This window comes from Amblyomma americanum, chromosome 3 (genome assembly GCF_052857255.1).
Source record: "Amblyomma americanum isolate KBUSLIRL-KWMA chromosome 3, ASM5285725v1, whole genome shotgun sequence".
In the NCBI taxonomy this organism is placed as follows: Eukaryota; Metazoa; Arthropoda; class Arachnida; order Ixodida; family Ixodidae; genus Amblyomma; species Amblyomma americanum.
Genome location: NC_135499.1, coordinates 226182969 through 226325852, shown reverse-complemented (window position 1 = coordinate 226325852; position 142884 = coordinate 226182969). Strand labels below are relative to the sequence as shown.

Genomic DNA, 142884 nt, shown 5'->3' with positions numbered 1-142884 from the left:
TGTGAAAATGAGGTCTGTGGGAGGCGAAGCTGACCAGCGCGCGCTTGGACGACCAGGCTGCGCTCCTTCCAGAAGGTTGGCAGAAGCATCTAGAACCCTAGACTGAGGGCCCACCCACATGCGCTTCAGCTGCCATCCTCGTAAATAAACGTTTAAACAATCAATCAATTGATCCATCAACGCAACAACAGTGGCTCTTCGCCAATTAACGTTTCCCTCGTGCCAGATCTGACAAAACATGCGCTTCATGGCCGTCTGCGATCTTGTGACCACCCATACCTGAAGACGGCTCAGCACTTACCAAGAAATAGAGGTGGTGGTTGCGGTAGATTGCTCGTTTTGGTTTCCTCTCTGTACGCGCTCGACCCAGAGCCAGGTTCGCTTCTTCTTCTTCTTCTCCTTAGCAAGCATGACACATACCCACGCAGGGGGACTGGCCAAAGTCCAGTAGATAATCCCAATGAGGTATTTGCGCGGGGAAATAGGCGTGAGAAGACTAAATCAATATAAAAATCGGAACAGTCAAATGAATTAAAGAAATATGAATTACCGGGAATAGAATCGGGCATTTTTGGACATGCGACAAAATTTTGTATACAGCTAACAAGGTAATCGGTCAGTTGCACTTATGTAATCATGAAGGTAGCCGCAGACACAGCTTAATGGGAATTCTTTTGCGCTCGCACCGATCGAAAGAATAACTGGAAGAGACAGTGAGAGTCCTAACCTCGAAAGAGGGACCTCCAGATACTGTTTTCTCTGAACTGCGAACCGCCGGCAAGAGAGGAGAAAATGATCTATTGTTTCAACTTGCCCACATGATACACAAACGTTTGTCGCAGCGAACCCACGTCTGCATAAGTACAAATTTAAGTGAGAGATTCTGCATCGCAGAAGCGTCATTGACACCTCACAAAGCCTTGATTTACACCACCGGATATTCCATGGGAACTTTAAGTGGCTAAAATCCACGGTATTGAACAATAGATCCCTCAGGTTGGCTGAAATATGTTGGAAGCGCTGGAAACATGAAGTTTCTAACAGAATGAAATGAGGGACGGGATAGATTACAGGAGCGCTGAGAGCTGACCTTGCCAATAAATCAGCAACCTCGTTAAAATAGACGTCCGAGTGCCCAGGTACCCAGACAAAGCGGATCTCACGCACTGTGCGCGGAACAAAAAACCTAAGCGAACGGTTCAATAAATATTTCCCCGAATTTTGGAGAGAGACTATAACTGAAAGGCAGTCTGCAAGAATAAGAACCCGTGCTATATGCACGGGTTCTTCTTCTTCTTTGTCTGCTTCTTCGACAGCCAGGTTACCATGAGACGTACGCGATCGACTTCAGTCAAGGCTCGGCACAATTAATCAATACAGTTCAACCGAAAAAAAGTATAGACCTCCTGCATGTTTGTAAACAAACAAGGTGGCGCTGCAGTCGCTAGCGAGCTCGTGGTAGGCAAAAGGCCAGGGAGTGTCGTCGCGGAGAGGTGTTGAGCGCGGGTTTTCAAGGCTTGTAGGCGCGTTTTCAGTTTCTGCGAATCAATGGTTGATGTTTACAGCTTAGTAATTTCTTGAAGTACACGAGCTCGCGTTGGCCACGTGCGGCGTATTCAGAGAAATAGTTCGCCACTGTGTATTGTATATATGGTTAGTAGTAAACAGAAAGCGTTTCTGCCGTTGATTTCTACGCTAGGCATTGAATAAAATAGGAAGTTTTAGGCACTCTGCTCTAGCCAGAATGATTTTGCTTCGGGACAGTAGTGAGAGGATGTGCTGGCGATCCTTCGGCGGAGTAGGCTTGCGCTCACCGTCTGCTGACATACGTAGGTGTCATGCTGTGCGAAAAGTGGGGACAGCGTCGTGTACTTATTCTCCTCTAGCTGTCCCGCTTAAGCGCTGTTTTTATCCGCGGGATCACGCACCAGCCAGACCGACTTCTCCTCTTGTTAAACTGGTCGATTTGGTGAAAATTTTTGATTTATGGAATTATTTTCTTTCTTAGCCCTGGGGTGTTCCGTTTCGTTACGAAAAGTTATAGCAAAATATTAAAGTACGCTTTCGAGATGCGGGGTCGTCGAAAATTGTGAGGTAATTCCTTTGAGGCTTTCTTTGTGTTCAGGGCCGCATTTCTTTGACCTAAGCGCAAGCGAAGAGGCCAAAAACGAGGAAATAAACGTTAATTATAAGGTTCGTTTTCTGACCTTTCACATTTTATGCGATTGGCATCACTCACACCTTCGTAATTTCGTAACGCATGAAAATAGAATGATTCTATTTGTCGCAAACGATTCCTGAGGCGTTGAGGAATGTAATTTCTCTCGATTTTTTTTCCTACAGGTGCAGTATTATGTCCGTTATTTTTGTAAGAAACGTTTTCACGTAACTATGCATGCATAAGTACATAATCATCTAAAAAAAGAAGTAATAGCGTCATATACAGAACAAGGCTTTGTAAACATGCTGGCGTAAAAAATTTGCGCACTTTCTACTCAATTAGTTAAGACCATGAGGTGACTTGACGAGGGTGTTAATTATAATTACCCAAGAACTGCACCACGTATAGCTAAAAATAAAAGGCATTACCGAAACTAGCGTAGCAATTTCATATTTGCACCAAATTTAGTTTCATATCGCGTGCATAAATAACGAAAATACTTTTCATTGCCGCGATCCCTCTCAATCTCGACACGTCTGTTAGCAGCACGCCTGCGGCTGCTTCTTTCCAAACAAGCTTCGCGGTCATGGACTGCATCATGAAACATGACACATGCATGATGCAATGAAAAAGCATGTGGCTTTTAGCACACTTAAGGTACGCTATTCTAAGCAAGCCAACGTGACCGCGCATGAACTTACCAGACTTCTTTCTACTCGAATCAAATAATTACGTCTGTCATATTAAGAAACACTTTCTAGTAAATATCAAATGCCATAAAACGTGCCATTAAAACATGCTGTGCTATTAACAAAAGAACGCATTCCTTGGGGGCGAGTGAAACTGCAGGCGCGCGGGGCCTCGTGCACACCGGCTCAAGGTGATAAATGCGTGCGCAGCTAGATACGTGCTTTTTTTCCTTGCGCAGTTATAAGCGTACTATGCTTATGTTCAGGTGAATGAAAGCGGTAACTTACATGCTATTAAGTACACTGAGTGGCAGTGCAGATCGACTCCCAGACTTCGCGCTTTAGTACCGCGGCCCATTCCCCGTTAGCCAGTTTACTAATGCGGTATTTATCGCGAGGAGCCTATCAGGGCTAATTTAAATTTCCTTTTATGCCACTACGTGTATCGAACAGTGACGCAGCTGATCAATACATGCGGCTTCTGCGGTGTGCAGGCATGATATGCTGCCGCCGGTAGCTGCAGCAGCTGCGGTAGGCACCGGCTGGCCGTAGCTGTTTTGCCTACCATGCGAAAGTCGCTGCTGACATCAGCGCCACCGCATCTTCGTGACGTCGCGGGGTGAAGGAGGTCCATACAAAAAGCCAGAATAGAAATGCGACACTGCGAATGATTATGCGTAAAAGAATGGTCGATGTAAAAACCAGGCTCCGCTTCCTCAGTTTTCTGCCAACAAAAACGGTGTGTGCCTGTAACTGCTTGTTTCAATGAAATCAACGTGTTAACCGTAACAGAAAAATAATAGTGACTGGTCATTAGGGAATTAAAGGCCCAGTAACTGTCTCACTTCCTGGTGGACACCTCAACAGCGCCGTGAGGAAAGGAAGAGAGTCGAGGGTCGTGGAGGAGGAATGCCACCTGGACGGTTGTGAACGGCTGTTTCCTGTGGTACCTTTGGTTTCCTGGTGGTGTCTACGTGCTCATCTCTGGTGAGGCCGTTCTGCGTGGGGGATTTGGCCAGGTCTAAGGTTAAGTCTGTAGGCGCGGTTAATGGGCACTTGAGGGAGCGTTTGGCTCAGGCATGTCGCTGACTTCCCCGGGCGGAGGGTCGGCAGCCTGGTTTGCCAGCCTGCCCGCCCAAAGCTTGCCGCTGGACCTTTTTCGGAAAAATGGAATTGACGTCATCCCTGTGGCGCTCGTACCGATCGGCGAGGGAATAATCAAGATGGAAACCTCCAAGGTTCTTCAGGAGGAGCTAAGGTCTCTCACTACCTCCAGATCTCTGAGGTGCGACCGTTCGGCCGTAGAGGCATTGTTTTCAAGTCCTCTGACATTGCTTGCGTCACAGATCTGCTCCAGTGCAAAATTTTTTAGTCATTAACGGTGATAGCATTCATCCTTGAACAGCTCGCATGCTCCAAAGGTATTGTTCGTGGAGTGGACCCAGCATCTTCCCCACAGGAAATACTGGAGGAGTTTCAGTGGGGGTTCTTTCTGTCTACCGGTGCAGTAGAGAATTAAATGGTGTGCGTGTAGCGACAGAATCAGTTATAACTACTTTTGCTGGCTCCTCCTGTCCGTCAGAGCTCAAAGTCTGGCCAATAGTGTATCGTGTGGATCCTCTGCAACCCCGTCCACTTCAGTGCAACAACTGTTGGCGTTTCGGTCACAGTGGTAAAGCGCGTAAATCGGCGACCCGCTGCCGTGTTTGTGAAGAAGGGCATTCGGATGACAGCTGCTCCTCTGATCAGCCCCAGTGTTGCCTCTGCAAGTGTAACCACTCAGCTGATGATGCCAACTGCTCGAAGAGAGCTGACGAACAAAGCCTCCTAGATATAATTCAAGCGAAGCGATGCTCGACAGCAGATGCGTATGCAATTCTGGATCGGAAGAATAATACATATGCAAGCCGTGCGCGAAGCTCTGTTGCAGATATAGAGTCAAGTTTGACTACTTCGATAGTGTCCTCAGTAGAACAGGCTCTTTCTGTGGTGGTCGAGCGAATGCTGTGCAACTTCACCGAGGCTTTATCTCAACTTGTTGCAGGACTGTCTCTGCCTTCTCAGTCATCTGTTTCGGCGGCGACGCCTGCATCGCTCCCAAATTGTGCTGCTAGTAAGAGTGACTCCATGTAGCCTCCTGGCGCGTCCCAAGTCCCGCCTGCCAACAGCGCTCCTGGCAGTGTCTCTCACGTAGATATCTGTAACACGGATGTTGAAATGCTCTGTCCTTCCCAGAAGCGTCGAACTTTTTCCCCGCCCTCGAAGTCAGCTGTTCCGCAAATCAAAGCAAAGAAAGGACCCCCCAAACTAATCCCCCCGACTGATGTGCTGAAGGAGGCTGTTGCTGCCTCTTTCCTCAGTCAATAATCATAGCGGGTCTAAAAGTTCTGCAATGGAATTGTCGTTTCGTACTTTCTTCTCTCACGGATCTTGAAATAATTCTTCATAAACATAATACAGATATTGTGATTTTGCAGGAAGCGTGGCTCTCTCCACTTAAATCATTTTCAATGAAAAAATTCCGTGTTTTCAGGGTAGACCGCATTAATGGCAGGGGTGGTGGGTTAATAACTATGATCTCTACAAAAATATGTCACAGGGCATCAATCGCGCAGAAAGTTATGCTCCCTGACGGTGAGTTGTTGGCTGTTGAAATCTCCCTGCCACAGTGCGCCACAGTAACTATTGCTAACGTCTACTTTCCTGTAGGTGTTCACAGGACAGACTGTTTGGATACCTTACTGAGCGGAGCAAAAACACAGTCATCGCAGGGGATTTTAATTCGCACCACAGTGTTTGGGGTAGTCGCTCTGACACCTGCGGCCAGCTTCTCTGGTCATGGATGTCTATGAATGCAGTGCGCTGCTGCAATTCCGGAGCAGTAACCTTTAAGAAGAAGACTTTATTTCCACCATGTGCAGTACACAGATGGAGGAAGACGGAAAAAAGCCGTCAATAGGCGGCTTGACGAGTCCGTCGCCCCACTTAATGAGCAGCGTTTGGTCAACAGCAATCAATTCATACAGTCAAACAAAAGAAAATGAAAACACTTGATTAGTGCAGAACAGAAGCAAAACAGAGTGGTCCGAAAAATGAAATCCCAGGATGCGTGGAGATTCTTGTTCAGTCATAGATTTAACATTAGCATCTCGTGTGGTTGGAGTATCTGCATGGTCAACACTAGACTCAGGCACATCTAGTGACCACTTTCCAATAACCTTTACTATTATGTCTTCTGCTATCAGAAAAGGAGGTGCAACCATGAAATTTGTAAATACAGTACGTATAAAAATTGATATCTGCCTCGCTTCCCTCCATAGTTTGCTCAGGTCGAGCAGAAAGAGCTCAGCGGGCAATTTCCTTTCTGCAAGATGCTGCTGAGAGCTCTGTATTCTCTGTGTGCGCTACTGCCCCTGCCAGGCAGCCGTCTCCTTGGTGGACGGAGGAGTGTGAGAAAGCTTATCGCCTTAGAAAAGCAGCATAGAAAAGCCTTTCCTATAATCAGAGCCCAGCTAATTGGATAAATTATAAGTTCTACTCTGCATCTTTCAAAAGAACTTCTAAAAAAGCAAAGGAGGATTATAATCAGAATTTAAACACATATCTCTCTAAACCTCAGAATAAGAAGGCTCTATATAGATTCATGGCGCAGAATAACAACTCTCCGGCCTCCAACCGAAAAAATTAAATGGTATTTTCTCCGCAGGAAGCTAAGCAACACCTTGAACGTATCGCTCAGAGGCTGGCTTTACGTTTCCAAGTGCAGAAAACGGAACCTTTGCACACTCGCACACTCTCACCTCCTGCTCGGACTATCCCGAGGTTGACGTGTCGGCACTCCTCCCAATTGTTTCCTCGATGCAGTCTGCTGCCTCGGGATCTGATGGGGTTACTGTGGGCATGTTAAAGATTTTAGCGCAAGACTTTCCAACTCACCTTCTGGATATTGTAAATGCGTCATTGGAAAACTCTTGGATTCCTTACAGTTGGAAAATTGCGAAAATAATTTTACTGTTGAAAAATTCAGAGAATGGATTTCGTTTAGACAATATTCGGCCGATTGCTTTAACCTCAAATTTAGTAAAGCTAATAGAAAGAGTAGTACATAGTCGCCTCACAAAGCATGTTCATCATATTAACGGCCTCAGCCCCGCACAGATTGGCTTTCGTAGCGGTTGTTCCATATGGTCCGCGCATGTGGATCTCGAGAGCCGAATACGACTCTCAATGCGCCAGAGAGAAGTTTCGGCCTTGGTGACGCTTGACGTTGCGAAGGCCTATGACAGCGTGGAGCACACAGTCCTCATTAACAATCTTGCTCAACTACAACCACCGCATTACCTCTACGCCTGGATTTGTGAATTTCTAAAAGATAGATTTTTCTTCTGTACAGACGGATCTTTTTGTTCTAATACCTATGGTCAATCAAGAGGTGTGCCGCAAGGCTCTGTTCTTTCTCCGCTGCTTTTCAACATATTAGTTCGGGACATCCCCATTCATCCTAACGTTACAGTTTATGTATACGCAGATGATATAGCTTTTTTCGCATCAGCAAATGATATTCATGCGCTGTACGAGTGTTTGCAGGCACACCTGAATGCTATTGAAGTCTGGTTGAACCAAATTAAGTTATCACTTAATGTCAGCAAATGTGGCGTGCTAATATTTCCGCCCGACACTCCTTTGTACATCTCGCTAGTATACCGCTCCATTCCAATTCCGCAGGTGGAGTCGGTTAAATGCCTAGGCATTACTTGTGATCAAAGCTTGGGCTGGCGACACCATATTAAGAATAATGTTATTAAAGGGGAACGTGCTCTTTGCCGGTTGACACGAGTTGCCAATAAAAATTTGGTTGTGTCTTGTTCTCTGGTAGCGCAAACTACAAGCTGCAGCCATTTATATCTTTACTGGAAAGGCGTGCCCTACGGTTATGCCTCGGGCTCCCAAAATCAGTTTGAAACGCTGTCCTTTATCTGGAAGCCAGTATCCCCGATCTCTTTTCCCGCTTCCAACTTCTAACAGTGCGCACTTTCCTCAGGTCCTTTGACCCGGCCCCCGGCGTTCGTAGCCCCATTTTTCTATCCCAACCACACCTGTTTTTCACTAATCATTGGCCACGCTGCCAGGTTCCGCAAGTTAGGTTCACGCAGAATCTGTTAGCCCCGCTTCAGGTTAATCTGATCTCCTTGCAACAAGTTTCAGATACGCAGGCTAACCCCGTCTTCTATTGTGACCATATTTTCCCGTCCCATGCGAAACACATGCCCGCAAATATCCTAAATGGTCTCCTTTCCGAACACCAACAGAATTTTCCTCTTCATACTGTTATCTCCACTGATGCCTCCGGCAGCTGTGAGAAGGCGGCGGTTGGGATATATTCGCAGGAGCTGGCTTGGAGCTATTTCGTTTGTATCTCAGATTATACTCCTATATTCTTCGCAGAGTTTCTGGCCTTTGGTTTGGCTTTTCTCAAACTTCCCAGGCATGTAGCACGGGTTCTTATTCTTGCAGACTGCCTTTCAGTTCTAGTCTCTCTCCAAAATTCGGGAAAATATTTATTGAACCGTTCGCTTAGGTTTTTTGTTCCGCGCACAGTGCGTGAGATCCGCTTTGTCTGGGTACCTGTGCATTCGGGCGTCTATTTTAACGAGGTTGCTGATTTATTGGCAAGGTCAGCTCTCAGCGCTCCTGTAATCTATCCCGTCCCTCATTTCATTCTGTTAGAAACTTCACGTTTCCAGCGCTTCCAACATATTTCAGCCAACCTGAGTGATCTATTGTTCAATACCGTGGATTTTAGCCACTTAAAGTTCCCATGGAAAAGTTCCCATAATTAAGCTGTGCCTGCGGCTACCTTCATGATTTAATAAGTGCCTGCGGCTACCTTCATGATTTAATAAGTGCAACTGACCGATTACCTTGTTAGCTGCATACAATATTTTGTCGCATGTCCAAAAATGATCGATTCTATTCCCGGTAATTCATATTTCTTTAATTCATTTGACTGTTCCAACTTTTATATTGATTTAGTCTTCTCACGCCTATTTTTCCCCGCGCAAATACCTCATTGGGATTATCAAGTGAACCTTGGCCAATCCGCCTGCGTGGGTATGTGCCATGCTTACTAAATAGACGAAGAAGAAGAAGAAAAGGGAGCCGTATGGGGGGGCTCTGGAGTAATTTCGACCACTAGGAGTTGTTTAACGTGCACTGACATGCAAAGCACACGGGCGTCATTTGCATTTTTCCTCCATCGAAATACGGTTGCCGTGGCCAGGATTCGATATTCGATCCCGCGACCTTGTACGTGCCCAGCAGGCGAACTCAACACCCGTTCAGCCGCACCAGGAAAGCGCGTACCTGGTGCTGCTTCTTTTTATAAAATCAACGCGTTTCTCGGCTACCTCTGTTAATTGCGTGTTAACTGTTAAATGCATTAACTGGCTAGAGTGTTGCATTGCTAAATACACCAGCTGCTGCTAAAAGGCTTCCCTCCCTTAAACCGCTGGCATATTCATGCTGTAGTTTGGCGAGTATGGGGGCATATGGCAGCCCCTCTTTGTTCATTCAATGTTTAAGTGGAGTATTTGTCTGATTAGATCAAAATTCTTCGAAACATTCATCGTCTGCGGCAACGAAGAGCCAAAACAAGCGGGTTGCGCAGCAATGGTCCTGGTGGCGCAATCGCGCTTACACTGGGTAAACGACTTGTCTACCACGGGAGGATCGGTAGTTACCCAGAGGAGGAAGCGAGATGGACGAGAACCATTGCTGCGTATGCCACTTGTTTCGGCTCTTCGTAGCTGCAGGCGATGCGAATTTCTAATAATTTTGATCCAATCAAGCATGTACTCCACTCAAATATTATACGAAAGAAAAGAGACCACCAAATACCATCTCATATGTCAAATTACAGCATGAATGGAAGAAAAAAAAACAACTGAGAATTGGTTTTTGAGGAAAAGAAATGGCGCAGTAACTGTCTCACATATCTCAGTGGACACCCGATCCGCGCCGTAAGGGAAGGAATAAAGGAGGGAGTGAAAGAAGAAAGGAAGAAAGGGGTGCCGTAGTGGAGGTCATCGCAATAATTTCGACCACCTGCGAATCTTTAACGTGCACTGACATCGCACAACACACGGACGCCTTTTGCGTTTCGCCTCAAGCCGCTGGACGCAGACGGACGCGCGGCGAGGGTGAACGCGCCCCACATCGGCTCCTGTGATTTTCGTCCAGAAGGCCGGAAATTTTTGCTGCAGCCCGAAAATTTTGCTGGCATCATCCTTCTAAAGTTGTCTGGACCAAGAAGACACCCCTTTCACCGAGGTGGGACCATATTTGGGCATGTTATGCCCGATCTCTGATTCCGCCTCGTGGGAGTTCCGCTAAGCCTAACGAAGGATAGCGTCAATACCACCCTGGACGGGGATTCCCCGCAGCCGTCGGCCAACATGGCGGCCTCCGCTCTTCGGGGCTACGACCCGTCTACACTGTCGTGGACCGAAACCGTCCCTGCTGTCGCTCAAGACACTGCGGAATCGTCAGACGCTATTTCTGGCGATAGCCTCTTTACGTTAATCGCGCTGCGCAAGCGTGGCCGACGCGCCAAGACGGCTGCAGCCGCCGCGTCCGATACTGACGGGGCGGCTCGAATTTCTCCTGCTACAGAAGACGGCGTGCGAGATCCTCCAGCACAGAAGCCATCGTGGCGTCCACGCAGGGTGCCTCGCTTCGAGCAGGAAGACATCAATGTGGTGGTGAAGCCACGAACCACCATCGACTTCCGCCAAGCTTTCAAGCCCGGTGAGCTAGGCCTAGCCCTTGCCTCCTATGCTGGCGCTGAGGCAGCCAAGGCCCTCACTGTCTGGCCCCTCTGAGATCAGAACATATTTGTCTGCGCCACCCAAGACGTCGCCACGGCCAAAAAGCTTGCACGGGAATTCACCCTTAACTCAAGTGAGGGTCAACTTCCTCTCATTGGCCATGCGAAACTTTACGGGGAGGTGTGCCGGGGCGTCATCACCGTTCACGAGCGGGAGACCTCGGCTACTCTCCGCAACAAAATCATCTGGCGTGACGGTGATATCGCCTTCGTCCGCAAGCTCGGAAAGTCATCTCTTGCGCTGGTCATTTTCGAGGGCCGAAAGGTGCCGCACTTTGTCCTCTATAACTCAACGGTCACGCCAGTGCGAGAGTACAAGCGTACCATCCCTGCTTGTTACCGGTGTGGAACGATCGGACACCGGGTGAACATCTGCCCTCGCCCGGTAGAGGAGTGCTGCGGCCAAAACATGGGGACGGCTGCCGAGGGCATGGCGCCTCACAAGTGCAAGCCGGCTTGCATGGTTTGCGGGCAAGCCCACCTCGCGGGCTCCCAGGCCTGCAAAGGAAAATTTCGCCGCCTCCAGCAAGATCCGGGAACCCCCGCCGCCCGGAGCCTCAAGGGGCCTCCAGCTACACGGCATTCCGAGTCGCCGGGCATCGTGCAGGGAGGTGCTTCCGGCGGCAAGGCTGGCAGCACGGTGACCAACGACGCGCCGGCCAACCCGAAGACGCCACATTTATCCCCCAAAAAGCCGTCAACGAGGACGGCACCGAAGACGTCACATGACCAGGGTGCTCCGGATTTCCAGGCCGGGGAGGTCCCGGATCTCGGATGCAGCGACCCGTCAACGGCTGCGGCTTCTAAGAAGTCATCGAACAAGGTATGTAGCTGGGCTGGGGCCGCCTCCTCTTCCGCCTCAAACCCTCCTTCTTCCCTTCCGCTTGAAATCGTTGAGATGCGCCGCGAAATGGCGGCACTTCGCGCGCAGGTAGCTCAGCTAGCTGCGGAAAACAATATTTTGCGCTCTGCGCAGGCAGAATCACCATCCCCGCCGTCGTCGCCGGTGCGCCCTGAGGAATCTGAGGCTATGTGCGAGAGCTTTCAGGAAAAGGTGATGGATAACGGCTGTAGAAAACACCCTAGCCGAAAGCCTGGCTTTTTGGGCTTGTTGGTGCATGATCAAGCAAGAGAGTAGGCAGGACACAGAAGAAACGAACAACACGAGCGCTAGCTTCCAAAAAATTTTATTTCACACATGCACCATATATATACATCAAAGACACGTCATCACTTGTGCTAACAGTACCGTTGCCTCAGAAACAAGAGTTCTTTATCACATAAAAAGATAGAAGGAGTGCTTACACATGTCTCGCCCGAAGCATTTATCCTTTCAGCTTCAATTATTAATCGTGTGGTCATGTCGTTACTTTTTGCTAGCACAGTTTTTTCAAAAACTGGTTTGCACGTTTTTGATTCGCATGAACGAATGTGGTGAACGACTGATCTCTCTTTCCCGTTCTTGACGTCGCGTGTGTGTTCCATCAATCGCTGATTGAGGCACCTCCCCGTCTGGCCGATGTAATGGCCCCCGCACGATAACGGTATTTTGTATCCGACACCTTCAAAGCATGTCACATGCGGCTTCTGATGTCGAGTCGTGCATCCACGTGTTCTGTTGTTGGTTTTTCCAATCTTGCACAATGAGGCAAGTTTCTTTGGTGCCGAAAATACGACAGTTGCGTTTGCGCGCTGTCCAATTCTTTTCAAATTGTGAGAAATCTGATGCAAATATGGCAATACAATAACCCTAGCCGTGTTGGTAGGCCAGATTTGTAACTTTGGTAAGCTAGTGGAAGACATCACTCAGAAGGTGACCATTGCGGTCACCAGTATCATTAAAACATGGATGAATGAGACTGGCCCGCGCCTTGGCCGCGGTCCTAGCCCACTAAAGGACGTTAGCCGTCTACCAAAATTTACCAGGAGTATTGACCTGAGCGAAATTGCCGAAGATTCCGTGCAGTCCCTCTCAGTCCAGGGCCTGGGAGCCGTAGCTGCGAAGTCTAGCACAGTTCAACCCCAAATTCAACATGGCAGTGGGAACTAGGCCCACCCGCTCCCCAACACATCAGGCTTTCTCCGTCGTGCAATGGAACTGCCGCGGTTTCAAAAAGCGTAAAAAACGAGCCCACTTGAGATTATATCTCGACACTTTTGAGCATACGTCAGTATTAGTCGCACTCCAGGAACCTGGGGCGGAGGTGAAGCTGTCAGGTTACACTTTCCAACGGGACCCGCCCACCCGTCTTCTTGTTCACAAAGGCTTTACCGCGCAGGAGGTCGATCTCCAACTAAATCTATCCTATTCGTACGTGATGGTGACAGTCCTCCCCCTGCGTCGTACTGACCCACCCGTCCACATCTTAAATATATACTGCCCCCCTAAACTTAAGAACATTAAGTTCTCGGACATCTTTTTATAAACCACTGAAGATAGCAGGTCGCGACCCCCTTCTGATTGTGGGTGGTTTCAACGCCCCCAGTCGGTTGTGGGGCTATCGCAAGGAAGAGTCGCGTGGCAAAAAGCTTGCGGAACTAATCTCCACGATTGGCATTACTTTCCATACTGACCCTGTCTATCCAACACGTGTGGGTAACTCCGTAACTCGAGACACCTGTCCCGATCTCACCCTCACCCGCAACATAAGACACGCAGACTGGGACAACACAGAGGACACCCTTGGCAGTGACCACTGCATCATCAACACTATCATTTACACTCGCCCCTTACACCGCTCCATAGCGCAGGCCCACCTGCCAGACTGGACGGCTTTCCGGCAATCCCTGCCCCCGTACAGTCTGCTCCAAAACGACTATTCTTCCTGGGCCCACACCCTCCTCCGAACGCTTCACAAACGCGAGAAGCAAATACAACTCACAGATAAGGTGACGGATGTGGACAACCATCTCCTTCATCTTTGGGAAGCGCGGCGCAGCCTCTCTAAGAGGTGGCGCCGTCAGAAACATAACAGGGAACTCCGCTTGCGGATTCACGACCTCACCCAGAAGGCGGCTGAGTATGCTGCCCAGCTCGCCGATTCCAACTGGGTGGATCACTGTGACTCTGTTGCTAGACAAATGTCTAGTCGCAACACATGGGAGTATGTTTTTGCAGGCTAGTTCCGGAATTGCCGCAACTGCACTCCCGCGCTCGAAAAAACGTCAGTACTGCGCCGGTGCAAGACACAACTTGGAAGAGAGATAATTGAGGCTAATGAGATAGGAAAATCGGGTAACTCGTGTGTCAGCAATCCTTCAATTGTGCTCTCAAAAAAAGAAATCAGTTACCTTGCGCAGAATTAGAGCTCGACACATGCCTTCTCTCGTGCGATGATGGGATCTGTGCTGATCTGATATATATGTATGCGAAGGCTCTTCTTTCCCTCTTCTTGTTTGATAAGAGCAGCTGCTGTATTTAAGCAAATGTTCCATCAATAAACACCTGAGTTGTTAGTAAGCGCTTGTCCTGTCCACCTCGTTTCTTTTGTGTCGTGTCTTTTGCGCAAAAAACCCAGAATGCAACACATGGAAGCTATTCCGCAGCCTCATGGATACAACTCAGACCCGCACAGAAACACAGGAACATCTGCAACGAGCGATTCATAATTTCAAAGGTAATACGGACCAACTTGCACAGACTTTACGGGATCAGTATCTGTGTCAAGTCCAAGACCCCTGTGGACAGGAATATCTCTATGCAGGCAGAGATAATCCGGATCTGGATCGTCCGTTCCAGCTCCACGATCTGCGGGCGGCTCTTACTAAAATGGGACGAGGTACCGCGCCTGGCAGGGACAAGGTTACGGTCAAGCTTTTGGCCAACCTTCCTGAGCCGGCGTATGAGGCCCTGCTAGAATACATCAACGCAATCTGGAAAAACGATACACCCCTCCCCCTATAATGGAAAACGGCTCTTGTCACCTTCATCCCAAAGGCAGGCAAGCCCATCAATATTGTCACGTAGTGGTGACGGCAGTCGAAGCAGCGATGAAGACGGACGAAAGGGTCTTCTAAAAGAACTGTTTATTGGGCTGACTTGCACCCAAAGTGGACTGAATCACTCGGCGGCGGCGAAGCGACAAGCGTGCTCGGCGGTCGTCGAACAGAATGCCGGCCGCTGTCGGCCGTGCTCAATTTAAAGCTGATAGCGAAATTTCGAGATAAAGAGCGCAAAGTTACTAGAACATTCCGGAATAACGTAGAATCAGCTCTGCCTGGCTGCGATCAATCGAGATAAATCTAGTCGCGTCTTGCGTAGCAAACAAAGCGATAAAGTGATGTGGCGGCAGATTTGAAAAACGAACACACTGCAAATATTCGCGGCAATATCGATCATCTCCGACCTATATTTTTAACGTCGTGTGGGCAAGCTTATGGAGGCCATGGTTCGAGATCGCTTCTGTCAATATCTGGAGGCCCGTAACACTTTCACAGACACGATGTTTGGATTCCGGCCTCACAAGTCGGCACAAGACATTTTGCTTCAACTCAGCCACGAGGTACGCCTGTCGAGCACCCTCACAATGACAAGGTGGTTCTCGCCTTGGATTTGAAGGGTGCCTTCGACAACGTGAAACACAGCGTCATTCTCTCTCACCTCAGCGAGACACACTGTGGACACAACACTTTTAATTACATTGAACATTTCCTAACCGACCGCGAAGCCATTATCCGCATTCAGGACAAGGAGCACGGTCCTTACACTATGGGTACACGGGGCACACCACAAGGCGCAGTGCTGTCCCCACTTCTCTTTAATCTCGCAATGCTCCATCTCCCTGCCCAACTGGCTGAGTGAGGTTGAAGGTGTACAGCATGCGCTGTACGCCGACGACATCACCATTTGTGCAACATTGGTCAACATTGGTCAACTGGAGGACCGCCTGCAAACAGCGGCGAGCGTAGTGAAACGCTATGCTACGTACTGTGGTCTCCAGTGCTCTCCTCAAAAATCAGAATTCGTACATCTCCGCCCCTCGCAGAGATGCCAGACCCCAATACTTCTCTCTCTGGCTAGCGGACCCATACACGAAGCCACTGAGATTAGAGTCCTCGAACTATTTATTCACCAGAACCGTCGCGCTGACACAACCATAGCCAAGCTTCGCAATAGTGTTGAAATCTGGGTCAGTTGGTACATGTTCAGGAGTAAAACCAGTCAAAAAACGGGACACAGCGAAGAGACGAGGCACACACACGACGTCCAGTCGTCGTGTGTGTGCCTCGTCTCTTCGCTGTGTCCCGTTTTTTGACTGGTTTTACTCCTGAAGCTTCGCAAGGTTGACGATCAAGTGGGCCGCATGGTCCGCCGCGTCTCCAACAAGCGTGGGGGCCTCAGAAGTAGGGATGCGATGCGACTCGCCCATACTTTTGTGACGAGATATTCGACTCCATACCTTCACTTGCGCAAGCATGACGAAGACATCTTGGAGGTTACTCTCCGCAAGATGATCAAAAGGGCGCTCGACCTCCCGATCTCTACATCCAATGCGAGGCTCCTTGCAATGGGGGTGGTGAACACCTATCGGGAGCTGCGCGAGGCGCACCTCGCTAATCAATACACGCGTCTTGCCCAGACCGTGTCTGGTCGTCGCCTCCTGGGCCGGCTACATATACAACATGACCATCACATTGAGGGAAGGGTACGAGTGCCAGAACTATGAAGAGGCGCCCTCCGTGTTCGACCCCTTCCTACAAAAATGGACAGAGAGAACCACAATGGACGGCGTCAGGCGCGGGCGAATGCCCTGCACCGCCATTATGGCTCCAGACACCGTTTTCTATGTAGACGTTGTCGGCCCACATCATTCCAGGGGAAGATAGTACACGGCCGTAGTCGTTCACGAAGGAAGACAGGTGAACGGCCTCACTTTTAAGGCACTTAGCACAACCCACGCGGAGGAGGTAGCAATCGCCCTAGCCGTCTCCCACGCTCAATCTAAATTCATCATATCTGATTCGCGAGGGGCTTGCCAGAATTATGAACTGGGCTGGATAACGCCAACAGCGCAACGAATACTTCGGAGAGCAGCTCGGGATCAGGACCCCACGATCCGATTTCTCATTTGGACTCCAGGCCACCAGGGCCTACCAGGGAACGAGGTCGCCAACTCGGTCGGCCCGCACACTCACTAACAGGGCCCCGACGTAGACCCTACCGATCTGGACCAGGACTCCTATCTTCTGTTAACTTTCAAAGATATCTCCGCTTATTACCGGGACTCGCACCGTCAGTACCCGGCTCCTCTCAAGGGGCTAGGGAAAGCGGACAAGAGAATACTGCTTAGACTTTTTACTAACACTCTACTGTGCCCGGCAGTGCTCAAACATTTCGACACTTCTTTCTCTGGCCTCTGCTCTTTCTGTGCGGAGGTGGCTGACACGTTCCACATGGTCTGGGCATGCCAACACAATCCTTCTCTTCCGCCCCTAACACCTTCCCCTAAACCCGAGAGGACTAGGAGGCGGCCCTGCTCAGCTGCCTGGACCTACCGGACCAACAAGCCCTAGTTCAGCGAGCTCGAGTGGCGGCCCAGACCAATGGGGTCCCTGAATAAGGGACTCCACCTAGCACTGTAAGGGGAGCGGCCCACTAGAGATTGCTCCCCATGCAACCTCTCTGCAATCTTCAAATAAATGGTTTCACCACCACCTCATGCCGCCGGTTTAGCTCAGAGAAGCCTTTTACAAGGTACATTTAGCGACACAACACTCTAGCCAGTTAAAGATTTGACCGGGTATACGTTTTAATTCCCAAATAGAGCTATGTGGGATTCGCGTATTAAAGCGAAAGCTTTACTGGCCGCGTACTTGCGATTTCGCCGTGGCGGTGCTCCGGCACATGACGTCACAACGTGCGCCTCGTCGCGGATATTTCTCTCTCTCGCTCCCTAGTCACTACTGCTCATGCGCCACTAGTAGCACCGAGCCACAGGTGTTCCACCGCTGCGCAGCGCCGCGCCTTTCCTCAAAATCCAAATTTGAATTTTCTTTCTTCTTTCCCTCCCTCCTTTATCCCTTCCTTTACGGCGCAGTTCGGGTGTCCACCGAGATATGTGAGACGGTGGCCATTTCCTTCCCTCAAAAACCAAACAAAACAAGTGAGCCGACGGCGTTCATAGGGTTCATTGGCGTTGACAACTTTGCAGAGGCCGTTCATTTTCACGAAAGGGAAGGCGCACAACCGGCTCTGAGGGTCACTGGAGACCTCAATCTCGCTTTCATGAACGAGGCGTTGGTGTGCAACTGCAAAAGCCTGCTTTGATTGCGTTCCGCACGCTGGGTAGGCAGCGCGCCCTCCCTGCCACCCTGGGATGTGGCATGCAGTAAATGGTTGATCGCGAGAGATTGATCACCAAATGAACGCTGCGGCCTAGTTATTGCTGCAGTGCCGCATGTCAGCCACAACGCTGTCAGCGCTAATGCATTCAGGCCACATCTCTCTCTCACCACCGCCACATGTATCAAAGCACGAATGAGGCGTCCGCATATCCAGGGAGCCTGTTATGCGCCCTTCCTTTCCTCAAAGCCATTGCCGTCTAGAACATTGTCAACGCCAACGCCAGTGAACACAGTGAACGCCGACATATTTCGATTTTTATATCCTGGATTAGCTGAGCTAATCCACATTAATTTTTTTTAATGCCCGGCTACGCATACATAGTTTCGCTTATACGTTTTTTTTTTGTGCTACTTTCGAAGCTTTTTGTTTGCATATGTCACACTATTTTTTGCCAGTCCCATGATTCATAATGCAGTCAAAAGAAACCATCGAAGAGACAGCTACAGCCATTGCTCTGGCATACACAGACGCCAGTTACATTATTAGTGACTCAAAAACCGCCATTCTAAATTTTACCAGGGGCAGGGTTCATCCCCTGCACAATGCCTGCAGCACATTCCCCCCCCCCCCCCCCCCCCCCCCACCTTATCCCCGACGCGCTGAGCTCATTTGGGTGCCTGCGCACTCGGGAAATCCCGGGAGCGATGCCGCCGACTTCTTTGCCCGAGGGTCTAGAAACCGGACATAGGCGGACTTCGTGGGGGATTTCTCGAAGGAGCGTATGCACTCTTTTGCTAAACTCACCGCAAACTTCCGCGCTGAGCGCCTAATCTACCCGCCACCCCACCCATCCCTCATTACTAGAGAACAGTCAATCTGGCGTCGCCTGCAGACGCGAACGCTGCCTACACCAGCCAATCTTTCTAGATTTATGCCAGTACCCCCCCTATATGCATTTTGTGCTCCAACACCCCCGAACCCGACCGCGGCGGCTGCGTTTTTATGGAGGCAAAACGCTGAGGCGCCCGTGTGCTGTCAGCGCACGTTAAAGATCCCCTGGTGGTCGAAATTATTCCGGAGCCCTCCACTACGGGACCTCTTTCTTCCTTCACTCCCTACTTTATCCCTTCCCTTACGGCACGGTTCAGGTGTCCGCCGATATGAGACAGATACTGCGCCATTTCCTTTCACCAAAAACCAATTATTATTACTCCAACCCCCAAGGCCACCTTTACCCGCATCCTCCTATCATGCCCGGCGTCCCATCCCCCGCCGGGCCGGTGCCTCTCCGAACCTGGGAGGACTGAGAGACCTCACTACAGTCAGCGGACCCGGCCAGGCAGATCGCCGTTAGCCGGGCAGCATACGTCATGGACCAACACCACATAACGTTTAGACCGTGAGTGGGGTCGTGCGGAGACCTAGGAGGCCTGCGGGCTTCGAATTCTCTTGCTAAATAAAGTTTTTCCATCCATCGCTCATGCATAGCTAAAAAGCTCTTCCAGCTAGCGAGCTCTTGCGGCTGATAGATGGATATCAAAATTATGCCAAATGTAGCTTAGCTTTGCCATTAAAAAGATTTAGCATAGCGCGATATGCGTTCCGCTACCGTGATTCGTTTTCGCGGGCAGCTGCGCAGGCTCAGCTAGATCCCCACGTAAGCGGGTCACGGTAGCGAAACGCAGATGGCACTATGCTCCCTACCCGAGCAAGCATTCTTAAAATAATAAATTTACCTTATGATTTACATTAACCTTTACAGGGGCAAACAGAAGACCAGACATCTCAACTTTCGAAAAACTGTCGTTTTCATTGTCGCCCTCAGATAGAACTGAGGAACGACACCTCAGAAGGCTGCAAACGGGGTCGTTTCTAAGCCCTGCGATTCTAAAACACGTAGACCCAACTTTTTCGGGGTACTGCAAATTTTGAGAGATGTGGGCAGATGCATATCATGGTATGGGCCTGCCAGAAAAATCCGCAAATAGAGTAAATCAGCCAACGAGAGAGGACTGGGAGGCGACCTTGTCTGGCTGCTTGGATCTGGAGTCCCAGAGGGCTCTGGTCCAAAGAGCGCGGGCAATGGCTACCGCCAATGGTGTCCCGGAATGAGGGCCACCACCCAGGCACGGGAGTGGTGAAACCCTCCACTCTCCTCTAAAACCTGCTCCAGTGCATTAAAGTTTTACCACCACCCTCAGAAGTAGGAGAGGATATAACCCAAAGCTTAATGACCACTGGTCACCCCTCACAAAGCTTATCTTGACCCATGACTAAAAGAATATCACAAGTAGAGGGAAACCGCTTATAGCACTTTCTTCCAGACTAGCCCGCCGTTCCTCTATTGCCACTTGGTACCGACTGCGCATTGCCTCCGGCGACCATACTGAGTCACATCTGTGCTTGAAATGGGTACCGCCATCGGTGCTGTAAAAAAAATTACGTGTGCCCTTTTTTCTTGGTAACCGTGAGGCACTGCTGTGCAACCCGTGGAGCCGGAATGTGCCATTGGAGAGCGTCTTCAGTGTTGTGTTCCCTAAAGATCCACTAACCAAGAAGCACATGATTGCAAGGTTACTGCTGAAACTTGGGGGACACTGACCTTGAGGTGCACTTCGTTTACACTGCAAGACACGTGCAGCATAACAGCCAACATCATCAATGTAAGGCTAATCCCGTCTACGCATCTACACAACAACATCTGTTGCAGCGACACTGCCTCTCCTCAGGACATCGCGGACTCGCGGTAAGTGCGTAGGCGAGGCGGTGGACTTCAGCAAAGAAAAATGTGTGGGAAAGATGTACTGGAATTGAACGATGGGAGCACTTGCCCTGTCCCTTCGATCTGTGTCCTGTTAGCTGCGTTTATTCCAAAAGCTGAGGGAGGCCTGCCAGCAAGAAACAATTAACTTCCATCCAGGGATCCCAATAGGGATTGAAAATTGGTTTTTGAGGAAAAAAATGGGACTGCGTCTTGGCTGACACCTGAACAGAACAGCGCCATATGGGAAGGGATAAAGAGAGTGAAAGAAGAAAGATGCCCTAGTGGAGGGCTCTGGAATAATTTAGACCACCTGGGGATCTTTAACGTGCACTGACATCACATAGCACACTGGCGCCTTAGCGTTTCGCCTCCATCGAAACGCAGCCGCCACGTTCGGGTTCGAACCCAGGAACTCCGGACCAGTAGCCGAGCGCCCTAACCACTGAGCCACTGCAGCTGGTCTCCCGATAGGGTCCTCAAAAGAGACTGGCCAGATGCGTCCAGCTGATAGAGAGCGTCTGCGTTGAGCAGCAACACGAAGGCAAATGCAAAGACGTTCAATGTTTTCCTCACATCTGATGCTGAACACGAGTGTCAGCAATTGGCAGTCAGTTTCGGACCCGCATTCTTGCAAGGTTATCCCGAGCCACAGGCAGCACAGTGTGGTCGCATCATATACCGGGATAGGTGGTGCGACAGGCGTGATTACAAAGAAAGGTCTGTAGGCTGTCCGGGCGGAAAGGTGGCACGCGCCACTCCGCTGAATAAGGCTGCGCGCAAGAAGACGTATCCTGGCGGCGTCAATTCTTGAGAAATGTATCTGAACAGTGTGCACTAGCTCACGACCGTGCTGAGGCGCATCGCCAGCGAAGTTGTCAGCATCCTTGTGTGTTATCCAATTATTTATGGCAGTTTAACGTTCCAAAGCGCCTCAAGGCTTTGATGGACGCCGTAGAGAAGGGCTCCAGAAATTTCGAACCCCTGGGGTTCTTTAACGTGCACTGACATCGCACAGTACGCAGGCCTCTAGAATTTCGCATTCATAGAAATTCCGCCGCCGCGGCCGGGATCGGACTCTCGTCTTCCGGGTCAGCAGCCGAGCGCAGTAACTACTCAGCCACTGCGGCAGGTCAAAACAGGGTACAATTATTCTACCTATAATAGAACTTTAATTATAGGGTGTTGAAGCTGCCACTTCAGAAACAGGAATACAAACTTTTCTTCACATTTCTGAAGTGGCAACTTCAAAATCCTGTAGCTCAAGTTCTATGATAAGCAGGAAGACAATTTTACGCTTATACCATTCCATTATGTCAAGAGAACATAAAACGTACATTTCAGCAAGTTTCCTCCAGAAAATTTTCTTCAAAGCTCTTACACAAGTGCTCAAGGAATTGTTTTACAAGAGATTAAATGACACATTTAGAATTGGCACACAGAAATAACGTTCCCTGAAGATTTCTTGACTACATTAAAAGTTTTTTTTTCAAGACCAGGCTCTCCCCTTAACCACAGATAATGGGCACCTACAACCGAAAAACTGTGCCTAGCTAAAGTTCAGGCCTGCATTATCTAAAAAAACAACTTAATAGCAAAGCAAATTCCTACACAAACCAGCAGCAAGCTTTGATGTTGCTTGACCAAGTTAGACTGGAGTGAACGAGCCCAACATTTTAGACTAGGGTTCATAAGCACGCAGTAAACACGCCACAGTGCCCGTTTGACTGCGGCATTAAAGCAAACAGAGGCCTCCATAACTCTTCCAAGAGTGGTGCATAAACACGAAAAAGCAAGGTAGCCAGAGCCCAGCTGTAATGCTTCAGAATTACCCAAGCATGCAAGCCCCTAAAGTCACTGGCTAGGCAGATAAAACTTGCCCAAGGCCCAGACTCCAAAATGACGTGGCCAGTTACGGCCTGCACAATGAACACAAACACAGGCATAAGGAAGTCCAACCTCCTTTATTAATACCTCCGCTAATAATAAAAAAAAGAGCAATGATGGCTACCCTATGGCAGTCGGTCTGCAGCTAGCGGCGGTCACTCGTCTGTCCTGTACATGAGCACTGGCTGCCAAGGCCTCTTACGTGGCCTCAGCCGCCAGCTTCTCAGCCTTCTCACGAACTTCGTCAATGGGGCCCACCATGTAGAAAGCCACCTCAGGCAGGTGGTCCATCTCACCTGCGAGCAGAAAGGCATCCTTAGCACAAATGAAACATGCCCAGCAGCAACCGAGAACCTTTGCCTGGACACTTGTGCTTGAAACCATAGGGACCGTACACTGATTCAGTCACTGCTTGACATTAACAGTAAGAGGCATGACTAAGAAATGCCCGCGTCCTTTCTGTGGTCAGCACTGATAAACCAATTTTAAATACGAATTTGCTAATTTGGCTTAACATCGAAACAGGAATAAAATTTGCTGTTTCAGACACTGCTAATAAGCTTTACAGCTTACATGCTCGCACTGCAGCGAGTGCATTTAGACACAAGGACGTTCCCACTGTAAAAAACTTCTCGCAAAGCTGGGTCCATTGATGCATGGCATTAAAACTGTGTGAAAAAGAACAGACAAAAAAAATTGCATAGTGCTTATCAAATGCCTCTGCATCTCTTCCTTTCCCTATGCCCATTCTTGTGCTGTTTACCGTATAAACTCGTGTGAGGACCGCAATTACTTTTTAATTCGGGAGTGAATTTTGCCGGTGCGGCCTGTACACGAATTTAGAAAAAACGTATAAACGCATTTTTTTCATAATTACAGCATAGACCGCTTATAACGTAAGTTGTGGGAGTTCCGAATATCCGCGCTATAAGCGGTACCGCGTTATAACCAAAACATCGTGTTTTTAAGCTCTCAGGCATGCCAAACGGGCTACCTACCTTTAAAACACAATTTATTGCACATCTCACACACGCACACACACACAAAACAATTGCAACTGAGCATCAAGAGTGTTTGCATCGAAAGTGCATTACGAGCGGAAGAATGCGGTGATTTTCGTCTGGCGGTGTTTTTTAACTGCAGTTCGAACGATTTCGTCCTCAACAAGACTTAAATACTGAAGCGCTTTGTCGCTCAAACTGTTTTTTGCGCAGTACATTTTCACTTTGCTCAGGTATTCGAGCGCGTCCTTGCATGGCACATCTGGCATTGGGTCGACATCGTCCTCCCCGTCCGATTCATCATCGGTCGCAAGCTCCACGCCACTGCGCACCGCTGCGACAATCGCATCATCCGTGCTCGCTTCCTCGCAGACAACCAGCTCATTTTCATCAGCACTGACGTAGTCTTCGAAAGTGTCTGTTGCGGAAACGATGTTACCCTCAATGAGGCCGGACCACACGTCGTCAGTGCTGACTGCCTCATCGACGACGTCGCTCTCCTCATCAGCTCCAACTTCGGCGTTACGTACGAAGCCAGCCTTCCGAAAGCACTTGCTTACTGTTTGAGCTTTCACTTGCCACCACGAAGCAACAATCATGTCAATTGCACCCCTTAAATGCACCTTAAGGGGCTGCTGCTGCTGCATGTTCAGCAGAACTCTCTCACAAATTCTTTTCTTGTAGAGTGCCTTAACAGTGGCGATGACGCCCTGGTCAAGGGGCTGACTTTTGGCGGTAGTATTCGCTGGCAAAAATTTCAAATTGACAGCAGTCAACCTGGGCTGGATGTTATGAGCTGTGCAGTTATCAAGGATGAGCACAACCCGCCGCTTCTCTGCCACCATATCCTCATCAAATTTGCAAAGCCAGCTCGTAAAAAGCTCTTGCGTCATCCACGCTTTCTTGTTCGCTTTATACGTTACTGGCAGGTACTCACGCTTTTTGAAACAACGCGGCCTCGCCGATTTGCCAATGACGAACAGGCGACGCTTATCGGTGCCGTCCATATTAGCGCAAAACAAAACAGTCACACGCTCCTTTGAAGACTTGCGGCCCGAGCAGGGTTCGCCTTTCAGCGCGAGAGTACGGTTGGGCAGCAGGTTATAAAATAAGCCTGCTTCGTCGGCATTATAAATGTCTCTGTCCGTATACGTCGAGAGAATGGTTCCTAAATTTAAGCGGAGCCAGACTGCGATGGTCTCGTCGTTCACCTCTCCGCTTTCACCGCACACAGCTTTGCAGCTGATGCCATGGCGGTCCTTGAAGCGCTGTATCCATCCGTTAAGGGGGTTGAAGTCATTGTGGCCTAAAAGAGCACCCAGGCACCTAGCTTTTTGCTGGAGCATCGGGCCACTTACCGGTATGCTCTGAGCCCTAACTTCTTTAAACCATCTGAAGAGCGCTGCGTCCACGTCCTCGTACTTCGATGCACGAATTCTCTTCCGCGACAGCGAACTAGAATCTTGCTGCAGTTGCTGCCGCACCTTGTCCCGATTTTTAAAGATCGTCGACACAGTTGTGTCCGATATGCCGTACTTTGCAGCCACCGCTGCCTTCTTCAGCCCGCTCTCAATGTCCTTGATAATGCATTCCTTCGTTTCAAGCGGTAATGCTTTCCGCTTCTTCACGACGCTTGAAGACGCCGACGACATGACAGCAGAAGCAGAGAGCACGACAAGCACGCACTGAACGCAACAAAGAAACTGTTGGAAAAAAAAAAAAAACGACAGCAGCGCGACTGCTTCTACCCCGCACTCTGTTCAGCGCACGCCCGGATTGGGCACTGCCAGCATGACGTACGCGCCTCCCCTTCCTTCGGACTCTTCGAGGCCGCCGGGTCCGCCTGCTCTTCTCCCTCTCTCTCGCTCTTCTCTTTTCGTCGCGCGCGTCCCGCGGTGTGTCTGCCGCGCGGGCTGCACCCTTCGCCTGCCAAAAACCGCGCTTTAACCGGTATTCTGGTTTTCGCGCCCGCGTATTAAGCGGTCTGCCTATATATTGAGTTCTATGGCAGGAATACCGGTGGTCAGAAAAACCCGCGTTATAACCGGTTCCGCTCTAAAAGCGGTTACGCTATAAGTGGTCTCCACTGTATCTAGTTCAAAACCAGGGGTACGGCCCACACATGAGATTATACAATAACTTGCCTTCTCACAGAAGGAAAGTTATACACAGGCAGCTTCTCTGGCATAAAGGAACCCACCATTAAGAATACTCTTGAAACCGCTGATGGTGTCTGCAATGGGCACGAACTTGCCCGCTTGGCCTGTGAACACTTCAGCAACCTGGAAAGGCTGGGAGAGGAAACGCTGGATCTTGCGGGCACGGGACACTGTCAGCTTGTCCTCTTCAGACAGCTCGTCCATGCCCAAGATGGCAATGATATCCTGCAGCGACTTGTAGTCCTGCAGAGTTGTACCACAGCAAAGAACACAAAAAATGTAGCCAAGTTGTGCAAACAACTACTGAACATGTGGGTGAAATGCTGGCTGTCGACTGCAATGCACATTAGACTGTGCTTGGAAAAATGTGAGAAACTCACAACACAACTGTTTCCGGAAAAGATTCAGATCCCACCACGAGGTTCATCACGTCACCATTGCCACAGAGAATGCCAGTAGCTGTTCTCAGCCAACACTGAATGGCGAACTGTGGATGGAAACGCGGACTTCAATGTGGAAATTGGTTTAGTGACCAGTGATGGAAGGTTTGTAATCGTGAAGTTCTTGATGAAATTTTCACCAAAGGATATTGTGTGTGAGGGCTGGCTGTCGACTGCAATGTATACGAGGGTGTGGACTACAGTTATTGCACGGTATACGAGGGTGTGGATTACAGTTATTGCAATCATATTAATCTCATCGATGTCAAGTAGTCCAAATAATCATCTCGCGATCACGAGTGCTACCACAGCCTTGTGGTGTTCCACAAGGCAGCATATTGGGCCCCTTGCTATTTAACCTGTACATAAATGACATTAACATTAATCAGAACACCAAATTTATTATATACGCAGATGATACCAGCATATTTTTTTCTGGTAATAACATCGATAAACTTATCACTGATTGCAATGATGCCATAGTCAAACTGCAGCAATGGTCCTTATCCAATTACATGAAGATTAACGAAAATAAAAGAAAAGCAGTTGTCTTCCGGCCGAAAAATAAAGCTGTTCCTCCTCATGCTGATATTCTCTCATCCTGTTGACATTGTTGACAAGTTTAAATGTCTAGGCGTTATATTCACTGCCAATCTGTCCTGGGAATCGCATGTGAATTTTGTATTAGCCAAACTTGCTCGAATAACCAGTGTAGTCTGTCGTCTCCGATACATGCTTTCTACTAAAACAAAAATATTGGTGTATAATTCTCTTTTCTATCCACACGTCAACTATTGCCAACTTGTCTGGGGCACAACTACTTTCTCTAACACAAAAAATATTCCATATGCAAAAACGGTATCTACGCCACGTGTACAATGCTGGTTATAATGCAACCACTGCAGGTTTCTTTCACAGGGCACATGTTATTACAGCTCACAAGCTATACCGCTACTGTTTGAGTGCTAGGTTTAAATATGAAGTGAAAAAAATATATGCTGCCAGGTGGCAGCTTTTTTTCCATAGCCCCTCCATCTGTAGCACCTGATGGAAAATAAAGATTTGATTTGATTTGGCTTGTCTGCTTATTTCACTCCCACAAAATACTGCGCTTACAATTTATTACGCTAATTTCTAACAGCAATGTTTCAAACTTGAAGCACAAAGCACGCCAAGAATGCAAACAGACATTGCCCTCTATAATAAACTGCAGTGTGACGTGACTCTGGATCTATCTCAATGTTGCCTCAAGCCTAAAGGCACAGGTGTGAGCCAATGAACTATAGGCATCACAGCCATCACACAAACAGCTCACATATACAGTAAGCTTGGCAAGGTCAATATATTGCAGCGTCACTGCACTGACCACATCAATCAGCCACCAAAGCTGCACTGCAGCAAATTCTAGCCTTGTTTATATGCTGGTGCAAATGGTGGCTTTTTGGCTCGAAGCAAATACTTTGAATACTTCTGGCACACGAAAAAGGTGCCACCATGGCTACCAAAAGGCAGCTGGCAGTGCTGAATAAATAAATAAATAAATAACAGCACAATAAGCGTTTTCAAAATCGTGTATTTTTCTGGCACACAAGTAGGCTTGTGTGAATAGTGGTTGTTGGTTCAAAACGAATTCAAAGAGGATAGTAATTTTCTGCTAAAAATTTATGATTGAACATGTCGAATCCTTCTGGCACGTAAGGGGTTGAACGGCGTAATATGTACCTTCAAAACCATCTGTTTTCCCAACTCACAAAGCCATTAAATGGATGAAAAAATGTGCATTGAAAATTTGTTGCAATCATTGAAGCTAATTCAACATATGCAGTACTGAAGCTATGCCAATCTTTTGCAAAAATGGCGGTCCAAAGTTGGAGGAGTCGACCTACACACGAAGCGGATCTAATAACGAGATCTCGGGTAAATCGGCCGGACTGTGCATATTACGCGCCTTGACTGATGCCCGCTCCTGCCATGATTCGTGAAACTTCACATGTCAAATAAAAAAAATATCAACTCGTATACACAAAGCCTCTGACCAAGGCAAGGCTTCAGCTGCCTAGGCACCACCACAGATGGCATCACCGCTGAAATTAGCCTACACAAATCTGCTCTGCTAGCGAAAATTCTAAATGCAAGCCATACAGCCGTCTTGCTTGCGCTGAGGGTCACTTTCCCGGATGAGCAATGAGTGGTGTGAGAGCAAACTTCTGGTTGTGCTCAACTTTAAAGAGGTAGAGGCAAGAGGTGATTAAGGGGGGAGACGGCTCTTGGAGGCTAAAAAATCGCGAAAAAATCGATTTTTCAAGAATGAAATTTTCGAAATCTGCAGCTGTTTCTCTACCAGCCTGTGAATTTTCTAATCTCCAGAGCCAATATTTGAGCTGTAAAATGAGGATAAAACTTCGATCCGAGCTCTCTCTCGGCAGATTTTCGCGCAATAATGGGGCTTTTTCCGCGACATCCTATTATCGTTTCACTGCAGCGATCGCGGCCATCTTGGTTTCATTTGGAAGAGCTGCTTTCGTTTTGAATTTCGCGCAGTTGCTGCTCTTTTATGCTTATTGGATGAGGGAGAAAATGCCGCCAAAAAGCAGTCGCAACGCGCAATGCTATTCGCTAGTCGGTGCACGTGACTGAAAGTTGCTATCTGATTGGCTGAAGGGTCTCGTGTCGTCTGCTGGAAGCATCTGTTGAGCGCAAGCGGTAGCCATCTTGTCAAGGTGTGTTCGCTGGTGCATCTCGCGACGATGTCAACGCCGGCACCAAAGTTCCGCACAACTCACAGATATGGAAAAAAGAGGAAAAAATCGCTTATTAACAACCTGAAGAAGAGCGCCACGGTCACCTCGAGCACTGCGGACACCTCAAGCGCCGTGGATACGACTCCGCCAGCAGATCGGGAGGTGCCGTCCGAGCTAGGCCTAACTGCGGCGCCGGTCGCGGAAGCCTCATCGGGCAGCGGTCGTGTTCGTCATGACACCTGAATGCTGCATGCTTGTGAGATCGAAGAAATGGACAAGAAAGCTCAGGAGAAACTTCAGCAGATGGCATCAGCGGCAGCAACAGAGCGCAAGGCAGCGTTCTTCGGTGGAATGGGAGACTCCGCAAGTGCCCCACCCAGCGATACCTTCTCCATCGTCAGCTTGCGTTTGGTGAACGAGATGCTCGCGTCAGTGAAGTGCAAAGTATGCAACGGCGACGTGACAATTGAAAAATCCGACAGAGAGTACGGCCTCGCCGCCAAACTGACCCTGACATGTGAGAACTGTGGCGACATTTCATCTCGATGGAGTTCGCCGCGTGTGGAGACCGACCAGACAGTTAGCCCGTTCGTGGTGAACATCCTCGCCGCGCGCGCGATGCAGTCAACGGGAAACCAGCGTGCCGCGTTGAATGACATATTTTCGGTGACGAATATTTCCCACCGCGGTCTGCATTCAAAAACTTGGCAGAAATACGTCAAGAAAAAGTTGACGCCCGCGGTGGACCGTGCGGCTCAGAAGTTGACTTCCTACTGCGCGCGATCAGTTCGGGAAGTTTACACAGAGTTGAATTTCGGGAATCCGGGCAACATCGCGGTGTCATTCGACGGCTCATGGATGACACGTGGGCATTCATCGCACATTGGCGTCGGAACTGTGATTGAACTGTTCACAGGGCTTGTTCTTGACTTTGTTGATCTGAGCAATTTTTGCTCCGGCTGTGAGCAGGGCCCCAAAGAAGACGACCCGGCGTACCCATTGTGGAAGCAGAGCCACATCTGCCAAAAAAACACATCCAAGAAGGCTGGTGAAATGGAGGTTGAGGCTGCCCTGATCTTATCTCAGCGTTCCCTGCAGCAACACAACCTCCGTTATACCACAATGCTGTCTGACGGGGACAGTCGCACGTTCCCCGCTTTGGAAGAAGCCGAAGTGTATGGATATATTGAAATCCATAAGGAGGATTGTGTGAACCACGTGCAGAAACGCATGGGCACTGCTTTGCGCAACGTGGTTACCAAACAGAAAGGTGCTGCTGGAGAATCGCTTGGTGGGAGAGGCAAGCTCACGCAAGATTTGATCGCTAAATTGAGCTCTTATTATTTGTGGGCGCTCAAATCCCACATAAGTGATGTGGAGGCCACGCACAAAGCTGTGATGGCCACCTACCATCGTGTGACGTCCAACGACTCCACTTCAAATCTCAGCCTCTGTCCAACAGGCCCTGATTCTTGGTGCCGGCAGAATGCGGCAGAGGCCAGAGGCGAGGCAATGCCACCTCATCGGCACAATCTACCTCCTCATGTCTGCAATGCCTTACTGCCTGTATATCAAAGGCTTTCAGACAGGAGACTGCTAGAACGCTGCCAACGAGGCAAGACTCACAACAACAATGAGAGCTTGCACTCAATGATATGGTCCCTTGCTCGAAAGGAAAGGCATGCCTCTCTCTTCACAGTGCAGGCTGCTGTGGCTGAAGCAGTGATGAAATTCAATGCAGGGGGCGAAAGAACTGCTGCACGTATACTGCAAGAGCTCAGCCTAACGCCTAGCCCCCAGACAACCAAGCGCATGCGGGAAAAAGATGTCCAGAGGAAAACAGCATCTGTGCAGAAGCGCAAATCTGCAGAAAATCTTCAGCGCACACTGAAAAAGTGCCATTCCAATCACTCTGGTCAGACAGACTACGTCCCAGGAGGCTATTAGGTGTCTGCTAATGCCAGTATGTGAATAAATTTGAAGTATTTTGCCATAAACAACACTGTTTGTTTTTGCTGTTTTTCTCAAAATGGAAATTTTGGACCCGTAGCAAATTCCAAATTAGCATATCTCAGCATATATGGCAGATAGAACCACAATTCTTTTTTTAGCACGTAGCTATATGTGTACACTAGGCAATGTTGGGAGCAGAATTTGTAATTAAAGTTCAGAAATTTTTTAATTTGCCCTATTTCTCGACTGCAAGTTAGGCACTATTTGTAACTTGAGTTTCAATGTCTTTAAAAATTATGACGGTAAAATAAAAAAACTGTTTCCAACATTTCATCCCTTTCGGTTTGTAGAACCTAACAAAGTGCAATTTATTAACTTCTTTAATGTGCTTTTTCTCTTAATTGTACTTATTAATAAAGGGTATTAATTAAGTGTATCTCAGGAACTAATCAGCCTATCATGCAACCAATGACATTTTTGGAATCAGCACGAAAAACTAGTCAAGGGTGTGTAATTTGATTAAATTTGGTGCAGAAACAAAAATCTTTTCTTTAAGGGGAGAGGCTCCTCGAAAAAACTTTTTTTTTTAATTATGAAGTTAGAGGGCTGAAATTTGCACAGCTGGCATAAATTGAGCTTCTGTTTTTAAATATGTAATCAGTTTTCTGATAACTACAGAAGTTCAATTTTTATTCTCAATGAAATGTATAATTAGCTCCTTTTTTGTGCACACAATTTTTATTAGTAATCATTATTACAGAGAATTTTAAACATCCTGGGTAGTTCATTACAAGCTGCAGAATGTTGAAATCTAGGTGAAATTATATTTGTCTGCATCTTTTTCAGCCAAAAAATTCATGAAAATTAGGGTGTCATTTTCTTTTGTACTTCAGTCTGTTGGTATCATGCTCTAATAAAAATATGGTAAGCCTAATTATATAAACTAGATTTCCACACTCTATGCACCCCAAGGAACATCTGTGCAAAATTTCATTGTGATCCAAGAAGTACAAGAGGAAAAAATTGTGTGCACAAACTTTAAAAACGGGCAAAAACACCAATTTGAGAAAAACTCAATTGAAAGTTCATTTGTATGTTGGAGGCCAAAATTTTGTCTCAAATCACATAAAACTTGGTGGCAGTATAGTTTAACATGTTGGCCACTAGCCCACAAGATTAGAACTCTCCTGCAGCATATGTTTGGCCCTCACGGTTCTTGCGAACGGAGTCCTCAGTGCGTGCTCGCTTCACCTGGCTGCGGCGATGAGACTTTGCTTCAGCAGTCAGCTTGGCAGACATCTTTTTAACTCTGCTCTAGTCACTTTCCAAGCTGAGTCTGACCAGCTGCTTAGAAGGGAGGATTCCCAGTTCTTCTAGCACCTTTTCGAAGCTGGAGTGGCCCCTGTTGAACCATAGGACTGCAATGGCAGTGGCTGTCTCCACTGAAGTCCGTGATGCGAATCGGCTCTTTGGACACAGCATCCAAATCTTGCTGTTGAGGGATTCAGCAGCGTTCTGAGTCTTCCCTCGCAAACAGCGGGTAAGCAGTTTCGAGTCTGTCAAGTGTTTGTATATTGGCAGCACTGCTTTTCCTTGGGCTTTGGTTAGGAGGGGGGTGTAGTCCGGAGCTGGAGCACGAATGGAGGTAAAACGCCCAGACTGCACAGTACATGCCTCTTACACTGCCCCGGTTGCTTGTTATTGCAATCTGATAATAGTTTTGCAATTTCTGGATGGCCTTCTCACCAAGTTTCTGCCCACGTGGCAGTGGTGTCTTCAACTTTCTTAGTGCAGTGCCAAGACGTTTAGAAACGTGGTTTGTGCAGTCTTCTTTGGTCACTGCCGTCGGCCCATAAACCTATGCGTCAGAAACTGCAGCATATGCCTTGCTGTCACCATCACTAAGAAATGTGGTGAACCGCATGTTGTAGGACTGCGTCCTGCTCCAGATGCGTAGTGCTGCTTCTGTTTCCATTGCATGCGATGAGCACTCAACATTTTTTTCACACACAGGAGAATGAAAGGCCTTCCATACTTCATCCTCTTCTTCACCAAGTGCTTTGTGGCCGCTACAGCCGTGGCAGTACAGTCAAACCTGGATATAACGAAATTGAAAAAAGTTCGCAATTTTTCGTTATATCCAGGTTTTCGTTACATGCAGTTTTGGGTTAAGACTGGTAAGGATCAAGCCAAAACGAAATAAAAATGCGACAGATATCAATTCAAGTGAACTCGCCATTCAAAGAATTTATTTAATAGAGAAAAACTGCGTAATTTTCGCTTGCTGTTTTTGCCCGATCGAAGCCACTACTCGGCGCTCCAAGGAAACTAAGGCATCCAGGGCTGCTTCATCGTCCTGCGAGCCGACGAAATGGCGCAGAACGTCCACCGCGTCCATCAGTTCCCTCGCGGTGGGAACAGCACAAAATGTATCAGGCTCTGATGAACCATCACCTTCAAGGCTATCTTTAACGGTTTCGACAAGTGCCGCATCAGTCATCTCTTCCGTAGCCACGGCGCCGTTGTCCACGAACAAAAAGTTGCACAGCTCGACACCTTCGGGCACCCCACCGTTCATGCGTAGTTCATCCCACGCTTCTGCGACCTCGGATGGGCTTGAAGGTTCGTCTTCAGTGACTGTAGCTTGAATGGCCTTATTTACCTGAGCCTTGGCGAAGCAATTGGCGATCACTTGTGATCCGACCTCTTGCCACGACGCAGCAAGCATTTCGATTGCTTGGTAGATATCCACTTTTGTTGGCCGTTCAAGGCGGATGTCCAGGAGCATCTTTTGTATCAATCGACAGCGGTAACAGCATTTAAAGCTGTTAATAACCCCTTTGTCTACGGGTTGTACCAGAGAAGTGCAGTTAAATGGCAAATACTGCAGCTCGATGTTCGAAAGCTGTAGGCCTTCCACATGGTGCGCGGAGCAGTTGTCAAGCAGCAAACAAATGCTGCGAACTTGTCGCTTGACATCTTGGTTGAGCTCCTTCAGCCAGTCGGAAAAAATTGCCTGCGACATCCAAGCTTTGGAGTTTGCCACATATTTTACTGGCATCCGCCTTGTTCCTTTAAAACATCCGGATCGGGCATTGTGGCCAATAACCAATAGGATTCGCTTGTCGCTGCCATCAGTGTTGGCGCAAAGCAAAACCGTCACACGGAGTTTACTTTGCTTTCCACCGCGGCAGTCTTCTCCTTTTAGTGAGAACGGGCGGCTCGGTAGCATTTAATAAACCAGGGCCGTCTCATCAGCATTATAAATGTCGGCAGCTTCATAGTGGCTGAAAATGCCGGGAAGCTTCTCAGCCACCCACGAGGCAGCAGCATCGCTGTCTGCGGAGGCAGACTCGCCAGATACCACTTTTCCGACGACATCGTGCCAGCTTTTAAATCCTTGTAGCCAGCCGTTACTCGCTTTGAAGTCGTCGTGGCCCAGGATGCAAGCAAGATCTATGGCTTTCTGCTGCAAAATCACGCCACTTATGGGCACGTTTTGTGCTCGTCTGTCCAAAAACCATGCAAAAACGGCGTTGTCCACATCAGCATACGTCGACGTCTTCAGTCTTTTCTTCTGGGCACTTGTGCCTGACTCCATCGCACTGTGGATGCTTTGTTCTGCAGCAAGAATGGTTGACAGGGAGCTGGCTGGTATATTGAAGCGGGCAGCGACAGCCTTCTTTTTTTCGCCGGCGGTAACCGCATTCAAAATCAAGAGCTTATCTTCAAGCGACAAAACTTTGCGTTTCCTCACAGCGGAACTCATCGTAACAAACCGACACCATAAACACACACCAGCACACGCACGTCAACACGCTGATGAAGAAGGCTTACCATAATTGCGCCGCAACACCACGAAGAATTTGTCATAGTAGTGCCACCTAGTGTCAAGCTACAAAATGAAAGCTTAAAAGTTGCTACACTTACCACGGAGCGGCGATAGCGGCGCTCAACATCATCATCACCGAGGTCTGCTTGTTTGCTGCGATTGCAAGCGTTCTGCTCGCGGTCTACTTTACCTTTTAATATAAAAACTTACTTAAACAATATTCATTAAAGTTGCGCACTGCCCGGTCAAATTTCGGGCAAAACATTAGAAGATACAGCTCGATGATCAGAGCCGCGAATTCGTTACATCAAGGTCAACTGCCGCAACGAGTTCGTTACATGGAGGTCGCCTATACATGGGCTTCAATGGGGGATGTGTTGGGGAATTGAAAATTTTCGTAAAATCCAGGAATTCGTTACACAGAGGTTCGTTACGTAGAGGTTCAACTGTAGTTGGTCAGCACTTCGAAGTCTAGGCAAAGGCCAGTGTCCACAGAAATGGCAGTGCCAACACCATTGTGGCTCTTGTGCCCACGCTTCTGCCAGGTTCCATCAAACATGACCGCAACGTCAGTCTCAGCAGTCTCCAATGCAGTTATCCGTCTTGCTTCTGCAAGATTGGCGGCTGCTGCTTTGGTGGCGGCGATGTGTATTTTCTTATTTTCTTCGCTATGTTTTGGAATGTCTTATGGTGAAGTGGCTTTTGTAGGCCAAGAACGCCGCAAAATCTCGTCAGCTGATTGTGCCCCACGCCTATAGAACGCGCAGCGAGCACCGCTTTCATGTTGGTAGCGTGGCGGGGGCTTCCACTGCAGCACTCAGCGTCGCTGCCTTCACGGCTCTCCGTGTCAGTGCGTCGCGACGTATACACAGCAGAAATTGCTGCTGCCAGGCATGCTTCATTTGCACACCTGAGCTCCAGGAAAGAAGCAAGGCCTTTCCGCTTGTTTTTGACCTCAACCACCACGAGTAGGCACTTCCCGCAGGTCCCGCACATGGCACCGCTAACAAGCCTTGTCAGCGCTTCAACTTCGCAGATAACGACGCACCGGTTCTGCTCTCGGCTGCCTCGTCATCCTGGAACGCTGCCAACTTTTTTTCTGATGCGCTCAGGAAGTCAAAAGCGTCACTGATAAAATCAGACGGCCTTGACTCAGCAGCTGGATGACATGCTGCAGTCCTGCCCGTTCTGCTGGAGTAGGGGGCTTGCAGCTTCTGTCGCGTTCGTTCGTGGCTCTCCTTCGCTTTTGCTTGCGCTTACCCCTTACCCCTGTACGGGCGCGCAGTCCGGCTCTTGCGGAGGCGAAAGTTACGCTTCTTCTCGTTGTCCATCGTCCAAAACTTCCGATAATGAAAACAAATGCTCGGTAGCCGTGCTAGGCGATGCAACGCGAGCGGATACGAAAGTGTGGGGTGGCTCCACTACACGGCGACAGCCAATGGCGGCCTCGGGTTCATGTCACGTGACAACAGGAGCGCTCCGCAGACGCGGGAAAAAAGCGTTTTCTTTATATTTTCTCGTGAAAATACGAAACTGACGGAGGTGCCAGTCGAAAGAAGAAGGCTTAGCCTAATTTTTGCAAGTGGCCGCAATGGCGGCCGGCGCCGCTGCCATGAGCGGCGGCAGCTCAAAGATGGCCGAAATTGGGCAGCACGCGCGACTTTTTCGGTCACCGCGGGTCATTTAGACACGCTTTTAACTAACTTCTCGTACAAATCTTACTTTCATATTTTGCTGCATGAAAGTAGGATGTTCAAAGATGATAAAACAAGCGAAAACAGCAAACTGAAAATTTTCAAAATAATGCCGATTTTTCGACCCGCGTCTCCCCTTAAGCGGTATTCACACGGGGGACCTCGGCGCGGAGGGACGGGGAGACGAGGCGCGCTACGTCACCGGCCGGCCAAACCCCTCCCCCGCTCCCAAATTTAGTATTCACACGGGCAGCGGGGAGCCGCCGCGGGGGATCTAGGGGCTGTCTGGTGTACCTCATCGTTCCTATCGTGTTTCATGCGTCTCGAATTTTGTACATTCCTTCATTAGGGAGAGGGGGGGGGGGGGGGGTTAAAATGCTAAGATGCTTTGCAGCGACGAGGCAGTTATTATTATTTTTTTTTACAACAAAAGCCGCCATCTGGGTTTACCATGCTCAAGGAGCGGGGCTGTGCTGATCTGAGGAGGGAAAATGCCGACAGTCGAGGGGGGGAAAAATTAGACGAAAAAAAAAAGAGATGCGTGAAAGATAGAAGAGAAGAAACTCTGAGAAGATGCAGACAAACACAAAGTCGACGTATGCCACAAAACGCATCTTGCTCTAACCAGTTCATAAATATTGGACTTCAAAAATGTTTTATTAGTGCACGCATTCCTCTTCGTCCAACGTGCGCAAAATCCACGGCAAGAAGTAATACAGCTCCGTCGACAGCGGAGCGCCACTCACAGCGACCCCAACGCGCGCCCTGCCAAGTGCCGCCTAATCTCCCGGGGACGCGGGGACTGAACGTAGCGGCCGAGCGAACGGTCCCCTCCCCCGTCGGCGGCGGCCGCCGGACCAAAACCGGAAACTGCGTCGCCGCGAGCACTCTCGAAGGCGTGACGTGTACGCAGCCGCCGTCAGTTCGGGAGGGATTCCATCCCCCGTGTGAATACCCCTTTAAGAGCAGTCTCCCCCCTTAAGAGGATCGGTAGAGAAGGACAAGAGAGTAGTCTGAACAACGGAAGAAGAAAATTGGCATACAATCCAAAGAAATTTAGCATGCTAGATGACAATTCACCCAATCGAATCCATCCGCCCCCAGACCTAATGCAACCGCATCATTGTGCAGCTATTGCTTTTAGCTGCACGGGCTGAGATGTCATTCCACTGGGGTACATGAAACAAAAAACACACAAAGCAAGTGCTCCGGCAACATTATTGATTGAGATGACTGAAATTTCAAACACCAAATATTCAGATCGAATCGAACACTGAATACTTTACTACCTGATTTAATATTTGAAATTATCGAATATTCACACAAGCCTACTAGTTTATGCACTAGCGTTATAAAAAATTTCTTGCGGGGAATTTCTTTTTGTATTCTGTTGGAAAGCAGTTGGCTCTGCCAATGCACCATATGGCACAATCTGAAAACGCTTGGAGCAAATGCAGTTAATTGAAATATATTATGTCTCCTTGGCACAAGTACAAGTTAGAGCTAAGCCAGGTAACAAGAAAAGGAACCTGCCTGAAGGATTTTCTGGACACCACGAGCAATGTCGTAGTGCTCCTGGCCAACGACGTTGGGGTCCATGATACGAGAGGTAGAGTCCAAAGGATCCACAGCTGGGTAGATACCCAGCTCGGCAATGCCTCGGGACAGCACAGTGGTGGCGTCCAAGTGAGCAAATGTTGTGGCTGGCGCAGGATCCGTCAAGTCATCAGCGGGCACGTAGATAGCCTGCACCAGAGGGTGATTTGCTGCTGGCACCCTTGGCAGAGTGTTCCCGCTACACAAAAAAGATGTCCCTGAATAACATCTGTTCCAAGGTTATTCCAGGGCCTATTTCAAATGCCATCCTGTTTGCATAAAGGGCCACCAAACATGTTCAGCATTCAGACTTAAACCCGTGGCCCTCGTTTAACAAAAGAAACAACGCAAAATGATGAACGCTGCAATGCAAGTCGAGCCCACATATAACGGCCCCACTTAAGACGAACTTTCGCTTATAACGAACGAGACCTGCGTGACCGTCAAAATATAGATTGTTTCAATGGCACAAAATCACATGTATAACGAACATCATTAAGCCCTGCTGATCGGTTACAGCGAACGGACAGCGTAAACCCGGCACCGTGATGCGAGATAACCTGCCTCCGACCCCTTAATGTGCCCAGCGCACTCATCGCAGGTGAACTGCCCGTCCCGTTTCGTGCCACTCTCAAGCGAGCTACCCTTTCCTGCCGACACGCCTTCCAAGATCGCCCTCCTGCCCCTCCATGCAACTCCACTCCCCTCTCCTCACTCTTGGAAATCTGCGCGTGAAGCAGGCCTTCCGTGAAAGCCAAGAGGTGGCTGCACCGACGCTCACGGACGCCCCTCATTGATCTCTCCACTGGCGCTGTGCGTCTGTACATTGGCTTCATTGTGGCCTGTGCACGTTGCACGTCTACCCCATCGCGCATTTTCGTCACTCTAGTTGCGGTGCGGACGTTTCATTGGCTTTGTTCAAATCTCGGGCCCTGGTTGTAATTCGGGATGGCGGACGGGAACACCGTGCCCATTTCCATTGTATTCAGCAGTAGAGATGATGAAAGTGGCCTGCGTGGAGGTGACGGCCACTGGCAAGTGGAACTGCTTCCGCAAGGCCGGCTTCGTCGACACAGTGTAATGCCGAGCCTGATGCTTCGGAAGATGACCAGCCTGGCGGCGACTTGTGGCAGCGCGTCGTCGACTCCGACATGGAGGGGTCATGACATTGGTTGGAATGATTTTATTTCTGTTGATGACGCCGACACCGCGGAACCGTGCACGGGAGAGGGCATCGTTTCTGAAGTGCGGGACGAGAGTGACGCGGAAGAATCAGATGAGGATGAAACTTCGGAGCCAGCACCTGTAAGTGCACCTGTAGCAATGGGCTACATAGAGAGCCTCAGACAACTTGTCTGCGTTAAGGGCCTCGGCGAAGAGCACGCTTCTGCTTTAAATAAACTCGAAACCTCCCTCATCAGATCTGCGCTGCAAAAACACACGTCCATCACGGACTTTTGCGCAAACAAAAAATTTTGTGTTTTGACAAGCAACTGTCTTTAAGGGGAATGCAAGGATCAGATTGCGAAAATCGCGGAAAAGTCTATTTTTGGAAACCACGCGTTTCGGTATCTGCGATGCCTAATCTACGTTGTATCAAAACGGTTTAGCTGAAAACGCAATAAAAGTGCCCGAAAAAATTTAATTTGTCAGTGTGCAGGGCGAGAAAACAGTTATAAATCGCACAAAATCACCGCAGTTCGCGGAGCCACATCTCGTCTTTCCCGCCACAGAGCGCCGCCATCTTGGTATCGTTTGAAAGCTCAACGTTCTGCCGTTCTGTTTCAGAATTCCTCAGTCGCCGCCATCTTGTAACAATTGCACGAACACAAAAGAAGCGCGGGTATGCCAGGGATGGTCACACGGGCCCTCCGATGAAAGCGAGCCTCCAATTGGCTGCCGGTCTGAAAGGCGCCTCCCCATCGGTTGTTGCTGCAGCAGCGGGCAACCACAGCGGACCGCTGTTTTCTGCTTCGCAAACCACGCCGGAGTCTTCATCTGACACGCAGAATTCGGATTTCTGAAAGCTCCCAGGTTAGTGATGAATCATCGCTCATTTGAAAAGAAATTTTCGATGAAGCACGCCTTCGGGAAACGGAAGTGCAAGCCTCCAACGGCGAGGAAAAGACGGCAGCCAGCGGGAGAAGCGGAGCACCCGACTGAACATGCGGAAACGTGCCGCGTTCCAGCAGCGAAGCCGACAGTCGTCCTGTGCCATCGATGCCGATAACCCAATCGATGGGAGACGCGCCAATGGAGTCTCTTGCACCTTTGCGTACGGCCGCGTGAATCGGTAGCCGAGATCGCAGCGTTGGTGGCGACGCAGGTCGAAAGTCACCATCGGCGGCAGACTGTGTGCTCTGTTTCTGGTGCATAGTGCAACATGGACACGCAGCCTGCGAGTGAGCCCCAACCGTCGACGAGTTACAGTGTGATAGCTGAAGATTCACCGGCAAATCGTCGCCCGGACGTAACACCATTCAGGCACACCTCAAGCCGCGTTTCGTGTCGGCAGTGACGGCAGAAGCGCAGACATGATGCGTTCGCGACTCCCTTCGCGCTGTGTCCACAATTGAATAAAAGTTTGGTCAGCACTGTCAAAGGACGAGCATGGCTCGCTTTTTGCGATAGAGACGGCAGTAAATGCAGTCGTGAAGTACAATTCAGGGAGCCAAGGAGCCTGCTCGGCAATGTGTGCCACCTGGGGTGTACATCATGGTGCCCTTGCCGTCCATAGGGCTCAAGAAAAGGACCAAGAACACCTGAAGAAGGTGTCCAAAGCCCACCAAACAAAGAGGCAAAGGTGCAAGAAGGTGCCTGACAGCAATGATACAAAATATTACAGCTCTGGTGCTTTCGAATAAATCTGCAGTGCTTGCAAAACTTTAGAGCCAGTTTTCTCAGAAGAGAGCTTTGAGCAGACTCCTGCTTGCAGAAAGCATAGAACAACTATGCCTAGTGAGATTTGCATGAGGTTTAGTGCATTGTATTTCTTAGTAAATTCTCTATGCAATGACATTCCTAAATTTTTGTTAATAACTATCTCATTTTTTTACTCTTCAGCTAAATTAGCATGTTCATAACGACCACATTTTTCAAACATGGATATAATGTCCTGTGTAAAAAAAATAAGGATGATAAAAATATTTGGAGAATGTCACTGCATGAACTATTCATTTGGCTAAAATATAAAAGCAATTATGGGCTTCTACCGTGTTTTTTTGTCGCGCCAGGCTTTCTGCAAGTTGGGTGCAAATAACAATTTGCAATGTCAAAACAACTCACGATATATCAATCAAACTTTGTATTTAGTCATTCTGCACACTTCCCAATAACCATGCCAAATTTCACTGCTCTACTAAAAAAATAAGAAAATAAATAAGAAAATAAGAAAGCTGCGGTCCACTTACCACGAACTTCGGGATATAACGAACAGATGCCGCGTGACGCTCATGTTCGTTATAAGCGGGCTCCACTGTACTAATGCTTATTTAATGTCCTCCGGAGACCTGGAGTGCAACTTTTGTAACTAATTTTCAAATGCTCTGAAGTGATTCAGGTTACAAAACATGACAAATATCTTGGAGCTTAAAGCTGTATGCTGGAACACATCCCATGTGGAGGAAATTGTTAAATTTTGAATCACACCTAAGTTGGAATTCCTTCTTAAATATGCATTTAGTGTGTGTTTGTTGCACTGAATGAGTGCTTAAAAGTGCTTTACTGCCTGTTCAGATGCACATGAATTCATAAAACGTAACCAGCTGCACCTTTTTGAGAGCTCCTGAAGAAGACGGGAACTACAACTTTTACCATTAAAACTAGATAGAAGCTAAGCTTCTTTGAACTTATGCCGCAGCCGTAGCAAAAGGAATAGCTACATAAACAAGCCACCACATGTGCCGAGGCAAACATAGAACACAGAGAAGGAACAATAAGACAAAGCATAAACATGTACACCCAATAGGGGGGGATCTGACTGGTTAGTTGCAAGAGGCACTTCCAGGTTACCAGTGGAATTTTTAGGGGAATCCAAAACTGAGTCATGAAGCAAGTGACAGCAGCAAAACACTTCGCATGCCGGTGCCATTTGCTGCCTGCTGCTGCTGACTGGGCCTCCATTCAAAGTTTATGTGCATGCATACATTTCAAGAGCCTTTAGTTCAAAGAAGTACAATCACTCATCTCCCTTACCAAATACCCTGTTTAGGGCCTGTAAGGTGCTACGAACAACATAAATGTGCAGTAAAAGAGGAAAGGAAGGGACTTCCCCACCTGCACAGAGGTGATGGACCCCTTCTTGGTGGTGGTGATTCGCTCCTGCATGGTACCCATGTCCGTGGCCAGTGTAGGCTGGTAACCCACAGCCGAGGGGATACGACCCAAAAGGGCAGACACTTCTGAGCCAGCCTGGGTAAACCTGCACATCCATATAGGACAACCTTTCACTAACAACCTTTCAGTTGCCTTTCAACCATGGGTTCTGAAATAAGATTTTAAAGCGAAAGCTTTACTACGCCAGCCAGCGAGCCATTTCGGCTTGTCGCACACTTGAGCCGTATGCAGTGTGCTGTGGCTGACGAACCACCTTGAGCCGCCGTTGCCTAGCAATGCCGCAGCCATGCTCCAACAGATGGCGCCGCCGTCTCCGCTTGCTCTACCAGATGTGCTCCGCTGGGGTAGAGGGACAGGTGTCGCCTCGCGCGTGCGTGCGTGCGTGTCTGCGTGCGTGTCTGCACCATCAAGTTCATTAAGCTATCCTCAAGCTTGTTGACAGTGTCCAAATGAGAAAGGCCAGCTCCTTCCATTATGCCACAACAGCGGCGAATGACGCTGAAAGCTGATGCAAGTTCAGCTGCAGTGCAGGTGGTGGTTGGTCCTCTTCATCGCAACCTTCGCCGCTGCTCGAGTCTGCGTCCCCGTCACACATGATGTCAGCCACAATCTCCGCATCAGCGCGATCCGCTACAGCTTGCACGCCATCGTCAGCGCTGATGAAATCGCGTGCTGTAACGCCGCCTGAGATGGCGCCTGGGAATGCCGAGAACTCGCGAAATTCGCTGTCCAGGCATCCAGCGTCATCGTCTTCACTGTCAAGACATCTGTCGTCTGCAGCTACCACAAAGCCTGCTTTGCGGAAGCAGTTCACAACTGTGGTTTTCTTCACGTCGTTCCAAGCACCAGCCAGCATTTGAACGGCTCCGAGGAGGTCCACCTTGAGTTCTATTCCTAATCGAAGGTTGACTAGGAGCCTCTGCACCAGTCGTCGTCTGTATCCAAACTTAAACGCTTTCACAATGCCTTGGTCGAGAGGCTGAAGTTTTGCCGTTGTGTTTGGCGGCAGAAACTTGAGGGTGATCTGCTTTAATGGGCAGAGGACATGATCGGCCGAACAATTGTCAAGAAGAAGACAAACTTTGCAGCCAGACTTCTACAGTTCGGCATCCCACGCCTGTAGCCACTCAACGGAAAAATCGCGTGTCATCCAAGCTTTCTTATTGGTTGCGTATCGAACTGGGAGGCCTTTTGCGTTCTTAAAGCAGCATGGCGACCTGCTCTTTCCGATAACAACAGCCGTAGTTTGCATGACCCATCCATATTTGCAGCAAGCAACATCGATACGCGCACTTCGCTGTTCTTTCCACCATGGCATGCAGTGCCCTTCAGATGCAGAGTCTTGTTTGGCAGCATTTGCCAAAACAGTGCCGTCTCATCTGCGTTGAATATTTGCGACGGCGAAAAGCGGTCGGAAATATTTGGCCACTCTTCGGACAACCACTTCTCTATGTGACTTGTGCTAGTCGCCTCGCTTTCGCCCGAAAGCGTCTTTCCGACGATGCTGTAGCGACTCTTAAATCGCTGCTGCCAACCAGTGAAGCCTTCGAAGAAGGCCACAGCAAACCATTTGGCGTTCTCCATGAGCATTGGGCCGTCAACAGGTATGTTCTTGGCATGTGTCTCCAAATACCAGGCGTACAATGCCTTCTCGACCTTGTCAAAAGTTGGGACGCGCACACGACCCGCTCCAGGGCGACTGGACTGCACTGCCTTCAGCTTAACATCGGCTTTGTTCTTGAGGATCGTACTCAGGGTGTTGCGAGGAATTCCGAACGCCGCGGCGACCGATGACATTTTCTAGCCAGCCTCCACCCGTCGAATGATGTCCACCTTTGTTGAAAAATCCAAATTCTTGCGTTTTTTCGCGGCCATGGCTCCGGAACATGTGCCAAAAGCGGAAAGAAAAACACACTGCCCCACACGAGTCTCAAGCCTTCGCGTTGGCGTCGTGAATAAAAGGAACAAAGCGAATCGAAAGAAACCGCTCCGCGTCTCCGCACTACCACAAGCCCAAGTGTCACTGACCTCGCTGCGCCAGCTGTGTCAGCCAGCCAAAACACAGGAAACGGGCGCCTGCGGTCAGCGTGGTTTCTCCCTCCCGCTTCCCTTTCACACCTAATCGCACTCAAAGTGCTCCTCGCCACGTGCCTGTTACCCACACGCCCCTTTCTCAGAGCGTGGGGTGGCGCGCCTGAGATCGTGGGAACATCGCGAGAGCTTCGTGAGGAGAAGCGCACTTGCGGGGGTGGGAGGCGATGGGAGAAGCGCACTTGCAAGGGTGGGGTATGGTGAGAGAACCGCACTTGCCGGGGCACAGCTCAGCACAGAGTTCGATACATCGATATGCCGGTGCATGAGAGTTCTATATACGCGAACAATAGCGCTATACTTTTGCATGGGATTCCCAAGGGGATTTTTGAACTGTTCGATATATCCGGGATCGACTGTATGCGCTTTGCCTCAGTGTATTGTAGTCAATATGGAGAGCGTGAAAGAGACGCAACAACGACAGAATGAAGCGAGGAAGAGACAACGCACTTAAGAGACGCCAGAAGAACGCGCCGCACGACTCGAGAAGCGTCGTAACGAAGATGCGGCTAGAAGAAGTTGCGCCACGTCCCGGAGTGACTCTTCAACTGCAGAAAAGACCGGTTTGAGTTCTCGAGAGCGTTGGAATGAGATGCTGCATAGACGACGTGCCGAGGAAACGAAGCTTTCGCAATTCAACAAGGGTTAAGGGGAGATGTTACTAGAGGACACTTTTTTTTTTTAATAAGTGCTATAGAGCAATGAACTTTTGAGTCCTTAGAGTTTTTCCTGCCCTTTGCATAACACTAATTAGTTTTTCTGTAGCTTGACTAGTTTGTTCAGTGTTCTCGTAAATTGGAAAACAAAGGGAAAAGTACTTTTGTGCACACTTTTTACATATTAATTTTTCACAAGGAACATGGAAAAACAGCTTATTCTACTCCATAATAAATGTAGAACACCGAAAACTAGCCACAGTTTTCTTTTGGCAGCAGCCAGTATTTTAAAAAATTTTGCAAATTTGCAATGCTTCTATTCTCTATGCTTCTAATAAGTTAGCTCCAATTAGCATAATGATATAAGTATATTGTTATTATAAATAGATACTGGTGTGCCGTACATATTAAAGAACAAGTGTGCCATGTTTCGTTAAAATAAGTCCGATAGAAGTGTGAAAAAATGTGTGCACAAACTGAAAATTGCCACAAAATGCGAAAGGAGAAAACAGCAACTGAAAGTTTGAAAGATGTGTATTTACTGAAAATCAATTGGCTATGCATGAAACTTTCCCAAGATGAGAAATGAGCTGTCCTGCAAATGTCCACCATCCCTAGAACTGACCAGCACTGTACGTAAGACCCTCCCGGTCCTTGCGACACGAGTCTTCAACACAAGCCCTTTTTGCCATACTGCGACGGTGGGCTCGTGCCTCAGCTGTCTGGCAGGCAGACATCCTTTTGATCCGCCTCTCATTTTGATGAGAGTCGGTAAGCATTAGCAGCTGGTGACCTGGGAGCAGACCAAGCTCCTCTGACACTCGTTCAAAGCTTGCGTGCCCTTCATTGAACCATAGCACTGCAAGAGCTGTGGCCATCTCGACAACCGTCCGTGACGCAAACTTAGTCTTTGGGCAAAGCAGCCAGATTCTACTATTGAGAGATTGTGCCACATCCTGCGTCTTGCCTTGGATGCAGCAGGTCAAGAGCTTCTCATCAGTCAGCCGCTTATATTAGGAAGGACTGCCTTCCCTTGGGGTTCAGTGAGGACGCCAGCCCCTTGCGTTTGCTGACCGGTTCCCAAACAGCGAGTTGGTACTCTCCACATGTTGGGCACGGTGCACCGTTCACTAGTGCTGTCAACTGTCAACGCACCAATGTCGCATACCAGTGTTTGCAGAGCCGTGGTCGCTTGGCTTTTATCTTTTTCGAAGAACACGATCTTCTTTTCGGAAGTGCTGACAAAGCTGAGCGCTGCGTTGATCTTGTCAGAGGGGCTGTCTTCGTTAGGCCTAGCGGGTCGGGGACGCTTCCTGCAGAAGTCATTCTCCGCTTCGCCTTGCGCCTACCTTTGAACTTGTGCTTCGCGCTGTACTTCCGATTGCGGAAATCGCGCTTCTTCGGACTGGTCATCCTGAACGAAAACTAGAGCGGCACAGATGCAACGGCGAGCGACGGGTTTGGGTCTGTGAGATGCTGACCTGTCAGCAGGCTTCACCACAAGCCCCGCGACGTGGCGACCAATGGCGGCCTCGCGATCATACCACGTGACAGTGCAGACGCTTGGAAGGGCTTGAAAAACGCATTTTTTTAAAAATTTTCTCTCCCAGATACGAAACTGATGACTGCCGTAGGAGCGAGCTTGGGGCTAGGCTTACCTCGACAAGCAATTGCAATGGCATGCAATGAAGCATCCCCGAGATATCGAGGCTCAAAGATGGGCCACTTTCGCGCATTTCTGCGGACTCTGGAGCTACCGCAACTCATTTGGAAGCATTTTTTACTAACTTCTCGTTCAGATTTCACTGATTTTTCTAGACAAGGAAGCAGAATGTTCAGATTTCAAAACAATCGAAATCAAGAAGTTGAAAATTTTGGGGAAAAACGAGGTTTTTCGACCCGCATCTGCCCTTAACCAGAGCTAAACCACAGCACCTTTTTTTTTCCTGCGCAGATAGTACTTATCTGCGCAGATAAGCCCGCCCGCCCCGCCCGGACCATTCAGAAATGGTGGTAAGGGTGGCAACCTGAAAATGTTGTCGATGAAGAGCAGCACATCCTGTCCTTCCTGGTCCCGGAAGTACTCGGCCACAGAGAGACCCGTCAGAGCCACACGGGCACGGGCACCGGGAGGCTCGTTCATCTGGCCGTACACAAGAGACACCTGGCAAAAGAGGCATAGGGCACGCAATTAGAGTGGCGAGGGCAAAACAAAACCTTGTAGCCTATACAATAGCGTCACTAGGGCTAATTGCACCCGGTGAGGTGTTAATCAAAGCAGGAGCCAACATGACACTCCGCGGTATAAAGCACGACCCTTTTGAAAAAAAAAAAAAAAATTGTTAGAGGTCTGTAGGAAACGTAAGCACTAGGGGTTTGCGAATATTAGAAATTTCGAATACGAATCGATCATGTTTGGTATTCTATGCGCATTCGTATTCGAGAAATTGATATTTGAGAATTTCTGAATATTCAAAAATTCCCGAATACTCGCCAGCGATCGTATACTGCGCAGATTTTCATAAATTCGACCGTGGCAAAACCACAATATCTGGGCAAATTAGCCAATGATCGAGCTGAAAATTCCAGGAAAACAACACAGAGGTCCTATTCCCTTGCTTTTCTATCATTTATCACGCGGACATATCTCATTCCGACGTAAGTGGGCTTTCCTACATATCACACGTGCTGCGAACAAGATGGCCGACAACCCGCTTCAAGCAATCACAACGCAAAATCGTGCTTTTTTTTTTAATCCTTCCGTAATGCGTTACATATTTAATGCCCACATCCGAAGAATGTGTCCTGTCGCATTCATAACTCTCCGAGCGTGATCTCCGCCATCCCGTTTTGTAAACTATGTGGGAAAATTGAAAATATACCTGCGCTCAAAAGACACGGACTGAAAGATAAAGACACACACACACAGCGCTGGACTTACAACTGAATTTTTTATTCGGGAAACACTGCTCTTTATACACATCAGCAGCTGATAAAAATGGAAGATGGTAACACCCGGATGATAAAAAACGACAAACTGTCTCGTCACATGTCCAGTCCTACCTTCCCTTTTGCAAAAATGCCTTTTCCTTTGATAGTAGTGAAAGGGACGTGCTACTCACGCATGCAACCCCACTGTCCGCTATGCTCATGGCTTCAATTATTTCACGCGTCGTTTGGTCACGGTTCCTGCTTACTATCTTCGTCTCGTTATAGGAAGGTACACATTTACACTCTTGACAATGAACCACCAAATTCCCATCGCCTTTCCGTTCCATGTTCCTCCGATGTTCACGGAGCCGCTCGTTCAAACAACGCCCCGTTTGGCCTACATATGCTTTGCCACATGTCAGCGGCATCCTGTAAACCACTCCTTCTGCGCATGCGACCATGGGGACTTGGTGTTTCTTTTTACACCCCTTAGCTTTTCTTTCTGGGTACGTTACTATTTTGCATAAGTTTTCCAATTTGTCCGGGGCTGAAAAAACGACCCTAGTTTTTACTTTCGATGCAATTCTTTTAAGATTATGGGACACCCCATGAATGTACGGAATCACCACCGTTTTCTCCCTTTGTTTTGCTCCCTCCTTGCTAGGCACCGTACCCTTTTTCCCACATTTCTTGAGCAGGCTTTTTGCCACAGACACCAACACATCAGTGCACATCATGTTTTTTTATACGGTACTGGGGCAGTCTAGTTTTGTTTATTTTAGTTGCAAAGACCATACACTATTTTGAAAAAAATAATGGTAACAGCATTTGTCTATCATTTTCTGAACTTTTTTTTTTTCAGAACTGATATTCGATTCGATATATGAAGCCATTTTTTCTTCATATTCGTATTCGATCCGTATCCAAAATTTCAATATTTGCACACCCCTAGTAAGCATGAAGATCACAACTTCACTGATGTAGCACAGACAAGTGGTCCGCTTAAGGGGGGACACGGGTCTTAGAGGTAAAAAAATCGCCAAAAAATCGATTTTTTGAAAATGCTATTTCTGAAATCTGTTGCCTGTTCTTCTCCAGTCTGCGAAGTTTCATGCATCTACGACCAGTAGTTTTCGCGAAGTACCAATTTTACCGCCGATATCGACTGAATCTGATACGAAATTGACATCAAAACGGCACTTTTTGCACGGCGTGCAGCTCCTATTCTATGCATGCTATCGGAGCCATCTTGGTCTCGTTTGAGAGAGCGACCTTTCCTCTTCAATTTCCCGCCACCGATGTCTCCGTCCGCCAATTAGTTGCAGAAAAAAAAGCGCCAAAATAAAGGTCCTACGCGCAACCTCATTCGTTACTCATTCGTTACGTGACACGTGTGCGCTAGCAGATTGGCTGAATCTGTCTCTGTCGTCTGCAAGACGCGCTGGCCGTTGTTGACGCGGGAGACCAAGTGCCATTTTGTTGTGCGTTGACTCCAGTGCAGTATGCAATGAATCGCAGGTCGGTAAAATTTCGTGCCAGGCACCAGTTCGGGAAGAAGGTGAAGCGTTCGTTGTGCGATAACTTCAAACCGCGCACCGCCTCACCACAGTGTGCCCAAGGAGAAGAGCTTCACGCGCCCAGCGACGGGGCCACCGGCACTGCCGCGCTAGGCCTAACGGACCCAACACCCGAAAGCGGTACCAACAGCGGCCGCATACGCCACGACACGATATTTTTACATCCTTCTGAAGCAGAAGAACGCAAAAAAATAGCAGCGGACTTAGTAGAGAACCTTTCAGCAACGGCAGCGACAGATCGGAAGAAGGAGCTTCTTGTTGACAGCGACGACGCCGCGGTTCAACTGTACAATAGAACTTCGTTCACGATTGTGTGTTTGGATTCAGTGAACGCTCTGCTCGAGTTCGCGAAGTGCAGATCCTGCTCTGGAGTTTTGAAAATATTGAGAGATGAACGTGAATATGGCCTTGCGGTCAAGCTGCACATTGTGTGCGAAGATTGCGGCGACACGTCGTCGACATGGAGTTCGCCGCGCGTCGAAGGTACGCAAAAAGTGAATCCTTTCACCGTGAACGTCCTCGCCACGCGTGCGATGCTGGCCACTGGCAATCGCCAAACGGCATTAAATGATATTTTTTCGGCAATGAATATCAGCCGTCAGGGTCTGCACACAAAAACGTGACAGTCGCATCTGAAAGGCAAGCTGATGGCTGCTGCTAGTCGCGCGGCACGAAAACTGACCAGTAAGTGCGCGCAGTCCATTCGCGAACTTACGCAGAACTGAACGTGAGTAATCCTGGCAACATTGCCGTTTCATACGACGGGTCGTGGATGACGCGCGGGCACACTTCTCACATTGGCGTCGGGGCGGTAATTGAACTGTTCAGTGGCTTGGCTTGGTGCTTGACTATGTCGTGCTGAGCAATTTCTGCGCCAGATGAGAGTCAGGCCCAAATGAGGACGACCCCTCATATGAATCGTGGACAGCCAGCCATGTGTGCCAAAAGAACACGACGAAAAAGGCAGGAGAGATGGAAGTGGAGGCTGCCCTGATCCTGTTCAAGAGGTCCCTCGAGCGCCACAACCTGCGGTACACTACTGTACTTTGCGACGGTGACAGCAGGACCTACCTTGTGTTGGAAGAACAGAAGGTGCATGGGTATATACCCATAAACAAAGAGGACTGCGTCAACCATGTGGAGAAACGCATGGGTACTGGTTTGCGGAATGCAGTAGCGAAGAACAAAGGCTGTGGCTCCAAAAGCCTGTGGAAGGGGCAACCTAACGGGAGATCTGATAAACAAAATGAGCTCCTATTATGGGTGGGCTCTGAAGACCCACAAAGATGTAGATTCCATGCAAAGGGCGGTGATGGCCGCATTTCATCACATCACATCCAATGATGCAAAAAGCAACCCTACATTTTGCCCAACGGGGCCGAGCTCTTGGTGCAAGCAAAATGCGGCAAAGGCCAGGGGTGAGCCAGCACCAAAGCATCCCAGGAACCTGCCCCCCCCCCCCCCCCCATGTTTGTGAGGCCCTGCTTGAGTCTTTAGAATCACGTCGTACCGTAGCCCTTCTTTGCTTATTTCATAAAATGATTTTCAGTCTTCACAGTCACACATTACCTTTGTCACGGCCATGTCGCACATCTCATCGCCTCCATAATCATAGCAGCTTTACGCGTATTTTTGGTCATACAAAAGCATTCAACATGTCTGCTCTCCCACGTGCCATAAACTATTGGAACAGCCTTCCTGACGATGCTACTAATACCAGAAATCCTGCTACATTTCGTGATAAAATAACCGCAATCTTCGCCTAGTTGTCTCAGTTCTGTGTATTCTTGCGAAAAATGTTTTATTGCTGCTTAGAGTGAACTGACTTGTGCACTTTTTAGCCTCTCTGTCAAATCGTGTTCCATTTCCATGTTGCCACATTTTGAAACACGTAATTATTGTGTTGTATTACTTTATTTGTATTCTTCTGAGTGCCTCTTGCTAACTATTGTATAAAGTTTTTCTTCTGTCCTTATTTTCTGTCCTTATTTTGTGTTTTTTTTTGCGCTGTTCTCTAACTTCTATGTACTGCCCCACTCACACAATGCTCCAATGTAAAGGAGCCTGTGAGTAACTTGAATAAATAAATAAATAAATATATCAGCGCCTCTCGGACAAGAAGCTGCTGGAGCGATGCCTGCGTGGCAAAACGCAGAACAATAATGAAAGCCTACATTCTATGGTATGGGCACTTGCTCCAAAGCACTCCCATGCCTCACTGTTCGCGGTGGAGGCTGCTGTAGCTGAAGCCGTTCTCAAATTCAATGCTGGAAATGTGACAGCATCAAGAGCGATCCTCAGCGAGCTGGGCTTGATTCCAAGCAACGAAAGTAAAAAGCGCATGCTGGAGAAGGACCTGCAGAGAAGGAAGGCATCAGCACGCAAGCGTGCCGAGAACGTGAACATGCAACAGGCCCTAAGAAAGCGCCATGATGGTGGCAAAAGCCAATCAGATTATATGCCTGGTGCCTATTAGCCATTTTTGAATGTAAATATGTAAATATTTTTAGCTTTTCCTCATTAAATATTGTTCTGCTTGTTTTTTGTCAAGTTGGAAGTTTGCTCAAGGTGTATCTCAGCACTTAGAGCAGCTAGAGCTACAATTCTTTTTGCATTGTGCAGCTGGAAGCATAAGGCATGCAACGCTGGGAACAGATTTTTAATTTTTACCTTCCATTTATTTTCTTGTTTTTTTTCACTCCGATGATCATGTTTCAAGCACCAAGTTCATTAGGCTGCTAAATCTATATCATTAGCTTAATTTGAAAACTGCTTCCAGCGTTGCATTCCTCACACATTGTAGTCTCTACCCACGTATTAAAATTAAATTTCTGATGGCCCATTTTTTTTAATGTTTGAGCAGACAATGGCATGATATATATTAATATCTCAGGAACTAATTGGCCTAGAAATAAACGAATTGCATATTTGAAATCTGCGAAAACTGAATAAGTCTCTACAGCTTCATCAAATTTGGTCTGTAAATAAAAAAAGAAGCTCAAAGACCCATGTCCCCCCTTAAGGGGGGAGGCTGCTCTTAAAGAAAAAAATTTTGTTTCTGCACCAAATTTTATCAAATTGCACACCCATGACTAGTTTTTCATGCTGATTCCAAAAATGTCATTGGTTTCACGATAGGATCATTAGTTATTGAGATACACTTAATTACACCCCTCACTAATAAGAACAATTAAGAGAAAAAACACATTAAGAAGTTTATAAATTGCACTTGGTTGGGTTCTAGAAACAGAAATGAATACAATGTTGGAAACAGTTTTTTAATTTTACTATCATAAGTAGTTTTTAAAGACATTGAAACTCAAGGTACAAATAGTGCCTAACTTGCAATCAAAAACTAGAGCAAATTAAAAAATTTCTGAACCTTAATTACAAATTCGACTCCCAACATTGTGTAGACTGCACATATGGCTACTTGCTAAAAAAAGAATTATGGTTCTATCTGCCATAGCTGCTGAGATATGCTAGTTTGGGACATGCTACGAGTCCAAAATTTCCATTTTGAGAAAAACAGCAAAAACAAACGAAGTGGTGTTTATGGCAAAGTACTTCAAATTTATTTATATACTGGCATCAGCAGACACTTAATAACCTCCTGGAAGGTAGTCTGTCTGACCAGAGTTATTAAAATGGCGCTTTTTGAGTGAGCGCTGAAGATTTTCTCGTTCACCAAGCGCAAGCTGACGATGGAGAAGGTGTCGCCGGGTGGGGCAGTTGCGGCGTCTCCCATTGCACCGAAGAATGCTGCCTTTCGCTCTGTTGCTGCCGCTGATGCCATCTCCTGAAGTTTCTCCTGGGCTTTTTTGTCCCTTTCTTCTATCTCGGAAGGTTGCAGCATTCGGGTATCGCGACGAACACGGCCGCTGCCCGATGAGGCTTCCGCGACCGGCGGCGCCGTTAGGCCTAGCTCGGTCGGCACCTCCCGATCCGCTGGCGGAGGCGTACCCACGGTGCCTGTGGTGTCCGCGGTGCTCGAGGTGACCGTGGCGCTCTTCTTGAGGTTGTTAATGAGCGATTTTTTCCTCTTTTTTCCATATCTGTGCGTCGTGCTGAACTTTGGCGCCGGCGTTGACATCGTCGCGAGAAGCACCAGCGAACACACCTTGACAAAATGGCTACCGCTTGGGCTCAACAGACGCTTCCAGCAGACGACACGAGGCCCTTCAGCCAATCAGATAGCAGCTTTCAGTCACGTGCACCGACTAGCGAATAGCATCGCGCGTTGCGACTGCTTTTTGGCGGCATTTTCTCCCTCATCCAATAAGCATAAAGGAGCAGGAACTGCGCGAAATTTAAAACGAAAAGCAGCTCTTCCAAACGAGACCAAGATGGCCGCGATCGCTGCAGTGAAACGATAATAGCATGTCTCGGAAAAAGCCCCGTTATTGCGCGAAAATTTGCCAAGAGCGAGCTCGGATCGAAGTTTTATACTCCTTTTACAGCCCAAATATTGGCTCTAGAGATTATAAAATTCACAGGGTGGTAGAGAAACAGCTGCAGATTTCGAAAATTACATTTTTGAAAAATCGATTTTTTCGCGATTTTTTTTGCCTCTAAGAGCCGTCTCCCCCCTTAAAGCACCAAAAGGAGAACTCCTGCTCGAAAGTTGCCGGAGCATTTAGGCCAAACAGCACGACTTTAGACTGATCGAGACCATAAGTTGCAACGAATGCAGTGTTTTCGCAGTCCATGTACACCACAACGATCCGTCAATAAATGGAGCGGATGTCCAGAGATGAAATCACACCTATCTTTGTGACAATATTGAAATGTTTATTAGTGCAAGAAGCAGCGGAAAAATAAGAGCTTTACATTTTTTTCTAAAGGAGTATTAATAATTAAATACACATCACGAATGTTTGGTGAGATTGATGAATGCCTGGAGTGACAATAAGCTAACAGGCGAATAATTATGCCACACTTATATGCTCAAGGGTGTGGTAGTGGCTTACACATTCGTATCATCTGTAATGGCAGGAAAGTGCTTAGAGCTCCCAATATTCTGCGCATTGTACACAATACATTCCAGCCAGGGAATTCTGCGAATTCGTATCATCCCAAAACACTTATCCATGATTGTATCATCGAGATTCTACTGTATTACATGAAGTGCATTCTCACACGTGTTTAGAACCCTGCAAGCAATTTCTAACATAGCCCTTTTCCCTGCGTTTCTCAGAACAAAATTGCTTATGACATCCCTGTATCTGCTGCTGAAAGCATTTTGAGTTTCCTGTAACAATGCCACAGTATTTCAGATGTAATTCATCCTCAGTTAACTCCAATCAGGCACGTATCCTGACTGTGACCAAAATTTGAAAATTAGTAAAAACTTCAGGCAATAAACCAGCACTAACGAATGAGACCTAACAAATGAAAAACAGGGCCAAACCTTGGAGCTCTTGTCCTTAAGGCTGATGACACCGCCTTCAATCATCTCATGGTAGAGATCGTTGCCCTCACGGGTCCGCTCGCCGACGCCAGCAAACACTGAGTAACCACCATGGGCCTTGGCCACGTTGTTGATCAGCTCCATAATGAGCACAGTCTTGCCGACACCGGCACCACCAAAGAGACCAATCTTGCCTCCCTTGGAGTAGGGCGCCAGCAGGTCCACAACCTGGTCAAAAGCCGCAAGCAGCAATCAGCTTGTCGCCAAACGCTTCCACTGCATTTTCCACTGTATCAGGCTTTCACCACGTCCGGTTTCCAATCCTGAAGCAAGGCTTGTGGCCAACCTTCATAGCACTGCACTCACTATAGCACGATAAAGCTTAAAAAAAAAAAAAACAGCAGTTGACAATAATAACAGCCTATGCCCCCGATGGGTGCTCCATTAACCGATAAAAACAGTAAATTAAATTGGCATTTTAACAAATCTGACTCAAGAGGGGACATGGCTTTGAAATCCAACAAAAAAGGCCAAAAAATTGATCTTTTGAAAATTGTGTCCACTTGTATGCATCATTTTTTTATGTAGTCAACCGGGAAACAAAAAAATTGTTTTGTGAACCGCAGCAGCTCTCCATTGCTGGGAAATGCTCGAAAAATGGCAGATTTTCTTCATTATGGTTTTCTGCCTAGATACTCATTTTGTGGAGTAGATTTCTTCATGACAGTTTTCACTGTTTTCACAAAATTACTTCTAATATGCTAAAAAAATTTGATGTACACACATCAAGAAATAAATTTCTGCTGAAAGCCGCACCCCCCTTACGCAAGACAGAGTCAGCACATTTTTTAAACTTAAAATTTTGTCTCGTCATTAGCTTTTTGCTTAAAAAGCCAAAAAATCTTTAATGATCAACTATTTTCTTGAGGAATTCTATTAGGCACTCATGAATGTCGGAGCTTCACTGCTGACTTATTGTGTCCCGACTACAGTACCCATGGTGGCCTTACATGTACCAAGATGAAAGCAATTGAGTGCACTCTTCAGATGGATGGCGTGATACAAACAGCTGCAAGCAACCAGAGGTGACCAGGCTGTTTAGTGTTCACCTTTCTCAAAAATGAATTTCAGCCACTTCTGAAAATTGAGCGCCTTTCACATCAATGTTTAAACAAACATTTCATCAGCTGCGGCAGCTCACAAATGTTCAGGCGCATCATGTATATCTTGGCCAACGAAAAAGGTGCCTCACCTTGATGCCCGTGACAAGGATCTCCTGTTCAACACTCATCTCAACGAACTCTGGCGCATCCTGGTGAATGGAAAGGAACTTGTCCGATGGGATGGGGCCCCGTTCATCAATGGGCTCGCCAATGACATTCATGATACGGCCAAGGGTCTCTGGCCCCACGGGGATCTTGATGGGCGACTGGGTGTCCTTCACCTTCTGGCCGCGCACAAGACCCTCCGTGCCGTCCATGGCAATGGTGCGCACCGTATTTTCACCTGCAGCCACCAATGATTATAAATAGTGACAACATTTTCACCAGAAACTCAGCCACCACTCACTCACCCAAGTGCTGTGCCACCTCAAGGACCAGCCGTGGCTTGCGACCTTCGACCTCGAGAGCATTCAGGATAGGTGGCAGGTTGTCATCAAACTGCACGTCCACGACGGCACCGATGACGGCCACAATGTGACCGTTTCCAGCCTTGGCAGTAGCCTGTGCTGCCGCATGCCGGCGGCTTGAGGGATCTGAAGGCAACACCAACCCTGAATGTTGTTTTATGGCCTACTCTTCAGACGCAACATACAAAGGTCACTTGGAATCTGTTTTGATGCAAGTATACTCACAGGCACCAACTTATCCCCCAATACACAACTGTTACAATGCACATTTTGAGACAAGCGAAAAGCAACAAGACAACAGCAGCAAGCCAATATACTGCCCAAAAAAAATTGCATTCTTCTCAAACTTTAGCTATTAAACACTTAATGCTGCATTGTGAACACTCGCAGCATGGATGTTAGTTTCAAACCATGCAGTGCTGCCCATTCAGCACAGAATTTTTCTGTACGGACTACTGGCCCAAGCCTGATCTAATTTTCAATCAGCGTGGCACTTCTACTACTTGTATTCAGTTCTGGTCTATGCTCCCAAAGTAGTTCTATATTAGCTTTTGGCAAGAATAGCAAGAGACTTCCAAGAAACAATTGCACATGCCATAGGTTTTCCAACATTTAAAAGTGGCTGAACTTAAAATCTCTGCAGTCCTGAAGCGACACATGGGCTATGAGGGCCACCATAGCGAAGGACGATCATTATAGAAGACCTGAGGTTCTTTAGCATGCACAGTCATTGCACAGCACACCGCCACCTGGTTGGAGCCAACCAACATGCAACAAGCTTCCATTTCACCATCATACGCATGAAATTTAAACATCTCTAGCTCAACAGCGACCAGTGCGCCACCTATCATAGAAATAACGTTTCCCCATTAAGTTAACAGCGTAGTAGGACCCAAGACGACGTGAAAGGGCAGGCAAGGACGCCGAGTCGCAAATGAAAGTGTTCTGAACATAAAGCACATGTTCATCTAGTGAATAAGTTTGCTTCTGTCCACTACACGTATGCATGCTTTACGTGCAATAACATTTCATTTGTGGTCAGCACTAGTTTGCGCTTGCATGTCGGCTTGAGTATTTTCGCGCTGTATTTAAGAAATGCATTCGTGCCAACTCGCCCGACTAGCAGTTGCCCCATTCCGTTAAGCGCCTAGCGATAAAGCAGCCATTCGGAAACGAAAATACCAGACACCTTGGAGGCATCAGACGCCTAGCAGGCAGCAACCTCACGTGCCTACTCAGCTACAAGCTGAAACGCACGCCGAAAGTCCCCGCAACGGACCGGACGCTAGCGACGGTATGAAGCCAGGCCGTAACGAAGGCATGTAAGCAAAGCAAGATGTGATCAAATGCACGCTGAGCTTTGCAGCCGGAAAACAAACTGCGTACGGAAAAAAATGCGTACTGCTGCAATTCCCACACAGCTGTGCAAAATGCCTTCCTGAATAAACTTGCAAGACAGAGTGGTCAAGACAGAGTGCAATAAGCGGCCCACTTATTTCCGAACCGCAGTGTGACCTCTGCATGCCCGTGACTTGCGACTGTGGGCAGAGAAAAGGAAATGGCGATAATGAGGATTTGCGCCCAACTTTTACTGTGACTAAACAAAACCTGTGTCGCCGGGGTCATCTAACGGGTGCACACCGGTTGGAGGTGGCATGGAGGCCGGCACGCGGCTCAAAGCGCATTTCAGCAAGAATGACCGCCTTTCAACGCGGTTTCAACAAGCAACGATATACTTCATAGATGCATCACTACTAATGACGACATGCTAGCAGAAATGCAACCGTATTTTTGGCTAATACTCTAGTTGTAATCGGTATAGTTAACCCTAATTGACCCAACATTTCCACCCAAGGGCAGTGAGCGGACGGCGGCGAGTAGCTTCGGGCAGCGGCACTTACGTGTTGCACATAGCACTGGCAGTAACTTCGAGTTAGCTCCGTTAACCTTAACTAGAGAAGCGGCAGGTTTCGCCGCTTTAAGCACGCTAGAGCAAGCTCTTCCCACGACGCTCAACATGGTTCACCCTTGCTCCGCACGAAGGACGGACGAAGATCCGACGAGCAAGTTGGAAGAGGCGAGGAGGGAGCGAAGTAAAAAGTAAGTCACGTGGTATGTTTTGGTGCAGGGTCGCCAACTTTCGTTTTGGTACCACTGCTAAGTTAAAAAAACAATTTTTATTTCACTAGTTTACTTTCACTTAACCTCAGAATCTATTTCTTGCAAGCTTGTGAAAATTTTTAGTGAGAATTCATTGCGTACGAAGGCCTTACGATTGTCACAACTTTATGTGAATTATGATACGTAGAACTTATACGCAGAAACAACTGTTTGACGTTTAATCGGACCTGTGTTACGAGTTCAAAATTATTCTATTTGCTTTGCACAGATTTGATCTGAACGCATTTTGGCGGTCTGTTTTCTTTTTTCGGCGCTAGTTATATGGCAAAACGGGTAGAACTGCTTGCCACTTTTGATGGTGTATGCTAAACGCGTCCACTAGGGAGTAGCACCAGTCACAAAACGTTCGCGCGCTCGCCATTCGGCGGGTCCTATTTGAAATTTTCAAATTGAAATTGCGGTTATCGCGGCTATATAGCGGCGTTACTCTGTTGCATTACATTTTTTGGTTATATGTGTTATTGTACACGTTCGACGGTTTCCAGGCAGCCGTCGTTCGGAAAGTGGTGCTGCATTTGATCTGTGCCAAGAACAGGTTGGTCCCACTCCCGTCAGTCGGCGCCGTTCAGTGGACGCCATGACCGGGTCGTCAAAATCGAAGCCGCCCGTCGACTTGTCCCTTCAAGCCGTGCTGATATTTCAAACGGACAAAGACATGCACTCTGTCGAGAATCGCCTGGCTTCCTTCGATCAGTGGCCGCTGACGGGCGACTGCATGTGCACGCCCGAGCGCATGGCTGAAGCGGGCTTCTACTATTGTCCTACAGAGAACGAGCCCGACCTTGCTCGCTGTTACGTCTGCTTCAAGGAGCTCGACGGCTGGGATCCGAGCGACGACCCGTCCAAGGAGCACTCGCGCTCCGTTAACTGCGAATTTGTTCGCTTGGGCAAGAAGGCCCGGGAAATGACTGCCGTCGACTACATGCACCTCGAGAAGGCCCGCACCAAGAACAGAGCCAACAAGTTCGTGGAGCTGCACCAAACGGAAGTCGCAGAGGCTGTGCGCAAGGTCACCTACGAACTGGGCAAGGTGCGTAGGAAGATGCGTTGACCACGATTTCGTCGCCCCATCCGCAAATCCACGCATTTTTTCCTAATCTTTTACCCGGCGTTATGGGTCCGTGCTCCGTATAACGTGCACTTACTGGCGAGCCAAGCAAATGGCGCTTTTGCATCGTCAGCCGTTGTATGCTGCGCTGCGAATTTAGGTGGCGCCGATGCGACTTGCATGCTATTCAGTGCTTTCGGATCTCACCTTTGTGTTATGAAGTAGCCTTTGGTGTCACCAATAAATGTGTTGCCAACAGGTCATTCTTGTGTTGAACCCTTTTTTTTTTATTGTTTGCTGGGTTACAAAATAGATCAAGGCACAGCTCAACAACTGAGATCTTATAACAGAAAGCAAATGTACATCTCACGGCAATAATTTTGGGGACACAAACAAGATAAACAATGTGCAGATTTCTTAAAATGCAGTCTTTACACAACATAACAAAATACTTGAGAATGCATTTGCTCCTCTCCATCATAAACAAAAGACTTGAAGGGCCTGTTGACGAATCGCACATGGCCAGGCCACAGCTAAACTTTAAAAAAATGTCAGGTCATCTCTGCAGCATGAACAAAAAAATTCATTTGGTGACAATAAAATACATATTTACAGTATGTGATGACTCCGGATGCTGTCAGCATGCAGCAAACACAATGGGGTAATGTTATCTCCTCTCAGCCCACAGCTAGAAGGGCTGAAACATTGTAGCATATGAAAAATGTGCTATTGTCACATTTTTTTTCTTCCTTGCTGCCCCCCAAAGACTGACATACTGACACATATCCAAATGTGATGTTATGTACATATTCATAGTGGTAATGGGATGAGTGCAGCCTCTTGGAACCGCACACGGCTAATGAACACCGAAAGGAAAGGTGATGAAAATCATGGTACCACACGTAACCCCCTGAACCAACTCGCTGGGCAAAACAATTAACGGCCCTGAGAACTGGTCCTGGTACACAAAGCTAAACCAACAAGCGACAGCCTGCCTCTTCAACGGCACAGGGCTGCACACTTCAACAAGAGTCACTCCTGCAACTGTGCACACAAAGACTGGATGAAGCAGCTGTCCCGATGAGATGCACTTCATTCATTCTTCTGACAGTAGAGCTCTTTGAGTGACTTCAGCTCGTCAATGAGTGCCTTGTTTTGGTTCTCCAGAACGGCGACCCTGTTTTCCAGGCACTTTATGTACTCCTTTTTCTTCCGCCGGCACTCCTTGGCTGCGTCCCTGCAATAAGCACAACCTGTCAGCACATGATACCTCCCTGCAGCCTCTGCCAGGCAGCTTGCAAGCTTCAGTCTTGCCAAAAATACCTGTTCTTGAGCAAGCGTAGCTCACGCTTGCGGGATGCCTCCTCTGCAAGCGACTGCTGAGTCTGCAGGCTGGCTGCAGGTGCCATGACCACACTCTGTGCCAGCGCCTGTGACGAGCCGCCCGTGCCCGTCGTCCTGATCTGGTACGCTTGCAGGTCAGCCGCAGATACCGTCACTGCAATAAAACATCTACCCAATCAACCACTGGTTGCTACCATAGCCAGCAGCTTGTCATTCGCATTAAAAGTACTATAAAAGAAGTCATTAAAACTCCACAGCACACATTTCAACATGCCACCTACTAAGCCCTGGTAAGGTGCTGAACAAGAACACATGTTTGGCATGCTCAGATAAAAAAAAGAAACATTGCAGGCATTGAAAACAGATTTGATCCCAGACAAAATGCTTTTAAAGAATAACAATACACCAAAATCTGGGTACTCGTGTGGTGTAATGGTTATTTCTTGGGTGAATAATTGCAACTTCACCAAAACTTTCGCTAAAGTCACATTGTGGTGTCATTGCAGTGCGGGCCAAATGGCTCCTCATCTGTGCTGATTTGTGTGTGGCAGTGTGTACACAGGGCAAACTAGCAGTTGCGTGAACATAAGGTTGAGACAGCACATCTCGTCACTTCATCTTAATCAAAACAATTAACATGCTAATGATATTCAGAAAATTCTAGCTCCTAATGACACCTTCAATTCTGCAGCATACAGAAACCTTTTGATTTTCCTGCTAAGTGCAAGACTTCGAAAAGAGGTTAACCACCATCTTGCATAAGTTTCTACATCTTCATAAATGCTAATTTTATCCTCGTAGTTCCCGATTATTTGTCTGTGTCCGCATGTGCAACAATCGAAGTGCAAGCAGTGGGTGTGCAAAAAAAATGAAAATAAGCAGGTCCGGACCTGGCACAAAGAACTGCCCGTCCTGCCCCTGGGCATACTGGACAATGGTGCCAGCAGCTGTGCCCGAGCCGGCATTGGTCATGGTCAGCGTCTGGAGGCCCTGCAGGCTGCCCTCTTGCGTCACGGCTGCCAGCTGAATGGCCGAGGCTGGTACCACTGCAAGGAAAACCACCCACATGACAATGCCCTGCACTTTTTCACATCCATCTGCTGTCTTGTGAGCTCCATTCAGCATAGTACGTACCACAATATTCAGAGCCAAGTATTATTTCTCACATTTCACAAGTACCATTGCCGATGAACCACCTCCCCACAGCCATCTGTCAACGGCTTGCACTTTTACAGCACAAGCACTAGCCTTGGGTCATTTTTCCCACAAGCAGGCCACGTTGCACATCAGGTATTGACTTTTGGTTTTGTTTGTATGCTTGAGACTGAATTTTTTAGTGCAGTTAGCATTTTTATTTCCATGTTAATTATTTTTGTGTGCACAATATATTTTCGAAAAACCTAGGTGGCAGCTTGGTAGCACAATCTGTAAAAACGACATGCTTTTATTAAGTGTAACCATGTTCGCATTTATCCCAGCCACCATGGACCGCTTCACTTGTTTTTTTTCTTCATGCCCAGTATTCGGCAGTGCCTGCAGGTGGCATTGCACCAAATTTCATCGTTTTCGACCATCCACATAAGCAGATTGTGGAGGTTTGTAGTTCGCAGAATCAGGCAGAATGTTGTAACTGCTGACCTGTGCGAAAATGATGCCTCACAGAGAGGACTGAGGTAGCTCTGTAGGGAGTATATGGTCGTCATAAAAAGCGAAACGACTCGACTGCCATTACTATTTATTGTACTCGAACATATTGTTAAATACATGGACGTTTAATGTTTCTCACCGTGGGGAGTGCTCCTTTAGCTCGCTGAGGAAGATCACCGTGCTTCTATAGTAAAAAGCTCCCTTTAACGAAACGTCCATTAACTTTCCCATGTAACACCTCATGCCTTTGAGGCAGGGGTATTAGGTTGGTTTCAGTGCATGATAGCTATGCGGCACGGAAAATGACTACAACAGATCGAAGGCCACCCTCAAGCACACTCCCTGTGCACATCATCATGGCATTAGCATCATCAGTAGGTGCCCAATACCGTGCAGCCAACCCATCTCCCCACACAAAAAGTGGTCGAAGAGTGCCTGTAGCAGAAGCACCACTGGAAGTGCTGTAGCATGTTGTTCTGATAGATCAAATGTTCCTCTGAACACAGGTTCAATAAACACGAACAATAGTGCTCTACTTTTGCATACAATTTTCAAGGGATGTTTGGCTGTTTGAGATAAATAATAATTCTCTATGTCCACGCTTGATATATCTGGGCTCGATTCTGGCATGCATCCACTTCTGATAACTGCGTTTCACACATAAAATGACACACTACAATGCACTTTCTCGAGACGATAGGTGCATGTCAGCAAGCCTGGCAGAATTGCTTGACTGCAACAGCTTTCACTCAGTCTTTTAGTAAAGTTTTAGATGCCAATGATGCTTGCCAGAGTATGGATGGTCATGAGCACTTTAAAGTGGGTCTGCATGCATGCTCATTTGGCTGTTGTAAACTGCAAAGTAAGCCCCCAAAATGTCAAGGCACTAAATTTCGCTAGGCAGCCCTCACAGAGGTTGCCTACCTTTGAGCAGCCCAGCGGCAGTGTGGTACTGGGCGCCTGCCACCGTGATGGTGTCTGGGTCGTCTTCCTCCTCTTTGGATTCAGCCGCGAGTGACGCTACGGCACCCTGTGCCTCGGTGGATGACAGCTCGTTGAGAATCTTGCGATATGATGGCCGCCTGGCCAGTATTTCTCGACGCTTTTTGGAGTCGTCTTCTGCCGTGAGCACAGCTGTCTCCCCTGAGGCATCCAGTTTGCTCGCAGGAATCAACTGTGAAGATGAACAGGATGCTTACATAGGGACCTCGGCCAGTCCAGCTCAAGCCAATGTATGTTAAAAACACGAAGGCTTCTAGCTCAACTGAGCAGCAAAATGCTGCTACAGGTGACAGCCCACTATGCATACAGTAGTACATCGCCAAGCACACTACCCATGTAAACCCTCTAACTTGGTTATTACTCAAAAACTGAACAGATAAAAGGCACCAAAGCTTGTATCTGCACTGTGACGCCATGAATAAGGGCTAGTTACATAGTCGGCCTCTTAGGAACCAAAGATGAACAGACAAGGCAAGTGACCATTCAAATGATACTTCCATTAATTCACATTAAGAATTATTAGGATGCAAAGTCAGCAGGTGCTTAATATCTTTTGCTTATAAAAAATTTAAGCACGTGCAGCAATTGGCAGGCAAAAATAATTGTCAATTCACTATGTAAAGCTCCGTGTAAAATTTTACATTCTGTTTCTATAAAAATGCAGCCAATGCAAATCAGGGTCAAACCTGTCCCGAGCTCAATAATAAAGCTTTTTAATATAAACCTGCCCTGGCTTTGCATGCAACATGTGGCCCCTGCGTGCAGCATACTGATTCCACAACACAATGCCATGCTCATGCTGCACTGCACCTGCTTAGGCTTAAGCACTGTACAGTGCAGGCATGCTCATTCCTACATACACTCAATAACCTACATCTGACTTGCCACAGTCAGTTATGCGGACCATGACTCTGATCCCATGTTCTTTCTCCCCAAACTATCATTGCTACCCTTTAGAAATTTTGGTGTAAAGGCCAAAACAAAACAGAACAAACAGTAAATGCACCTGTCTCTCCCTCATACATATCAAGACTTTCTACTGAAGTGCAGGCTTCACTACAAGTTACATCTGACCCACTAGGCATTTTGAGGTATCAGATGGCTGTCCTGCTATCATGACCTTTAATGATGCTCTAGCATACCTCACTTAAACAGCACTTCAAACCTTACAAACAAGCTCTTCGTCTGTAATTTTTTTGCATTCAAAATAAATGCAGAGCAAGCACAGAAACAAGGCGTTTTGTTTCCACAAGCCTACCGTCACTCTATTAGCCACACCCTTTATTGTCTGTATGTGTCTGTTTCCAGGAAATGATTATCACAAGAGCAGACTGCAGGGAAAAAGTTCCGAAACCACAAAATCTAACTGCCTAAGCCTAACAAGACCCATACATGGGTTGGGAGCCAATTCACCGCAATCGACAATGTGACCCAGGATAAACATAAAAGCAACAGTTGTTCAATTTAATCAAACATGGCTTGATCAAAAGCAGGTTCCACTAAGTGTGCACCTGTAGGATTTATATTCACATAATCTAAAACTGTGCACTCTGTATGCAAGAAGAACTTAAGAAAATGTAACACCCATGGAAAACATTCACAGTGAAAACAACTGCAGCATAGTTGAAAGGAAGTGATGCTACGCATATGATGAAAACAATAGTTTAACTTTTCACGTAAAGAGTACAATGGGTCAAGCACTCGAGCCAGCTTGTTTCAGCCTCATCAAAATGCCCAAACATGGGATGAGCACGGCATGAAGTCCATTCTCCCATGCTATGCACACAATGGTTAGTATTGTTAGCCACACACACACACACACACATTGACACGCATGCTTGAAACATGAAGCGAAAATATACATGCAAGACATGGCACTCATGCAGTACTAATCATGGCAAAATAAACAACCTGCATAAAGCCTATGTCTTCGCATGCTTAAGCACACGAAGCATTCCACTTCTCATAAAGAGCCCGTATCTTTAGGTGCCCTAATAGGTCCACAACCTGTCAAACCTGAGGAGCCAGAGGTGCTACTGGAAAGCACTCAACATGTCACTAGTCAACACCTCCCACTTAATACATTAACTGGTGCATGTATAGCTATTCAAACAAGAAACAGATATAGTTCAAGCTACTTGTGTTAAGGTCAAGGTGCTCGCTCCAAGCTGGCCAAGATACCAATTTTGGTCCTTGCTCTTTCAAAATGGTGGGGGCAGAATAGGGGGGCAGGCATCCTAAAGCCAATACAAACATTGTCCGCAACTGCACAACATAATGTGTGCCTGAGCTCTAACAACAGATATACCAAATTTTTGTGCTCCAATACATCTCTAGAAGAACAGAACTTTTTGCTACTAACTCTGCTAAAGGAAAGGCATCTATCTGGATGCTAACAGATTTCAACCAGTTCAAGAAAACGATTATCAACAATGTTAAACAGGAGTGAAAAGTAAAACCCAGCAGCCAACAGCTGATTGTAAGGAAGCTCCTATCATGAAACTTTTTCTATACACACACACAATGTGGTAGCCTGCCTCCTTTTGGAAAGAATACAGCACTGTGATGATGAAGTGTCTACCAGTTTTGTCACATAGGATGTGGCTAAGAGAATCATCCCGCTTAACAATGAGGATAAATTTCAACTTGCACTTATTTTTTGCTCCTTTCTTGATCTTTTTTTTTCTACTACACATCCTGATGTTGCTACACACTCGATTAGAAGTCACATGATTTACACTACCACTTTCCACTCAGTCATACATGTACTGCTGTACAATTTTGCATCCTCACTTTAAACTGCCAAGCATATCATCACTGCCTGCTATTGCAGGCAAGCGAATCAGGTAAAGCAGTTACACAATGCCTCTTTCTGTATTCAAGACAGATTTTGCTAAACAGAAGACAGGCGTGTCATTTCCCTTCTGCACTGGGCATAAAATGCTCGACTAGCCAATTACGCAGTATGAACATACCACTCAACATGGAAGTGCTGTTGCTCACAAAATCTATTTCTCCCTCAAACTGTAGGCTGTCTTAGTCTGGCCCCAATAAAGGCCAAAGCTCACTCATTGAAAACAAAAATGTCTCTCTGCATGTAGACCAGCTTTTTAAGGAAGCTTTCTTTTTGCATTTACACAGTTTACAATAAACTCTGAATGCTCTGGCTGGCAACAGCCCAAAAGATGACTCACGTCTACGGTCACCATTCATCTGAATCAATGGCACATATGCGGGTTCTAACTGACCAAGAACAAGGGCCAAACTGTCTGCCATTTTGTGTGCCAGACTTCATGATCAACTGAGGCCCAGGTGGTCACGCAACCAAGACGAAGAATTTAATGTTTAGAGAGCCACATTCTTTACAGCTAAATATTAAGTTTCCTTCACAGTATAACAAATCGGCATAGCTTGAAAGAGCCACAGCAAGAAAATCAAATGAACCGCCTAGAAGGAAAAACTGTTCACAAAGCATGTTGCAGGCAGGCAATAGCATAAGGGCCACCACTCAGTCAAGCTTGCACTTAAGCCCTCACACAATGCTCGCACGAGCAAAAAAGAAAAACAGAAAAAGTAAGAGAGAAACTGAAAGAGAACTGAAGGAGTGGTGCGCAGCGCAGGCAGGAGAAAAGCTCCCAGCAGTGTAAGCTCGACAGAAGTGCATCTGCAAGTCCAGGCGGTGTTACCTGGACGGGGTGGACGCCAGCATCACCGTCGGCACTGTGGATCACTGAGCCCTTATTTACCAAAATGACATTCTTGCCCAACTGGAAAGAAGCAAGCAGAAAAAAAGGGGGGCCCCACTTGGAGCAAGAGCAGTGGCGGCAGCAGCAGCAATGGCAACCCCAACACTCTACACTACTTCATAGTTCTACAAAAAGAAGACTGCTGTCTCACTCGAACCTATCTTACCCTGATGCAGACACAGTAAGCGAGTTCCCGACAGAGGCCTGCCTGCTTTCAGATGACTACCTTGAAAGTGTGCAGATCCTGCACCTTTAGACATAGTTGCGTTCGGCAAATGTACAACCATCTTGTGCGACTGTCGACTGAAACAAGCCTCAAGCCCTCCTGATAAGGCAGAAGCGTACATGGCCAAACACAAGCTAGCACTACAACTTAGGTAGCAAGGAGAACCCAGCGATATGTGTCGAAATAAAATGGAACGAAATATGGAGCAGATGCCATAGCAATTTCTCTGATATAATGCCACTGAAAAATGGTTCTTTTGCTGCAGTGCACTAGGGTGGCGGGTTGTATACAAAGGTTACCGAACATTCACATGATAAAACCCACCCTTGGACTGTTCCTTCAAGTTCCTAAAGCTATCATGTATGTTATCAGCTGGCTGGCTTAAAGGCCTGAAAACTAGTTTCAGAAAGTGCACACCAAAAAAGGTGCAAGCAAATTGATCATGATGTGAAGGTGGCCTGTGTACAGAAGGTACAGACAGCTCAAGCTATGAAACAGGCTTTGCAGACGCGATGCTTACAGCAATGAAAAATGCATTGCAAAATTTAAAGAAAAAGAGGGGCAGTATAGAACCAGTGTGCGCTTGAAATAAATGAATAACCACAGCCCTCATGGAAAACAAATGGCTAAGGTCACAGTGCACTCAGTCCACGGGATGAGTCAGCTATGATAGGAGAAACAAATGACCACAAACAAAAATTAGCAGCACCTTCGTCCAGGCCTTTTTGCAAAATGTCAGTGCACTACATGAAATTCATGGACATTCATACTTCTAGCAGCACTAATAAGTTATGAAAATTGTAATTATGATGCAACACCAGGGCAGCTAAGTTTACTAAAGAGAACATTACAGCATGTGCACCATTATAGGCTAGAAATCCACAAAAGAAAAAAAGAGTGAAGATGGGAAAAGCTGATTATCGTGTTAGAGCATATGTACAGTCAATGTATAGGAGTCCGCTACACATGACACGAGTAAGCCAAAACTCAAGATGTAACAAAACAGGCAGATATACACACAGCACAAAGGAGACACTCGCACTTCAAGAATGAGATTAATTTCCTGCTATCTGTCTAGGGCCCGACTGCACCCTCTTGACATTCACAGTTGCCACAATTAACTTCTGTCAACACCAGTGACAGTACAGTCATCCATTAGAAAGTACTACCTGCCTAGTTTCTGTAAACCTCAGAAAGCTATGCACTACGCCTGTCTGTGATCCAATGATGTTAGCTACAAAAAATGGTACTTCCCAAACATTTGCCCAAAAAGGGTCAATGCCTGATTTGCCGGCACATTTAGCAAAAGGACACCACAGTCATTCTCAAGGAACGCTTGTGCACACACAGTCCCCACAGAAACAGAACAGTCGCACACAATGGGGACAGCTGTGCCTCCAGTGGGCACACATGCATACCTGGGCCGCAAAGAGTGACCCCAAGAGAGTGGTTGAGACAAGAGAGCATGCTCACCGTCTGCAGGGCAGCCCCTCCAGCGGCCTGGATCACCGACTGCTGGTTGGGCTGAATTACTGACTGCACGTGCATGGGTTGGTTGGGGATGGACACGTGTACTATGGACACACCTCCACCCGGCTGCTGTACTGCCAGGGCCTGCGTTGTGGCTGAGGGGACAACCTGCATGAGAAACAACGAGACACATGACATGGGCCAACCGGTCAAAAGCCCTCAGCTCTGCACCCATGGGCTGATGGCATGCCCATCCTGCTGCACCAATTTTCTCAAATTAGTGGTGCTACTCCTGTACGTTACTGTCGCCCAGTATTTGCATCCAGCCACTGCCATGCACTAGCACATTTTCTAATGACAGGGAAAAAAAAATCTTCAAAGCACACTTTACCCCGCAAGACTTGGACAGTGGCTATGGCAGTTCAGTAAACTCACCCTCTCTCTAATCTTTAAATTTCATACAGTTCAGTGTTGCTATCATGTACAGAAAGGAAACACTGCACATGCCACCCCAAATGCTGCAAAATGCTTTTTCACTTGTTGAACAATCCCTTAGCACATTCGTCCTCTGACAAACAGAACAGAAGTACTTGGTGGCTTTAGCAGGACAGCCGAGCTGGCCTGCTCAACTTTTCATCGCTGATGGGTAGTGAAAAAGCAGACATCAAAGAAAGCAAGTAGCTGCAAGCTTTAAATAATTACAGTGCAGCTATCAAGCTGTTTCTGATAGTAAAGGACTTGACATTAAAAAGCCTTTCACAAGTAATGTTAATACGGCTCCAGATAATATTGCACACACACACACAACAAATAAAACAATTCAGCTGTAGAGGAAGGTACAAGTGATGATAGAAGTTAACAGGGCACACCACCATCCCTATTTAAGCATCACCTAATGGAGATTGAGTTATAGCATGTGCAGGCTGGTCATGATAGCTGCTGCAGTTTCTCATCAGCACACAATAAATTTTGCTTTCTGCTAGGAACAGAAAGAACAGTGTGTTCCATTTACTCATGTAAGCACCTGCACTCAGAATTGAAAGGTACTTGTAATAGTTTAGTTTATGGGGGTTTAACGTCCCAAAGCGACTAAGGCTATGAGAGACGGCGTAGTGAAGGGCTCTGGGAATTTCGACCACCTGGGATTCTTTAACGTGCACTGACATCGCACAGTACACGGCCCTCTAGAATTCCGCCTTCATCGAAATTCGACCGCCGCGGCCGGGATCGAACCCGCATCTTTCGGGCCAGCAGCCGAACGCCATAACCACTCAGCCACCGCGGCGGCTCGTACTTGAAATAGTAGAATTTCACCTAAATTAAAAGGCAACACAATGCAATCCAGAAAATGCCATGCCATCTGTGGGACATCTTTACTTTCTACTTGCTGTTAATTTATTGACTATCTTAAAGGACTGCTCAATCTATTACCTTCTCTAATTTGAAGTAAAAGTTCCTTCCCCCAATTATTTTCTCAATATCTTTTTTTTACCTATCTATTATCTCAAATTATTACTAACTTTCCTTAACTAAATAAAATTCTCATGCCCTCCTTTTCCTCGGACTGTTATTGGCTGCTTTCTAAAGACCCACATCTCCCTGGTTAGCATGCGCACACACACATACTTTGCATACACTGCAGAAACCTTGGCTTGCAATGCAATTACGTACTCAACAATTAATAATTGAATATCTCATACTATACTACGGCTTATACACAATACATGCAAAAATTAAGGCTACTTTGCTCAACTGAACATGCCGATACTATCCCCGAAATTTACATGCGAAGGCCTATGAAGATCACGCAAACCAGAGAAAATAAGCCGTAGCACCACTAAGCAGGCATTTTAACAAAACCAACAGTATCTGACCCAAGTTCCACTTTTCAGGGCAATCGCTACTGCAGTTTTATTATGACAGAGCACAGGTTTGCTGGTGCCAGCGAGTTTTAAAACCAGGCAAGGAACTAAGATGAAAAAAGGAGCCCCTCGTGCAAGCTCTCCGACCTAACCATGGATGAAGGAAAGAAAAAAAGCAAGAGAAGAGACAAAGGTCACACATGATCCAATAGTCAGACCGCGTGGTGTCATCATGGAGAGCCAGAAAGGGAAAAGGATGGACACTATACAAACCTGAAGGCACAAAGACTTAGTACGTGGCTCAAACAAGTGGGGTCTACAGCATCTAGGCAGTCGGCACAACTAAACAGTCAGAAACGGCATGCACACTGCAAGAGTTGCCACCACCTTTTGAGACAGCTGCATGCTCCATGATAGATGGGTGCCATCTGTGCATGCATTGTTGTGGGAGGCCAACAAATCCCACCCAGATGGGCCATTTCAAAGCCACTTGTGGCTCATGCCAGCATGTACAGAAAAAGCATGCCTAAAGACACCCCTGCACTATACAGAGTGGATGTTTCCAGCCTTCAAAAACCCTACGGAACTGGGATACAAGCAATATTTTAAAGTCATTAAACTTACATATATACAGCCCTTGTTGAAAAATTAAAATGAACAGGCAATCTCCATGCTGTGTTTCTCAATGTACATACGCCTAAATGGGCATATTCTTGTCGTGAAACAATGACCATCACAACGGGCTTCCCCCATTTCCCCAATGACACAAGAAGTTGCATGGCAACTCAGTTGCAAATTGCAATGTGCACTGCCATATGACAGCCTCTGCCATTTTCAGTGCTTGAAAGCTCACAAATGCATGCATTGTGAGTTGGCCAATTTCTTGCTCATGCAAAAGTCGTGCGGGTATAAAAGTGTCAAGGCTTGACTGAAACCAGGAAGCAGGCTGAGTGGACGAGTAAAGGTGGTGCTGCCCTCTGTGGGCCAGCCCCCCCACCACAGAGCGAGCAAGTAACTCACGTTGAGCTGCTTGACCTGTGCCGGGGAGGCAAATACAACGGTGCCGTTGGTGCGCCCCTGAGCAGAGGAGACCACCACCGCGCTGGGCGCCGGGCTGGAGCGTGCTGCCGTGGTCGTGTTGGTGGCACGTGAGGCAGGCGCCGCACTGCTGGTCACCACGGTTGCTCCTTCTTCCATCAGCACTTCCATCTACAGCGGCGACCAGGCAAGCGTGGTCACCAACCACGGCAACAGCACGCCCGGCCACCACAGCGGTCACAACCCCTTCCGCCCGCCCCTACCTGGTTCCACCAAGCTCTGCTGACAACGCCAGCCAAACTTCACCACTCATGCTTGAGAAGCTCCAGCATGACCAGACTCAGCTTCAACATGGCACAACCAAAAGCATATTGCTGCCACTGGCCAGTGCCATGGCTCATTTTAGCAACGGCTTAGAGACAGCAGGGGTGCTGGACTGAAGAGAATTTTGCAATGCGCCAAGGTCGGCACACAATGTGCATTTCTCAGCAGCGCAGACCCCAGCTCAGTGCTGGGTCTCAAATTTTTCAGAGCTTTCATCACTTAATGACAACATTCTTCTCAAATGCCTTCAAGAACCCTACAGGTGGAGTTAGTGCAAAATGTACTCAAAAGTTTCTATTTTTGTTATCTTGGCAACAGTCACGTCAACACCTCAATAACCCATGCTTATAGGGTGAAAGCAGACACTGAGCCTTAAAAGGCACCTCTTGATGCCCATGCTGTATAGCAAATACCATAAAAGGCAGCATGAAAATGTAGGTGAACCGGGAAAGCTGAGCCAACTAAAAACAAAGCAATGTTATGCCATGGGGGAACTATTTCAACTGTTCTGACAAAGTGTAACAATTCAATAAATTAGTATATTCATTATGTGACTTATTATTTGGGTGCACTGCCTTATTTACTGATTGCTGAACGAACTTCTCATTGCCAAAAAAAGGTGATTAAAGATCAACAACGTGCATGCACGCAGTTTCATCTTAACCACAGCTTTATAAAAAAAAAACAGCACTAGAGCAAAAAGTGCATCTGCTTTCAGCAACGACTTTTTTGGGGATAAAAACAAGGTTTTCAGAGTGAGTCGTCAGTCCTCATGATGGAAAAATTCATTTCTGCATAACCTCAGAAGGCTCGACAGGCACTGGGCAAATGCAGATTCTTGTCGTCGACTGTGCAATAAGTCTTGTACGAAGTTTCCCCTCATTTTGTGGCCTGCGGCTTTTTATTACTGAGAATGAAGACCCAGCTGAAGGGCTTAATTCGAGATCCTGGAGGTGGTGATATCCAAGTGGTAAAGCCTCAAGGAACAGGAAGTTTAAAAAGCGTTCCAAATGAAACTTTATGAAATGACCTCAATTGCATGTCACTCCATCGGGTGAAGCTATAATAGCCCACTTCACAGTCGAACAACCTGGGTTGGTATAACAATTCCTTGCTGAATCAATTCCATTTTTAATTTCCGGCCCTTTAGAATTGGCTGAAGCCGAGCCAAGCACTGGGCTTGAGTCAAAAATGAAGTGTGAACACGAGGTGCGGCGCCGTTTTGTTACTGTTGTTCAGTCGTTAAGTCGCATCCGACTCTTCATGACCCATGTACCACAGTATGCCAGGCCTTCCAGTCTTCTACTGTCTCCCGGAGTTCATACAATTTTTTTCATTATATCAGTGATGTAATCTAACCATCTCATCTTCTGCCGTCCCATTCTCTTTGTGCCCTCAGTCTTTCCCAGAATCATGGTGGGAAATTCAAAAATGGAATAGATTTGATTTGAAAATAATCACATTATAAAGACCCTGATGTTGTTCCTTTGCACATATGTTTCCACTCGGCCAAAATGCAGTTTCAGTTCAATGATTAACATGCGTTGCCAACTTCAAGGAGCATGTCCCTGGTGCCCCCTGTTTCAGTGTATAATGAAGCAAAGAGTTTAATGCAGTGGCCTTCGAAAGGCCACAGAAAACTAGGATACTGAACATGTGCAATATGTTAGGCATCGCTTTGTTAGAGGCAATGTTCATCTCCCAGCTGCAATCAATCTATGTTTTTACGCATTAATCCTTTGCAGTCCCTTGTCGGGCACCTCCTGACAACACAACACGGCCATTCTGGTCTGCCGTCAGGCACCACACAACCAGCTTTTCCGCAGTTGAAATTCGTGCATTTTTCTCACTGCGCACAATGCGCCACCTCTGCCCTAATATCACTGAAAGAATTGAATACATAAAGAAACGCCAATAACCATTTTATGAGTTGTTCTTGCATAGTCCTTGTTTTCTTTCATGGTGCTCAAAACTGGTAAAATCGTTTCAGACTAGAATGGCTGAAAAGTGTGTAAAAATTACGGACTGCAAAGGGACTACAATAACAGACATGAAAAAAAAAAGGAATCACAATAAGGGACCACAAATGGTTTCAGGCTGCTAACAAAAGCAGTGGACCAGCCTCCATGCTCAAAAAAAAAAAAAAAACAGTTTTACATGTCGATCAGCCTACCAGGCATAAGTCCAGTAAGCTTTCTGCTGCCATGCTCAGCCGTTGAGAACATACCCAAGAAACTGTGGCACCTCATGCCCAAGAGGACTAGCAAGGTCGTGCCAGGAAAAGAGGAAGCCCCCAAAGCCACTACGTGTGTGCTACAAAGGTAAGTATGAACAGTCATACTTCCTATTCCTCTTCTGTCCACAAGAAGAGTGCCTCACTTTTCAGGTGCTCTTATTTTTAACTGCCTGAAAGTTCTGCTCCCATGCATAATTAGTAGCCACAGCACCACCAATTTTTATGTACGCAAAGTTCACTTTAGTCAGGCTGAGAACTTAAAGCCTCAATGCTTGCTTCTAGAAAGATCACCTCAGGGTGAAAGGATGAAGACCTTTTTAAATACCAAAGAACTGTGGGAGTCCAAATGAATTCAATACACCAATGCTTTGCACAACTCACTGCCATCTGTTTTGTTTTTTTTTCAGATGCAATTTGAACTTGGTATGGGAAGGCATTGTTCCTCCCAAAGTCTTAAAAACATGAAGGAGGCAACTCGTAACTCAAGTTTCCAAATTCAGCCACAAAATCAACATAGACCCTGCATGATGCACCAACGACCTACAACTTCTGCTCCAAATGCCGTGCCCTGCTCTATGAAGTGAGATCATTAAGTTGAAGAGAGAATGTCTAGCCCTTGAAATCATTCTTCATGGACATGACCAAAACAAGTGCTGAACACCCAAGGCTGGTTCACATGCACATACAGAAAGGGCATGGCACTGTTACTAAAAAAAAGTTTAGTATGTCATTTGCAACAGCATACCAATTCCATACTGGCATTAATTTTCATGTGCCAATTTCGTCCAGTCTTCAAGGTTTGTGTCGGACACCCCGTACAAGTCGAAGTCGGGTCCACTCGCTCTCACCTACGATTGCCAGAGCGTCTTTCTGCATTGAAATACGAAGCTGTAACAAACCGTATACAGGGCCCATCACTGCACCCATTTTTAGTCCACAGAAGTGCTTGTCCATACATTATTCAGTTATTACTGCTCCTTTCTAATAGCACTTTTACTCTAGCAGAGAAACTCCTTTCTCAATAAACAATTTTGGGCCTTTCATGACAAATATAATTTACAGATTAGGTCTTGTGTGTGGGGAGCAGCCCAAAGCCATTTACAAATCGCATGGCAGGATCAACTTCAAGAGCATGAGAATTTGAAACTTTCACACTAATGGAAGTGCTCAAATGCTTGGATCGTGGAGTATGTCACTCTGGGCAAGGCTGACTGGGTAAATTCTAGTGCATAACCATTTCAGTGCTCTGTTGCCTCTACAAGATGCCAAACCACCCTCCCGCCTTTATTTCAGAAGCTCATACTGAATAAGCTGGGCTTCTTAGTCCCACTTGGCTGCTGAAAATTACATATGTCTTCCTATAGCACGTTATTTTTTTCGTGACAGAGTACATAATTTTATTAGTGCTGCTATGACACAGCTCTGCATATCAACAGAAAAAAATGTGCATGTATGTACACAAATGTGTGAAGTGCGCCGCGATCGGGACGCAAATAAAACAGCAGTTCTCCAACCAACGTTTAATATTCATGACACACAGCTTGAGCAGCTCATTCCGCACAGCGAAAATGCCCGCAACAGCAAGGTTTTCCGATGTAGTCTCGCGCGGCAGTTTACGTAAGGGTGTGACGTAATCACACTGACGTCACGAGATGACGCACGCGATATTATCGACTCCACGTTGGCAGAACGTGTGCAGAAACGCATCCATATGCGACCATATTAAAGAGCGGTGGTGCTTACCGTTTTTGTAACTGTTTAGAGCCCGGTTTTACGACGAGGAAAATGCAACAAGATTTATCGCCGCATCAGAGGCAAAAAAAAAAAAAAATCCGCTAAGCGCTACCACTGAAGGGGCGTGAAAGATAACAGCTGCAAGGGCACACATACAAACGCAGTCCACAGTGGAAGGAAAACCGCATCCAAGTTCTACCCGCAAGGCAAGGCTGCGAAATGGCCTACGCGCCGAGCGACCTCGCAGCCACGTTGCAAAACTATTTGGCTCAAGGCCGCTGGGCATCACGAGCGCGGTAGCGCCGCGCAATACCTTCCGTCGTCGTATTCTTAAACATCGCTTTGTGCAGCTAAGGGCACACAGGTCCTCACAACCGATTCCAAAAATAAAATTAGCTGCTTAGGTCAGACGAGCGCTGCGCGGTTACTCGCGATATGCGCAGACCAGCGGCCTTGAAAAGGCTGCGCGTAAAAAAAGACACTTGTGATCGGGCTGCGCAAAGATGCAACAACCACAAATCACACAAATAATCGATTAATGAAACGACCATGGTAAGATTTTATGGCCAACGACGTCCGAAGACCAGATTTCGCGGCACGACTTTGAATCGCCTGCGACGAGCCGATGTCTACACAACAGGCAACCATTCCGAACATCCACAGACACAATCAACACAACACTGAGCATGGCGAAGTGCTGCTTCCTAACGAGCGAAAAAGATTCACCGCGCGCAAATGAATGCGCGTTATAACGCCTGTCGAGCCACCACAAGTTCCGCGATCGAACAAGACGCGATGCATACCTAGGCCTAACGTATACGCACGCGTCTAAATTCAGCGCGAGATTGCAGCCCTGGCAATCTGCCATATTTGCAGTGATACCGTGCTAGACTGCGACCGTACAGTATTCTAAAACCACAGTCGAAAATCGGCTAATTTCTCAAATGGGTACCGAAAAATGCCACCACCGCACCACCGACATCATGCCCGACTGTTATTGTAAGAAGGGGCGACGCAGGGCACTTACCAGTTACGTATTTCTCGTCACCAAGTTTGCCGCAACCCGAGTGGGCAAATTGGCAGAAACGTAGGAACCACGTCAAAGTACAACGACGTCGTCACTGAAAGCAGGACCACATCACCCTCGCCTAAGAGTCCAGTATTCTTGCGCGCTACGTCACAAAAGCCGCTTCTCATTGGGCGATTCACAAGCGACGCACACGTGACGATCTTCTGCGTCACCGTCATTGGATGGCTTGTGATGATTCACAAGCCATGACGACATGCAAGCCACGCATGTACAAGGACAATAATTTCCATTGCAAAAAATCACTATTTCTAGCATTAATATAATTCGACGTGTCAGCGAAGTTTAACAATGAAGTTGAGAGATAATCGAATTTTTTTCTCCTTCCCTGAGAGAGAAACGATGCTGCCATGAACGAAGCACTCTTTTTTATTTCGGAAAGTGATGGCCGCGCGTGCGCAGGCAAGGTACAGGTTGAGGGCGTGGGCTGAAAATGGAGTGGACAGCGCCGGGGAGGCATGTGCATCGGTGCTGTGCCTCGCGGTGCGCTGCTGGATGTGCAACTACCGTTCGTTCTACAGATGGTTCCGGGAGGGGGGAAATGCTTCGTCGAAATGTTTAATCTCCGATTTGAAAAGGGCAGCCGAGCTGCATATCCTTCTTCACACGTAAAAAAATATCGCCGCCTTCCGCACGATGTCGCGCGGCGATTTACGAGCAAACCGAGGTACTGCATGTAACCACACAGCATGCGAAAACGTTAGGCGATCGATTGGCCATCGGCATCGAACGGTTGCTACCAGATTGGCAGCTGCCTTGCGCCCGATAGGCGCGTCTTGGGCCCACAATTGCGCACAACTGAGTCGCGCATTCCACAAATCCGCCTCGCATTCCACAGCGCCTGGCCGCAACCGCTCATGACCATCAATCGGTTTTCAGAATACGGTGTTTTACATTTAAAATTCCTCAATCTTTTTTTTTCCCCTATAAATCGTACAATCTATGCCACATCCGATGCGCCGGAGTGAGCGCAAGAATTTTGCGAAACTTATGGCCGCATGCCCGGTGCACAGTGATCAGTCCTTGCACCTCAGCCACACTTGTTGCTTGACCCTGGTGGTCAGTTTTCTTTTTCACAGAACCAATTCAGCTCAGTATTGTTAATTCTCTTCTCTGTGAGCATATTTTTGGCAGGAATGAGGCACTTGATACGTGTCGTGCATATATGCCAGCGTGAACCTTGCTCAATAGTCTTGTTGAGTGGGAAAGACCACATGCTATGGTGGTACAGTTTCCTCGCAAGGAACAACTTGAGTGCATGAAAGTTCCTGCAGTCTGTCAACTGACATATAGTAAACTTGCCTCCTCCACTATGTGCTTATTAGCTTGCCTTTAAATTAGGCATCCATTAAAAATATATAGCACGAAGCTAAGAGTTGTTTAAAATCTTAAGTATATTCATAACTGCAGCCATATCAGACATAAGGTTGGTTGAGCAGTTTCTAGGCATTACCTGGAAGGCTTCTCACATCGGCAGCAACTTGAGTTAAAAGTGAACATTTCATATTCATAATTATCAAGTATATAGCATTGAAACAGCCAAGCTATGTAGACCAGGATATCAACCAAATATGTTTGAGTGAAATGAATTCACTTCTTTCAGTGTATTCTGGCTTGCTGCTGAAGTGCAAGGCTCGCATTGCAAAAATGAATGAAAGCTAACAGATATAGCTGCAAGGAAATGCCAGCAAGGAATAGGATGGCTGGACAGTTGCCAGGACAGGACGAAAAGAAAATAGCAAGCTTTCCTCAATCGCCAAGGTCGACTGGCCTGAATGGCATGGAAAAGCAGTTTGGCTTCTCTCGCTGAGTTAAGTGAAGCTAGTGCTGGTTTCCCTTCTGTGCCATGTTTTGTCGTGCTCTGGGAATGTGTGAAAAGTGAACTGTACACGCTATGTAATGTTCCTAAGGAGGGGAAAAACGCATTTTCGTGTTTGGCAGCATACTAAATTTTAAAGCAAAGGTTAAAAGTCAAGCCATTTTGTACTCCATGCAACACTCTGCATGTGTAGCATGCATGGAAAATAACCTGACGGTGCCCTAATAATGCTTAAAACTGCAGCTGAGTGCAAGCTGGGCCAACGCCACTGCTTTTTTTTTTAGCAATGCACACTTCCATTGGGGCCTACCATTAGCCATTGAGCTAAACCAGCAATAAATAAGTAAAAAATGGGGTGCTTGCAGGGGGACAGCTAAGGAAATTATATTTATTTCAATAATTCATTCTATAAATGGGTCCTCACATTTTTTTTTTCATTTTATTCTTTTCAATTCATCCAATGCAAGGCTCCAAGTTCATCCGTAGAAATAACTGGCTTATCTCATGCTCCATATAAGTTTTGCGGCTGAGAACTGGGCAATTGATAGGACATTATTTTAAGTTAAAGGTTAGTTATAGCTAGTGTCATATTTTGGCCTGAGGCTATGTCACTACCAAGTTGAAGATGAACTTCTGGTGCTAAGATAAGCTCTTCCACATGGCTGCATGTATACGTGGGTCTTTAGTTGATTTGCAAATGCAAGCTATGCACAGCGTATCTTCTAGCCGAAAATTTCTCAGATGTTTCAACAGAGCTCACGATTATTTGACTGCGCTCCTGTGACTGGGAACTAAGCATTAACCTCTTTGGGATGCTATGTATACAGTTGTGTACATAGCTAACTCGCAGCTTTTTCTGAAAGTATGCTACATCTAACAGGGATTTGTTTGTTTCTGGTGAATTTAGTATCTTTTGTATTGCAAATAGGCGATTTCTTTGTGTCAACTAGAAAACAGAGTAAACAGTATTTCTCGAAAAAGTTTGCTTTGCGGCACATCCACCACCATTTCATTTCATGTGGAAAGATTTAGTCGCCAGTAATTTTTTTTTCTGAATTTCTAGCTTCATATGCATCTTTGAAACAGAAAATGACTCCACGATCACTTGGTTGTCTATCTGACAAATTCTAGTATTTCGATGCTGCATTTTTCAACCATTGTGACTCTTTGTATGAAATTTTGTACATCCCTCTAAAAATTTACTGTTTGGGTTTTGCATTAGAACCCTAACAAAATAGCACTCTTGAGACATAAATATTTGTGGCTAAATATTTGTTTTTATTTGAAATAATGAGCTCCACCTAAAATTTGCCAAAATTAATCACAATATTAATTTTTTTTACCTTCTCAAACAGAGAGTTTACTTATTATATGATGCCAGTAATGTCACAATTAATATCTTATCTCAAATCTCGCATCATCTTTGACAACTATAATTATTTCTTGCAGAGAAGCAAATGCAGACAGAAGCGGCATTTACATGACGGGGTTGAGTTGAGGAGTTGAGTTGAAAACCGGTTACTGGGTTCATGTAAACACCACAGAGTCGGGGGAGCGAGTCCAGTCAACTCCGCTGCAGGCGGGTGGGTTGACTCGCTCGATCCCGAAGGCAGATAGCATGTAAACCGGATCGTGTCGAAGAGTCGGGCTAGTGGGAGGAAAGACGATGAATGCGAACCTGTTCTTCGCTTGCGCCGTCATGCCTCCGATACAGCGGTGCCGAGCCACAATCTTGGAGGCTGCCACTGCCCTCTCCTGCTGCGCTGCTCGGCGCTTGGTGTCGCTGCAGTTGAACTGGTCTCGACTAGCTGAAACCAAGTTCATGTAAGCACAGTCGTTGAGTTTAGCTGACCTTGCTCAGCTCGATCCCCTGACTCGACCCCCACTTCCACTTTCGGGTTCATGTAAACGAGGCTAGAGTGAAGTGAAGGGGGGTGTAGGTGTAGGAAAGGTGGGTAGAACCAGTGTACACAAAAACGGAGATAGGCTAGCCCAATTTTCCTCATCATCTTTTCTTCACTTCCTTATACAGTTACCTTGTAAAAACAGGATTTCAAATAAATACTGGTCTCCACATTGTCATCCCACTGTTGAGTAATTTACTTTTGTAGCGCTACATCTTTATTCAACTCGCATTGTGGCATATAATTCTGTCCAAAAAGAGCAAGAGAGTTCACTCTAGCACAACTCATAGCATTTAGCACAAAGCCCGACTACATGTTCATCCTGCTGGGTGGGGTGTATATAGTAGGCTTGACATTTGACAGCTGGGCCATTTATGATTTCATAGGTTTTTTGGCATTCAGAAAAGGCTGCTTGCTAGCATTCACTATCATTATTAGCAGACTGTGCACTAAAAGGGAGACGGGCATTCATTATATGAGGGAAAAAGAAACTGCACTTTCTGACATCCAAACTAGGGGCGTATTCATTATGCATGCATCCAATATGTGAGTAAATATGGTATCTGCTAATTGCGACTGCTGTTCATGGTATGCGAGGTTTAGCATCCCAGCACTTCAAACGGGCTCTTAAAGGTGTCATACCCAAAACATTCGGATAATTTCAACCATCTGAGATTCTTTAACATGCACTGATAATGCACAGAACAAAGGCAATGGTTACAAATTTCGCCTTTAATGAAATGTGGCCGCTGCAGCCATGATTTGGTCCTATGGCCACGTACCCAACAGCAAAATACTTAGCCATTGTGCCACTGTGGCAGGCCATGAAAACAATTGCAAAGGGAAGCTTATTGTCAAGTGCAGTGTTGGCTCTTCTCTCATTAATGCGTTTTGTTGGGAAAGTTGGTAATGGCTTCCTAAAGTCATCCTTTTCTAGTGACCATTACAATGCATGTAGTGTGCAGCGTAGTGTTCACTAGAAAAAGATGAATTTATGGAGACTCTTCCCTTTTCACACTGCATCACACATTTCAGGAAGACATATTGTTGCTTCGGACCTGGCGCAAGTGCTCTGTCTGTGCCACTGCCCTCTTCTTCATCTTCGTAACATTATGTCAAGCAGACAGTTATGCCTAATGAGTTCCTGAAACGCTTTTTCTGCGCTTTGCAACATTTCCTTCATTTGCTTGCCATCCTTTAATTGCTTTAGGAATGCTTCTGCCAACTCACTAAAAATAAACGGTCCCCACTGGCCAGCTTTCATGAAGGGGGGAGTCGCAACATAATTGAGTGGTCCTTTAAAATAGAAGCTAAAAGTGATGCAACAAATCAATGATAAATTGGTTTCATGTGTAAGCCATGCACTACCAGGTGAACTATGCAGCATATGCTACTAATTGCAGGAGGAAAGAGAAAATCTCGGAGATGAATAAACTACACAAAGTGTGTTGTAGGAATTCTCTTTAGCATTAAATCGCTCCTGGTACAGAACACTACACCTTTAGCTAGTAGGTGAAGAAAAAAATTCACAGCGACACCGCACGGCCTCCCTGCTTAGTAGAAACAGCGACAAACCGGCGGCTGGCTCGTGAGCCGCGTTCGGGCTTGATCTGGCTCTGGCATTAAAGACCGACCTCATTCTTGGGTTCAACCCTCCGTCTGCCTGCACGACTCTCCTTGGGTCATATATATATATATATATATATATATATATACCAAAAGTGATTTCTGGCAGTTGATTTGGTGAATATAATATAAAATCACCAAAAATTGAAGAAACATAACAGGATTTCATTCACGACGTTTCGGCTGGAGGACCAGCCGAAAAAGGCTGGTCCTCCAGCCGAAACATTGTGAATTAAATCCTGTTATGTTTCTTCAATTTTTGGTGATTTTATATTATATATATATATATATATATATATGACACTAAAAAGGCACAAATGTATTAACATGATCGCTTGTTCCCTTTCTTTAGCAGCAGTGGCTGGCTGTACTAGTTGTTAGATGCAGGCAGCGATTCAAATACATGACAGCAGTACGGCTAAATATGGGGTGCTTACTTATTCTTGGTAGACGCCCCTTGTCTGGTCTCCCATGAACAGGGTTTGTTCGAGAATCCCATAATATTTGGGGTTATTTGACCTCAGATCTCCTTGCACCATAATAGACTGTTGGATCCTTCAATAAAATGTGTGTGCCTCCCTTCGTTATGATGCCAATGCAAGGAAGGTAGCCAGCACCTTACACGTACAGCACATTACAAGCTCCCATTGATGCTGTGCCATTACTAAGACTGCTTCTGCTACTACAGTAGTAGGGCTCTTCATAACATCCTCCTTTATGCACCGCTAATTGCCATGTTTTCCTCTTCCCACTTGCTTCAGTGTGCTGGCAGATGAACAGGTGCGCCTACGTACCATATTTTTGTATGCTGAATACTACCGAAATATCAAACAAACCATTCAGAGCACTTTTATCTTTCAATAATAGGCCTCCGTGGTGTTCTGTATGCATTGTTACAAGTTCTGGTGTATACAGTCGATGCGGCCAATTTTGGTGGCAAAAAAGTTCTGAAAAATAGTTGAGCTTTTGAGTTCAGCCCATCAGTCAACCACCTTATAATACTTAAAGCAATTTTCAATTCTAATGCAAGTTTTCTTACATTTCACAGACTGAGGTAAGGTTACATGCCACATTTGAGGTCTTTTCGCAAACTCATTGGTACAAATGTGTACCCCCTTTTTTTATGAAACCAGTTGTCAAAATGGCCTTAAAGTGATCTCCTTCAATTTACAGAGGCATTCTGAGTGCAATTTTACAATTTGTATGCATGCGAGACATAATATAACTTCATGCCTCACTAATGTTGCCTCACGTCTACATAATGCAAGGGCGAAACATTCATTGTAATGAATGAAGGCCACCAAAGGTTCCTTCAACATGTGGTAATCCAGATGCCAAAATGCAAGTAGAGTAGCAAAGAACATAAACACCCCATGTGTGGTCAGCAGGTTTTACAAGTGCAGCAGGACGATTTTAAAGGGGGGGTGTATCCAGTTGTCATGTGATATAAGCCAATCTAATTTTGAATTTATCTTCAAGGTCACCTTATTATCACGCATGTATGCAAACCATAGCATACACTCAGATGCGATGGGAAAACATCTGGTGCAAACTCCGGGCGCTGTCTGCTTAGGTTCTGGCAGAAATCTTCAGAAATTTGTTATCATCAGTCACTTTTGGAGGATCAAAGAAACTCCTTTCAGCACGTTAAAATTCTCAACTATCTTCCATATCTCACACAATCATGTTCCATTTCTGCCAGTCTTCCTGCTTTAAACACCTTTTTGGACTACCTTTGTGTGGGACATCGCATGTACACTAGCTGTACGCTTGTCCAACTACGTTTTTTTTTTTTACCTTGATTCAGTGAGGTTCTTGCTAGGGTGTTGGCCTTTCCTGTTGCAGCACAAAGCAAAAGAAAAGGAAAGTGCCATGCCAGGATGTGATACCTGCGGTGTGGTTGTGGATACCTTTGTTGGAAGCATGCATCTCTCTTTGTCAATTATGCTGCCACCATCACATTCGCCCAGTTCCTTGACACCTTCGTTGACTAAATTACTACAAAGTTCAAAAGTCCTACAACCTTAAGGCTTTTACCAAAAATATCTTGAAATAATGCACACAGTCTATACAGAACATCCCAGCAAATGAGTTGTAAGTTCTGTCATAGCTACCGATTGCCACCAGTTCAGAATACAAGCATTTTTTTCCCCAAAATTTCAGTTGTCGAGATAGCAGTGTCAACAAGAATGTGGCACACAGCCAAGCATCAAAATTCTGTAGCTTATAACGCGGAGTAATTCAGTGCAGCGTTCCGCGCTGAATTGTCTTCCTATTTTATGACCAACCAAGCTGTAACAGCTCACGGCAGACTGTTTCAATGTACACCCGGTCACTATTAATTCAACTGAGCGCTTTTTGACGACCTCTGCATCTGCATGTCTTTTTATGCATGCAAGCCAGGAGATGTGGACTTCCTTGGCATTTTTTGAAAGCTGTTGGGCCTTTCCGAGGCTATAAAATAGTGAATCCCCAGTTACAGAGTTAAAATGTGCAAAAAAATGAAAAGAGCAGCTCAGGACTCCAGAAAGCGTACATAAGTATGAGGACAAATGACCACAAATAGCAAATGACCAAAAAATGCATTTTTTTTTACATTCATATGATTCTACAAAGCCCAACTGGATTAGTCTTCCATGGCTTCATCTTCTTCTTCCTCGCTCTCAGTGGCAAAGCTTCCCTTGTCATCCTCATCTCCTTCCTCCTCCTGCTCAGGTCCGAGTTCAGCAAGCAACTCTTCAATGTGTGCCAACTCCTGTGCATCGTCAAACTGCACCTTGTGGGCCACCTGCACGAAGAAATGCTGGAGAGATCAGGCAATGGCAAGTGTGCTTTGCGTAGCAGCAGTGCTCACAAGTACTGGTTTATGTCTGGTGGGAACCTACCATTGACCACAAGCACATAAAGAATAAGAACTTGAAGAATGAGACCCAAAAAGGAAAAAAAAAATCCGCAGCAGCTGCTGGGTGCAGTTTATTTCAGTTTGCCCACACGGTACAACTTCCAGCCTGTTCCAGTCCAAGTCGCACCATCGTGTTAAATTTGTGAGAACTTAAAACTAGGAGTGTGCGAATATTTGAATAGTTCGCGAATACTGTTTACTATTCGATTCGATTCGCACCACACTTTTACTATTTCAAATATTTGAAACGCCTAAATTCAGAAATTACAAAATTCCTGTTCATCTGAATTCGCGGCCAAACATTTCAGCATATTCAAACGCTGCTCGGTAGTTACAGTAACTTCCACCTGTCACATCAGGCTATCTCCTTATAGAATCAGCAGCCAGCATGCTGCAAAAGTGGGCACGTGGTTATACGAAGTCTTACATAAAACCAATGCGCTGACGGACACCAACAGCCGCCGCTTCGTGACCACTGCGCGCTCACAGATCAAAAAACCAGGTGCAGCACCATGCAGCACGTCACTGTGGCGTGCCATAATGCAGCCGACAACTGCTTGTGAGTGTGCCAACGACGAAAGTGAGTAGGCGTCAATGATCTTTTCGTTTTTGGTCAGGACGATAAGAGACTCGGCGCACATGGAAGCAGGGCTTGCAAAGTGTAACGGGCAAAACTGTGACCTGTGCGCGTAGTTGCGGTTGTTTCCAGGCAACCGCCTTCATGCCCTGCACATCTCTCAACCATTAGATCTAAAAACTGCATATGTTTATCCACTGAGGACAAGAAGAAACCTTACGAGAGAAACATATACCTCAAGGCCAGTCCGTGCAACCGCAAAACAAACACCACAGCCTGCGTGCAGGGAAAATGAAACCATGCCAACGACATGGCGTGTTTTCATTTTCACGCCTTCAGTTTGCGACAGTCATGGTGCTTCAAGTTCGGCGAACCTGACATGCGAGGGCTACGTGAACACTGTGTTTGGAGCGACATTACACAGCGGGCGCTCTGCATGGGGGAGCGTGAAAATGGTGGTTCTGCACATTTTGCCGCTTTTCTGCACATGTTGCTCAGGTTGCCGCTTTTGTGTGTTTCGTGAGCTGGCATTTTGCAGTATTGCCCTGCCCATCTAATAATCCATTGCTGACGTCACTCCTCCAGTAAGGAAGTATTTGGCAACCTTACAGTGCTTCATGAGAATTCAGTAAGCTCTTTTATCATAAACTGTCATATTAAATTTTGTTCACTCAACGAAATTGTGCTGTTCAGAGAATTGTAAACAAGGTGTTAGCTAGTAGAGCACAAGATTACTACTGCTGTTACTCATAATAGGTAGAAACAAAATTTGCATTACATCTGTTACTTGCCATTACTACACTTTGTGGAAAAGCATTTGTTTTTAGCATTTTAGTGAAAAGGCATTTGTTTTATACTAACTGTACTGATATCCAAACTATATTTAAAAATATTCGATTCGCAACAAAAAAATTTATATTCACACACCTCTACTTAAAACACGTACATATTTTTAATGAGCATAGTAATTGAACAACACTAACTCAACGCCCTAAAAAATACCAAAGTACAGAAAAAATAATATTTTGGGAGTTACACAGCTGAAAGACTAAGCGTGAGCTTCGAAATGATGTGCTACTTCACGCGATCGCATTCTGAAATCATATCCAACCGCCACCATTTTGCTACTGTATGAAAGCTCGTTTTTGCCACCTTCAAGATGGCATCAGAGTAGCACAGCCAATGCCACAGCCGTTTGCCTGTGACTCGATTTCCTGTGACTCACTAAATGCACAGAGTTCAAGTCTCTGTTCATGATCTCACAAATACAGCCTCTGCCTTACATGCCGTTTCTCTGGTTTACTTCTGTCAATTGAAATGACCTTGGTATCAATTTATACGCAAGGAGTAGAGCTGTGCGGTGACGCTATACTTTTACATTATTACATTAAATTTATTTCACCGCTTTTCTAAATTACCAGCCAAAACCATTTTGTACGTTCTATTCACATATATTTTTACCAATGTATTTTCACTGAGGCGAGTGCAAAAACAGCTTCAACAAACAAAGTAAAGTATGTCTTGGTGATGCATTTCTGTAAATATTTCTAATAATTTGTACACATTTCTTGGCTAATGGCCTGAAACGAGGAACCCAATTAAAGCTCCTTGCGCCACATACTCTAGTGTCGCTATTTTAAAAAATGGCTGTGGTGTAGCTCTGGTTAAACTTGGAGTGACATCTGGCTGAGTGGAACACTGGTTCAGTCGAACTGCAAAGTCAGTCTTTTGCCTCCTTCCTTCTTCATCCCTGGACGTGGATTCACCCCCCCCCCCCCCCCTTCCCCACTGGTTTCACCGGCAGCTGCTCCGCACCACGTGTGACCAGCCACGGCGCCGCCACGGAGCTCAAGGGGTGCCACGCTGAAGGCTCGAAGTGCTAGCGTAATGTAGCTATCGCTACAATATAATTGCATATTGACTCTACATAAAAAAACCATACTTTCATGCTAATTATGATCATAAATAAAAAAAAAGTTTTAAAAACCGCACCTCCCCTTTCAGTGCGTGCATACTTGTGTGATGTCTAGGGGGCCATACTTCGATTGAGACAAAATGCTACAGTGCAATGCTAAGTGCATGTTAAAGGACCCCAGGTGGTCAGCATTTATCTACACCTCTCCATTACAATGCCTCTCTCTCTCTTCCTTTTTTCACTTCCTCCTTCCATCATGGCACGGTTAAGATGTCTACCAGAAGTAAAACAGTCCTCCCCACTGCAATTTTCTCTTCTTCAAAACCAATATTCATTTTTATCTGCATGATGCACAAATCTGAAGGCAAATTTGCACACATATGAGCATAAAATCACACAACAAGAGACAGAGTACTAAACACTCGAGTGCATAAAAACCTAACAGCACCTTTCCTATGCCATATTTATGATGCAATTAACCAACAGTCATCAAGAGCAGCAGCCACTCTCTACTGCATCTCTAACAATGTTTCCATTTACTTTCAGATCCCCTCACTGAGCTTTCTAGAGCAGGCAGGCTGTGTATTTTTTCAGGTGGCAGTTGCCGGTCTGTCCCTTTTCTCATTTCCTGTGTCTAAGTGTGTAATCACACTAAACGACAATGACAGAAAGGCAACAGTGAAACACAGTCACCTGGCGAGCTTGGTTCAGGTAGTACCGTGCATTGCCCTTATACTCTCCTCCACGCAGGTAGTTCAACCATCCCAGCAGATACCAGACATCAACCACCTCATCGTCTTCTTCAACTAGGCCGTCCAGAACGGTATTGGCCTCCTGTGCAATAAAAGGACAAATGCCCCAAGCATGAAATAGTTTCCCCAATTCCAGATGACCAAATTCTACCACCTATGAATGTTGGCTTGATGGCTCATCTACAAAATGAATGAGCAAAGTATAAAATATTGCCTTTTCAGACGAAAGATCCAATACGATGGTAAGAAGCCTACTGCCCACACACCTTGATGCATGCAAAGGATGTGAGATGGGTTTGCATATGAGAACGCATTGAGGGCCCCTTATATGCAACTGAAGGTGACTGCAGAGCCCAACTGATTGGTGAGTTAGAAGAATTACAGCAAAGTTTACATGAGAACACTAAATGTGGCTGTGATTTGGACTTATTTATAAATATACCAGGTATCCTAGCTAAAAGTAACCAAGGTTTTTAAGAATGAAGCCAAGCCAAGTGAAACCAACTGAGTGCTGCTGAGAGACGCATGGCCTAGACTGCAGTATTTTTCATTCTCCAAAGTTAATTCATTAGTAAATACTAATTGGCTAAATTTTAAATAATGCCTTCAGGAATAAAGTGTCAATACATCGTAACTAAAGAAGCAGCGCAGGAACAAAAAGACGACGACGGCAAGACAGGACGTCGTCGTCTTTTTGTTCCTGTGCTACATGTATTACCAACAAGCCCAAGCCTATTCACTTACAAAGTGTCAATGCGGAAGCTGCAAATAGTATAGAAAAACAGTTGGCTGAAATGTCTGCGCCAAGGTGCCATTTACACAGCTTTACTTAACGCCCTTTAAAGAATGTCTGCAAAATACAAAAGCTATCACGTGACAGCTGTTGGCGCATATCTTTTTCCCAGTGCAGACACAAAATCCTGTTGGAGACAGCACTCCAGAGAAAAGTGGATTTTGTTCACCAAGATGTGTCTTAGGACATTGAAGTAGCACTGCTGCTAACACATGGTAGCTTTTGTAAAGAAAGCCATGTAAAAGGAACCTTGGTGCAAACATTTCAGCCAGCCGTTTTTAAAGGTGATCTACAACTTCCACATTGAAACTTCATTCCTGGCATCAACTGTAAAAAGTCAGCTAATTAGTATTTACTAATTAAGTTTCCAGAACAAAAAATACGTCTGATTAGGTTAAGCCAGCAGGTTTCACTTGTCTAGGACACCCTGTCTTCTTTAAAACCTTGGTAACTTTAAGCTGGGTACTACATAAGAGCAATCCAAGAAACATCCCACCATTTGTTCCCAACAGTTCATCCCAGTGTCCCAATACTAGGTATCTGACAACTACAAATTTTCAAGAACCGCTCTTCAGCACTTTCGGGCCTTGTCACTAAGCCAAGGCAGGGGGACTTTATGGAAGAGCACAACCTCTGTGAACTGTAGCAATGATAAATACTCCAAAATCGTCTGCTTCAGGCCTGCTTAAGGTACCCTTTACCCGCTTTAGGGTACCCTGGTAAATAAGCAACTGAAAACCTTATTAGGCATCAAACCAAAACTATGCTTCCAAGACGAACTTATTCATGACCTATTTGGCACATACTAACAGGAGATGAACTGCAGAAAAGTAGGGGGGATGACAAAACACGCATGAGAAACACATGCATAGATGTTTTCATTTGCAGATTCTGCATGTATGCTGGGCAAATTAATAGTGTTGTGTCATTTGTGAAAGGTTTCAAAAGGTCTCAATGCCAAGAGGCCAAAGACCAATGTGATGTCACATGGACAACCAAACAAGGTTAATAGTCACTGTGACCTCCAAGAACTTGGACATGATATTTTTACTCGTGGATCAGTACGCAACATTTAAACTGCTCCATGTTATCCTGCACATGCATGCACAGCATGCATCCATAATGCAACATTACATTGTCTTGCATTCTTTGTGTTGTCGCACTGCTGTATGCTTTTAAAGCGTTGTAACATTGCTGGCCAGCTGCACAGTCAAAGAATCAGTTCAAAATTCGTCTTAAGCAAGAAAGTGAATAGCATCAAGATACATATAAGCTGCTTAATTCAAAATTTCATATTAAAACTCTTGTAAGGCTCCCTACAATATACCAGCCAATTGGCGCGATAGCTTTAGTGGGTTGGCGCCCATACATGCAGCATTGGTCATTCTCTACTTTACATTCGCAGATCCTTGGTAGTCGTCATACCACTGCTGGTGCAGCAGTTAAGCGATGTGGCAGTGATGACGCCACAAGGTAATGTGACCTAGGTGGCCCACCAGGTTGCTTCTCTGGGGATTCATTGCTCAAGGTCAATGGTGCCGATGGCGGCTTTTCTGCGACACGTGCTCCTTAATGCTATCCCGTTAACAATCTCACAAACACCATGCCGCAGCACCAAGCACACTGCTGAGATACACAAGCAGAGAGCCTGTAGCAGAGTGGATTCAAGAGAAAAATGCAGACTCACATCAAGCATCTCCAGCTCTATTAGTAGCTTGGCTGCACTGACACGGCTACTGTAACCAAGAGGACACACCTGAAAAGACAAGAAAGAAAAACACTAAGCAGCGTCTCTACATGCCGTCATCCAGCAGGAACAGAAGCAAGTGGTCACCTCAACAGGGTCGCTAGCTCCTGCTTCATCTCCTAGCAGCAACCGCTCATGCTGAGGTAGCCAGAGACCGAGGCTTCGCTGCATGGCCTCCTTTGCTGCCTGCATTTAAAGGAGCAAGGAACACAAAACCATGCTAGAGAACCATGGTCAGTGCAAACTAAGTTTTCTATCCCTCTGTAAAAGGCAGTTTTATTGCTTTTCTAGTTTGTTGCTCACTTTGTGAAATTGATTTCTTCGTGACTGTTTTGTTAATTTTAACCACATCTGTTTTGTTGGACTTCCAAAACCACATTGTAAGTAATGACATGCTTGATTTTTCAGTTTTGTAAATTATGAACTCCTGGAATGACATACTGTTCCCAGTCTAGACAATGCCTAGGGCAACTACACGACAAAAATAAAACAAAACATATCTGTTTTCAGAAAAATAGAATGAAAGCATGTCATCCCCTGCAAAATACTAGCAGAAATTCAATGAATGTTGAACCAATCTTCTATAACATTTTGTTGAGTCTGCAGGCTTTCAGAAAGATTCAGGACAGGAAAAATTTGTACAAAAAAATATCCTTGAAACATAACACTGAAATTTTGCACAAATAGTCAGAAAATTGTGCCAACATGCTTGAAAAATTTTTTTCTAAATCTACCAAGAAATAAAATTTTTGATGAAAGCCACATCACCCTCAGATCATAGAAGCTACAAAACTTGAGAAGTTACACCAGTGAAACATTTTTATGAAACTATAAAAAGTTTCACCTGAAACCTCATGATCTCAAAGCATGCTTGTTTTAGCTGTGGTTCACAGCAAAAATGCCTCTCAAAGTTGCGAATATTAGTCAGTTCAAGCGCTGCTGTCAGCTGTGCTCAAATGCTAGAGCCATCCTAACCTCGTGTTCTTGCTTGACAAGCAGGTAGCTGGCCTGGACTTGGAAAGCCTCGGGGTTGCTGGGGTCTGCCTCGATGCTCTTCTGCACCAGCTCTGCACACCGTGCCTCAGCATCGTCTTCATCACTGCACAAAATTGCAAAGATTAATTTAAAGAGGTGACAGGCCTTGTTATGCGAGCTCATCAGAGTATTGTTGTCTTAGTTTATAAGAGAATATAATACTTGTTAGTTTTCCAGCTACAGCTAAGCCGAAACAAGATGCCAGTGGTAAAGACCAGGCGCATGCATGGACTTCAAATGTGTGGCATGCCTGTCGAGCGAGAGCCATGGCTTTCTGCTCATACTTTCTAAGCTCTCAAAGACTGTTGGCTGTGATGGTAATGTGCCAACAGGTATACCGTACTGTCTGACCACCAACACAATCTTTCACTTTATTGCATACGCTCAACTGCGCTCCGAGGCTCCTTGTATATAAGGTCCTATAAAGTATGCATTCATCTACTGGCCACACACTTATGCTGTGCTTTATAACCAGTGGCATTCCTACATTTAAGGTACCCAATCATTTGGCAGGCACAATCAGTATAGCAGAGCCTATGACCTGAACAATGCCAGGCTGCCTCTTGAAGATGAAAGGACTTTTGTGGTTGTGAACAAGCTCGATTTTTGTCTCCAATAATTCATTCCTTTATTATTTCATTATTTTTTTTTCATTTACATATTCATATTTATGTAAGATAATAGCGCAAAAATGACCAAATGATCTAAACTTGCCCACCTAAAAGGTAGAAAGTTATGATACTCACCAGCAGTCTGTCATGTAGATCTCAGCCATGGCACAGTATGCTGATGACAATGCTCGATTCAGCTCTGTCCCACTACATGCCTTGAAGCAGATCAACAAGAATGTATCGGCTCATACTTGGCCACAAAGCAGGTGCAATAGTGAAAGTTTGCAACAAGGACATATAGGCTAGGATAGATTGAACAAAACACCCTTCAGTAAATTCACCATTCACACCTCCAATTTATGCCACTAAGCCTGAATGGTCAACCAATGTAAAATGTAAGCTCCCAGGACCTGGACATTGCGCTGAGTTCTCATGCAGAAACCCCTGGTCACAAAAAAGTTCCACATGATGGGGAGCACTGAAAACCCAGTCTTGGTGACGGGGATGAGCCGTTTCTGAAGTATTTAGACTGTTTGTAGCAGTTTGTCCCATAAGGCAAGTGATACAGCCATAAGGATCGACTGCCGTGTGCTCTGTAAGACTTTGAGAGTCAACCATCTTGTCAGTTATCGACCATAGTTCTACATGACAACACAATGTTTGCATGGTATAAAATTCTATGCCCACACATTAAAAAAGAAATCTATCACTTCACAAAGCAAAAGTTCACAACTGATGCAACTTTCAATGCCCCTGTCATTCTCTTCCTCAGCACAAAGCTGCTGCGATGCAATCAGGATCAAGACAAGGCCCACAGTTGCTCTGCCAGCATACCTAGCAAGACAGGAGCAGACGACAACATGACAGATGGATTATATGATATTTCTGTAGGAGCACAAGAAAGTACAAGACTATAATAAGAAAGTGAAACTCATTTAAAAAGCAACTACCATAGACATCTCTCACGAACTAACTAACTGAAACCAACAAGGCGGGGGTGAAGGTTTCTGCTGTTAAGAAGATTTTCAGATTCAGCACAATAATAACAAAATGCAAAGACAACTAACATAGCAAAATAATCTCACTTTCTGCAGCTCTTTGCATCTTTTAAAGCCACATGTTCAGGAAGAAGTCACTGACTCACATCAAATGCATTGCAAGGCATGGTAAGTGGACATTTTATTTTCAGTGCTGGATCTTGAAGGTCCAACAGAATAAGGTGTAGATTCCGCTGTTCAACCAAATCAGAAACACATTTTGCACAGTGATCTGGCCATATGCTTCCAGCTTTGAAAAGAAGAGTCCTGGTAAGTTAGCTTAATCAGAGCTTTATTCTCTGTTTACGACTGTAATGACGGGGATGACTGAAAATAAACTTCAACAGGCTATACTGGCCTGAATTCAATGAAGCATTACATCCTCTTAGGAGAAATGTAGGGATTTTGAAAAGTCAAGCAAGTGTACTGGCATCATGCACCTCCAAATTACTCTTCAAGATCAGACATATGTTGAAAGAAATCAAGCAAAGGAGTGAGCCATGGCTAAAACGTTTTCTTCAAGGTTCATTAATGCTTCATACCAACACTCAGCCTGCACGGGCATGGCCTAGCTCTGGCAATGCTCTTCACCAGCTGCCACACCAACAGCTGACACACATCTGCTTAGGTCTTAGTGCAGACATGTGCAAGCATGTGCAGTGCACACATGAAGGAAGGAATGCTCAGGAGAGGCCCCCACTATCCGAGCTGCATGCCAAAAAAGTGTGCCGGAAGTCACGCGCTTTTACGACTACTCAAAGTCTTTGGCCGATGGCGCAGCCAATAGAGGCATCGACTGCTGCATTGTCTGCAGCGCATGTGCAAGCGTGCTGAGACAGCGGCCAAGTAGAGGGGAACCTTCACGTCCGGCTTCAAAAAAAGTGACGCAACCGCCTCTCCTGAAATCTTTCCTTCCTCTATGTCTAACTCCCTGCAGCCATTGCATCATGCAGCAGAGTTTTGCACTGATCACTGGGCACTTGTGCACAGGCACTCGTGTAGCTTTGAAGGAAGTGGCACAAACCTCAGAGGCAGCAGCAGAGTCATGCTGCTTTTGTAGGAGGTCACATAGGAGTTGCACCCCTCTGCCATAGTGTGCCAGTGATTCTGTGCCATCTGTCAGCTGGCCCAGACTGAGATACTTCCGGAATCCTTGGTCTGGCTCCAACTGGACCATTTTCTGCAGCAGCTACACGTGCACAAATAAGTTATCAAGTCTATTCACTTTGAGTGCATGTTTCACCCTTTGATAAGCAAATTTGCCTACAAACATGCCTCACAAAAATGGGAAAGAGCACAGTAGGGCACATGTATGCTAGCAATGCTGCCCTTGTTCACTTTCATGCCCCATATAGCTTACTTTCTCTAATACCAAAGTGGAGAATGTTATCACATAGCAGATAACTGCAGTTGTTTTGTAAGGTTGCATACTGGCCTCTACAGATTAAACAAAAGCCTGAGAAAAAAGTAAAACAAAACCGCACACTAGGCAACCACCACACGGTGAATATTACATAAAGCATGCCAGGCTTCTTTCTCTACTTAGTGGATGGGTTGTAACGTCTTCCACTTTGAGCCCCAGCATTAAAAACTTATGGCATTTAAACAAACATGCAACAACATTTGTTACATATTTTTAATGAATTTAGTTTACTGATGTTCATTTTGTCAAAATTAGGTGGCCAGTCATAAAGAATTCATCCTTCTTAGTAAGTCCAGGGACTTTCTATCAACACCACTCTTTTTTTGGGGTAATTTTCAGTATGTTTGATTAAAGGTACAGTCTACTGACTTTTATAGACCATATTTTCAATGTGGCAACTGAAAGCTTGTCACCCAAATAACCGCACCCAGCTGTGGGGCTGAACAACATGGAAGGACAATTTCACACGTAATTTTTCTATACGAGAATGTTGCTTTTCTGTGGTAGTCAGCATCTGCAAACATTGACATTAGAGACCTCAGGACTCTGACACCTAAGCAGTGGCCAGTGGCAATCTGTGGTGGTAATAATGAGTATGACATTAACTGATATGCATAGGTTTTATCAAAACTATAGTTTAAAGCATTAAGGTAATCTTAAAAAAACTTCCAACTAAATAAGATTGGTGATATCAGTCCAGTTACCAGCAATTATTTTTTGCTGTTAGTAGCACTGCCACTGTCAGCATAGTGGGTGTCTTCCTTTTCAAAGAGCTTTAAGAAATGATTAAGGAGCAGAGTTAAACCATGTAAGAAATGGTAAATAGTTGCAAACAAAAAAAAAAGACGACACCTGGAGCACCACCCAGCAATAAGAACCTTCCGTATGACAATCAGTCCTATCCACAGAGAGTAGTATATCCACTCTAAGCGACACAGCTTGACCACAGCAAGAGCTGCAAAGTTTGAACAAAGCAAGCCAATACCATCAGCTCCAACCCAGCTTTCTTTGCCAATTTAAAATGTAATTCCTCTTGTCCCCACAATATTCCAATATTTTTATACTCACCTTCAAAAGCAGCCTGTCCTTTAAATATAATTTTCATTGTATTTACAGTGGATGCAGAAAACAAGAAACAATGAAACAGCTTACTGCAAAGGTATTCAAGCACACAGAACTAGTTGAATAGAGCACGTGTAAAAAGTGGCAGCGTTTCAATGCAGTTAAACTGAGTAGACGTGCGAAAGCATGTGTTTAGCCTGGTTAGCTCATGGTTTTGCTTTGCTGGATCGTCGGCACGTCTGGTAATAATATTAGTTCGCTAGTAGTATTAGCTGATGAAGACAACGATGTGCAATGCACGGTGCGAGAGTGTGTTGCAGTCTAACAGGAGTTTTAAACTACTCCTGTCACACGACAGTCTGACCTTTTCCACAAACAACTTTGAAAGGAAACAATGGCAGCATCAAGAAAGGAATGCGTGAATTTTTCGGCGTTTTTGCTTCAGGAGTACATCAGTGAAATCTATTTGCAAAAGAAAAACTGAAATCAAAGCTGACATTAATGTCGACATGGGCAGCGCAGAATAAAGTTACGTTACAGACATTCTTACCTCGAAGGCACCTGCAGGGTCACCCATTTCGAGTAGCAGACCGGATAGACTGTCCAGTACTTTCAGGTTGTCGGGTGCCATTTTCAAGGCGGTTTCGCCAAACTTCCTTGCTTGATCGTATTGCAGTTCGTTTATACAGCTTTCCATCTGAAGAAATAAAAGGCCCAAGAAAGGTAAAAACTAAACGCTGAGAATGCAACAGGTGTGAGATATTACACAGCGGTTTAACGATCAGATTAAAGTAGAAAGCACAATAAACAGCATCACGACTCTCGCCGCGGCCGTGTTATGTATACATGATTTCAGTGACATTCACTGGCATAGTCGCTTGCACGCAGACACAGTGTGCTGGAATGATCCTCAGCATCCAGAAACATACAGATTAAATGGGCTAACCTGGACAAGGAGATCGTCGACGCTGCATTCTGCTTTGACGTTTCTCGCGGGCTTTTTCTTCGTGTCTGGTTCTGAAAGATAGACAAACTGTCGTGAACAGTTTTTCGCACAAACAACTCTCTGCTGTCGACACTCACTTGCTTTGTTCTCCTTGTTTACTTTTCTCTTACTCCGTCCCATGAAACCGACACGATTTCCGCTGCGACAGGGAACTTGCTAATTAGACGAAGATTTCGGTTCGTCAGCAGAGGCACACGTGCACACACAGCTTGGACAGCTTGGAACAGAAACGAAACGAAAGTTCCTAATCCGAAGTCAGTTTGTGAGCCGGCGGGACTTGTTAGCCACGCAATGAGCCTAGTTCTGGTCGATGAGAGCCACGATGAGAGCCATTCGTAGCCTTTTTTGTTTTTGCTCTTCAGATTTTTCGCTCGCCGCGGGTTTCGTTTCGCTGTTACTTCACAGAAGTGATGCGCAAAAGAAATGGGCCGGAGGGCCAACAGCGTGAGTTTAGTGCAATCGATTTGCAGGCGCGAACTACTTCTTTTGAAGTCGTCACATATCGTGACTGTGTCGAGAAGAAAACGAAATCAAACGTAAGGGCCTTTTACTGCCTCTGCTCATGCGACGTACTACGTATACCGTGCTCTGACCAACTGTGACAAATCGCCGCTAAAGTTTGCTTACAGTGCACCTGTAAATTCTGTAAGTTATCCGAACTTAGAGCAGCGTGCCCAGTTATCCGGAACCCTTCGCTTGGCACACATGGCTTTAGTTCGTCAGTCTCGAGCTCGATGGCGGCTGTTCTGGCTCCTGACTGGGTGCGTGGTGGTGTACATACTGTGCGCTCTCTCCTTTCACATCGAACCGACATCGGACGCCTTCCACGAATTTCACAGGTGCCCCGCTTGTTTCGGCGACGGTTTCTGCCCTCACATGCGCGATGTGAAGCTGACCGGATGGTACAGCCGCAGCGCGCTGCGCTCCTTCAACGTTAAGAATGTCTTTATGGGTGAGGTGAACGGAACACGCGTAGTGCTGAAGAAATTGGCGCATGACAGCGAGTTCCTCCAAGTGGATCGTCGATGGTGTCACAATCGAGTGCCATGCAGAGTGGCTGACGCGGTTCGCACCGCTGTGAACAAGGGAAAGACTGACGAAGCGGCGCTTATGGAGCTAATTGCCGTCGTCAGAAAGGAGCAGGACATAACAGCTTGCCCATCTTTGCGGTTGGTTCGCCGGATACTAATGATGCTGTCGTACTCGTCGACAATGATTGCGCACCGTCAAGGAGCCCTGAAACCTGCCGAAGTGGTCGCTTATACCGTCACCGTAAATGCCGAGCCACTGCTTTTGCAGGTATGTAAAACCCACATGAAGATGCCCTGAAAAGGACCGTGACAGCATGCAGCGTTTAGTGCAGTCTGGGAAGAGAGGCCACTGAAGAGGCTTTTGCATACTTCCATCGAACGTCTTTGGTGGACTTCACATTTGCACTGGTTGCTCGACATTCCTAGCGGCAGTGTCACTATGTGCCTGCAGTGCCACTGTACGTATTCAGCACTAGCTACCTGAAACTAAGATAGGTGCAGTGCAAGTGGAAACAGCCAAACGTGCTTCTGATAATGTGTGTTGGCCATCGTAGATGTTTACATGGAGGTATGGTGTAACAGCCGCAGCTATAACGAGCCGGGCACTAAAAGTGAAGCCTAGTGTGTTTCCTTCGTCCCCACGAGAATTAACCAGAGTTTGCAAAATCTTCCTGGCCATCAGCTAATAGTACAATATCGCCTGCATACTGGTTTAGGGAGTCTCACCTCTTTGACCTTTCTGCCCGATCTGTGTGACAGATTATAACCTAGATTACTTTCTTGTAGAGAAAGCATAAACAGCAGCGCTGTTAGTCGAGTCGACAGTTGTTATACTTCTTATCCCTTCTCATGCAGGATGGATAGATGGATGTATGAATACGGCTGAACCCTTTAAATGGGCGGTGGCTCAAGCCACCTAGCCATGACTTGTGAAATTTTACTAACCTTCGCTTGGTTACTTCTATCCGCTTAAAATCTACTTTCCCTTCACTATCCCTAAACCCCAATGCCTTGGGTAAATCAGCCCTGCTGCGTTCCACTGTAGGGTGAAGCCCTTTACAGAAAGGTATCAAGTGTTCAGCCGTTTCCTCCTTCTCTCCGCACGCAATGCACAATGTGTATCTTGTGGTACCTGACTCTATACATCTTAGTCCGCAAAACTCCAGTCCTGGCCTCAAACAACAAAGAGCTTCCCCTACAATTATCATGCAATGTACTTATGCAAGTGTCCTCTAGTGGTGGGTTGTGTGCCTCGAGTTTGAAGTATCACACTTTATGTATTATTTGGGGCCAACCATGTTGTACCTTGGTTATCTATACTGAAATTGATGAGTGGCGCTCTCTTGACGAAAATCTAGTTATGTAGGCAGTGTTTGAAGGCAGCCACATGTTATGTTACATTAAGCAGTTACTGTGTGCCTTGGCAATATGATTGACCTGGGGACAGCAATGAAAATCACAGCAGTGCACATCGAAATGCCAAAAGCATATTGGCTTTTGCCTTGTCGGTACACTTGCTTATTGAAATCAGGCAGTAAAATTCAATGTTGTGAATCGAAGCATCTTATCATATGGCCAGGACAGCAACAAGCCACTGCTGCCTCTCTGATGTAAAAGCTGCATTTCTCTCTGTTGCTTCCTTTCTAGAAAGGGTGTGTGCTCTGGAAGCAGCGGGAAAGCTTTTGTATTAAGAAGAATTGTGTCTGGCCTGAACTCCTTGCCTGAGACGATATCCTTGGAGGGAAGATAAAACTTACGGTAAATTAACCACAAAGAAAGCTTTGCAACAGACTCGTGACATGAAAAAAAAAGAAATTTTAAAATCCCAACTTAAAAATTCCAACTTATTTAAATGGCTGCACTGCCGTTATGGCTATGATTAAAGGGAGCATGCCATCACAGGTATATAAAAGAGTGTAAATGGGCATCTTTGTCAGAAATTATGATTTTGCTGTATACATGAGTTGATTTCCCTCTCGGGGTTCTCTTCTCCGATACAACTGTTAGTATTGCATCTTAGTGGTGCAGGCTGGGACACATTATTCTTGTTATTTTTTTTTGTCCCAGTACAATTTGTCAGTATTCCATATTATCTGTTGCATAGGGTTGCATAAAAAGACTGCCAGAGGGTAGTCCAGGAATGCAACCTTTCAAGTAGGATAGAATTTATGAACCTGACATAAATTTCAATAGAATTAGTTCCAAGTGTCCTTATGGCTCCTTAGGCTCAGTTCTGTTCTATCTTTGTGCTTCAGCTTCCAAGTGCACCACTCTCTTTTTGTAAGGCATGAGGCAGGGCAGAAATGTTGCGTGTTTACACCCCTCCTGGTGTCTGAGGCACATGAGCACTTATGTGGGCATAACATTTCCACTCATGACATTGCATTGCTAAGTCACTATAGAGATGAGCTGTAAATCATGATCAATGAGTTAGACAGGCAGAGCGGAATGGTGGGTCTTAAAATTAACATGCAGAAAACCAAAATAATATTCAACAGTCTTGCAAGACCTGGACACATTTCTTATTGTGTATATAGTTTGTACATATTACTTCTCCCCCCATCCTCTCTTCCTGTCCCCTCACCTCTTTCATTTCATTTCTTCATTCTGCCTGCTGTCCTTTATTTCCGCTGCCCCAGCTCAGGTGCTTCAGTATCGATGGCAGATGCCGGGGCTAGCAAAAATCTTTTCCTTCCTTTTTACTATTACTTTAATAAAACCACTACCACCACTAGTCTTGCAAGGGAACAGCATTTTACAATGGGTAGTGAGGTGCTGAAGGTCTTAAGGGAATACGTCTGCTTAGGGCAGGTAGTGGCTGCTAATCCGGATCATAAGAGGGAAATAAAGAATAAGAATGTGGTGGAGCGCATATGGCACGTTCTCAGATCACGAATGGCAGTTTACTAATATCCTTCAAGAGAAAAGTATACAATAGCTGAATTTACTGGTACTCACCTATGGTGCAGAAACTTGGAGGCTAATGAAAACGGTTCAGCTTAAGTTAAGGACTAGCAGTGAGCTATGGAAAGAAAAATGATAAATGTAACGTTAGACCGGAAGCGGGCAGAGTGGGTGAGGGAACAAACACGGGTTAATGATATCCTAATCAAAATCACGAGGAAAAAATGGGTTTGGGCAGGGCACGTAATGCGAAAGCAAGCTAACTGCTGGCCCTTAAGGTTAACGGAGTGGATTCCAAGAGAAGGCAAGCGTAGCAGGAGGCGGTAGAAAGTTTGGTGGGCGGGTGAGATTAAGAAGTTTGCGGGGACACGGTGACCACAGCTGTCAAAGGACAGGGTTAAATTGGAGAGACATGGTAGAGGCCTTTGTCCTGCAGTGGGCGTAGTCAGGCTGGTGATGATGAACATTTACACTGACTGCTTTTATGAGCATATGCGTTTGCTGAGAAGCTGTTTGAGTTCAGCTCCATTGCATGCCTAAATGCTCAGAGAACCCTCTAGCCAAATGGTAACCATGTTCAGTAGCCGCGGCTGTGCTTTAGTATCTCATGGCTACTCTGTCATCTTATAGCAACAAAAGCACATCTGCTTGCCAACTGTGTGTACGGGTGGTGCAATTTGTGCAGCTTTGAACTTTTTGTTCAAAACCTTGCATGTGATGTCACTGCTTTCACAAATGTTAGCTGTGGACACTTATATGTTGCTCTATACCTACCCAATATTTTAATGATGTCGGTCGATAGTCATGGATGCTGTTCCTTCATTATTTTAAGCAAAAGAGCATTGGTTATGATGAGAGCTAGAGAACAGTAGTGTGCATGAAGTAATTTAAAAAAGTTAATGGCAGATGATGATGGTAATGTGACGATTATTTAAAACAAAAAATTCCGGTGTAAGAAGCCTCTAGGACATTCAGAACCAACCCTGCTAGGACATGTGTGCTTAGTAGTGCTCTGTACTACTTAAAAAGTTTAGATAGTCTCTCCTGTGGAAATCAGCCCCAGATTCTTTATACACATGTTAAAGAACACTAGATGGTCGAAATAAACCTGGAGGTCTTCCACTGTGGCATCACTCATAGGTCATGTGCAGCTTTTGGACTTTAAACCCAGGATACCATACCATATTTATTTATTTATTTAGTCCTCAAATGCCCCTTGGACAGGGGTTTACATGTACAGGGCTTTTTGTTCTGGGGCATTTTGATGTTAGGCCTGCATTTTCTTCTGCGCCAAGTATTGAAAGGGTAGGTTTTCCAAACACCATGTTAGGCATTGCATTTCTGGAAGCTTTCTGGACTAACACTGTGTTTAAAAGTCTTGCATGCACTTTGCAGGCATTTCCACGCATGGATGACTGGCCATTCCCCACATTTCTGGGCAGCTGTGGTCGCGTAGTGGTGCAGAGCTATGAGGGTGAGCCGCTGTCTCAGTTTGAGCTGGCCAGTTGGACTATGCGGGCCAACATCTCACTGCAGCTGCTCGACATGGCTGACCTGATGACTGACAACCCTACCCAGTTTGCATTGTACATGACTGATGTGAGCATGGACAACTTTGCAGTCAACAAGCGGGGCGAGGTCACACTGGTCGACGTGGAGAACATCATTGTGGTGGATCGCGTGCAGGTCCACGCAGGTGAGTACCTCGGTGACCGGGGAGGTTTGCCACCACCATAGATATACTAACATGGCTCAACACAGCCCACTCTAACGGGCTCACACTGTCAGGTTTGCTATCCCTTGTTGTCATGTCAGGCAGAAAAATTGTCAGGAATTGAATGGCCTAAGCAAACAGAATTTTTCACAGAATTCAATGAATGCGTTTTACATGACAAACTAGAATCAACAGCCTAAGTCAATTCGTATTTTTACGACTAAAAATAAGCCATTCATTCATGGGTGGCAATGTTATTGCACCGAGAAAGAAAAAAAACATAATAAATCTATTTTTTGCTGAAAGCGCATAATTTTAGTCCCATTGCATTGTGTAGAATAACCTTTTCTACTCTACAAAATTTCAGGACTCTGCATCCAGTAGATTAAAAAAAAGTATATTAATGGAAAGGAAGAAGAAAAACTTTATTTCTACATTGTTGTGTTGGACATATTCAGCGGGTGGATCCCAGTTTCAGGAAGTCGTTGGCCGGGGCTGCTTTCGTGGCCGGGTCGGCCAGCCATTTGGAAAATAAAGCTAAACAATGCTAGACAAAATTTTAATGTAATTTTCAGCTTTAATGCAATCCGCATCAATTTAAAAGATTGCTAGCAAATTTTATAGCCATAGCTTTTATTACAGCTACTCTATAAGCAATATTTGAGAGCCATTTTCGAAGTCTCACCCAATTTTAACTGCAGCAAACAGGTTCAGCTAGTTTGGGTGAATCCAAGGCACCTTGTATTGATAAAGTTTTTCATGCGTTTGATGCTAAGAACTGAAACACCTTTATGTTGTGATATTGGCACTGTATTGTTTAGCAATAGTGATGTTGCTTGCATGCCACATCATTTCTTTCCTGCCTTATTACGTGATGAGAACTGTGTAGAAAATATGGGAGGGAAACGTTTTGGTTTGAAGATTTTCGTAATGATGTTATTTAATGTTCTAGGACTGGAACACAGCTGTGACTGTGCCATTTTGTTTTCTGGGGGATTAAATTTTTTACAAATTAGTTGATGCGTAAAAAAATTCAACTTTCAATGGTCATGACGACATGGGAAAAAATATGCACCTTATACGACCATTTTGAGAAACACCTTTTATGCATGAACACGTGATGCCAACAAAGCACCGCAGCGGTGGCCAAGTGGTTGAGCATCCGCCTCGCATGCGGGAGGTGCGGGGTTCGATCCCCGGTGCCGCCGGGTACCCACCGGTGATACAATGGGTACAAGCTTTCCCCTGGTCTGGTGCTCGGCTGATTTAGGGTGAAATGCTTGGGAAATGGGTCTTCGACCCCGCCTTGAGAATTTGAAAATAGCTTGTGCCATGGCACTCTTTGGCCATAGATGCCCTTGCGCCATAAAAATCCATCATCATCATCGCCAACAAAGCAACCTTATGTGCATAACATCACGACTTCATAGTAGCGGTTACTGTTATGGGTGAATACGTCATGCCAACAAAACAGACCTTGAATGTATGATGTCATGATGCCATCTTAGCAGTTCATGTAACTGGCTGTGCACTTCCGGGCATTGCAGAAAAGCGGCCAGGCTGGCAGCGTCGGCTAGAGCACCGAGAAGAGATGTGCCACGACTGCCTCAACTTTAATGCAGAGGACCTATGCTCACACATCACAAGCGACCACAACTTCTACGCCGTGTGCAGTGGTCTGCTGGCCCCTCGTGCCTTCTACTCGTCCTACGGTGGTCTCTTACATGGCATCCCCAGCAACATAGACAAGCAGTACAACCTGTCCGAGCTCTTGGCCACCTGTGACCAGCCGCGCAGTGTCAAGGAGAGCCGCTTTGCAGCATCGCGCCTGCTGCGCAGGGCCCTTGAAAGAGTGCTGGAGGCCTTCCCTCCATCACCTAGTGACAGGGCCTTGTGAAGGGCCACGTCCCGAGCACATGCTGTCTGCATTTTTGGTCACAGCAGTTTGACTGCACTTTCTCTGCAGATGCTGAACTATTTATTTGCAACCACACACTGTCATATCATACTCCATATGTGCCAAAGTGAATCTGAGCCAGTGATATAGATACATATTTTAACTGCAGTGAATCAGTGTTGTTATACTTGGGCAGCTTGCTCTTTAATGGTGGAGGACTGTCGAGCTATTCAAATGCAGAGGCTTAAAAACAGTGCCATTTATACCAATGAATGCGGCGGCATTGTCGCTGCGTACAGTGATAAAGTGCCTTACCTTCTACATACCACATTTGTAAGCTTCACGGGAAGTTTCGTGTTCCCCTAAATGAAAAAGTGCTAAGGCATAATTGCCATGTTATTACTGCAAGAAAGAAATAACTACCTGTCCAGTTACCACTCTAATGCAAATTCCAGTGAGAGTTGAGTCTCCCAGTGTACACAGCCACTAAAATTGCTGCTGAAATTTGTGTTACTGTGATAACAGGGCTGTCAGTCTTTTTGTTGTCTTAATTCAGATCAAAAGACAAAGCCAGACTGCTACCATATCGGCTTCATAGGTGTTTGTTCATTTCCCCATGCGTGCACCTGTCTGCTTTGACGAAATGTTTGCCTTTCCACTATACTCTTCCCACTTCTTAAGTCTGTGGATGATGCCGTCACTACTATGCCATTGTCTCATTGGAAAATGAGCCTTTAACCTTTTCAGGCGCCATTTTTCATTACGATTCAAAACAAATACTTTTTGCCCAAATAGTGTGTCCACGCCTCCTCAAGAAAATGAATTAGTCCTGCAGCGGAATACACCAATGGTAAATTTTTTACACACATGTACAGAATTTCTTGCAAGCTGTCATAACAGCTGGAAACTGTAGCATTAAGAACTGGAGGGGACACTTAAGCTCTGCCTTAAGAGTATGATGCAATAGCGTTAATTGGTCAGTATCTACTTTACATTCATAGGTCGCAGTGGTTGAGCGATGCGCACTTGCCCTGCAATGGGAGGTGCTGCCCCCGGTGGGGCTTGAGAGACCAAAGTTGCTCTTTCCGAGCAACCTCTCGTGACCAATCATTAATTTAACTGCCACTTGCCATGGTGGGCAGTTTGCTCACGATCCGGTGGGCAGGTTGTAATGACATCGCAGTCACATGACCTAAGTTGTTTCTTTGGGGATTTTTTCATAGATTTTTCGCTCATGGCCAACAATGACGACGCAGGCTTTTCTGCGACATGGGACCCTTACACTATCGCGTTAAAATACTAGGGTTTGTGAAACTAACACCCTAGGTATCGTGGAATTTACTTTTTTGAGGATGCATACGACCCTAGAAATTTAGAAAAAAAAAAATTAGTACTGGTGGCAAAAGCTATATACAGGAAATTGGCAGAGGACATGCTACTATGCTCACTGCTTTCGGAAAGGATGTTGAATTCGCCTGAAACAAAGAGTGCTAGGTTAGAGACACATGGAAAAATTGTCAGTTCGCAATGTACACAATTGTGTACAAAGTGCCATTAATAGCTCTCGCAATTAACCTCTCTGATACGGACACAGTTGATTCAAATTTCAGTATATGAGTTCGTAAAATGCCCTGGTTGGAGTAAGTTGCAAACAATGCGAGGAGTTTCGCAGTTTCTGAACACTCTCCCGTACCATTACGGATGATACCAACGCTCAAGCCACTACTGCACCCTCAAGCACTAAGCGCTGCCATCACATCGCCAGTTGCACAGTATGCTGTGAGCGACGGCGCGTACTGCGCGATCCCGCACATCGCCGACGCCACAAATGAGCGGTGACGCACAGCCCAAACATCGCCAAAATCACGATTGGCAGTAGTGAGGTACGCACTGAGAGCAGTGAGCAGCGTTGCGCAGCTGTAAGTAAACTGTGTCAGCCATAAACAGATGAGTGAATGCATTTCCCAGAATTCCATGCTAAGATGTTCGTTTGGATGATATATTTTTTGCGACGCTGTGCGAAACTTTCTGCTGTATTCAGTATGTTATGAAGTGCTAAATTAGGTTAGCTTTTGTCAAGACGAGTGCATTGTAGTGAGCAGACTGTTCCGATTAGCTTACCAGGGTTCTCAGTTCATGCCGGACACTGAAGAGGCACGAGAGAGTAAGTGCACTGCAAGGTGCGCTTTGATGCTATCCACAACTACTTTTATCAACAGCAGAGCATTTAATATCTGAGCAAAATTTGTCACAAGGTACAGGGCCCCCCTCTTTAGCAGTCTGTTTTGGTAAACGGGTTGGGCCAACCACTGATAGCATGCACCTCATTTCTGTTCCTTCAGGTGAGGACTGCACAATCATGCGAGCGCAGGAAGCGACAGGTTCATATTGTCCACAGGCATGGAGCTTTCAGAAGGCTGCATTGTACACCTTGAACACTCTACACATAGTTCAGATGCACTTAGTGCACCCAAATGTAGGTACAAATATTCCTGTGGAGGCTGCGGCCAACTAATACTTTAGTAACTTACATGCAAGCCTTACTTGGCTTTCCTCCACTCAAAATGAAGTGCAAGCACTTAGCAACAACTCTTTGATAGCTTTCAACTTTAGCATGGATAAATCACTGGCTGTGGAAAGCTCTTCAAGTTAATTCCAGTTACAGTGAAAAAAAAAAAAGTGTTCAGTCAAATGAATGGCAGACTTTCTCAAAGCTGTTTTAAAAAGTGCACTATAACCAAATCAAAACAAAGAAATCAATGCAGGCAACCAAGACCAATTAGAATCTTTACAATTTTGGTAAAACTTGGGAAAAAAACAGTCACTGTGGCGGGGTTTACACCACCTCAGTAGTACAAGGCCATCTTGCTATGGTTCACAGAGAATGTGATTGTATGCTGCTGCTACACATTCGTTAGATTGTCTGAAGGTCCCAATCAAGCAATGGAGAGAAGCTTACAGTCTCTACGAAAGTACCTTTACAGTACCTTGTCATGAGCTGCCCACAATGAAGCGTGGACATTCCACAACTATGTCGACACTGGGCAAGCCGAACCGAACATAACACGCCATGCGCACAAAGCACTCGCACAACACATTTCTTCCTGCCAGGTAGTGTACATTTTTGTAAGTAGCGCCACCTAGACATTTCAAACTTGCCACTGATTTCATCTTTTTTCGTATACTGCTGCTTGGCACAATTTCACCACATGTGCATTTTTACCAGTTTGACATCCACAGGGCATACTGGAGCAAGTCGGTCAACATAGTGAGTGGCGCCCCAGCAGAATTAGAATAAGAAACCCTACAAGATGAACATAAACAGTGCCACACCATCATCGTCATCAACCTGGTTAAATCTATAGTAGGACAAGGACCTCCCCCATTCTCCAATTATTCCCATCCCATGCCAGCCAAGGTCACCCTATCCCAGCAGACTTGGCCCTAACCTAATCTCCCCACCTGACCTTCAGTTGCCACCAGTTATGGTTTCCTTCCCTTTGAACCACTCTGTTACCCTAACAGATCATCAGTTATCTGTTCGCCGCACTACATGTCCCACCAGAGTCCGTTTTTTCCTCTAGATTTCCTCCTAGCATTGCATTAACTAGAGCTTAATCTCCAAAACAAGTGGCTCTCTTTCTCATTTTCCTTTCCATAGCATGTTGTTCTATTCTCGGCTTATTTTTGAGCACTAAATACAACTGCTCTGTACTTTTCTTTTGAGGGACATCGGTAAAGTCAGCGACGACACTGCCGCAGGTCTGGCCATCCCTTGCCATGCTGTGTGGCCACTGAAAAGCATGGCAGTACAGCTAAAATGGCTTTTCTTGCACAGTTCTTTGTCCAAGCAAAAGAACGAAACCATTTCTATTTTACGCCCTATTATATGCTCCTATGCCCTAACAGTGGCTTAGCTAAACCCACGTATGAACCTTCTCAGACTTCACAAGTGCATGGTATCTAATCCTATTTACTGCAGGAGATATGCTTATATATTATGAGAACTGCTTATATATTAAAAGAAGAGATTATGGAGCCTGTGAGTAGGGCACAAAATAATTAAAGATTGTACACAAGAAAATGGTTAATGGCAGATTTCAGACTTCTAAACAATTTATAACACCATCAGAAGCTTTCTGCACTGCTTTGCTCTCTGCATGCTCCAACTTCAAAATTGCTGTAGCTGTTGGCACTGCAGGATGGTTGCTTATGAAGCATGTAAAATGTTACTAAATAAAGCATTTGTATTCTAACAGCACCATGCTCTTATTAGGAAAAATGGTGACCACGACACCAGTAGGCAGTTAGTCGAGCTAAAAACAAGCTTTTGCTTGTGGCCGCTAGTGTGACGGCTGAAATGTTTTAGGTAAAGAGGCAATCCACTACAAGCTTCTAGGAACAGCCCAAAAACATGCATCCACTGCATCATTTTCAGCCTAAATACAGTATGCGAGCTAAATGCACAGAGTGCAGGTTCAATTCTATATTTTGCACTTTAAGAAAATTAAATTTTGATTAGAAAGTTGTGTAACAGTTTAACTGTGTAAAACACAAAACTGTTTGATTTTCCTGGGTGAAAGCAAACTTTTATCCCTTAAATTTTGATCCTGTGGGCTGGCACAACTCGCATGTCCCTGTGACCAGCTGGGCTGTCCAAAACACTGCAATGCTTATCATGTGAACTCGGTACGTTTCTAGAGCAGCTTCTGGAAAACGTACAACAGTTAGTGCATTGTGAAAAAATTAGGGGGACACTTAAGCTCCGGCTGAAGGGTATGATTCGATAGTGGCCTGTGGTCCTCTCTACTTACACACACGCCCATTACAGTCTTAAGATAACACTTTACGTGAAAGAACACACGACGCACATATAAACTCCCGCTTGTTCCCAAGCTATCCAAGCATGCCTTGCATGGCCTATTCAGTTGCCTGCCTGGCTCGGAACCAAAGGGTTGTGGGTTCGAATCCTGCCCGAATTCTTAAAATTGTTGTTTAAATGAAATCAACTGCTTTATAATGTTAAATCATTTGAGATATGTGGTGACCTTTAATTCACAATACATGTCATGTTTTAATCACTCTCATTTCACGTGTGACGTCATGTTTAACATGAGCATTGCGAGTTTGAAGTTCCATGCGAGGTCGTGTGGCTGTGAAGTCATGACCCCATCGACCAATTAGGGGTTTCAGTGTACAATCCTCCTCACTCCAGACACCAGCTTTTCTATGACAAGAGCTCCTTAAAGGCCACCTCCGCTGTTTTTTTTTCTACCTCCTCTGATTTTACTCTTTCACTGTATGTTCACCACACTTTTTTGGTTCTTTGCGCCAAATTTCAGAGCAGGGTAATGTTTTGTTGCTGTGCAAATGAATTTTAAAATTTCCCATTTTGTGGCCTCAAATGGAGAGATTTCTATGGGCAGCATTGTGTGTGTGGTGTCACTGAATGCACGTACATCGATATTCACTAGAGTTTGCCGAGGGACAAAATTTCAAGCTGCCTTTGGTCACTTCATACTAATAAAGACCCCAGTCACTTACAGTCGCCAGTTTGGCCAATCAGCGTGTACGCGATAGGTTTTATGACAGTACTCTCAACTTCATAGGACAGTCTGTCGTGACATCATAGTTTAGTTGAAACCCAGCTTCAGTTTCCTGGCTTTTGCTCTTTTTAAATACTTGTATGTGGTATTTTGAAAACCGGCTTTTGTACTGGAGCGAAGGGACTCTAAGGAATGTGATGCAATTATCAACTCAAAATGTTCAGAAAGCCCCCGGAGTTGGCCTTTTAACACTGTTGCACTAAAATGTGGCCTCAGCATGGTGGCTCCTGCACAGCGTGTAAGCTTGGCTTAAATTAAGAAACCCTTTTCATCGTGACCGAATGATTTTTGCTCCAAGCATGTGCAACAGGACAGCCTTGCGGGGCTGCTACACAGAAGCCTCAACAGAGAGCAGCTTGCTCTCCTGTCACGGGATTGAAAACCAAATCACATGACCCAGTGGTGCAAAGGACTGATCCTGACAAAATACCTCAACGTGTGCCACATTACTTATGGCCCTGTTAGGTAGCACAATGGAACAAGTTGTGCACAATGCTTTTTTGCAACAACAGCTTATCTTGACAAAGACACGAGCTGACATGCATGCTGCTGTACCTACCAGATTCTAAAGTACACCTTTTTTTGAGGGGAGGGGAAAATAGCCTGAAGTAGCACATGGATTGCAGCAGAATTAGCAAGAGACTAATTGCAGCAACGTAGACCGACAACAGTTTTTGATGTCTGAGAGTTGTATGGGAAGTAAATACCAGGGATTGCTGCAGGTTATTCTTTCGCTTCACTGCTGTTTATCAAGGCCTTAGCTTGCACGCCTCCAGAGTAAGGATGGCCACCAGCAGGTTCCAGTGCACTGCACTACCGGGAAAACATGTCAGCATTTCTGTGCCTAAAGGTGATCCAGGAAGACTATGTGCAAGCAAAGGTTTTTGTGTGCAATGCTGCTAAGTGTATGTATAAACCATCACGGCAATTAAAACCAGGCCGGAGTAAACTTAATCATTTAATAAAATCTGACATTAATGCCCGTGTTGATATCCAAGGCTTGTGCTCCGTCCATAGACGCAGCCTTTCAAATCAGACTGGTTTCACGGACGATGTGGTACCATGGTGCATTGGCAGTGATGAGAAACAGACTGAGAATACCAGAAATTTGGAATTCACACTGAAATAAACTTCAGATTCTTACTTAAAACAGATATTGCTCCCTCCCAATTTTGCCATTAGAAGCAGGGAAATACATTGCATGCTGCGCCATGAGCTACAGCTGCAGACGGGCGGAACGACCCCAACAATTGAATAATAGCCTTTCTTGGATCTTTCAGAATGAAGATTGGTACTAGAAACGCATCACTCTTTGTAGCTGCCTTAGAGAACTGCTCTGACACAACTGGAGGAGCTAAAATCCATTTTGTCAATGTCTAAATGTGTAATGAAAAAAAATTCTGATGCATATGTATTTAAGCATGAAAATCTAATTCTTCAGCATGGTCCGTGGGCATGGCTAGTCACAGTGGCAGCTTCCTCCAGACAAGCTTGCCGTACAGTAGACCTTTGTTTTTCTTGTATTGATAATAACAGTGCTCTAAAATGCATTAGCAAACCGAGTGAAATTCTGACAAAAGTGAGAATGTCACAATCACTGCGAGAACATCCAGGGATAAGCATGCACTATACCATTCTCCGCAGACTGCACTGGTCATGTAAAATAGCTTTCAATCTGTCAGTGTGACCTCTGCATTGTCCTCAGTGGTTTGACAAGTGTCTCGCCAGGTGTCTGTTAGCCAAATATTTGTGCCAAGTGCACATGCATTCCAGGTCATTCTCAATGGCAGCAAATACTCACAGCTGATGCAGCATGCATTTCTAGGGGACACCTGTAGAAGGTACTCGCCGCGGTGGCTCGGTGGTTATAGAGCTCGGCTGCTGACCCAAAAGACACAGGTTCGATCCCGGCCGCGGCAGTTGAATTTTGATGGAGGCAGAATTCTAGAGGCCCGTGTACCGTGCGATGTCAGTGCACGTTAAAGAACCCCAGGTGGTTGAAATTTCCGGAGACCTTCACTACGGCGTTCCTCATAGCCTGAGTCGCTTTGGGACGTTAAACCCCCATAAAACGAAAAAAAAACTCGCAAAACAATAGAGTGCGTATCTATACCATTGTCAATGACTCAGGGCCCGTATTCTTGAAGTGTCGACTTGAAATGTCGAAGTAGACAAGTACACCTCGGTCTGTGCAGATTGATTGGAGGCTCAAGTGCGAAGGTGACGGCTGTGTGACAGTAGGTGACCCCATCTTTTCTATTACATCATCTCAGTGAAAACTGCACTTGCGATTGCATAAATAACAAAAAAAAGGTAGAGCTAGGCTTACCGGCTTGGAGCATGAATCAGTGAAAGCTGCTGTTTTGGTTTAGCGCTACAGCCCTGCATTCTGCCATGGAACTATCCTCAGGCTGTGCATTCCTCCGCCCTTATCGTAACCTCCTCCCTCCATGGCAGCCACCCCTGGGTCCTTCCGTCCCGTATCAGCCACCTTCTGGTTGTGCATTCCTCCGCTCTCGCCCTAACCTTCAAGCCACTAAGACCCCTCTGCCTCTTGCCCAGTCTCTTCCCTCTCCCCAAAAGTCGACAGGGGATTTTCTTCCCTCCACTTTGTCACCTGCCATACTTCGCAGGTGGAGGCCATTGAATTGAATTAAGTAACTTCAATTAATTTAATTCAAGTAATTAAGGTCTTACAGCCAACGCTGTAGATTCCACAGTAGAATGTAGGGCTATATGGCTAAACCAAAGCTACAACAGCTTTCGCTGTAATAACCTGTTATACAGATACTTACAATCCATATAAAAGCATTTAAAAACAAACAGTTGGTTGCATTTGACTTAAAAGGTGGTGGGAGTTTATAAGCAACTACCATTATATAAAACAGCAGTGGTGGCATTTGTCATTTCTTGAAGCAAGAGAATGCTCCCAGTGAAAGCCATATACATTTGGGCATGTCCGCTTAATGGACACTTGCAGATTACGGGCCCAGGAGAAAACCTTGCCACTGTTCACTACAATGGCAGCACGAGTGCCTAGACATAGTGGACGAGAGTGCTAAACTTGTCCCATGGAGGAACATTCCCCACGCTGAGCTGCTCAGATAAGGGCTCTTGAGAGCAAAAAGTGTCGCAATAACAGTGTTCAACATCAGGACACAACAAGGCAGGTGGCTAGAAAATTCCGTTTCCACCGTCCCCTCCCCCATTACAGCTGCTGTCTTGTTCTTGGTACAAGTGGATGGACAAGAGGCACTGCGACACATGACAGCACCGCAGTGTCTTTCGGGAGCAAGCCTTTCCGGAGTGGTGAAGCACTGCGCATGCCGCCAGCTGATGCAGGCAAGCTTGTGGGGGCTGGTCAAGATTCTGTGATGAGCAGCGGTTGGTCACAAGAGCCCAGCAGCATGTGCTGCCGCAGAAGGGCTTCAAGCCGCAGCCGAGCTTGTCGTTCTTCCTCGAGTGCCCGTGACAGCTGGCTGGTCTCCTGCACACGGTGAAAAACATTCATGTTACTGCTTACTGGCTATCTTCTTTACAAGATCTCCAAGCCCTCATACACTAAGCAAGAGGGCATACACTGCTAGGGCACGATGGTCCAGAAAGTACAAAGGAGATGCTACGAACTGCTAATGCACCAAACAGCCCAATAGACTGCCACCATCACAAGCTGAAGGCCTTCAAGAGACAGCTGTAGATGGGCAAATGAAATGTGAACTAGATACCTGTAACATGAACACCAGAACACAAAAATTTAGCAGCTGAAAAATAAATACAGCAGTGGTAATAACTCTTCCACGAAGCAGACACTGCGCCATCGAAGTGAAAATAAAATGTGCCAGCATTCGGTCTCCCTCATCTAAATCGTGTCATTTTGCTGTTCCCGCTTCAATTGTCTAATTCGCGTTTCATTTGTTGATGACAGTACTATAGGTAACAAAATACACAGGTGTGCGGAAAAAATTTATTTCGGCACCATCACACAATCCAATTGCCAGCAATGGCTGAAAATATGAAGAGATGCGCATGCTTCTGTTGCTGGTATTAATACCAGAAAAATGGGTCGTTAGGCAGCGCTATAGTACATTTGTTCTCAAGCATATACATCCCATCATAAACTTTTGCTGCCAAGTGTATGTCACGCAGGCATGCAAGACTGCTGTCCACATGCTGCAGCATGATGCCATGTAAATGTATGACTAGCTGGTGCCAAAGAAATGGTAGCATGCATTACTGGAAGCAAGAGCAAGGCACATGGCAACCGTGGATGGTTGGCCCTTTGGAAAGTTTTAATGAATCTGCTATTTGCTACAGACACTGACAGCTGTAGAAAACTTTATTACTGTAGCTGCAGTTGTATACTATCACTGTATCACATCAATACTGCCTCGCTATATTCCATGGAATATAACAATGAGGAACTAACATCAGTTAAATGCTGCCAAAAGTAAACAAAAGGTTGGCAGCTGCCTGCCTTGCACTTACATTTCGCAGTTCCTTGACCTGGTCTCTCAAGGCATACACAGTGTCAACAAGGCTCCTGTGGATCAAATCGGGTGCAGTACTAAGACCACGTTCGCAACTGCTAACAGAGCGGGCATCAGGGAAGGCTCCAAGGCACTTACCTCTCCTCCATGCCTTTGTTATCATCAACAATAATTTTCTCGTCCTCCGCAACGATAACCTGTGGGCAGTTCATCAACGCTGCAAAGAAAAGGTGGGGACAAGCCAAGCATAAGTGAATTACACAAGTGACAGTCAATTTCTTACATGCTGCAATAACCTAAAATTCTGCATTGAATGTAACACACAAGTATAAGGGCATCACAGCTTATTTCAAAACCAAGGTCGTATATATTAGAGCACTGCACGGGCTGGGGCCAGCCCCAAACCCAGGTGTCTGCTGTACGTGCACTTTTCTCACAATAGGAAAAATAGAAACGATACTGTTTTTTTTTAAAGCATGAAATGCTTTTAGCTCCCATTGTCAATGCGCCATGGATGACTTTGGTGCCAGAACGGAGGGAAAAAAACACGAGTGACCTTAGCGCCAGAACGAAGGGAGAGCAGAAAGGTGAACCTATACGAACTGCGGTGAACATTTCCACCTGCCCCTGGTGCCTACGAGCTGCCGCCGGAGCAGCGCATACATCAACAACAGCATCTTCCAGTCCTGTGGCGGGCGAAGCGAGCGTGCAGCGCAAAGGAGCTTACGCTCTGTCCTGCAGTCCGAGCAGCACAGGCGCAGTCCTCTCGAAGTGTAAACGACGCGAGAGCATTGAGCCTGTTGTGTAATCCGTACTCTCCCACCCGAGTGACGTTAAGGACAGATGGTTGTGTTTGACTGAGATGTGACCTTGCCTTGCAACGAGTTTGTCTCTAGAATGTGCTACGTCACTGTCAGTACTGCAGAGCCTTTCATGCTTACGTCTACTCTAGACTACAAGAGAGAGTGCGTTTTTTGCTGCCAGAAACTTCTTGGAAATTAAAGAATCCTGGCGCTACAATCTCTCCAGAAAGTTCTTCATTGATGCAGAATGGGCGAAAGCCTAACAACAGAATTTATAGACCCAAGTTTAATCAGTGTCACCGACAGTACAATAACACAGTAGCTTTGGAAGCACATGCCCAGCCACGCTGAACGATACTACAGAAGTTAAATGGCACTTTACAGTTACTGAAAAGTGCCAACGAAGGATTCCTCTCGCAGGTTCTAATCTGCAAAAGCCAGCATTGGGCTGAACCACTGTTGCATTCTTAGAGGAACGTTGCAATGCCTGACACATAGCTCATTTGCACGAGCACTGTTGCCTATTAATGCATAGAGCACCACTGGCTCAAGCTATTTCAGCTGGTTCAATATGCAAAGTGCTGTCAATTTCACACACTCTTCCCATGATGTTGCTGTAAGAGTGGGTGGTTGAGGCCTGAAGCTCACTAGTGCTCTTGTCATGGCTTTGCCAATTATGCTATTGTAGATGAAACTAAAAAGGTGTAGATGAAACTAAAAAGGATGATTATAAGAAGTGATCAAGCAAAACTTTTCGAAGACCACACAACACAGCATTGGCAGCGTGAGTGTTATTTGAAGTGCCATTTGGGGCGGCCGCAAGTTATGACAAGAAAGTTCAGCTGTGATTCTTGACTGCTCCTAGAGCAATTCACAGTGATTTGCCCCAAATAGTACATAACGGAGCCACAAGGTGAGTTAAATTATCTTTTGGGAAGCAAAAATTGACAACTGTCCTTCAGTTTGCAGCTAAATAGCTTCACATTTGGCCATTGAACTAGCTTCTCAATAGCTTAGAATTAAGGGTTCACCCTCCAAGCTGTGTGTTTAAAACGTTTAATGTGCAAGTAATCACTGAGCCCACATGATGTCATCCCAGAGGAACAAGGAACACATGGCGCCTACCTGAGTTCACTGTGTGCCTTGTCCGGGAGCTGCTGCCACAGTAGGCCTCGATGACTTGCAGCAGCTGCATGTCATCAACATGTGGTGCCCTGTCCTCAGCCGGACCTGCACGGGCGCCTGAGGACTTTGCAACATGCTCCTCAGACCTTCACAACATAGCTGCAATTTGTTCATTAGATGCACGATTCTGACACAGCTAAACACCTTCTCACATGGATAACAATGTCACCAACACTGCCTACATCGTTGCATACTATTTCATGACGTGAAGACTTTACTGCAGTAATGCCAAGGATGAAAACTGGCAAAAGTTTGATGAGGACTATACCAAATCGGTGCTCATCCCACTTACTTAACAGTCTACAATCGGTCACCCTAATTGTGACGGCTACTTGACATCGCACCCTAGCCATTGCTTAAAGTAATCAAAGACCTTTGCATCATGCGACAATAATGGCCACTAAGAAGAAAAGATCATCATTCTCCCCTTAAACTAGTCGCACCCCGCACATTCACAGAACCAGAGTTTTGAGTAAAAACGTCTGCTTGAGATACATCTGACAATCCTTCACCGTAACTTCCATTCCACACTGCAGCACTCAGCGGAAAAGACAATGTTAATGAGATACGGCTCACTAATCAAACACAAGCTCGTTCAGAGGTACACAGCAGGTGTGACTAGTTATGTACTGTCAACATCAAATTAAATGTTAAACAGGTCACCTGAAATGGGAGCAGCAATGCCAGAAGATTTTAGCTGGAGCAGACTGAATATTAACGCACCTCATTTTCACTTCACTACATGGAAGTGTTAATAGACCTAATTTGTATTTTCTCTATAGCAGCTAATATTTTTGTCTTGTGTTCGCATTGCAGTTACCTTGAAAACTGATCATTGTGACAGAATTGTCTGTCTCATTTCATTGGACACCGACCAGTATATGCATACATGAACTTGCAGATCCCTCATAATGGAAGATGAGGAAACATATTTGCTAGTTGGTGTCATGAGATACCCTATGTGCAGGACTAGCACATAGTCCCTGGCACTGTTTTGCCTTGTGTCTTCTCGTGTTATACTTTAGAAGCTGAAAAAAAGCTGCTTACCAGGCCTGCGCTGTTTCCGGTGAGGCGCACGACCAGCTGCAGGCCTAGGCCGCAGAGGTTGGTGCGGCCGCAAGCACCAGCCACTGCCCTGTGTTGCTCCTGACATCAAGCTTTCTGTCACAGCCGTTTTCTCTGTGGATGGCCCCAGAACCACAGGCTGCAAAAGAGTGACCACGCTTGACAAAACTAACATTCAGAGCAGCATACAGCACAAGCTCTTTAATTCGAACTTCAAAGGATGAGAAAAAATGCTCAAATTATCCAAAAGTTCGAATTATCGAATGACCCTGAAAAAAACTGTCAAGGACAGCTGAAATCGCCGCAAATTTATTTGCTGAATGACTGTGCAATGGTCGTCTGATTTCGAGATGAGGAAAGCGCAGCAATGACTATTTTTCACGTTTCCATCAATGCTTTATTGCATGCATACTCTCAAGAACCGAAGCAGGACTGCCACAAAGTCATAAGGGTCTCCCGCACCCCTCACAGTGCGAGTTCATGGAGAAAAAAGATGGGGGAGGGCGGATGGAAGAAAACACCAGCAACGCACCACTCAGCATCCAAAATGGTGCTCAGTTGGGTTGGTTGGCTGGTCGAGCCGTCACCGTTGCAGGCTAGAGCGAAGTTCAGAAAAAAACCGAAACCGAAACTAAGTGGTCGGACTGCTCTCAGAGAAGTGGTCGTCCTCACACCTGCCTTCCCGCACGAGCGAGAGGTGTGCGAGCGACTCTGCAAAGTGAAACTCAGTTTTTGAGTACGGCAGAATAACGGCCTCAGGGGCGAGTTGGTGCATGATGAAATGAACGGCAGCGCAAATCAGGACAGACAAGAAAAAGACACCACATGCGCACACTACCAACTGTTTATTCTATGGAAAGGTGGCATATTTAAACAGTTCCGCTCAAGCATGATACTCATCCCATTATCACTTCGAACTCAGCAGGTGGTATGAAAAACCGCTACATCAGGTTAACAGACTATATACTGCAGATTAGACTAACAGATAACTCTGATCAAAGGAATTAAAAAAACCGAAACAAAGGGGCCATCTATTAGCAAAAGCAGTGTCAAACAATCGTAGCAACAGCAGAGTCATACAGGAGAAGCAAAAGCAGTCAGAGACCAAAAAAACAAAATATAAAAAGTAAAAAACAATAACAATCGTAGCAAAAGCAGAGTCAAACATATGAAGCAAAAGCAGTCGGAAAAAGAAAGATAAAACCAATAGAACAATTAACAACCCACCAAAACAAACAGCAGACGGCCGCTAGAAATGCTAGGCTGAAAAGTAGCACAGAACATGACGTCACAAAAAACTGTCTAGGAAGGAAACTTCATTTCTACGGAGGTATACCGAGGCGTCGCTGACACATGTGCTTCCTTTCTTTTTTATCATAAAGGCCTCAAGTATTTCACGTGCCACCTGATTGCGACTCCTGCCCAGAATCCTTATTCCGTTAAGCACCGGCTCACACTTGCAGTCTCTACAATGGGGAGGCAAATTTGACCCGCCTCCGCTTTCTAACGTTTTCTCATGCTCCCGTGTCCTGTCGTTAATGCAGCGACCCGTCTGGCCTATATAGACCCTTCCACACGTCAGTGGGATTTCATAAACCACTCCGACAGCACAGGATACGAATTGCTTGCCGTGCCTCTTTTCACACAGGGCTTTTCTTTCTGCTTCTGGCCGATCCGCGAGCATAACCCGCTCAGCTTTTTTGGCGCGGAGAAAACGACAGGAACGTCAAACCGGCCAACAACCTTCTTCAAACTGTGCGCCACTCGGTGTATATAGGGGACCACTTGTGGTCTTCTTGATCCCGGCTTAGCAAGGTATTTTTTCTTCTTGCCTTTCATTTTTTGAAGGAGGGTCTCTGCTACGCTGCAAACGACAGAACACGGGAAGCCAGCCATTTGAAGCCTTTTGATCTGATGGTTGAAGCTAGCTTCAGCCATGTGAGAACGCCTATTTCAACAATCTCTTGTCGCGCCAGTCACACCTAGATGCAGCCCCCCTTCGGGAGCCCCGAATGACTCATAGCATCCGATTTAGTGAGCGCCTGATGCCATAGACTTAGATGGGTTTCGGCCGTGACCGAGCCGGCGTTTCAAATTGTCTGGATTTCTGAATTAACAGGGGTCAAATTAAGAAGATTTTACTGACATTATTCTAATTAGAGAAAGAAACATATGCTCCACACACAAACAAAACTCCATTTTGCGATGAAAGTGAGGCAGCGGAATGTGCCAAATTGAACTCATCTTTGCAAACCAGAATGTAGATGAGTATACTGCATCGATTTTGCACAACAACAATGTCGCGGAGGTATCACGTTTCACCCAAGTTGGCCCAAGCAGGGGGCCTACAGGCTGAATTTCCTTTCATCAAGTGCTTTCGCTTCCGTGGTGCAGTCGCTCAAGTGGACAGAGAAACACAGAAACACTCAGGGTGGCTTGCGTAGCCGATGGCGGCCTTTGCAGCAACACTCACAATTGGTGCACAAGGATGGAGGCTTTTACAAAGCTCGTCCCACAGCTTGAGAGTTGGACCTCTTTTTTATGGCCTTCTTTCTCTTCTTTCAACCACATGAAGGCCTAGGGCGGGCTCCGTAAAGCAGCTCACACCACAAAACAGCACAGCAATCATTTGCAGATGCCACTGCCCAACCAGACTGCATGTTACAATGAAACAGTCCACAGGATGCTGCTTACCACAACATTTTACAGGAAGCTTCAGCTTTGCCTTAACTGTACGTTAGAGGTCTTTTTCAATTTCAAATGAAGGTGCATGCTGCTTTTTTCTTTATTTAGAACGAAAAAAAAGCAAAGGATGATGCACGTATGTTGAGAACAGTATGCTGAGTAACGCTGCATTTTGCATATACCTTTTGAACACGATGGAACACATCAGCCTCAGAGCTGGCTGCTAAGGCAGGCTACATACCTTATTTAGGTCTCAGAGTTAATAAAGTATTTCTACATACAAAATAAATCATTCTCATTCTACCAGCCTTTTTTTTTTATCTGGACATTGCTTTTTCTGAGCAATGACTTGCAATAGCCACAGAGGTATATTGGCTTAGGAGGCATGCTATAAGCATGAAACATACAACACATCATGCAAGCAGGCTCTAATTCGGATCTCATGCTCACAATGGCACACAAGTTTCCACAAAGGAAAAAAAAGTACAGAGCCTCATATTTTTCAGCATTTCATCAGTGCAGTGCTACAGCCTCCAACGTATGCAAAGCAGATGTAAACCCAAGAGGTTGCTCAAATTTCAAATAGTTCATAAATTCAAATGCTAGGAATGCAAAAGTGTTATTTAATTACTCAGGTGGGTATCACCCATTGTGAATTCAAAACTGATTCACATACCCCTAACATTAACTCAAAAGCTTCCAGAAATTTTATGTCTATCTCAGAGACAACAAGAAACCCAGGAGCAGGTCAGGGTTGTGTGCTGCATGCACATGGTGGAAAAGCAAGCAGTGCAGCACACAGCAGCAAGGGATGCAGGGTGGTATTATACCTTCCGCATTAATTAATACACCAAATCAAGTTCCACAGTGAGGCTCCAAAATCTGACTGCCACTACACTGTCAAATCTGCACTGAAGGAGGCTCTCAATGACAGAGTCAAATCAGTGCTTGGCACGTTTTGACACAACCTGCCAATGTAGGGCAGTTATCATACCTGCCAAGAAACATGGCAGCAGTCTTTAACCCTGAAACAACCAGGCATTGAAAACATTGGATAAAAGTTACAAATTTCCAGGATTCCATCATTATAAATTCCTTTCACTGCAGAAGTCTAAAGAACTGGAAGCTTTATCAAAGGAAAGGTGACTGCAGATAATTTTATGTAATTTTATAATTTCTGAATGCCAAAGGTAGACAAAACTGTGCGCAAATACCCAGGTGCATACAGTTAATCGAGGGCAAAGTTAAATTTCTCCATTCCAAACCAATTCAGCATTATGAGCACAAATTTCACGCTGTTCTGCCATTAGGGTTTATCTTTTATACAAATTTATCTTTCAGGAGACCTCCTGTACCACTGGCAGCTTACACATAGGCCTTGCATTGATAAATATGTTGAAGACTGCTACTTCAAATATGCTAGTAATTCACACACTGATGTGAGCAGAAATGAAAATTATTCACATTTTTAGGCTCTGACTCACATTTGATGCGCTGGGTGTTAAGTGGTAAAAGTGAACGCCTCCCATGTTGCTCTTACTTCCCCATGGTTCCTTCAGAACCCCTGGCTTAAGCAATTATAATGATAAAAAAGTGTTGTTTTACATGGTACCAGAAGGTGCTCAGATAAAAAATTTTATGCCCAGACATTCTCTTGACAATTTGATAGTGCACTGATAAATATTTTCTTCGGTGACTAGCACAATTTGTTGGCAGCTTCTCTGAGAGCTCACAGAATTCTTCTGTTATCGAAACTGCCCTCCTAGCCGCAACTGGCTTACCAAGGGACGCTGTGGCATTGGAGTCTCCATCGGCCGCACCACTGTGACAGTGGGTGCTGGAGCTGCGGGGGCCCCAATGGGTGTCACGGCTCGTCGCAGTGGGCTGGGTGCTGCTGGTGGAGCTGAGGGGCAGCAGTTGAGCTTGGCCTTCCACTGAGTAGCCTCCTCCGCACTCCGACAAAGCACGGTTGTGCGTGCCACCGTTGGACCTGGACACGGGGCTTAACCTCAGTTCACATTTCACTTCAGTCCGTGCAGCGAGAGCATGCCAAAAGGGGAAAACGTTCCTCTTTGGCAAGGGAAAACTGCGTCACAGACGAGTCACAGCCACTCACACACTGGTGGCCTTCTGACGGCTGGTTAGGCAACCACCCCCTACCACAAGGCACATGAACAAAACATTGAAGGAAACCCCAGTGCCTGCTCTACAATCACTTTAACAGGTAAGCAGTACATGCAGGAAGGCTTCATTCAATGCCACAGGAGGACATTCATTTTTCAGCACTTCCTCTATGCCCAACATTGGGTCATCATGTGCATGCACTTCTGCTTACACGGTTTAGTATACTTCCCCCTCAAGCACACTTCTTGAACTCAAAAGGAGCTCACGGCCGTCAGCAAAAGTTAAGGTGTCATCTCCATACTAGAGAGAAATCAGCAGAGTATGGCCACCTCATTCCATCAACACACTTCACTGCAACAATATGCCCAGCAAAAAAAGAAAAAAGTGTCCTACTGCCAAAAAGTCTTGTTCATATTCAACTTATAGCTGCAAATCCTTGATAGCATGCAAGTAGTGTTCAGTATACTATGTGCAATGAGCACCCGAATTTTAAAATAGTACACTTGATCCCACTTGCTAACTTGTTGCAGCTCAAAGAGATAGCTAAGGATGCAGTTTTATGTTTTGTTTTTGCCAATCAAGCCCACAAGGCAACCCAGACATATCAGCCTTCCTAAATGCTGCAAAAAGTTTTCAGTAGTAAGGAAAAAGAAAACAATGCTCTTACACTCCCAAAAGCTAAAATATGAACAACTGACTCTTCCATGCAAGCCACAAGAACTGAACATATCAATATGCACTCATCTGAAATCCACATCTTCAAACCTTCCGGTAGTGGTTAGGAATATATAAACTTCCACCACAAAGAACTCATTAGATTACAGCATTTAAAAAAATATAGCAAGCCACATTCCCAGTCTCCAAGAAAGAATACTGATGCCACCTTGGATGTCGAAGGCACAGCCATCTGCTGGATCTTGGGAAGTTGAGACTGTCAAGCTTGCCATAGGCAGGCGGCCCTGCACAGAACATAGGTCTGGAGCCCATCTACAAAACAACAAATTCTGCCAGATGCTGTGGGAACAGATTTCCACAGCAGTTTATGATTTACATCAGTTCAGATGCACTCGCACCTCAAGTAATATTTCTCATAGCACAGCACATATAATACAAGTGGGATTATGCCTAGAGGTGCTCAGAAGTTAGGTATAAGGAATAAATTTTGAGAAAGGCACAGTGTGAAAGACATGGAGATAGCAAAAAACAACAGAATCAGTGCTGTTTGCTGCCCTACCAGTGTCCTTCATGCATGCATTTCTCAAAATGATGCAATACCAACTCGTCCAGCTGTTTCTACTATGGATAACTGTTTGACAGGAAAAGCCTAGATTTCAACAGTATGCGTATATCTTCAAAGAAACAGGGAGAGCTTTGAATTTCACTGTCCGAACCTCAAAGGGGGTTAGGGCCAAAGTACAATGCCTATAATCCATGTCCTTGTAACTCGCAAACTGAAGATCATGGGTGAAGTAAACTGATAAGATGATGACAGTCAGCCAAGCGAACTGAAAGCAGAAGCTGCCATCAGCTGTCATCAGCCATCAGCTCTCACATCTGCTTCTCTAAATTTTGGAGCAGCAAAAGATATACAGACAATGCCTACTGAGATACAGCAATCTGGCACCTAATGCATTATGGACCCAAGAAAGAAATTGTGCAGACAAAGAATGAAAACCTCTGCACTCATGAGTCTGGTGCATTTTCCGTCTAACTTTTGTACTTAAAACTCGAAATGGTATCTCATGTGGCATTAAACATACCAAAGCCGCACATGGGCTATAAGAGGCACTGTTGTAGAGGACTCCAGATTAATTTCAACTACTTTGTGTGGTTCTTTAACATCACTGACATTACATAGCACATGGGCAATTTCGCATTTCGCCTCCATATAAATATCACCTCCACAGCTAGGATTTGATCCTGCATTCTTGGGCTCAGTAGCCAATGCCATAGCTACTAAGCCACCATGATAGGTTCAAAATTCAAAAGACAGGTAGTGCAACCTTGCAGCAAATAAAATCTATCTCAATCAGAGCTATTAAAATGCTTTTAATTGAAAATAGTAATGAAGTGGGCTTTCTTTATGCCCCAGCAAAAAGATCATTTGAAAAGCTAGGATGACACAGAGTAGAGCACAGGACTGTCACAATTTAAGTTAAGTTTCTTCTTCATCTTCTCAACACAGCTTTGCACTTCTGCTTCTAGACAGTATGAGTACCATAGTTACAGGAGGGACAGAAATGAAGCTTCAGCGTTCGCTGCATGGCCTACGAAGTTGTAAACGCTTAGTTAGGTGCCTCGAATCACAATGGAATTTTTTTTTTTCTGAATGCCATAAAAGCAGCATTATAAACAAGTCATATCCCTGGAAAAAAAATAGCAGTATAAATTTTTTTTGTGTAATATACAATTTTTATTGGTTCCATTCAAGTATTTTCGAACTCTATTGGTTTTATTTGCCTTTCTATAGGGCTAACAAATATCATAGTCCAACAGACCACTGCTGGTCAGATATTAGACGTGTTGGTCTAATATACTAACAGCCATTGACTCTACTGGATGACACAAATATACTTATTGGACCCGTGCCGCCGCGGTGGCTCAGTGGTTATAGCACTTGACTGCTTACCCGAAAGACGCTGGTTCGATCCCGGCTGCAGTGGTAGCATTTTGATGAAGGCAAAATGCTAGAGGCCCACGTAGTTTGCAATGTCAGAGCATATCACAGAACCCCAGGTGGTCAAAATTATTGGCTGCACTAATGTAGCAAATAGGTTTATTGGGGTTTTACGTCCCAAAGCGACTCAGGCTATGAGGGACGCCGTAGTGAAGGGCTCCGGAAATTTCGACCACCTGGGGTTCTTTAACGTGCATTGACATCACACAGTACACGGGCCTCTAGAATTTCACACCTCCATCGAAATTCGACCACCGCAACCGGGGTCGCGCGCGCGCGCGTGCGCGCGTGCGTGTGCGTGCGTGCGTGCGTGCATGCGTGTGTGTGTGTGTGTGTGTGTGTGTGTATTACAGCATTCTGCATGCTACTGCACAGGTTCTTCCTACTCCCTGCTGCCAGTTAGCTTAAAACCTGATAATGCAGCTTCTGTGAAGCATATCTGAATGGAAGCAGCACAATAATCAAACTTCAACTAGGTTTATAAACCTTCCTCTACAGCTTGGTTTCAATCAACATTTTTTTAATGCCCAGAACTACGCATCAACTTGAAAGATGTGTTTAGCATGAAACTTGCAGAAGGGGTCTAATACCATGCATTCAGGACAAAAGGCGCTACAGTAGAAGCACACATATTCACACCATGCAACAGCAAAGACCCTTTTACCAAGCATTTCACCCCAGAAAAGCAGAGCACCAGGCCTGAGGAAAGCATGTACCCGCTCGAACTAGTGGGCTGTCACTAGGGATCAAACCCAGCACCTCTCGCATGCGAGGTGGATGCTCAAAGCACTAGGCCATGAATGCGGCTGCAGGTGAATGCAAGCTGGCAACAGTGTTCTGATGTCCAGGTGTATTATTTTTGAATAACTAGCACCATGGTGCACAGCAAATTTTTTGAACAAGGTAAATATATAAGAAAGAGATGGCAAGGAAAAGAGGCAGCATGAGAGGGTTAGTAAAGTTACTGAATGAAGAAAGGTAACAAGAGGACTTTACATGCCGGTGCGGTCTAGCCCCTTTTACATGCAAGTGGCACAAACTCCAGCTCGATCATGCCATCTGCGTTTTAGGCCATGTGCACTCAGTGGTGCCTATTATTTACACAATGCCGAGCACAAGCTTGTCAAGCACATCACCACAATATGGTTAGTGGGGAGTGAGCTAATTACAGTGGCCCACTGTTACAATACGGTGGTGAAGGGTGCCCTCCACTTATGGCTAAGGGCAGCCAGATTAGCAAGCAGTGAAGACACTGCCGCCCACCACGGAGGGGCATAAATGTAATGCGCAGAATGGAAAACACAAAAGGCAACCCAATGACGTGCACACCTGGTAGGAGAAGCGACCGTTGGCCAGGGACAGCTGCACCAGGCAGCTGGAGAAGAGCGCCAGGTACAGGTCACGTCGCTCCTCTCCACACAACAGCACCACAGGACCCACATGGAGAAGCTCACCCAGGCACTGCAGCTCCTGGACCATCAAGTCCCTTTTTGATGTATGGGCTCACTTCCGACACTTCAAGTCATTTCGCAGAAAAAGCCTTATTGTGCACTTCTGGCCTGCTGATTACGTGCCAATTAATAATCAATAACATTTATTTTGATTATCATGCTCTAACAACAAAGAGGCTATTTTTTACAACAAGTACTTTTTAGTTTCCAGGTCTCTAAGGCTACATCGTACTGCCATCCACTAAAAACAAACAAACAAACACGCCCATTTCCAACTCCAAATTTCTTAGCAATTAATACAACCTTTACGGCTAAACGAACGTCTATAGAGCTACAAAAAGCCAAATAGTTGAATTCTACTAAGAATACAAACTGGATGAAGATGTCCTCAGAGTAGCTTTAAAGAGTTTCACAAGTATATCAAAAATGCTTTCCGCAGCTGCAGCCCACCCCACTGATGACATCTGCTGGCCCAAGAGAATAGACTGCGTGCATTTGCTGCATCTCTTTTCGTGCTAACCTTCACTACGAAACATTTCATAACTGCATATGTTAACACACGCAGAAGGATCTTATAGTGCTTCCATTAGCCCATTTTTTCATCCATTCCGTAGCAGTATCGAGCGGAAAAAGCTTGTTTTTTGCACTACTAGAAACCACCAAAGTCTTCTTCCTTCATGTGCAGTTAAGCTGAACAAATGTACGAGGTGAACGAACAGAAGCGAATAACATTATCGGTTACTATATTAACAGAAAAAAGAAGGCAAAGCACATAGTCCATGCCTTCCATTCACTTCTTTAGTAGAATGCATCTTGAAACCGTGCAAAAAAGACAAGGGACGAAGAATAAACCAACAGAACAGAGCGCAGAACTTCAACTGTTGGTCCTGTTGGTTTCTTCCTAGTCCCTTATCTTTTTTGCGCGATTTCAAGCTGCATTCTATTACTACTCACCAACTAGCCTGCCTATTTCTATTATACTCATTATCTTCTTTATATGTATAATGAAGTCAAAAGTTTCTGTCGTGGTTGCTTTGTGCACACTTTTCTGTCAGTACATCAAGAGAACCAATACTAAGTACAGCAGAATCTTGTTTATTCCAACATGCTTAACTTTTCTGGTTTATTCGAACTAATGCTTTGGCTTCACCAACATTAGGTGTACTAAAAAGGCTCCCCTCTATTTCAAACTCCACAAATATCGAATTAATCTTCAGCGCCCTTAGTTGAAATTATTGAGGGCTAACAACTATGGTGGAAAAGCCATGGTTTCTGAACAACTATTCCTGAAAAGCCCATGTTTACAGCTCAGATCCTACTTATACAGCAAAGGAGTTGGGTTGATCCTTTTGGATGATTAGCTTAAGTAAATTTAATGTTAGAATACCTGTGAGATGCGGAACGTGATAATTTAAGAGCAGAAAACTGTGCAAGTTGGTGGTAACTTATGCTCACGCAGTGCAAAAAAAGCAGGGACAAGAGGCAGCAATGTATACAACACAACACAAACAACACAACTGTTCGTGTTGTCTATTCATCTCTGCTGCTTGTTTTTTGTTTGTTTGTTTTTTGTTCTGCATGAACAAGAATAACAAGCTTACTTGTCAATCTCTGTAAACTTGAAATTTTCCTTTTTCATTATGTTGCCACTACAGGTATTAAAAACAGCCACACACCAGCTTGTAGTTTCTTCCCTGTGAATAGTGTTTTTTTGGTTTGAAGCGAATTCGAAGTGAATAGTGATTTTCTTCAAATAATTTCAAAGCGAATATTGCAAACATTTCTGGTACACAAAAAACGTATGCCTAGCAAGTGTCCATGAAGTCAGGACTTCATGCCGCGGTGCCATCTCAGAGGAAGTGTGCTGAACCAAAACCACATGAAGCAGGCATTCCAGAAACTTTATTCGCTAGAGCCGATTCACTTCGAGATTTAAAATACAAAACATTTGGACCGAATCGAATATCAAATACTTTCCTATTCGACTGAATATTCGAAATTATCGAATATTCACACACCCCTACATTTAATAATGCATGGTGTGCTGGAAAACCAGTCACCCCACGTGCAGAACTCACTACCATGCATTCAACTGTTTCTGCCAAGGCTGTGAGCACCACCAACAAAATCAATTTTCACCTGGCTACTGTCAATCCAAGGATAAGAACACAAGGCAATGGCCAGCTGCATATGACTGTAAGCTGGTGCATGGCAGCATACCTGAATCATGCCCCTCAACAAAGAAAAAAAAATTGCCCACCTCTCCATCGCAGCCATCTACGGTGCCGGCAAGCACTTCTAGCTCCAGCTCCTTCTGGCGTCTCATGGAAGAGCAGCTGGCCTGCACCAATGCATTTCAGCAGGCTGCGCACCCCCACAGCAGCAGAACACTACATACCGCCATTTCCTTGTAGACAAAGACACTCCTCTGAGTGTCTCCACGATCTATGTGGCTCTCCTGCAAGAGAGTACAGGGGCAAGTTTGTTTCAAAAAGCTGCTTGTACGGAGACTATGGAATCGACCACAGCATGCGGGCATGCCACTGTTCCTTTCTTTTGCCCATTGTCTCTCGACAATGTAATGCTTATAAACCAATGGAATGAAAGCTGAAGCAGTGGATACAAGCTCAAGGCCCGACTTGGAGATCGACGACTCATGCCTACCTCCGTGTGCCTCTGCAACTCTGTAAGTAGGGCCGGGTACTTGTCCAGGCGGCGGAAGGGTCGACTAAGCCCCGTTGTCAGGGTCAAAAGAGTAGCGCCAGGTGGCGAAAGCTGCTCCAGCCATGATGTCAGTGTCTCTCTGTCCAAGCCATGAAAAGAAGACACCCTCCATAATTTCTTCTCTGAAAGGAAGCCATCTAGACAAGATGCCCATAATAAGGATGCCCTAGCCAGCCACAACTACAGCCTTTCAATATGAGGCAGCATGATGTGCCATTCAGGAAAGTACACTTCGAAAGCACTTGTTGCAGGGTTTCATGCCTCTCGCTCATCATGTGACGTGTTACACATGTGAAAACCCGCATGATATACATAATGCTCCGGCAGCATATACCAGTGCTCAACTCTGACAAGGGTTCGTGCTACCCTCACACTACAGAGCAGAGAGAGAGAGTATAGAGGCAGAATAAAGATACATATTGTAGCGAGGAGAAAGTTGAAGCGCGATTGCCGTGTGCTGACGACGCTGCTGCTGCAGGCGGACCTGCCTGTTCCTGTGTTCTTGTGCTCCTGCTATCACCACCTGTGCTCGCCGCCGGCCTCTACGTCAAGCAAGCCGTGACAATATAATTATGCATCAATGCGATCAACCAGAGCTTTGTTTGAACTGCTGCTTGACTCCACAAAAGTGCATGGTAGGAGCTACTGCCTTACGCTAATCTGTTCCGAGCAATGTGTTAAGGATTTAATAGGCGAAAAATCGGATGCACAAATGTTTGTCAACTACTACAAATTCCCAGGGCAAGATGGCAATGATATTCAACAATTAGTGGAGGCAAAAAGCAGTGGCATTTTGTGAGCACAGGCATTTTTTTCAACAAGCCACAGGTCACCAATAACAACTACATGCCAGCATCCTGCAGGGCACGAACTACATTAAGAAGGCCAGGTCAAGAGCAGTGTAACTACTAAAATGCTCTTACTTATGCCGGTTTTCAAAACCTGTCAACAGTTTTCACCTGAAGCTCTTATATAAAGTCTATTGTTCATCTAAGTGGCACCAGAATGATTATTTGGAAAATCTTCATGTATCATGGACTAGTACTGAAAACATAGGCACCTAACAGGCTTTTATAGACCTTTCAAAACCAGTGCAGGCTTTACAGGCTTTCTGACTGCTCACAGGTGATGAAGGAGACTGAGGAGCCACCTTCTAGAGCCTTTCTTCTCCTTAGAGGCACCTCTGCTAGAGCTGCATGCCTTGAGTTCTTGAAAAGCGCACCTCCCACAGCCTAGTGCCCCAAAAGGTGCCCACGATAGCCACCTTCTCTTGTACAGGTGAACATGGCATTTCCTCTAAAGCCTTAAACAGCATCCATCCGTAATCCACTAACAAGAAAACGACCCAGGGAGGTGATAAAGGAGTTAAGTCAAAAGAAATATGCAAAACAAGCAACAAAAAGAGGTGTTGGTGCCTGCCTGCCTGCCCTTGTCACATTTTTTTATTTGTGTGCTAGAGCAATAGGTCCAGGGACTACTTTGGACACTCAATGTGGGGATAAAAGGCATCAGCATAACCAAAATCCCAGCCAGCAAGTACTATAAATCCAACCCACTTGAGCTTGTCCAGGAGCTGAACGGCACGCGGGTGGTTGGCACAGTAGACCAGCTGGGTGGCCTTCATACGTGCTGCTATTTGCAAGAAGGCACCACCCACCCGTTGGTCCCGGCTGGGCTGCCTGCACACCACAAGCATCAAACCATGGTCACTTCAAATGGGCATTTTCCAGTTTGATCAGAGGGCTCAACAATTGTTTCGTGAAATGCTGAGGCTGTTAACAGTGTGTCTAAAAGATGTAACCAATTGCCTCTTGTGTCAACGCACAAAAAGAAGGCACTCAAGTTTGCAAAGCAACATGCGCATGTCCCATGCCTTCTTGCTGGAGACATCCGTTTCGTTGAGGCCAATAAAAAGGAATGAAAAATAAAAGGGCCTCTTCCTGGACCACTTGTGTACAACAAGTTTAAGCCAAATGTAATAAAAGGACCAAGCGAGGGCAAAGAGAGTTTAATACATCCGAAGGCGAACATAACTGAAGCGGGAAGGAGCTACCAGTGACCCCACAGCCAAGGAAGTGGGCCAGGGGAGACAACCCTCATTTCCCCTAGGAAAATGTGGGAGGGGATGGGATTCTGGGAAAGGGAGGATGGTTGACAGGTAAGGGGTTATGAGATTAGTATGGCGAATAGTGATAGCCAGTTGCTTTTCAAAAATCCTGATATTCAGGCCTGCGCTGTAGGCTGGATGACATGCCCCCAGTGATGCGGTTCAGGAAACGTTCCATCAAGACATTCGTTAGGGCGGGCTATAAAAATAAAGTACCCTGCTATTAGGACGCTTGGTAGCTTAGGGCTGCTCTAAAAATTGAAAGTAATAAGCCCCAGCCTTGCCATCAATACACTCATTAGGTTGGGCTATCAAGACATGTTAAGGTTGGTGCCCAAAAAGCAATAAAAATAATAGTGCCCAGCCCACAACGCCTAAGGCACAACATGGACTATCAAGCTATAAATTAGAGTGGGCACTCAACAAAGAAATAAAACTAACATTGCTCAGGCTGCAGGGCTATACAGACAAAGAGTAGAATGGACAAAAAAAAAAAGAACAAAACATAAAATTGCCCAGCCCGCATGGATATCAAGACAGCAAGGGTGGGATGAAAGAGCCGATTTTTATGGGCAGCAGGAGCGAGATGATCGGGGACATAAAGCTAATCTTTCAAACAGCGTTAGGAAGCAGAAGATGTCAAAAGGTTGGTTTGGTTTATGGGGGGCTTAACGTCCCAAAGAGATTCAGGCTATGAGAGACATCGTAGTGAAGGGCTCTGGAAATTTCGACCATCTGGGGTTACAAAAGTAGGTCAGAAGGGTGAAACAACACAAGTTGCTCAAATGCCAGCCCAAGGCAAAAACCCCAACTCACTCTCTGACGGCCTCTAGGGCTTCAAGCAGCTCAGTGTGCACCTCCAGCACAGCAGGAAGGTTGCCCATCAGCTGCCGCAAGTCCTGCTCACTCAGTCTGCCAACGAGAAGACAGACACAAGGGTCAACACACAAATCTGCACTTTGTGAAGAGTCACTTTTTGCAGCCTGGAGAGTCCCGAGGCATCTTATTTCAAAACAAATGACAATTAAGCAGCTTGAATGTCATGTGGATATTGCCATTTACAGGCAGCAGCTTGTGTCCTTAATCGTGACGCTCATTTCTCTGCTACCCTTGTTCCCACGAGAGCAGCAATCTCGCTATATTCAGATAGACATGGCAGCAAAAAAATACATACAAGAGAAAGCTGGCTACGGGATGATTGTATTTGCAGTTTTTTTTTTCCAAAGTATCTTGATTAGCAAATAGCTCTTAGCATGAAAGCATGTGGCCACATAACAAGCTCAACAACTGGCCACATGCTCCTCAACAAAAATAATCAGAAAAGTATGATTTCCCCATCAAATTTAAGTAGTAAAGCTATAAATTATGAGAAGTTATGACACTAGTGGGATTTTGTATTTGGAATTTAAGTAGTAAAGCTATAAATTATGAAAAGTTATGATACTAGTGGGATTTTGTATTTGGCAAAAAAAAGAAAAGAGGGCTCAGGTCAAACAATAGCTACTTGGTAATACAGCCATAGTTGTAGGACCTGTCAGAACCTGCTCACAAGTTACTGGCACATACTATTGTCCAACATTTGCTGCACTGACATCCTGATACGGGCACTATTTTTAACAGTCACAGACCACAGGTATTGTGCAAGTGGGCACTCACAGGCCACACTGCTCGAGTGGCTGCAGGTATGTGCTCATCAGGTTCCTCAGCTCGTGAACATGGCTGGCCTCCGTGTCCAGGATATCCTTGAACACCTGCACACCCACCATACATGTACATACACAATTTTAACATACTATCCTCTGCACCCACTCTGTTGATTTCAACAAAACTCGCTTGTTTTTCACAGAAGTATCTAAGGAGCTTCACAATAAAAAGACACTGAAGCCTTGTGACGTGAGAACAATATATAAACTTCTTTGCATGCGCCATCTTTATTGCCTGCAAAACATGATTTACGACGACTCAGAGGTTTTAGCCTTCCTCCAAATGGCAGATAGTTGCACGGGTTTCGAGTCTGTAAAAAAAGTCCCATTTTCACTGGCCTTGGTCAGTAAGGTGGGCGTGGCAGCTGGTGTATGCACCGTTAGGGAATGACAATCCATCTGCCAGAGCCTCATCGATGGCAGGAATTGAGCGTGTGTGAAAGGAACTAAAGAGGTGGACGCATGTAAACGTCTATGTGCTTTATCCATTTTTCCTTGATGAAAAAGAAAGGACCCCCCCCCCCGCAGCCAGCCAGTGGCAAAAATAAAATGACCGGCATCCTACTCACCATGTTCCGGTGTCTTGAACTGAGTGACTGGTCAAGAACCCGCGCCTGTACACCAGTTGCCCGTGAAGCATCACCACCTTTAGGGTAACAAGTTTGAAGCTGTCACCACCACAGTACAGCTATATCTAAAGCCAATAATTATGAGCACCTTAAAGTCTATAAGCACTTCACTTCTAGAGTAAAAATTAGCAGTCTAATCCGTGCTATGCCTAGATTATTCCACTGCAGGAATGCATGCATGGCGACTCATGTTCTATTGCCGTAAACAAAGTGCAGTTTTGTTTTCGAAGGTGCTGTTGCCCTTGCTAATCTTCTGTCCTCAAAGATAGTGCCTGAGGCTTCCTTAGGCGATTGCGCGGTCTGTCATCAAGTTTACACTCTTCTATCAATATCACTTGATTTCATTAAAAAAATTCATATTTTAATCATTTTTCTTGTGCACTGCTACAATTCACAAATTGTACAGAGTGTGTGCTACAGGTTTTTGTTTTAAAACGCTATTTATTAACTCTAAAGCATCTAAATCAAGTCAAAGTAAGCACAAACAGCTCTTAACGTTGCTCAATGACAGCAGACAACAAAAGTAAGAAGCTTCTGAGTGCTCATGCTGCAAATGTGTGTTCTAGTGCATCCAAGCGCAACAATTTATGACACAACCCAGCCAAGGAGCCACATGAAAGCAGCCCGACACATTTTGTTGTGACGTACCCTGTGGCTTGTGCTCCTTGACATAGTTGCTAGGAAACCAGCCTGTGTTGCCCTGGAGAGTGCCTTCCCACCAGCCCCCATCCAGAGCCTGTGTCACCGTCAGGATGTCGCCTTTCTTGAAGCACAGCTGCAGGCAAAAAACAAGTACCTTGCTTTCAAGCTTCCTGTCACAAAAACATGCTGCAATAAAAGCCAACCCCTTCTGGAATTCTTCCCCAATGCAGTTTTTAAGGGACAGTGAAGACAACTTTGTTCAATTTTTGTTTTCAGTAAATATGAGTTCAATGAGCTCTTTCTGGCACAAATCACGGAACGTTTGATAAAGCAGCTAATGTTGGCAACAACTGTATTTCATTCACTGGCTTTTTCTAGCCTATGAAAACCTCCCTATTCAGTTAAAATTGTCTCTGTCATTAGAACACAGCAACCTATCGATAGAAACCAATATCTGCTCGGTGTGTCTTTAACCACGGGGAAAGAACACTGATTCACAGGGAGTGAAGGTAGCAAGCAGCTGCGCCTGTTTGTGGCATCTAATTAATGCTCCAGGCCCCCAGCACTGAATGACCAGAGACCACCAAAAATGGAACATAATCACAATGCAAACCCCAGTTGGCATCCATCCCCACTCACATAATGCAAGTACCTGTACAAAGCACCATCAGTGCAGATGCGTATGACAGCATCAAATGCTATTTTTTTTTTTTTTTGTTTCCCAAACATGATGTACCACAGGCTTCTACAAGACTGAGAAAACACTCATTTCCCAAGCACAGGTGAAGGGTTCTGCTAGCATTTCATTTCAGTGACAAAATAGCAACATTTCATTTTATTACCAAAATTATGAAACAGGAGGCAAAGGTCTGCTGGAGTAAAACAAAACACAGCAAAACTAAAAATCTGAGTAACAGTAGCAAGTCAATGTTTCTACACATCTGAGGGAATGAAAAAGGTTTTGTTTAAATTACACCACAGTGATGTAGTTTTATGGGGACACCAAAGGTCTGACTGAAATTAACTTCCTAAAAGGTAATAGGTACCACAGTAGCCATACTAATGAATGTCCTAGGGTCAGTCATGCATGCACCATAAATGTGCTCGATCAACAGGGCACTCGTTTCACATGACGCATACCACACTGTCTCAAGATACTGCAGCTGTGAAGATGCATTCCGCAGCATTTGTGATGACACTGACGTGAACTGCTATCACTATATTTCACTTCCAATGAGAGCTTCAGTCCCTATTCAGAACTGCATGCGGCAGCTACATAAGCAGGGCAAAGTGGAAGCGACCAAAGGAACTTGGTATGACGGATGTGAAACCACGTTTTCAACCCTTCTCAACAGCATTACAGCGACCCCTTAGGCGGCGAACGGCTCGAACATAACCCTTATGACTCCTTAAAACGCCTCCTGCAAGGCATCAGGACAACTTGTCCCTCACCTCATCATTGTTTTTCCCCTTGAAATTGTGGATTGCACGGACAAGCCTCGGCCCGACGTCTGAAGTCATGTCAACCGGCGCAGATCATGACGACCACGACGAATTCGCTCCACACTTGGCCTGCAACAAACGCTGCGCGAAGAAATTGAACGGTGTGCCAATTAGGCAACAAAATTCTGGCACAGCCTTGCCGGTCGACGATGTGAAAAAAAAAAAAGGAGGGGGGGGGGGGGTGACTTCTGATTCAAGACATCAAAACCAGAAACAGAGACAAGCGAGAGTGCGCATTGTTGCAAAATGGCACATGCTTCTGCACCGGGAACTTCGGGCTGCGCAAAACAGATGAGCAATGTGGCATGTCGAGAACAGTAATCAATTCAGAACACACACTGTTTTTAACACAATGCCAGCGAACACCCACAATCTCCGATGAGTTGTGTGACAAGACGAATAGAAGCGGAACTCCGTTTGAATGCGTCACCTGTGAACTAGGTACTACGGTTTTTAGTCGCCGCGGCTCGACTGCACTTTCAACGCCTGCTGACGGCGCTTTTAGCGCTTAACACCTGTGACGATAATACACTCTCTAGTAGCCGCAGCAGGTGCAGCACTAGTTGTCACCGAGCTGACCGCCACTATCACTGGCGACGAGTCCGGAACCGACGTCCGATGCGCTCCAGTAAACAGAGGGAGTGGCTCTCACATTTCAAGGGATCCGTGCTTTCCGATTCACTCTTCAGGCGCACAACACATTCCGGACTATTGTCGCAGCCTCAACCAACGGTCAGGAATCTGACTTCTCATCGCTCGCAGCAGAAACGCTAAACGCAGCACGAAAGTCCCAGCGCGCTGCCATTACACATCAAACAGCCGGTGATTGCTGCCACTAGAAACTACCGCTAAATATAGCGGCCGCCGCTGTAAATGAGCCTCGGCTTAATTCCGGAGTACGGTTCTTTTGATCAAAACAGGATTTTCAGTTTTGGTGTTGAAGGGAATGCACAGAAAATTGTAAATTACTTTTAATGGTGCTTGGTTTTATTAATCCTGAAATTCTGACACTCACATTGACAAGAAATCACAATTAAGCGTTTTATTATTCGTTATATGGGGTTGTTCAAATTTAAGCATTAGAGATTTATGCTAGTTAATGGTAACTGAACGCGTTTGACAAAATGCGAAGAGGCCCATGCCGGCGACCAACCGTTCCCTCGTTCCTGTCACTTGGTCTATAATTTGGCCGGTAACAAATTTCTGTGATTGGTAAGCTCGTTCTCGTCATTAGTATGAACTAGCAGAAATCCCTAATGCTTAAATTCGAATAACACAATAAAATTAAGGCTCATGCCGGCGACCAACCGTTCCCTCGTTCCTGTCACTTGGTCTATAATTGGCCGGTAACAAATTTCTGTGATTGGTAAGCTCGTTCTCGTCATTAGTATGAACTAGCAGAAATCCCTAATGCTTAAATTCGAATAACCCAATAAAATTAAAAATAAAGCGCTTGATCACAACGAGCTCTCTTCGCATTTTGTCAAATGCGTTCAGCTACCAACTACATACCCGCCGCGGTGGCTCAGTGGTTAAGGCGCTCGCCTAGTGAGCCGGAGTACCGGGGTTCGAAACCAACCGCTGCGGCCACGTGTCGATGGAGGCGAAACGCAGTGCCGCCCGAGTGCTGTGCGATGCCAGAGCACGTTAAAGATACCCAGGTGTTAGAAATTATTCCGAAGACCTCCACTACGGCACCTCTTTCTTCCTTCTTTCACTCCCTTCTTTACCCCTTCCCTTGCGGCGCGGTTCAGGTGTCCGCCGAGATGGGAGACAATAACTCCGCCGTTTCCGTTCCTCAAAAACAAATTACCAATTACTTATTGCGTCAAGGAGGAACGCTGAATTTGATTAACTTTTATTGCTATCAGAAAAGACGTTCGTCCTCGCCCCTGGCATTTAAGTAGTAGTAGTAGTAGTAGTAGTAGTAGTAGTAGTAGTAGTAGTGGGTTTTTATTAAAATAATAATAAAAAGAAAGGAAAAGATTTTTGCTAGCCCCGGCATCTGCCATCGACACTGAAGCACCTGAGCTGGGGCAGCGGAAATAAAGAATAGCAGACAGAATGGAGAAAGGAAACGAAAGAGGTGAGGGGACAGGAGGAGAGGATAAGGTAAGAAGTAATATACACAAACTATTTGCACAATAAGAAATGTGTCCAGGTTGTGTGCGCGATTAGTTCATGATGGAGCAATAAAAACACGCGCACAGCACTGAGTTGACTACAACTGGAGTGCGGCGTCCAGTTGTTAATCGTTCAAGGTAGTACTCGCACGTATAACTGGAAGACGGAGAGTTGCGCGTCCGCGGTTAGAAGCTAGCTGGCAGTCCTTGAATGGTAGCGGCCTCTTCCGCCAGATGGAATGTGGTGCGCTGGAGCTCAGGGTCCGGGCTTCTTAGCAGGGCCTCCCACGCTTCTCTACTATCAATATTTTTGCCCGCCCCGGGAGAATTTGGGCACTCCGAGATTATGTGGTCGAGGATCCCTCTCGCCCCACAGTGTGTGCATCGATCATGCGACCTCAGCTCTGGGTGCAATAATCCCCATACCGAGTTCATAAATGTAGCCACGAAGGACGCGCGCGTCTTCGTTTGGAGAGAGCCACGAGGCGCGTGGCAAGCACATTCGGAGGTAAAGGGCGTGGATTCCATCTCGCAAAGAGGATGTCGAAACGCCTCCTCTCCGGGCTGTTGCAAACCAATTCCGCTGCCGATTTCACTGAACTTGATTGAGCGAAGGACACACACCAGCCCAGAGAGCAATGTGGCGACTCTCAGGAAGCCCTTACTCGAAAGGCCATGTATGTGCTGGTTGCCGGTTCGACTTCCGATTCACGGGTGACTCAAGTTGCCACTAGCAGTCTTTCGGTAGATCTTACGACAATTAAGGGGCTCACAATCTTTGCGCAAGGGATCGCCTTACTTGGTCAAGGTATACTGTGTCGTTTTAGTGCGGTAGCACTACTGCCCGCGTCCTCGAAAAAGCCCGATGTCTAAAGCCTGCTTTTCGGCACACTGGCCACCAGCCACTGCACTGCCACTAATATATATATATATTATATATATATATATATATATATATATATATATATATATATATATATATATATATATATATATATATATATAGAGAGAGAGAGAGAGAGAGAGAGTGGAAGCAGTCAGGGTTGCTCAACGGGCCAGTGAAAACTTGCACAGTGAAAAGGTCACAACTGGTTCGATTATCTAGGTTTATTCACCAACGGTTTCAGACGGTGGACCGTCCTTCATCAGGGTTAAGTCGAATGAATACACAGATGTGCGCATTTACGGTACTAAATGCAGAGAGAGAGGAGGCACTTTCTCTCTCTCTCTGTGTCGGCGTCCACTAAGGGGAAAGGAGAATGAATGTGAAACAAGTTAAAAAAAGCTAGCTAAAATACAGAGGTGACAGACATGCAGTAGAGCTTAGAGGGTTGGTTTTTCGCCGAGAAGACTTAAGCAAGAAAGGTTTCCTTCTGCGGAAGCGAGAAGTTCGAGCACAAGGGGAAAATAACGAAAACACGGAAAACAAGAAAAGAACAAAAATGAAAACACCAGAATACACTGAAACAAAACACAAAGGCGCACATAGCGTGACCCGCTCCCCAGCGGTGCAGATGTTAAGAACTCTTGTAATGAAATTTACTGTCAGCTGTCAAGGCCGCATCATATATATATATATATATATATATATATATATATATATATATATATATATATATATATATATATATATATATATTGCGGCGGCGAGAGGCTGGGACGAGCAAATGAAGGCATGGATGCTCGTTGCAAAACTGAGGGGCCGCGCCACCGAGCTGCTGCAGAACGTGCCGCCCGACCAGCTGGGCTCTTACACTGTTCTGGCGGGCCTCCTCGCCGACCACTATGGTGCCTCAGGTCAACCCCGTGTGCAGTACCACCGCCTGCGAGCCCGCCGTCAAGAGCCCGGGGAGACGTACCAGGACCTCGCCGCCGCCATTGAGCGCCTGGCTCTGCAGTCGCTGCCGGGAGCGCCTCAGAACGCCGTGGCCCTGGTCGGCACCGAGGCGTTTGTCGACGCCATCCGACTCCCCGAGGTGCAGCGCTTGGTCCGCTCTGGCCGTCCTGATTCCGTCCGCGCCGCCATGGCGCTCGCCATCGAGGCGGAATTGACTTTGCTGGCCACGCGGGGGTCGCCACCGTCTGCCGAGCGCAGCGTCCGGGTGCAGGCTCCTCGGTCCGCAGCCCCAACTGCGGCCTCTATCCGACGCCTGCGTAACGACGTCCGCATGACCTGCTTCCGCTGCGGCCTGCGGGGACACTACGCGAGGGACTGTGCCGGCCCTCCAACGTCGGGAAACGATTTGGCGGAACTCCGGAAGTCCGTCCCCACACTCCTTCGTTCTCCGCGTCCCCTCCTTTCGTCGGCTCCGATTACCACTGATGCTCCTTACGTGCTCGTCGACGTCGCCCTGCTTGCCCGGCACGTAAAGGCCTTGGTTGACACTGGAGCGGCTGTCGATGTACTGCACAAATCGTTTGTTGCTAACGCGCCCCACCTGCTTCTGCCAGCCGCCAAAACCCGGCTCTTAGCTTTTAACGGCACCCCTGTGGAGCAAGTCGGACGTGTCGTCGTCAACCTGACAGCACTCGGAAATACCATCTCCACCGAGTTTATTGTCGCAGACAGCCCTATTTGGCCAGTGGTCCTCGGGTGCGGGTGGTGCCAGCAAGCCGGAGTCGTCCTTAATTTTACTAGAACCAAACCACGGGCGAGCCGAACTCTCTGTGGGCCGGGCTGGCTTAGCCGGGTTTCCAGCCTCGGTGTCGCCCTGTGGCAGTCCCTGGTGTCGGCGACCAAGCGTGCCTCAGCATCTCTGCGTGACCTCGCGACGAAGTGGCCGTGTCGAGTCAAGCCGTTCGACGTCACTACCGTGACTGTGGCGTCCGCCGTGACTCTGCCACCGGGTGCGGCAACGTGGGTGTATGCCAAGCTTGACAGTCCGGTCACAGCAGACGTGCTGTTCGAACCCATCCGGTGTTCAGCTCCAGCCCGTCAGATGACCTCCCCTCGAAGCCTTCTGCCTGTGCTCAAAGGAGAGGCCCACGTATTTATACTCAACATCAGCAGCGTACCTCTCGCGCTGACTCCCGGCACGCAATTGGGTACAGCCTCAGTTTTGGACCCCGGGTCACCAGTGGCGTCTCTGCAACCTGAAGCCCCGCCTCGCCACCCTCCAGCGCCGGCGATCCTATCATGGGAAGAATTTAACTTTGGACCCAACCTGACCTGCGCGGAGCTCGCCTCTCTGAAGACCTTGCTGCTCGAGCATCGCAGTTGCCTTGCTCTCAGCGCCGGTGAACTCGGGTGCACTTCCTGGGCTCAACACCGGATCAACACCGAAAACCGCGGGCCCGTTCATCACCAACCTCGCCGTGTAGCGCCAGCCGAACGGAGAGTCATTCAGCAGCACGTGTGCGACATGCTTGACCAGGGAATCATTGCCCCTTCTTGTAGCCCTTGGTCCTCCCCTGTCGTCCTTGTGCGCAAGAAGGATGGAACACTCCGCTTCTGCGTTGACTATCGGAAGCTAAATGCTATTACTAATTGCGACGTGTACCCGCTGCCTCGCCTCGACGATGCGCTTGACCGCCTGAAGGGGGCCCGTTATTTTTCCACGCTAGATCTGCTCTCGGGCTACTGGCAGGTGCCTGTTCACCCCGATGATGCGGAAAAGACGGCTTTCGTGACTCCCGACGGCCTTTACCAGTTCAACCGTATGCCCTTCGGTCTCTCGAACGCTCCAGCCACCTTCCAGCGTCTCATGGACCGAGTCTTAGGCCATTTGAAGTGGACTATGGCGTTGGTCTACCTGGATGACGTAATTGTCTACGCGGCTACATTTGAAGAACACCAGAGACGCCTCAAACTCGTCCTCGAAGCCCTTACCTCTGCTGGGCTTCGCTTAAAACCAAAAAAAATGTTTCTTCGGTTTCGCGGAGGTGACGTACTTGGGTCACGTTGTGAGCCGGCATGGCATCCGTCCCGACCCTGAAAAGCTAAAAGCGCTTACAGC

At 46.2% G+C, this 142884-nt stretch overlaps 6 protein-coding genes and 1 pseudogene across 16 annotated transcripts; 2 read left to right on the top strand and 5 right to left on the bottom strand.

Moving 5' to 3' along the window:
- Positions 1-22726: 22726 nt before the first annotated feature.
- On the bottom strand, positions 22727-58811 carry ATPsynbeta (ATP synthase, beta subunit). 2 transcript variants are annotated; one of them, XM_077660335.1, is made up of 9 exons: positions 58616-58811; positions 56658-56858; positions 56337-56590; positions 55085-55312; positions 47194-47330; positions 42360-42504; positions 38022-38234; positions 25870-26071; positions 22727-22964 (listed from the first exon to the last, which is right to left on the bottom strand). In XM_077660335.1, the coding sequence occupies exons 1-9, from the start codon at positions 58731-58733 to the stop codon at positions 22867-22869; spliced, it is 1596 nt and encodes a 531-aa protein (XP_077516461.1). In that variant the 5' UTR covers positions 58734-58811; the 3' UTR covers positions 22727-22866. The 2 variants fall into 2 exon arrangements, with proteins under 2 accessions (XP_077516461.1, XP_077516462.1); XM_077660336.1 differs by having other exon boundaries at positions 56658-56840; positions 58616-58810.
- LOC144126264 (uncharacterized) lies at positions 32139-35228 on the bottom strand (annotated as a pseudogene).
- A 419-nt stretch (positions 58812-59230) lies between the features above and the next one.
- Det (baculoviral IAP repeat containing deterin) lies at positions 59231-60206 on the top strand. The gene has a single exon (XM_077660344.1). The coding sequence runs from the start codon at positions 59473-59475 to the stop codon at positions 59944-59946; it is 474 nt and encodes a 157-aa protein (XP_077516470.1). The 5' UTR covers positions 59231-59472; the 3' UTR covers positions 59947-60206.
- CrebB (Cyclic-AMP response element binding protein B) lies at positions 60207-81281 on the bottom strand. 7 transcript variants are annotated; one of them, XM_077660337.1, is made up of 9 exons: positions 77600-77699; positions 75584-75708; positions 72261-72449; positions 69382-69546; positions 67623-67703; positions 63859-64108; positions 62178-62333; positions 61267-61441; positions 60207-61180 (listed from the first exon to the last, which is right to left on the bottom strand). In XM_077660337.1, the coding sequence occupies exons 2-9, from the start codon at positions 75608-75610 to the stop codon at positions 61036-61038; spliced, it is 1188 nt and encodes a 395-aa protein (XP_077516463.1). In that variant the 5' UTR covers positions 75611-75708; positions 77600-77699; the 3' UTR covers positions 60207-61035. The 7 variants fall into 7 exon arrangements, with proteins under 7 accessions (XP_077516463.1, XP_077516464.1, XP_077516466.1 ...); XM_077660338.1 differs by having other exon boundaries at positions 75584-75726; positions 77600-77676; XM_077660340.1 differs by lacking the exons at positions 75584-75708; positions 77600-77699 and adding an exon at positions 81157-81281.
- Positions 81282-85578: 4297 nt separating this feature from the next.
- Positions 85579-98112, bottom strand: LOC144126260 (uncharacterized). Of its 2 annotated transcripts, none has more exons than XM_077660333.1 (10): positions 97946-98112; positions 97809-97895; positions 97413-97559; positions 95402-95566; positions 93476-93555; positions 92670-92793; positions 91782-91880; positions 91635-91703; positions 89096-89236; positions 85579-85796 (listed from the first exon to the last, which is right to left on the bottom strand). In XM_077660333.1, exons 3-10 carry the CDS (start codon positions 97557-97559, stop codon positions 85635-85637), a joined length of 987 nt encoding a protein of 328 aa, XP_077516459.1. In that variant the 5' UTR covers positions 97809-97895; positions 97946-98112; the 3' UTR covers positions 85579-85634. The 2 variants fall into 2 exon arrangements, with proteins under 2 accessions (XP_077516459.1, XP_077516458.1); XM_077660332.1 differs by having other exon boundaries at positions 97809-97879.
- Positions 98113-98209: 97 nt separating this feature from the next.
- LOC144126261 (divergent protein kinase domain 2A) lies at positions 98210-106075 on the top strand. The gene is made up of 3 exons (XM_077660334.1): positions 98210-99167; positions 103199-103499; positions 105065-106075. The coding sequence occupies exons 1-3, from the start codon at positions 98574-98576 to the stop codon at positions 105412-105414; spliced, it is 1245 nt and encodes a 414-aa protein (XP_077516460.1). The 5' UTR covers positions 98210-98573; the 3' UTR covers positions 105415-106075.
- A 1543-nt stretch (positions 106076-107618) lies between these two features.
- RtGEF (Rho-type guanine nucleotide exchange factor) lies at positions 107619-137636 on the bottom strand. 3 transcript variants are annotated; one of them, XM_077660329.1, is made up of 18 exons: positions 137458-137636; positions 136755-136886; positions 135309-135435; positions 134601-134677; positions 133985-134079; positions 133145-133240; positions 131778-131900; positions 130162-130300; positions 129896-129955; positions 129758-129838; positions 127376-127516; positions 124253-124328; positions 123027-123235; positions 118543-118699; positions 117436-117552; positions 115646-115724; positions 115506-115560; positions 107619-114507 (listed from the first exon to the last, which is right to left on the bottom strand). In XM_077660329.1, exons 2-18 carry the CDS (start codon positions 136821-136823, stop codon positions 114382-114384), a joined length of 1827 nt encoding a protein of 608 aa, XP_077516455.1. In that variant the 5' UTR covers positions 136824-136886; positions 137458-137636; the 3' UTR covers positions 107619-114381. The 3 variants fall into 3 exon arrangements, with proteins under 3 accessions (XP_077516455.1, XP_077516457.1, XP_077516456.1); XM_077660331.1 differs by having other exon boundaries at positions 117436-117540; XM_077660330.1 differs by lacking the exon at positions 137458-137636 and adding an exon at positions 137236-137357.
- Positions 137637-142884: the final 5248 nt, after the last annotated feature.

Bases quoted from the DNA above. Each gene is read 5' to 3' on its own strand.
- RtGEF (XM_077660329.1), bottom strand. From the start codon at position 136,823: ATGACTTCAGACGTCGGGCCGAGGCTTGTCCGTGCAATCCACAATTTC. The intron at 130,301-131,777 runs GTGGGTTGGATT...TGGCTTGGACAG, and splicing joins CAGCTCCTGGACAAGCTCAA to AGAGACACTGACATCATGGC. The intron at 118,700-123,026 runs GTAAGCCAGTTG...ACTCTTTTGCAG, and splicing joins CAATGCCACAGCGTCCCTTG to CCTGTGGTTCTGGGGCCATC.
- LOC144126261 (XM_077660334.1), top strand. From the start codon at position 98,574: ATGGCTTTAGTTCGTCAGTCTCGAGCTCGATGGCGGCTGTTCTGGCTC. The intron at 99,168-103,198 runs GTATGTAAAACC...TGCACTTTGCAG, and splicing joins CCGAGCCACTGCTTTTGCAG to GCATTTCCACGCATGGATGA. The intron at 103,500-105,064 runs GTGAGTACCTCG...CGGGCATTGCAG, and splicing joins TCGCGTGCAGGTCCACGCAG to AAAAGCGGCCAGGCTGGCAG.
- Det (XM_077660344.1), top strand. From the start codon at position 59,473: ATGACCGGGTCGTCAAAATCGAAGCCGCCCGTCGACTTGTCCCTTCAA.
- ATPsynbeta (XM_077660335.1), bottom strand. From the start codon at position 58,733: ATGTTGAGCGTCGTGGGAAGAGCTTGCTCTAGCGTGCTTAAAGCGGCG. The intron at 47,331-55,084 runs GTTTGGCCCTGT...CTCTTTTGCCAG, and splicing joins TTAAGGACAAGAGCTCCAAG to GTGTCTCTTGTGTACGGCCA. The intron at 26,072-38,021 runs GCAGGTTCCTTT...ACAACTCTGCAG, and splicing joins GTGTCCAGAAAATCCTTCAG to GACTACAAGTCGCTGCAGGA.
- CrebB (XM_077660337.1), bottom strand. From the start codon at position 75,610: ATGAAAATTAATGCCAGTATGGAATTG. The intron at 72,450-75,583 runs GTATGCTGTTGC...TCGCCGCTGTAG, and splicing joins TTAATGCCAGTATGGAATTG to ATGGAAGTGCTGATGGAAGA. The intron at 61,442-62,177 runs GTCCGGACCTGC...GTTTTATTGCAG, and splicing joins CGGGCAGTTCTTTGTGCCAG to TGACGGTATCTGCGGCTGAC.
- LOC144126260 (XM_077660332.1), bottom strand. From the start codon at position 97,988: ATGGGACGGAGTAAGAGAAAAGTAAACAAGGAGAACAAAGCAA. The intron at 95,567-97,412 runs GTAAGAATGTCT...GTGCACGTGTAG, and splicing joins ACCCTGCAGGTGCCTTCGAG to CTGCTGCAGAAAATGGTCCA. The intron at 93,556-95,401 runs GTTTGTGCCACT...ATCTGCTTCAAG, and splicing joins ACTCTGCTGCTGCCTCTGAG to GCATGTAGTGGGACAGAGCT.